Source organism: Parambassis ranga, chromosome 14 (genome assembly GCF_900634625.1).
Source record: "Parambassis ranga chromosome 14, fParRan2.1, whole genome shotgun sequence".
NCBI lineage: Eukaryota > Metazoa > Chordata > Actinopteri > Ambassidae > Parambassis > Parambassis ranga.
The window spans coordinates 17,570,826-17,679,184 of NC_041034.1; the positions used below are offsets into that span (position 1 = coordinate 17,570,826).

Genomic DNA, 108,359 nt, shown 5'->3' on the forward strand with positions numbered 1-108,359 from the left:
AATGTTAATGACAAGATCTCTTGATTGTAATGCATTGTAATCATGCCATTAATATGGATATGACTGCAGCGTTGGGAGCCATCTGTTTGGCTGAGGCAGAGTTGGACGCTTTCCAACAGACATACTTATTTCAAGGACTGTATTTTGGCCAGAGACCACAGGCAACGTAATCAATGTGAATGCCACCACCAGCGCTGGGAAACGAGGGACCCAAATTGATCCATCAATCATCTATTCAGACGATGTTTATTCAGCTTTGCCTCACTTCACAGTTATTCACACTGCCAGATGAAAGCCCCAATAAAAAAGATGGCAGGGAATGGAGAGAAAAAAAACAGCCGCTCTTTACACAGGGCTTTAGTGTTCGCTTTTGGTGAGGTAGGTGATTGCCTTGGGTTACCTCTGGGTGGAATCAATTATACAAGCTTTTTAAAAGGCCCTCTTTGGTCTTCACAGGAAAGTGCTCCCAAGGTATCGAGCATTATTCCTTTTTATGTCCCAACATCAATCTGTCTTTCTTTTAAAACTTTTCCGTACTTACTGCCAGAGTGGAAATGTGGGGCATTTGAGATGTTATTGCCAAACTTCAATTGCCCCCCTACCTCCCTTTCCTTCCCCTTATGACTAATGTATTTCCAGTACAAAAAGCATATGTTGCTTTTAAAGAAGCGCTGCTGCAACTCCTGGGCGCTGTCACCATGTTTGTGGTCACTGGGGAAGTAGGGCAGGAACAAAAATACTCTTTAGTTTGCTTCCAGGCATTTCTGACAGCTTTGTGTTTAGCATGAAAGGAATAAGAAAGCCTAACCCATGCTTTGTTGTGGGATAGTGCTTTTCTGGCATTGTTGTGCTCTCTCTAAAAGTGTGGGGAGGCCAAAAGCTGGAAGAATAGGCATAGATGTTATTAGGGGACTCCCAAAAGAAACATGGTGCTTTAAAGTAACATACAATAGAAACTTCCTTCAGAATGTAATCAAAATGAAGGAAGCATGCAAGAAATGTACCCACAATTAAACTTTAGAAGTTGTCAGGTGTCCTGATGTATAAGAAATATATGCCAGAACTGCAGCATCATGTTGATGAAGATTCTCAGTCATCCAGGTCATCATACGTAGAGAAGATTGAAGCAAGGCGTCTGGACTTGTAGAGTTTTCTAGAAGACGTTTCACTCCTCATCCAAGCAGCTTCATCAGTTCTAACTGTTTGGTGGGGAAACATGGTTTATATGTGGTTACAGACCTCAGTGTGATGTGTGTCAATGTGATGGCCTTCAGCTGCAAAACCAAATATGTCAAAAACAGCAAACAAAATGCCTTCGCTGAATGTCTACAGTCTTTAGATATATAAACAGTCCAAACAGGGAGCCTGGACAAGGACGACTGTGGGATGTTGATGTAACTACTCCCTTGATGAGGATGATAAAGGCCTGGAAGACGATATGTGACTGTGACTCCAGACACATTTTTTTCCATTCAGCTCTTTTACAAACTGAACCAAGTCTCATTTGGCATTCAAAGAAGAAGCAATAGGAGACCTTCTCTTATTGCATACAGGACCTACAGAGCCTTCCCTGCACCTAATTTGCAAGAGTTTCCTGGAGTTACAAAACTCTTAAAACGGAACATTTTCCTTACATCTTCTCTGTGTAGCTTGAAGCACACAAGTATGTAAACCACATGCTACTGTCTATTGAGGTGTCTATTACATCGCTTGCCAGGCAATTTAAATTTGGGCTTTTTTTACCTGCTGAAACATTGGAGCTTTGGGTCTTTTTTAGTCTGTGGTTAATTGGCAAGTCTGCCTACACTCCCTCGGAGCAGAAGAGAGTCTGCAGGGAGGAGGGCAACCGACGCAACACATCTCATCTCTCTGCAGATTTCTTCATCTCTTGTAATTAATTGCATCTTTAAAAGAACAAAATGTAAATACACCGCTGACACGCTGCCAATTAATTTTCAATCGTCGTCTTCCTGACGCTTTCTGCTCAGCCGAGGGGGAAATCAAAAGTTTTAGAGGGTGTTACGAAAGCTTTAATAGTGTCCCTTTGTTCCTGGCAACACATGCATTCAGGCCTGACAAAGTGTTTGTGCTCCATGTAATCAATTCCCTCAGCTTCTCCAAGCAGAAGAAGACAAGGCAGGAGAAAGATCTGAGAGAAACCAGGATCTCACTTGTCTCGCCTTGTTCTTTGAATCAGGCAACAACAACAAGCAGCATCTTTTAACAATAAATAATAATAATAATAACAACAACAATTAGGAGAAAGCAGTCTTATCTGTACAGTGTAGATTCACTCAGTGATGTGGATAATTAAAAGGTCAGTCATCATCGACCTTCGGTCAGTGATCACTGTACTGCCAATAACAACTGCTCTCAAATCAGTTACAGTTTGTAAATGCTTTCAGCGCCTTAACATCCTAAACAACATACATAGAAACTTTTTTTTGTCTGAAACCCTACCTGGGTTAAATTCACACACTCACCCAAACATATGTATATAGATGATTCTTTTCAATCATTTCTACTAGGGGTGGGACTGTTCAGGAAAAAAATCCAAACCGTTCGGTACACGTGTCTCAGTTCGGGGCACGTGTTCTGTTCGGTTCTGGACATGCTCTCTCTCACTACATTTGGCGGCTTTTCAAAAAAAAAAATTTTTATCAACAGCTACTAGTGACTCTCTGGTGACTTTTGGAGACTGACGTGAAATCATTCTGCAGTCAGGCTACTGTCCTTGACAAGCAGTGGCTGTGAGCTCCTCCCCCGCCTCAAAACACTCACAGCCGGTCACTCTGACAGTAGCTTCATGCAGCAGGTTCAGCTGCAGGCAGAGCAGAGAGACCCACAGCACTCTGCGTCCAATCGTGCGCAAAAGCTGCTGAAGGTCCCGTCATGGTTTACAGAGTAAATAGCATATTTCATTGGCAAAAATAAAATAAAAACACGGACATCAGTAACGTTAGCTTAGCCTAGCGTAGTCATAAAGTTCAGGCTATCCAACTATCCAAGCATGTAATGAGCAACGGTGGACAAAGCAACACACGTTCTCTGTCTGACGGTGTGTGTCTGTGTGTGTGTTTTTCTGTGCATGTGTCTGTGTGTACGCACATCGGGCCTCTGTGCGCAGACAGAAATGACATGCTGCCGTGCAAATAAGATAAATAACATGAGCTGTTTAGTTTGTTTAATATAAGAACAAGGTGTAGACCTGTTGCATAGGAAAGGTTCTCTTAAATGGCTTCTGTTATGATCTGGTGCTATATAGAAATTAAAAAGAAATAAAATTGACTTGAGCCCTAATTTCTACTCGTTGCACCAAGCCTGAAGCATTTAACCATCATTTGGACAGGATTTTAAATGGCTAATCCTACAACACCCAAATACTGGTCACCACCACATCTACAACAAGAAAACTGTAGTGTCGACAGGTTCTTTACTAACCTGCCTCAGGCAATTAGAGTTAATTGGAAAGACCATGTGACCATGTTTGGCAGGGGTCACAGGTAATGTACCATTTCATACTCTTAATGTCAGAAGGATGGAGAGTTGACATATGCTCAGTTTAGCTTTACATTCTGGAAAAGTAGCAGAGGTTTTCGTCTCAATACTGCATGGAATGAAAGAGCACTAGAGAGACAAACACTGTCTTTCACATTCAGCTTACCACTAGTCACAGCAGTATGTGGGTGTTTTACTGCATTATACCTGAAGTGCCTTTCTCTAAAAGAGCTACTGAGACCAACAGGGAAAGAATGTTCTACTAACCTCAATGACTCTTATAACAGGCTGAAGTGGGATTTTCTACTGCCTCTTAAGGGCTTGCCTTTTATTACTAGCAAGTAAACACAAGCAAATAGGCTTGTAATGTGAAAAGCCTGAGTGTAGTGGTGGCATACACCTGGCTAAGTGCATTAGGAACATCATTTAAAGCTTTCCCTTGGGCAATCCTGGGAGGATTTTTAAAGACATCTATGCATTGTTGTGAAAATGTTTTCGAAAGGGTTAATGTTTATACATCTCGGCAAACATGCAAAACACAGGAGAGAAAGGCAAATAACAACAGCTTAAGTGCACAGACCATGTGGACTCCATTACAAAGGATCACAATTATCTGGCACATGACTCTTAACAGGAAGTTAATGTCTATTGTCCAAAGGTAGTAACAGTAATTTCCTAAATCATATGTTTGCCTCCCTGTTAGTAGTTACTAGTACACAATAGAGTTTTGTCTGTAATATAATAAAACTCACAAACATTGCAGCATAGTAGTTTACAACATGGATGTCATTATTACATCTTGTGTTTGCTGCCATTGACAACAACTCAGTGTTTTGAGTTTTGTTTTACCGACTATACATGTAAGATAATATTGTCAAGTAGAGTTTTTCTTTGTTCTATCCTCACACTCGGTAAAGTGGATACGTCTCTCCAACCCCCTTCCATCTCCTCTTCAGGCACCCTTTTTTCTGCTGCTTGTAAGGTGTAGTATTTTTGGATGCTATAGATGTTAGGAGTACAGTGGCAACGCTAGTGAAAACAAAACTGCTCTGTGATTTCACCCTTACTTGCTTCAGGCATCTCTCACAGCGATGGAAAACTGCAGCAGCATAACAAACTGCTGCAGAGCAGTTCATAAATGCCTCCACAGGACAAAGAGAGCTGAGAAACTGAACTATATGGATGCAAGTTGCTCAAATCTCCAGACATAAAAGACTACCAGAGGCTCTGCAGTAACAAGCACTTTGTCCTTTATACATGTCCTTCATCTTACTTCTGGTTGCTCATGCAGTACTGAATCATCCTGGCGCACAGTGGTTAATTTCACACAACCCATAGGGAACATTTAATAGGTAATAAAACTAAATTACAAACTGTGCTACACTCTAAAACTGTTACATGCTGAAAGAAAAGAAAATGCATATTTCTGCAAATGCTTCTTTAAAATAAATCTGGCTCCTCTCTGCTGGCCCCTGTGTTTTTTGTATTAATGTTTTAGGGCTGACAGAATGGTTTTGTTGTTTTTAGCGTGACAAGACTGCCCTCTGGTGAATTACCAAGATACATCTGTCTATATGAGCTGGCACAGCTGCAATATGGATTCATATCCTTGAAGTATTGTAACAAAGATAAGCACTAGAAATCATAAAAGACTAAATTCTGTCCCTTTCCCTTTACCTTACCCCTCATATAGACTGACACACATCATTAGAAGGTTTCCTCTAGCTTAACTACAGAAAACGAAAACACAAAACCTCACACACACAGACTTTACACAGTAAAACAATACCTGCATAATTTATATAATATTTATTTGGACTTTAAATTAGCTTACTTACAAATTAAATTAAATTAGCTCACAAAACCAATTTCCAACACGAGAGGAGGAACTTTATTTAATAACTAAAATTTGTATTTAATTTAGAAAAAATATATTTTGACACAAGCTCACAGTTGCCTGCTCACAGCAGAAATTGTTCCTGGCCCGGATAACAGCAGCTCCACAAGTGTGCGTTCTCAGACACACTTCTTTACACTCTTTTTACAAACAACTGAGTTCCCACCCACCCCACCAATCATATTGTAAAGTTGGCAGACAGCACTACAGTGACTGAATTTATGATAAATCAAAACAGCAAACGGGTGCAGAGACTGCACACATGGTGTAATGACCACAACGTGGCACTCATATTCAGAAAACACAAGGCAACAAGTACTGACTACAGGAAAACTTAAAGGACATGTCTTCTATCTTCTATCTATGGTGTGGCAACTGTAACCAGGCGGACAGGAAAATGCTACAAAGGACTGTTAGATCATCACAAAGGACATCATTGGGTTCCAATTACAAGATCTGGACTTAATTCACGCCTCAAAACCTGTCCCACCCAAGACTTAGTCTGTTGAACCATCTGACATCAGTGGAGAGATACAGGAACATCACTGCTCCGACATCCAGGAGGAAAAACAGCGTGTTCTCAGGGGCTGTGGCAGTACTGAACCCACAACCCCCACACCTCAGAGTGCAATAACACACGACCACACAGTGCAGTATGGTAACCTTCTTCTTGCATATTCTCACCTCATTCCAGGTTTATTTTTTCCACCCATGTCTATTTTTGTATTTTTTTATCTACTCTTCCCTCTTATAACCCTCCTTTCTTCTGCAATTTAATTTTATGATTGTATGTTCAGTTAATACAACACTATAAACTGGCACCAACATACTGTATATTTTCCTAAATATTTAAAGATAACATTTGAGAAACCCAAACTTCTAGCAACGTACTTTCTGCTGCTCGCAGACAACAAGACAGGTCAGAAAATGTAACAGGTGCACAGGTGCACAGGTGTTAATGATCACATTTAAGCGTCAAGGCACCAATATCTGATTGTGTGACAGTGAAACAGCGAAAATGTTGCAAATGATAGAGTTCAAGGAAATAGTAACGTCATTTTAAACAGTTTTCAATGTTTTTGTTTTGTTTTATCCTAAACAAACCAACAACTTTAAAGCAGTTCACACAAAGGCCAGGATTGGCTCTAAGAGCAAAGCAAGTTAAACTTACCAAGTGTTCTCAGATATGCTCAGCTGCCATGTCTTACTCTGTATGAATACATGTTTTTCAGCATGTAAAATGTTTTGTAAAATTGAGGCCACATGTTCGATGCCGCCTAAGGCCGCCATTACTCTCCTGCTAGCTGTCTGCTAGCTGTCTGCTAGCCATGAAGCTGTGAGCTAGCTAGGCGAGAAATTGGCACGAACCTATAAATCTCGCGAGACGATGGCAAAGGTGAGAAACATGCACAGGTAACTGTTTTAATTGACATTCCAAACATTTTATCCGATCATCTGCTATATATAAAATATTGAAGAAATTTGTTTTGCGATGTCTTTTTCTACAAGTCCAAGACCAAGAGCGGTCCGGTCCAGAATCGAACCAGTCCCCTTGAGTGCAAGTGGTGATTTGTGCCAGTTTTTTTAAGTTTTAAGTTTAGGGGATATGTAAGATATGCATTGTTTAGAATACACCTCCTCGGTCACACATTTCCTTTGTTTTATTACAAACAAAATACAAAAGTCTACACCTTTTAAGGCAACATTTTCATTTTTTCATTTCAAGAATAAAGGTCACAATACTTACAGATTACATATTAAAATATTCCTGTAGGGGTCAAAACATTTTCTGCATTTTATTTTCTACAAAACAGAAATTTTCAAGTCATGACTTCTCTAGGTTCAGAGCAGAGGCTGATGTTTTTACAGACAGAACAGACTGAAGTGGATACACAGCACAGCATGTCCCATCACTGAGAGGAACCCACAACCTAACCTGAAAGCCCTTGTCAAAGGTGGCATCACAGCCCATCCACTATTCCTCCTGGGACACACAAATACGAGTCAGCATCATTAATACACCAACATTCTGGAACACAGTAGCACTCTTAGAAGCGTGAATGTCTTTCAGAGGCAGTGTTTGGTAATCAAGTCCTCTCCACTGTCGGTAGAATGTTTGTCTGATTTACAGTCTGTGAAGTGTGGAGCTGATGATGTCCATGAAGGTGGCTTCTATGCAGTAGCAGAGCTGGACATCAGGGTCAGCTCCACCCAGATCCTCTGCTGTCTTCTGTGGTAAAGTCAGCCTGGAAGAGTCTCCTCCTGGAACCGCAGCCTCCTGTGGTTTCTCTTTTAGATACTGCAAGCCTGTGGTAAGAAAACAAAAAAATGCACAACTCTGGAACTGGAATCTTTTTCAGCTATTCATTATATTAACTGACATGTAAACAATATCCTGACAAGCAGGTCCAGGATCCTGTCACAAAACATGTACTGATGAATAGTTATAGCCATATTAATTTAAAAAAAACAGTGCTTCTTAACAAGCTAAATGACTGACTGTTGTACTCACGGGCAATAAAAGGGTCAATGTCCCTGGCTTTGGTGGCCACATCGGAAGCACAGACCTGACCCACTTGTACCAACAGAGCTGCCACATCATCATAGAGTGGAGGGAAGGCCTGGCAGAAGGCCACCAGACACGGCAGGGTGGGCATGAAGAAGGAGAAACGCTTGGCACGAGTCAGCACTGTAGAGCAGAACACACACACATACTGAGCTATGCAAACAAGTTTAGTTTACACTTTTGTAATAGACAAAGAATGTTGCACTAACAGCCACAGGCCAGACGGTGGCAGCCAAATATTGGGATAAAAATTTCAAGGCATAGTGTCACAGTATCTGATATAAGAAAGATGGACAGTGAGCAGTTTGGTCTAATGATCTACTTTAAAAAAAACAACTAGACTAAATAAAGCAGACAACAGCTAAAAGCAAATATACATGTATAAGACAAGAAGAGATATTTCACCTGTTAGCAGGGTGCCCATGACACTGATGGCCAACCTGGCCACACTCAGGGACTTGGGTAGGGCGTACTGAGTACACAGGTGTGACAGCAGCTGAATTGCAAAAATCTGAAAAGACAGACACAATACCAACAGCAATGCATAAGGCATATGCATATATATTAAAAAAAACACAACAAAAGCGGTGTAAGAGAGTCTCTGGCATAAACCCAGGGCAAGTAAAGGATTTAAAGCCAGAAAACAAGGGAGAAGGAGGGGAGAGGAGATGAGGGGAGCTTGGGAGGCCTCACCTGCTTTTCCAGCTGGGGCTGGGCCAGCAGCTCTGGGATGAAGTCCAGACAGATATGGATGGAGGGGATGCCTGCCACAGTTAGAGGCAGCAGAGCTTGAGGGTAACCCTGGAAGAGATGACGAGGAGGAAATATGAAACTTATACTTAAACTAGAAAGATAAGGGGAGAATAAGGAACACACCCGATATATTTAAGCAGTCATTTACACACCATGTGCTATCTTAAATGTGTACATGAACGCTCACAGCAGCTTCTGCTTAGCAGCGTAGAAAAGGGTGGATTAGTATGACAGAGGAAGGATTGGTTTGATGAAGTCCACCATATGGCCATCTGTTACTTCTGGGAGTGCTGCAGTCACTTATTACTGATGCCCTGGCAGAATGTGATGACTAACGAGGTCAACATGATTTGGCTCTTCTTGAAGAACTCACTGGAACATATTTTCTGCACTACGGCACTATCACTTACTGTGGCAGCATTACTTTAAATTGCAACATTAGGACAGAACCAAGACGATTATGCAGTGAAGGCACTATAAGCCTGCCAACATTTTTCACATTGAATTACCTGAAAGTGAACCAACTTGGCAATGTTGGGGTCAGCGATGAACATTTGATGCAGCAGACAACATATGAGACATTGCACCTCCCTCAAGTCACTGAACAGGCCTCCCTCTGGCTCAGCGTCCTCCACACCCCCTCTGGCTCTCTGCCCCAGGCTTCCCTGCTTCGATTTCCCTGGCACAGGGCCCCGAATGCTCTTCAACAGGCTCTCTGTAGCGGCCCCCAGCTGCTGCTCTTTGGAGGTTGGCAGACACACCTCCAGGAGAATTTGGACTGCTGCGCTGTCCTGAAGTTAAACAGAAACAGGTGGTTACACTGACCGTGTGTAAAGGTCATCTGTTACATGTGTTGATGTTTATGTAGTCTGATTTTTACTTATTTATTTTTTCTAAGAAGATGTGGTTAATAGGAATCTCCTATAAAAAAAAGCTGGATCCATTTGTAGGAATGCATTTCATCAAAATACCTGTGCAGCTAGAAGGGCGTTCTTCAACTCCTCCCTGGTGACCTCAGCTGTCTCTGGTTGTCCAGGTACACCCAAGTTTGAAACAGTCTGGCTCTGTCGATCAAAGTCAGCTGTCTCCTTCAGGTGGCACTGCAGGTAGGCTTTTGAGGCCAGCAGATAGCCATTCAACATGTGAAGGACAATGTCCATCAAAGGAGGACACCTGACCAAAAACACACAACAAAGTGTTACTTCTTTCTCAACTCCTACTATCTGGATTTTTGACTTTTATTCTCTCCACATCCACATAAAACAGACTTCTATAAATGTAACATTAAGTAATGAGTCAGCAGTCACCTGTATACCCTCTGATCACAGCGCAGCACAATTAGAGGATCCACCATCAGGTCATTCTGAGTGTACGTCTGCGGCTTGAGCAGCTTCACTGAAGGCTGGAGGGCATTTACCGTCATCACCCACAACCTGCAACCAGACACATGCACATGTTATACACATTGATTTATTTATTTTTTTTTAATGGTAAAGGATATGCAAAGAAAATGTACCCAAAACTGTTGGAATTTGCATTTGATGTGGACATTCTACTGTAATGTGGCATAAACTTCAGCAGGGGGTTAATCATTAATCATTCACTCAGGGTCGACATCAGCATTTTACTATCAACCAGACATTAGACAAGTTAAATCCAAATAAAAGCAGGGTACTCCTGGAGATCTGAGCTTTCATACAGCTTGCACACTGCATCAAACAGCAAATCTTTGTGAAATCTGACACTGCTGCCCTCCTCCTAGATAGAAGAGATAAGTAGATAACCAACCCTTACATCTGCCTCACAGAGTCTCCTTTAGTTTTTTTGCCCTGACCTCTTCTTGTTACAGGCCCCTGTTTGGATTGATAGAATGTGCACTCAGAGCCTTGGTTAATGTGCTTCTTTTGGCGGTGGGGCACAGTGAGAGCGACCCGTAACTGCCCCGGCTGACAGTTTCTTGGCTCGATACCTCTGAACTATTCATACAACAATCATTAAGTATACTGCCTGGACTTATGGGCAAGAACTCTTGCTCCACATGTCACCCTTTAATCAATTTACTTCTCTGCCAGCACCACCTATACAGCCATAGAAGAACAACACCACATCATGTACTTCTGATAACCTTTTACTAAGAATCTACCCAATGCCTTTAACTCATGTTATCACACATTACCACAATGTATTATTCCATGTATTGAGGGAATATACCTGCGTGGCATCACAGTGTTGAGGCCCATCCAGAGCTTATTAAGGGTCTGCAGTATGCGTCGAGGTACAGCAGGCTCCAGCAGCAGAGCCATGCTGGCTGTGAGGGCCTCTGCATATGGGATCAGGTCTCCAGGTGACAGTAGTGTTAAATGCTCCAGGATCCGCATCAACCTGGGACTGCTGGAAGGCAACTTCTGGAAAGCTGGGGGAAACAAAAGTCTGAATTACAATTCCTCCAAATCCAGACCTTTAGCATCTTGCAGGTTATTGGAATCTAAAACCAAATAATCTGTGCAGAGTGCAACACAGCCTTAACATATTTATAGGAATGAACTAGTAAAAAATAAAATAAACTGGGGTGGTGTTACCACCTAAACCTAATACATAATTAACTTGATATTCATTTATTTTGACATTTCACAAAACTGTGCATCAAAAAAGGTCAAACTACAGAATAAAAAAGATACCAAGGCAGTAATGGAATTCTAAGCTGAAATCTCTTTTGATCTTCTACCATTAGCTGGAGACATTTCTATTTCATACTATACTTCTCTCATCGTTTCCTAAAAAAAGCAGTGAAGACACTTTGGCTATCCTACAGCATATCCTATTAAACCTGAAGGGTTAACCATTGAGCTAAGATTTCAGCTGGATAAACTGTGAAATTAAATATTTGTTTTTATTCCCGCTTCTACTTATGACTGATAATATGACACCTCACCTACTTGTTCCTGGCTCCCTAAATTCATTTATTACTGGTGCTTGTTATTGCCCAATGAGAAATTTATGATTTGTCATTCACCATATTTTTTGGACACGTAATTAAAAAAAAAAAACTACCAACATTAAACTTCTGCGTTAACATTATAATTCCTATCCTGCTCACCCTGGTGGAGCTGGCTCTGAGTGTATCTACAGGTGTTGCTGGAAAGCATCATCCTCCTCAGCAGAGGCAGCGTACCAGTCACCTCCTCCTCATACACCCAGTCCTCCACTAGACACAAGTGAGGGTAGTTTGTGGCAAGCAGTCTCAGCAGGGCCGAGTGTAGACCTGGAAACAATGGAAGGTTATTTTTCAGTTTATCAGAAACAATTATTTGATGTTTTTGAGGTGAGCATGTTTGGGTACTTTATTACATATTTTCCCCAATGCATGTTGATAACCAATTATCTCACCTCCAAGCTCCTGCTGTAGCCCCTGGGCTTGGGTAACAAGGTACTTAATTGGAATCTGGTCCATCAAGGCTGCGGAGTAGGACTTTGGTTTCCTCTGCATCAGGGCTTGAAATAAGAAACAAGAGTAAATAAAGAACAGAAGAGTAAAAACAGCAGACAGATAGTGAAAGCATAAAGCAAAAGAAGGACAAGACAGAACATAAGTGGGTTTTTTTTGTTGTGTAAGGACGCCAGAGCTACTGTGCTGATGCATTAAAGGAACGGAGGTGATTTTTCATTGACGTGGGTTCATTACCACTGCTGATGGGCTTCATTACTCCTTCCTTGAAGGCTGTGGGAGCACTTGGGTAAACACAGCAATTAAAGAGATGGGCATAAACTCTCACATAAATCTGGTCTAATGAAGGGCAAGAGGAGAGCTCGTCATGGGAGAGAATAAACACTGACTAGGCTAACTGCTAATGCTCAATCTAACCTACAGCTGTCCTAGTTAGCTTTGCTCCCGCAGCCATTGTACTTGGCTCTTTGTCAGCCCTCCATTTATTCACTATGAAGCAGCCAATACTTGGTGCCAAGAGAGAAAAGGGTGAATGGCTGCACATCCAGAGAGAGAGCGTCTCTCCTACAACTTAACAGAGGACAAAAGCTTTCTTTCTTTTCTCGCTGCCTGACACACACCCTTCATCTTCAACACAACTCCTCTTAGAGAAAAAAAGAAAAAATAAGAAACAAAGAGGAAACTGAGCCAAAAGCATACAGAGAAGCAACTCACAGTGCATTGTTTTGTGGGGACACTGTCATGTACATACCCAGTTGTTTGGTACTAGCCAGCAGGTTCTCCTCATAAGACAGAATGTAATAGAGGATCAGAAGTTGGGTGGTGATAGAGTAGCGCTGTCGTCCTCCTCGACTACTGTCCCCTTGCTATCCAATAAAGAGAAGAGAGAAGCAAAAATAACAGCTATGGTTCAGGGACAGGCAGCATACCAGGGCTCTTTATCATCAGTGAACACACACAGGGTAAATGCTTTCAAAACATTGGTGGGAAACTGCAGCACATTTTCAAAATAATAAATCAGTTTAACTCTTTAACAACTTTAGAAGTTACTTCAATACTAATGACAAACACAGACACAGTAAAAATTCAGCATATAGAATTGCTGTGTTCATACTTCTGCTACACATTATTATCCTTATCTCATAGCTTAATATACGAAATATGCTGAAATTGTTTTCTGACTGGACATACTGATACCACCTGCTATGACAGTAATTTAGCAAAGTAACTCAATGAAGACAAATGAAAGAGAGCTTCTTCTAACATTCTGTAAAATGTCATTATAAGAGGGGACAAAGGCCAAGAGAAAATGTGATGGCAGTGCTATTAAGTTTTCAGGGATATTTGCAGTTAATATGAAGACACTGGACTCACCCCAGCATTCTGGAACACATTGAGGATCTCCTGCTCAGTGATTGGCTGGTTGGTGGCCTCTGGGTTGGCCTTGGATGCTGGAGTGAGGATGGAGTTGATATAGGCGTCAATAAGGGGAATCAGCTGGGTGTGGATGGGAGTAGTTGTCTCACACAGCTGGCGATATATCCAGTCCTGGAAGATGCACACAAATACAGCACCACAAAGCAACATTATTTTTTCTGTACATTTCCTTAAAAATAAGTAATGCACTCATATGTGTTTGGTATACCTTGATGGACACTTTGTGTTTGGTAAAAGCTCGACTCCGAAGCAGCTGGTAGATGCAGTGAATGGGGAGAAATCCTGTGATGTTGGCGCTCAAGTTGTTGGTCACTGCAACTCTGACTGCATGGGCTGTAACCACCTAGACAGCAAAATAAAAGCATGGGATCTATACAGTGAGAATGGATCAGGAACACCTACAGAGTCTGTGCACATGACATTTTTCTGACTTATTTACCGATAGGATAGGATATATCCTATATAAAAGCAGACATTGTGTCAGCACAAAATGTACACTGGGACAGACCAACTTATAATACCTGTTCAGTGAAGATCTCCTGTGTGAATATAGTCTTCATCTTGCTTAGAGAGCTGGGCTTAATGGCAATCTGTAGAAATATGGACATTACCCAAAACACTATGAGAAACATAAACAGTGGTAGGTTTGCTACAAGTGAAAACAACCTTCAGGCAGCAGCGCTGGTATTTTGTAATTCCCTCCTTTCATATTTCATAAGAAAAACTCTACATGGCAGGCACAATACTGAATTGAGAGGCTTGCCCTAGGGGTGGAAACAAACAGGCTCTAAATCCAATTACATTACACATCTTAGTGGAAAATACACTGAGACAGGAAAACTACTTAGCACACAGGCAGGAAACAATAGTGCACTTAATAAGTAATAAAACAGAAAATTGGCCAGAGGGTATAGGGTGTCTTGCCAAATATGTGTATGCTGCAAGTGTTTCATTAGTGATATGGTCTTTATTATGCACCACTGCTGCGGTGGAGGAGTTGGGCCAGTAGCTGGTCAGCCAGACTGATGTATTGATCACTGCCTCCCTCCCACCTACCACCTTACCTTCATCCCCAAAGTAGAGCACACCAACTCAATAATGGAGCTGAGCTGGTTGCTATGGAAATACATCGCAACCAGTAATAGCATCTCTCCAAAAGAAGCAGAAACGCCCGCAGCACTGTAAGGAAGAAGACACACACATATGCAGAGAGGCAACTGAGCAAAGACATTTGGGTTTGTAGTTAATTCTGCGTCTTACAGGACAGAATTTTAATAAACTCATTATACCATCGACTCACACACACCACACCTATCAGCCCTTTTCCTTTTAGTTGAAATGAAACTCTGACTAATGTCACTTAAGGTCATACTAACTCTATTTTAACAGATGAGAAAACCAAAGCTTTAGTGAGACCATTGCGTTTTCCACAAAGAACAAACAAGTACATACACAGTGAATGTCAAACAGTCAACAGAGCCAAAGCAAAGTTTTCAGTTTTGCCTACAGATATAAATTCAAACACACTGATCTTACAGACCCCTGTTCAACCAATTTTGTACACACGGCCTACGCATCATTACTGATACAGTGATATGTCAGCATAAATGTTCTAACAGTACACCATTATTATATTAATTGTATGATCTCAAAACGGCCTGCAACTGCACCACAATGGCATTTGTATTAACTGCATACTAAACCCAGACAGCATTTAAACATGTACTGGTAACTGTTTTATGTATAGAATGAATGTAACTAATGTGATTTCTGCCTCATTAGTAATGGCTTAGTGCATTAATACAGAGATTTTCCTACCTCTCAAAGTATTCCTCCTCTTTGATCATCCAGCTGAGCCACATGACCATCAGCTGTTCTTGCTCTGGAGTACTGCACAAAACACACACACAGTATAATGTTCATTATATGAATACTGAAAAAGACACATATGCCAAAATATACAAAGATGGCTTTTAGTAGGCAAAACCAAATCTCCAGCCTATGGCAGATGAAAGGGTTATGTGATCCTAGCCCATTTTCTTGGCAACACAAAGGTAACACAGACATCGACAAGCACGAGTTCATACAACAAGCTTTCTGTACCTGACTAGAGTTGGAAAAGCTAGCAACTTGCAGAAGGACAGGGAGACAAAGCGAACACCAGCAGGAGTAGCTGGAGGCCGGCTGGTCATCAGCTGCAACAGCTGTTCTCCCTCTTCATCAGTGGGTCTAGAGAAGAATCACACTCATATTAACCCTTTAAATATAAAAGTACTTTCAGATCAAAAGAAAAAAACAGGAGTGTAGGCTTTGACTTACCTGAGACCTGCGATGCCCATGAGAGCACAGTACAGTCGAAGCAGGGCGCTGGCTTTTACCACATGTTCTTCTCGGAGGCCAGAGTACTCTGAACCACCTTCTTCTTCCATATCACCATCGTTGGGCACATGGGTGCTGCGAGAACGAGGCAGGATGGCGACTAACTCTAGCAGCAGCTGTCTGCGCATTTGCCACAGCACTGAGCTGCTTTCTCTCTTACGCTGGCAGAACGATAGAAAGGGAAAATAGAAAGATGTGAGTCAACTGCTGGGGCTCAAATCAGCAATTCTGTTAAATGACTTAAATTGCAAATCAATATACAAATCTGCGGACAGTGAATCAACTGACAAAGTGAGCAGGCGCCTTGATGCAAATAATAATATACAAACACAGAGCATTATTGTATTTTGGATGTTAGCTGGAAATTGGGGCAATTCTACTGTGTCACTAGTGGTGACACAAACATATCTGATGTTAAAAAATGCTTGTGTTGTAGTTTATTCCACTTTTTAAATCCTGTCTTCCTTTGTCTATAGAAACACATTAGAGCTGTGTGTGATTTAAGCATTAAAATTAAGATCAAGAAAACCTTTATTTGTCCCACAATGGGGAAATTGGGTTATTGCAACAGCACAGACACAAAAGCAAAAATAAACTATATAAATTATAAAATAATCCACCAATAAAAAATACAATAGAGTCAAAATAAGGGTAGGATACAGTATTGAAAATAAAGAGGGGCTTCTTACCTGTTGGCCATTGCGAATGAACATGCTGAACCACGTACGGACCTTGCTATTGGTGCCCAAGAGCAATCCACTAACATAGGAGACTAGGGGACTGACTGCCTCATCTGCAGTATCTGGTTTGTAATCCAGAGTAAGAGCTACACCCAAACCAGGCAGGTGACACTCCTCCACCTAGGAACAAATAACACATTGTGAGAAATACTCTCATATTTTATTTTAATAACAAACACCAGATATCAATTATTATGACTAACCTGTTTATAACATACCCTAATTAAAGAGCTCTATGAGCCCTGCTAATGCATTCATTCAGCAAGGCAATGAATTTCTACCACATCCCAGGGCTTCGTTCAATAGCTGACACTGTACTGTAACCTCACTGTGAGAAGGAGGGAAGCGAGAAGACAAATTCCTCCCCTCAGGGATAGCATAGTGTCTTATAATGTAAATCGCCAAAGTGGAAAATCTTTTGGTAACCTTTACAAGGAGAGTTTGAAGTAAAGGCACAGCAGCAGTCGATTCTATAACAATTAACAAAAATGTCCATACACTGATATTTAAGTGTAGCACAGAGCAACTTTTCTACAACTAGGGATGAGAGAGATAGATAAGTAATATAATATTTTATAAAGAACTATTATAAAGAAAACCTACAAGAATCATTTGAGATGTGTGGTCACAGTAAATCATTATATTGAGATCCCACTCAGTGTTTATGCCGCCATGTTTCTGCAAAAACACACTCTTGTAACACACACATTTTGTGAGGAAAACAAATTGCAGCAAAGGGGAAAAACCTAAAGAAAATTTTGTAGTGTACACCTGTATAATTAATAAGGGGAAAAAAATAATGAAAGCAAAATAAATGTATCTCCTTCAAAATAAAGCAGCTGTGAAAGTTTATTTCAGCTGAGAGGATCCATCTCTCAACAGAAACAAACAGTCTTTGGGAGGTTGTAGATTAGGTGTGTTTCTGGCTTCTCTTCAGAGCCCTGCGATTATATTAATACTGTTACTGACCACCATGGCTCTGATGTTGAGGGCCTGTGAGGGGTTCATCTGACATAGCTGTCTGAGGGCTTCGGTCCTGCGCCGACCACCCACACTTTCCTCATCTTGACGCTCTCCGTTCTTGATCAGGCCTCTGCAAACTGCAACAACAGACAGGCACAGTTAAACCCCCACAACATCAGGTGGATGACTGATTTCCTGGAATTTGGAGGTGCTGTCTATTAGCAACACTTTGATGATATGACAAGGCAAATATGTGCAATATGGTGTAATTATGATGACCTCTGTACTTAAGTGACAGTAACACATCAATTCTTCAATGTCATTTCCTCAATGCAATCAAACGCAATATAATATAACTATGATCCATTATTTTCCAACATATTAGCTCGCTTCCCTGCACTTCTCAGTGGCTGACAGTTTAAAAAGCAAAGCGAAAAATTATATTAGCTTCCATCTCTGCTACTTCTACATCATTTATACACGAGGAAAAGGGCCAGCAGAGAGGTTTAGTTACCAGATAGGGGTTCAACCTGATGGACCTTGATGCGTCTCGACAGAACTATTTCCACACTTCACCCTTGGACCAGTTCATTTCACTTTCAATTCAGTGAAACGAGGTCTTTTTCAGTAGCAAAGTCAAAAGTAGTCCTTGATGTTGAGTGCTATGTGTGATAAGAAGGCACTGGAGACAACTGCCATTTTTTTCTAATGCATCTTTTAATGCACACACACACAAGGCACCCTCTGAGAGTCAGAGTGCGGTAATAATGTCTATCATCAATCAACACCAAATGCATACACCCTTGGGTCCCAGGCATGGCTAGAATTAAGAGATGGGCAATATAAACCCAGAAAAAAAGGTGGCACCTCAATAACAATCCACCCATAATTATAATGAAGCAGTCACAGTTTCTGAGATAGTGCAATGTAAAGTCATGCTGCTGTCATTGTAGGAGCAAGCGCTTACAATTAACAAGCCATTCGATCTTACATTATCTGCTGACAGCGTGTGCAGTGTTGTGAGACAGATGAATTACCTTCATTGAAGCTGTCAGGAACATTGGCAACCAGCAGACACAGAAACCAGTCCCCATTGCGGACATGAAGCAAAGCTTCTGCCACATCCACAATGGGCAGCAAGGAAGGCAACTCTAAATAAAACAATAAAAATAAAAACAAGTTGTCAACTCTAGTTCCATCCAATGCTCCTGTGTCTGATTATTATATATTCTACAGCTACTATTGGACAGATCTTAACATACAATAATAAGCATGTTGCATTTAGTCTTTCACTACCAATAACAGGAGTTACTCAGTTATTGTGAAAAAATTATAATGTAAATAATAACTAGATTTAGGCAAAATAAATACCATGTCTTACCATGAAGCACAAGAACTTAAATTCTGTATATTTATAAAGTGATGTGTGTGACTATACTGGCGTGGATTAAGACAAGACACTGTGTAGTAGGATGACATCTTCTAGTTTTTTGTCTGATTTGTTAAGCAGTGTTTGAAAAATGACCTTAGGCCCTCCATCTTCCTGTACTGGAGGTCTTTGTTACATTTATGGATGTTATATTCATCGACATAAGTGCACTAATTATCAGAGTCTGTGACTAACAACGAGCACACCTGTGCATAAAAGCTATCCAACACAATACAATTTGTAGAAGACCCGAAAATAGAAAAAAAAGTGATACCTGCTTGTAGAATGCAGAGGACATCTGCAACCTCTTCTAAATATACATGGCTTTCAAAGAGCTCAGATGACTTCAAGAAAAACTCTCCATTTGAGTCTGCCACCTGAGACACAACAAGGGAATGAGAAACACAATGGATTAATCATCCACCTCACCTTTTTAGATAAAGACTGAATAACATTAATAACAGCTCTGAGAAAAGTCTAAGTTCAGTGAATTAGAGCACAGCTGGCAGAAATGTGGATGTAATTTGATTGAAAAACATGGGCTTTGATGAAGAATTTAGGAACACTGTAATGGTGTTTCTTTTATCGGAGCCTCATTTCCATGAGAAATATATATTAATTGTTGAAGCATCCATCAGATGTCCCACACCTCTAAAGTATACAAAGTATAAGCTCAGATTTTAGCTGATAATCACCTGCAGTCTCAGCAACCTATCAACAGGGTACGTTATCCTGTTAGGTAGAGGTAACTGGCATCTCCTTTTTGCTATTAGTTTCTTAAAAACAAATGTAAATGTCCTCTGTGAATTATGAAAGCAACTCTTACCGTACCTTATTCATTATAGCCAACAGTTCACTGAGGGCCAGGCGGAGTCTTCTGAGGGGGTCACTGTGTTCAAACTCCAGGGTCAGCCCATGCTGTAGCTGTGATACCAGGATGCTCTCTCCATTAGACCCCCCTGCCTTGTGCCTAACACAACAGATAACAGATTTTATGTAGTACTGTCATCGGGTCTGAATAGAGGTCGGCAGAATAAAGCACCCACTGTTTCCAAAAAAAAATGTAGAAGTGGCTGTACCTGAGCTGTTGCTCCTTCCGTGCATCCTGCTCCAAAGCATGAAAGTCCACAGACAAAAGTGCAACAATGGAGTTGACAGCTTCCACCCCAGAGAGCAGGCGGAGGATGAGCTTCTTGTCCTGTGCCCAGGACTGACTCTGATCAGCAGGAGCACATAGAGCCATCCTCACCAGGCAGGGCAGCAGCAGCCTGAGCTCTGGGTCACTCAGGGCAGCAAGACGAACCACATCTACCTTCTGCATGGCTTCAAATGCATAGGAGCTGACAAACTGCAGCCCTGTGCTGTCTGCCATCACTCCCAAACTAAACCTTGTGGTAACAGAGAAAACAGACATTAAACTAACTGTGCCCCTCTACTAGTCTGTACTTTTGTATAATGATACACTAAGTTAATACCAAACACACATAAAGTTATGTTATCAAGTCAAGAATTCAACAGAAGATGCTTGTGGACAGTGGACAGATGCTCTAGTGTGGCAACACCATTACGATATTCACAGATTAAAGATAAGACTTATTCGTATATTTAATGCATAAAAACGTGCCTGTCACTTAACCTGTTTCAGGGTTTGGCCATTCAGCTTTTAAGGGTTAAAGTTGTTTGTACTGCGTTAACAAAGCTAACAAAACGGGGCGAAAACTGGCTACTGTGCGTAGCTAACGCGAATGCTAGCCTCTACTATAAAGACTAATCATCGTTAACATAGTATTTATGTACTTTTTCACTCACGTTAAAATATTAACTAAATTCAAAACACTCAGGGGTGTTTATTAAGCTTATTCAAAGCGCAGGTAAATGGTTCAGATACTTTAAACTTTTTACTGTGTTGGTTTATGAACATTGGCTACTAGCTAGCAGCTAACATTCATTCACCGCCCCGTTGCTTTTAGAATAAACTCTTAGCACACTGCTAGCCAGCTAATAGCTAGGGCTAAACTAAGCTAGCTTGTCAGAAAACAATACTCGCATGTGCTGCGTGCTTTGTCTCTGCCGTTTAGATGTTGTTAATTTGAATACAACAAGTAAATAAAGATCCTCTTACCTCACTTATTAGGATGATAATGTCTTTTAAAAGGAAATTCACCACGGAGGCCGTCAGACCTCGGACTCTGTTGTGACCGTCAGCCCGTGCAGTCTGACGTTGTGCCAGTTTAACCCAATGACAGAGAGCTTAGTCTCAGCTGATGCCGGTAAGTTTATGGAGTGATTTTAGCGCGATATATATTTTTTCTGAATGGTTGAATGGTATCTTGAATGGTATCTTTATCTGCACTTAGTACAGTGGAAAATGTGAAAGCGAGAGGACTGATGTTGTCAGTGCGGCGGAGCTGCGCTGACTGACAACACCGGTACTGTGTGCTGCTCTGACTGCAGGCAGCGCTGTGGGAAACACGGACAGGGCTGGAGATCTGATGCAGACCACGGGAGAATTTTAACAGGTGAAAACAGTAGGCCTATGCCTAAATCTAAACTCATGTGGAAACTACATCTGTAATTTTATCATTGTCGTGACAGTGCTGCAATGGTAAAATTGTATACTTGTTTTTCTTATGGTTAAACATTAAGTAGCATTGATTTCATAGTACAACTTCTTTAAAATCATACCTTCATAGTCAGTGGTACCATAGTGTAAAAATTCCACTACATTTAAAAAAACATCACTGACAGCAGTGGAATCAAGTAAAACAGAGCAAGACCTCTGTTTATTTAAAGGCTGCTGACAGCAAGAGGAAATGCAGAGCATCCTCCAAAGAATGAGCTGCCAGCTGCTACTACATGACCCTGCAGCTATTCAGCAATTCACAACTCAAATTATTATGCAGGCTTATTTACTTCAGTGCTTGTCCTCCTTGTGAAGAGCGCAGTAACAAGCTTGAAGACCTATTCCGCAGTACAAAAGAGACTTTTACTGCAAACAACCATGATTTTCCAAGAAAGAAAACATGGCAAAAATTATTTTAAAAGGTTTATTCAATATTGAATGTATTTATCTACACTCAAACGAAGACCAAACACATTTTGATGGTCAAAATTTTCAAGCCAATATAGAAGATAGACCAATAGATTTGCAATAGTCAAAGTACATTTTCTCTCTAAAGAGGAGAAATGCAGACAGTACACATCTCTCTCTTGGCACAAAACACTGCACATCCAACAGGCAGCCATCCATAGCTGGTTAAAGTTCATTTACACCACACATTTACTTTCAAACTGAAGTAAAATTGGTCTAAATGTATCCATAACCAATAAGTAGTGGTGCCAAAAAAGACCTCAGTCTATCAGGGTGAGGAGAGGTACAGTAAACTGAAGGGATGTGCTGAAAAAGGACACTGCATGTCTGCCTTTAAGCCAAATTCAGTCTAATTTTCTTTCTCCTGTTATTTAAAAATAAAAAACAAAACAAATCAAACCTGAGGTCAGCTACTTCCAAGAGATGCCAACAGTACTCCTTCAGCTCCACTATTGGTGTCCTTGTCCAATTGCACATCACAGTCCCCCTCCCCCCAAAGCAATGAAAACAAGTCACAGGAAAATAAGTTGACGCACTTTATTCCTAAAACAGAAGCCACACCACCAGCTGCTGGCATGGCATTCATATATAATTATTTATATATATTGCCGTTTGGTTTTTGTGTCTAAATGTGTGGTATAAAATACTATATACAACAATGTACCTCTTTATTTGAACACAGTGAAGTTCATTGCTGTACAATTTCTCTGTAGCTACAGCTTTGCTGTAAGTCCTTCATGCTTAAAGGCATGGAACATAATTCTCCACTCTAATTCATCTGTACATTGTGACAATACAAATATTCTGTCTCCATTACAAAAAATAATACTCTAAAAGCAACCTACTGGGACTTTATTTCATTTTTATGGGATTTTTCCTGGTTGTTTTTATTAAGACGGTTACATATATCTTAGACCAATTGCTTTAAAGCAGGAAGGTAATATAAACCTTCTCATTTTTATATATATATAAAAGAGGTTAAGAAATAAGACAAATTATACATTTAAAAACTTACAATAAATAAGATAGATGCAGGCTTTCATTTGGATACTGTTTCATCCAAAGGAATAAAAAGGAATTCATGTCTTAAAACCAAAGATCCATTCTTGATTTCTTTTCCTTGATCAATTATGTCCCTTTTCTTCCAATAACTTTACAGATAGACTTGTCTCTCCAATACACACTGGCCAGAGACAGTGCTGCCTTTCAACATATCATGACAGCCAATCTGTCATTCTCTCACGTTCATTAATTGCGACTGAACTTCTTTAATCCCTTGTCCCTTGTCCCTAGTGCATGATTTAAATCACAGGGACAGTAACAGCCAGGGGGCGGGTAGGCTTTCAACAGCCACATATCATCCCATCTTGGTGTAGGATCCCGCTCTGTACCCGTTTTTCTCCACTCTTGATAAAAGCCTCTTTGGGTCAGTCTCTTTCCTTCTCACTGAAATGTTTCTCCTACATCCCTACTGTAACAGGCTGATGGCTACAACATGTTCATGATGAAGTTGTACATCTGGTTGAGCACCACGAAGTGAATGGGTAGACATGATCGTCGGTCCTGTGTGGCGGGGTCACATGTCAGCCAGGAGAGGGCGTTGTACTGCTCCAGCACAAATCTGTTCGGATTTACAAAAAAAAAAAAAAAAATCAGTTACTCTGTAATGCAGAGATAATTATAGGCTCACAAATTAACCGGTATACAAGTATTTATGAAATACATGCAAGGTATTGCAGTTACAATTACTGTTGGGTTTTGTGTACAAAAACAACTTCAGCCTAGAAACAGTGAGCAGGGATGTAATAGTAATTTAGGCACTTGTGTGTTGTGGTGTTGTTTACCTGAGTACATCTGAGGTCTGATTGGAGTCAAGGGGGTGGGAGTGTTTGCTGTGCAGTAGTTCATCTGATTGCACTGAAGACACATGTAGGTGCAAAGAGGCCTGAGAGAGGGGGACAGCGGAAAAGAGGCAGTGTTAAAGACATTATTATAAAGCTGTCAACCCTTTATAACATCTCATCTAGATAATTATAGATCTATTTCACAGCACAGCGATAGCAGCGGTACACTGCTGAAAATTACTATAGCCCTTTGCAGCACAAGGCTTTAATTACACCTGATCAGGTACGGTCACGCAAGCAGCAGAATGCTGTAGAAGTGATTGCAGATAATGAACACCTTACACCTTCACTGAAAATGTGGTTTTATAGTATGTATGCTAGAACATCAACAATAATCATCACCTTTCTGTGCATCATTTTTCTAGTTATATGTTTTTGCACAAATTAAAAACTGTGGTCTGTACATTTTATAATCATTGCCTACCTGCTGTCCATTAAGATACTCATTTTTAGATTTTGATATTCAAAGCACATGAGCGTGATGCCACTCTAGGAGGCATTTTACATGATTTTCCTAGTTATTTGTAAATGAGCCACTTATTGTTTCAAATATGAATCTTTTCTTTTGTTTTTAAGATTCAGCAGGAGTTCTAATGCTAAACTTAATATATATATATAATCCAATAAAACAAATGTGTCTGCAGGAACCTCTCCATCTGTACATATACAGATATATCTTCTCTAGATAGAGATAAGGATAAGGCAGATATGTGCCAAAAATCAGTAAATGCACTGTTTGGAAATTCAAGATACAAAACTATAGGTCCGAAAACAAAGTGTAACAGTCCAGGAGGATGGCCGCCCAATGTGTGGATCACCAAACAAACCTGTACTGAGAAACCCATTCAGAAAATTGTGACAGAAACCTTTACTCATGTAGCTTTAATCACAACATCAAGATTCAAATGTGCTTTAGAGTCAATCCCTCTGCTCCCGAGAACCAGGGCTACTGATATCATGACTCACTACAATATACACCAATCAGTTTGTGTGCAAGTCTCAGTGAAACAGTGGGCTTGACACTGACTTTAAATAGGTTAATATCCCTTGAAGAAGAGAATCAATGCATACTGATTGACTGCAGCTTGTTTTTTGGACTCCTAATTCAACAAGGCCTGCCTTCATTTTTTCGCTAAATGCACTTGTGTAAAAATCAGCCACTCCAAAATGAATGCATTCAATAAAACACCAGTGGCAGTGGTACCTTGAGGAAGAGTGGACACTGGTTCTGAGCCTGTGGACAGGCTGACCAGAACCAGTCAGGTAGTGGGCCGGCTTTGGCCGTGGAGACAAAGTAACCAAGTGCCAGAGGCTGCTGCAGGAGGTTAGGAACTTCTTCATGGGACTCCATACGGTCTGTACTCTGGCCCTGCACAGAGGGGAGAAGTCAACATTAGCTTTGTTTCTATGTGTCATGTCGCATGTTGTACTAAGAACATGTGCACATGTATGCACGAACATGTTGTCTCACCTTAATGCCATCCCCGCCATGGTGGTAATGAGAGCCTGGGGAGTGTACTGGTGAAGTGGTGGGTGAAATGTTGATGATGTCTGGGTCCACTAATTCATTTTCCTGGTCCAGCAGGTCAAAGATCCCAATGGCATCAGACCCATCTGTGGAAATATGGTAATTCATTTAACAGGCCTAAAATTGATGAAGTGGCCAATTAAAAATCTACATACTCATTTATTTTTCCCATATATTTAAATGTGTATGTTAAAATATAAAGTGATTTTGTGGCAAAAACAGTATAGATGTCTTACAGTGCCATTACGAGGTTAGTGTACACAGTACATATTGTAAGTAAACATGTTTTACATTTCTGGCAGTGAATATATTTTTTACCATGGAAATGAACCCTTGAGGGTGCTGTAGATCATTAATTATGTAAGCACACACTACAACAACACAGACTCTTAACAGACTGGGAGGGTAAACAGGGACAGTGCAGATGAAAAGGGAAACATTTAGTAATTTGCTGTCAGATTGTTCAGTGTCTGAACTGCAAAACAGGGTAATCTGGGCAAAATCAGAGCACTACCCACCAGTGGTGGCATTGAGAATGTCAATGTTGGTGTCAATGTTGGTATAATTGGAGCTGGCAACTTGGACGAAGGCAGAGGTGGGGAAGACCAGGATGTGGGTGCATGAGGTGTCCTGTGGGGTGCTCAGCTGGGATGTCTGCATGTTTAAAGTGGTGCTGCGGCCAAACACTGAGCCTGTCGACACAGAGTCTGAAGGAATGCAGAAAAGACAGGAGGTAAGTGAACCACACAGTTAAGGAGAATGAAAACAGCAGTCCTGACACCACTTCACACCACTTCACTCCACTTTCAATACAATCATTTCTTTGCAACATAATGAGCACAATGATGATATTCAGGTGATTCCTTCAACAGAACCCCAAATTTAAGTATTAACTGAGATTAAAATAGACCCTCTTTCAACTACAGGACTTAAATTGAAAAAAAAAAACTGACTGTTTAAATATTAATATGCCTTACTTTTTATAGTACTGTTTGAATTGATTGGATAAGCTGAACTCACAGTGGAAGGTTTAAAAATGTATTTAAAAGTGTTTCCTCATACATCATGTAAAAAAAAAAAGTAGATTTAAAATGTCAGAACAGCTGTTACGTTTGCTGCCAGCCACCTTAGTCATAGTCATTTGAGGCTAAAGCAGCCTCGCTAATCTCTTTCAGCTTGAAAAAGGTTTTTAAAGAGATGTCCTCAGCCCCGCATAGCTCAACGCAATCCTGGTATGATGCACTGACAATCCCCCACTCGCTTCCCAAAATAAATCCATTGATCTGGCTCTCCATCACACTGCATTGAGATCAATGGGCATCTGAGAGGTAGTGCTTTATGAGCGAAAGGTACATGATCTTCCCTGCCATCAATCTGTTTTGGACAAGGAGGGGACAAGCATTGTGATATGCTGCTGCCATCCATCATGCCACTCACACCAGCGCCGCCTTTCTTACTGCACTAATGTCACTCAGATAAGAGCATCGAGTTAAAAACAGATACCAAGTGTATTTAAAATCTTTATCATGTGTACATAATATACCTGGCATGATGATAAAGGATCCCTGGGGCTCCATGGCAACCAAGCACACACTGAGAATACTGGGAGTGTCCGAGGCGGAGATGCCACACATTCGACACATTTCCTTCAGACGCCGACTTAGTGACTGAAGGTTCCTCCTGCTCAACAAGATGCTCCAGTCTGGGACATCAAAAGAGGAGAGATGCAGGGATGACTCCACAAGTGAAACACAGGAATAAAAACACTTAAATGACCTGTTTTGTTCCTGTGGAAAGTTGTTTCAGTCCAACAGCCATCCTTACCTTTTAACTCTCCATGCCCTATCCTGCCCAAACGGCCAATCACCACCCTCCAGGGAACTGATGTCATCTGCACAAGTCCCAAGCACCAATCCCACAGCTTCTGCAGTCCAAGCCGCCGAACTGACCCCTTTTTCCGCCGTGCCCTGCAGATAGTGCATGTCAAATGTGGTTCGGTGAACCTATTCTCACTAATGCCTTCCTGTTGGAAAGCCTTGTCTCAGGTCTCACTTAAATTAAACAAGGTGTGTTTTGACACCTAGCATGACAGCATCATTACAGAAATTACCATCAATCAGACACATTTTGCTTTTAAACACCAGTTGCATTGACACAGACCAATTTTATGCAAATAAAAAAATAAGTGAAATGTACACTCGCAAAAATTAGCACTCTAGTGTTTTATATTTAGTCAAATACAACAGGCTGAGCTACTCAAACAGCTGTTTTCTTTCTGCTGACATAGACTCTTTGACTAATAAGTTTAATTCATAGTACATCTACTCAGGTAGTCCTACCTGTTAGGAACGTCTATGTTGATAATGCAGGTCTCCAGGAGTTCCCCATATAGGTCAGTGCACGTAGCGAGAAGCCATCGCTGGTCGTGGGACAAACAATATCCTACGAACAGCACGTTGTATTTCTGCGATGCCTCACCGAATGTCTCTCCGAGTTCTGTCTGCTTGTCCTTTACTGGTGCTAGGATGAATGGAGGTGTGTACAGACGGAGACACTCCGGCCTCTGGATGGACAGGACACAGAATTTAGAATAAATGCTCCACTATTCTACAGAAAAATACATCTGCTCAGCATAAGAAAATTTGGTGTTTACACGCTGTTTACCAGCCACAGACATTCTTTCAATCTGATGTCTTCTACATTTACATAGGAATTACTTTTACATGCAAACTCTGCTACAGTCTGTCTTTCATTGTCCCATCCATATCCCAGTTATACCAGCTAGACAGCTCCAGGTTTGCTGATGTGTTTAAGGGAAAAAAATGTGGCACTTTTTCTGAGGAAGGAAGTGAACTGAATTAGGCGCTGATCTGTAGCACCCCTTTGTCTAAACCAGGAGTCAAGATCCCATTACAGAGGTTTCAGTGAGTTAGCCAAGAAGATAATGGAAAGAAAACTCTAGAGAAGCAGTGGGTTACAGGTTCCCTTGGTTCTGTTCCAGCAAAAAAAAAAGACATTGGGGATGGTTAGTGCTACAACTATCTGAATGCATTCTTTCTATTCAGTGGCACACTGAACACAGCTGGGGCAAGAAACTGGGTCATACCAGGTCAGGTTCATGTCTGGTTAGAAGGCTGTGAGCAAGGGAAACACTGCTGCTAGGGCCACATGTCAGCCTCTCTTGCTTGCCTATCGATCAGATGACCGAAGATGCTGGCATGCCAACTTTAATTCAGAGAGCCAAAAGGGAGAATTGATGGGTCACCTAAAGAGCTAAACTCAACTACACACAATGGAAAGAACTTGCATTTACCTCTGGGCTCTTCAGGGCAGTGTCAATGGCCAAACCTGGCCCAAAGCCAGTCAGTGACTTAACATTGGTGGAGGTGGGAAGAGGTCTTCTGCACTGGGCAAAGACAGAGAATGCTAAAGATTTGAGGTGCTGGGCATAGAGGTGGCGGTCTTCCCCGCGTACTGGCTGAAGGAGGTACTGGCACGGAACAATCTGAGGTTGAAAAGGAAAAAAGCTGTTAGATATAGAAGAGTTCTAAACAATTTGCTGTTCCTGACAGAAATCTCTTATTAGGAGCATATATATAAGATATTATATTATGAGCGAGCGCACACACAAAAACTGACTAAGCAATCCTTTTCCCCCCTTACGTAGTTAGTTGCATAATCTACAGTAACATGTCTCTCCTGGAAAGTGTACTTACCTGTACAGAAATAGAGTTACGAATGTGTGGGGGCAGGAACTGAAGCATCTCAAGGTAGCAGCGTAGCAAACCCAGCGTCCATACACTGGCATGGGCCGACACTGGCCCCGGACCACCGTCAGACTCCTCATAGCTGAAGGGGTCCACTATGTAAACAACGATGGCAGGTGGATATGTCACAGCATGGGACTCCCCATCTGTGGGCACTCCTACCTTCTCTCGTTCCAAAGTGCTGGGGAAAACAAAAGAGGACCACACACACACTGTAATTTAAACAAAGTTTTGTTACATGTTGTGTCACGATGAAAACTAGTAAGATACAGCTCTCAGTATTTCTCTTGATAGCTACAGTACCTTTCAGGGGGCTCTGTGGGCCCCTGGGTCTGGCTGCTTGAGTTGTCCCCTGAGGTGCCTGTATTCTGGGTACCAGCCTGCTGTCCCAGCTGTCCACTCTGGGGACCACCTCCCTGGCTCTGGCTGCCCATGCTCCCAAAGGGGGGAAAAGAGTTAGGCTTGCCAGATGGTATCGTGTTGCCAGGCTGGCCTGAAGATGTCACAAGGCTGTTGGTGGATGAGGAGCCGTTTCCGGACCCACTGTTACTGCTGTTGTTAGGACCACTGGAGCCAGCAGCATTCACTGTGCCCTGCTGACTGACGTTGCTGGAGTTAGACAGTTGTGTGGATGATGACTGGCTGGACGAGGGTGAGGGACTGAGCTGTGTAAGGAGGGTACTGTCTAATGGCTGTGATGCGAGGTATGGAGCTAAAGTAAGAAACAAAAACACAATCGAATTGTATTAATAATATGAAGGCAAAAAAAGATACTCAATTTATTCAACATCCTCCTACACTGACCACACTTCTTTGGCATTTCAAACTTCTGCTTTGAGTAGTAAAGGTTCACTTGCTCGCCTTTTTAATACACTTCTCAAAAAAATTAAAGGAACAGTTTTTAATTAGAGTCTAGCATCAATTCTGTTAAACCTCTGGTATATTGTTCTGGTCAGTTAAGTAGCACAGAGGGTTGTTAATCAGGTTCAGCTGCTTTGGTGTTAGTGAAATGGTGTTAACAATGAGACAAGCACCAAAACAGGAAGGGCCGTAGAACGTCCTTAACCCATCAGCAGAACCTGTATCCACCCTCCTGGTGCTTGCCTGACCTAAATCCAATGGAACACCTCACCCAGTCAGTAGAGTTAAACCAGCATGATTTTTTTCTCCACTGACATCTGATGTGTTTTTACAGTGGTCCTTTCATTTTCTTTGAGCAGTGTATTAAGGCTATGTTACAAAGTCAACAGAGGTAGAAATAATTCATTACACAAATAGATAACTGAACCACACATTGAGCACCACTAGAACCACAGAGCATGAGGAATCAATACGGTTTTTATCCAGCAGTAAATGACACGTACCAAGGCTGTGGCGGCACACTTGTGCATAGAGTTTGAGCTTAGTGAGGGCGTCAGTGTTGCCACTGGCAGCCTTGAGGAACCATTCGCTGACCGGCTGATCCATGAGGCTCTTGGCTTCATTGCCACCGACGAGGACAATACCATCAGGGTAACCTTTGGAAATGGGCCGGTGCTGCCCCAGTCGACATGACTGTAGACAAACACATAGAGGAAATTTGTCTACAACATGGTTCTACAAACACTATTCAACAAACAAATGTCTATTCTCTAAAATACAGTTATTATACAATATAGTTATTTAGATTTGATTGTAACCTTTTTCTTTACCTCATAGACAGCAGTGAGGTCTGTGAAGAAGCTCTTGGCACCACTAAGCAGAGCTTCATTGTCAGGACAAACAACCAGGTACCCAATGTCCCGTTGCGAGCCAAAGGGATCCAGCAAGAGTTTCTCCCAGTATGGCAAACCAAATGGAGACAGCACCACAAAGTCATACTCATAACCCACCAGGAAGGTGGGGATGGGCAGTGGCTCTGGGGACTCGTCTGTGCCTGTGGGAGGGATAAAGAAACAGAAGAAGACTTAAGGGAAAAGCACAGGACCAAGAGCAAAGACATAGCACAGAGTACTGTTAACAGTTAAGGTGTCAGCTCGCCTCCTCTACTCTTTCCAACCTGTGCTGTGCATCAGAATGTAAGGTCACAAAAAGATCTGACAGCTGCTCCCAGCAGAGCTGACATCTGGACCACACCAGAGGGACCTCACCATCTATTGATCTGACAACATTCAGAGCTTTTCTACCTCAAGACACACATCCCAAATGTCATGCACACCAACACCAAATGTTTTCACCCTCAAAGCAGATGATACAGATTTGAGGGGTACTGCTTTCTGAAAACACTTAAAAAAAAAAAAAAAAAAAAAAACATTTTCCCATTTTGAGCTCGGCTTTACCATAAGAGCCCCGTCCAGCCATCTTGTGGAATTGCTGCCAGGTGAGGGGACCCTGAACACCCCATGACCGCACAGTCCTCTTTTTCTGGATGGCGTCCTGGAGTACAGGCTGGAGGGACAGCAGCACCCTCAGCACGTCCTGAGAACATAGTGCACTCACATCTACTGCTGCAGAAGAGATGTGCAAAGGCAAAGATAAATATTAATCAACATTAACACATCAGACAATAATAGTAAATAATTCAATTTTAAAATTATTGTTTTTTAACAGATTGAGAAATAAAGTAACACCATCAACATAACTTAACAAATTACATGGATAACAAATGACAGGTAATAGAAAAGAAGGAACATTTATCATAATGTTTGTGTATATTTCTCACCATTTTGTTTGGACCAGTGGTGCAAGCAGGTGCTCTTCACCAGTGCTTCATCCACTTTGCCACCTGACATATTGTCCATGAACTGCCTGCCATGCTCCAGGGCCATGTAGCAGTCACTGTGGTAGTCTCTCTCCTCCACTCTCACACAAGGTGGTGCAGGTGCCCTGTTTGGCCCACACATCACTGTGTCATGGTCCAATATAGAAATGGGTGAAAAGGGGTTGGTGCACTGGTCCTGCAGGAGAAGAATCAGTTCATCCGGGATACAGTCTCCTCTGGCAACACCATTTCTCTCCAGCGAAGAGAGCCGCAGCTCCTCAAAACGCTTCTCTGCCTCTCTGCTGACATCAGAGCCTCGGCCAATGATATCCAGCTCATCCTCCAGGAAGAGGCCCGAGCCATTCCCGTAACGTCGGTTGACCACGGCGCTGAAGCCGCAGCTACAGGGTTCTTGGGCCTCGCTGACGGGGTCGCTCAGGTACACGCCCACATCGGCTCCTTTTATGTTCATGTTACATACGCAGATGCAGCAGCTGTCAAAGTTGCAGTCCTTGAACAGGTTCATGACCGACTCTGAAAGGATGAGGGTGACATAGAGACTATGGGCCTCAGGGATTGAGGGTACTGTAGCTGGCTCCACCGAGTTTAGTGGTCGACAGGTGGAGGGGGTGGATGCTGGCGAGTACAGGTCAGAATTCTCGTATTTGAGCGAACCTTGGACGCTGGCAGGGCCACGAGGTGTGCGTGGGGTGCGTGGAGTACGTGGTGTGGGGGCAGAGAAACGTGGGGTGGCAGGTGAAGGCAGGATGCCTGGACCACTGTTACTTGGTGGAGCACTATTTGACATGAATGGTGTGTGAGTTTGAGGGGTGTAGGTCTGGTTGTAGTCCTGGTCCATAGTGCTGCCAACGCTGGGGATGTTACTGAGGGCAGATGTCAAAGGAAATGATTTAGAAAATACATAGAATGTAGTAAACCTGAGACACAACAGCACACTTAACAGGGTTTTAAAATAAGGCCAAGGGTGCAGGGGTCCATAAGAGGATTCCCCTAATCCTCATTAAAGCCATGAGGAGAATTAATAACCATTATATTACTCTGTTAAAACTATAACTTTTCCGTGTAAAAATTCTTCATCAAATTATCTCATATATAGGTCCCCAGGGCATCATCAGCAGAGTTCTGGCTGTACTGTACATCTAATTGTGTCAGAGGAGCACACCCCACCCCAGATTACAAAATGTTATCTAAAATGTTGTCTCACTGCATTTGTGAAAACAGTTGAAGTGATATGGCAGTAGGGCACAACATAATTCACTACAAAAGAAATGCAGAGTAGGCTTTAGACTGTGCACATGTTTACATGAGAACAAGAATGCAAGAGAGAGAAAACCAAAAACTAAAAAAAAAGCCAACATTTCAACAAGCGTCCCTCTGAGGTAAGGGTTATTTTTGGGCTGGCAGGGAAGAAGCAGGGAGAGAAGAGTGCGTGTGGAGAGAGCAAGAGAGGGAGGGATGGTGAGCACATCATGTCCTTAGCTGTATGTGGGGAACAACTTCTGGCACAGGCCCATTAAAAGGAAATCCCAGTGCAGCTCTTTCCAGCCAGGGCACACTCACGATGAGACACAAATGCACCACCAGCATTGCACTGATCACTCTCTGACAGTGGCCAAATTTGGTCAACCTTGGTATGTATTTACCTTAGAACTCCAAAAACATTCTTATATTACAATCACCCATCAAGTATTTGAATCTGACTTTCTTTATTGCTTGTTCTGCTCTACATTTCCTGTCAAGCTTTATTATACTCTAGAAAGTGTGAAAAGTAAAGTAGGAGACCATGTGAGCGAGCACAGAGTTCACGCAAGGGGACTTGGGCATTGAGTATAGGTGCTTTTAAAAGGAGGGAGCATCACTCCATGTCCTGCCCCAATTTTGCTCTGGTTCACTCAAACCAGGAGTCTGAAGCACGGCAAAGCCCGCACACAGACAACTTATGAAACATGAGCCCTGATACTCAAAGCCTCTGGCAATGTGCAGAGCGTGCACCACAGGCACACACAAACACACAGAGGGGCAATGAGGGACAGGCAATATATCCCATACACTGATGCGTCACACTACTGTATGTTTAATTTGTAAAGTTTATATAGCTCCAACCTGGACTAAGATATTTCTGACCCGTTTGTTTTATGCATATATAAAATCTATTAGGGCAGACAAGGCTTAAACTGAAAAAGAAGTGCAAGAATAAACACATATCAGCAAATACATGGGTATGATCCTTTTTGTTTCCAAAAGGGCTGACTGCCTGGTTACAAACCCCAACATCAATAAAACAAAGACTGACTTGTTTGTGTGAAAAGTGCTGCAGAGGTATTTCAGTAAAGTTAACAGGAGCAATGACAAACTAAAGACACCAAGCTGCTATGGAAGTGAGGTGGTAGGGAGTCGCTACGGGGGTCCATATAACCACTCCAGTGATAATCCTCATCTTCAACCAAGACAGCATTTTACACTAATTTCTCTGCTTTAAGGCTCTGCTGAGGCAGCCATGCATGGGAAACTGAGCTGCCTGCTAAGACAGTGTCCAGGGTGTGTGAACAGAAAGGGAGTGGAGTATATGCTTCCTTGCAAACAAAGCTAACCAGCACAGTGAAAAATCTCCCAGTAACCATCGCCCAGATCATCATGTTAAATTACATGAAATCTCTAAAACAGTCTGAAAATCTGACTTGGCTCCACAGACTACACAGTCAGCCGAAAACGAAATGATAAAGATGGAAAGGGAAATTATAGAAATATGCATCTACAGTGACATACCTGTCCTTGTTGAGAAAGGTCATTGCAGGCACAGGGTTGAGCATCTCCCTGGCCATGGTCCAGCTTGGTCGGTAGATGCAGTCCTCCGGTATTTTGATAGGTGGGAGACACTGACTGGGTAATGTCTTCAGAGGAGCAAACATAGAGCAGCCCACAAATGCCTGGCACAGATCTGGCTTGTACACAAAAGAATAGTCCTACAACACACACAAGAAAACAGAAGTTCACATTTTCAATCTCTGAAGAAATCCGTTTTCGTTCAACACCCTGATGACTCCCCAGAGTCCAGATCTACCTTGATCTCAGATGGCTTGGGGCTGCAAAAACTCTCCTCCACCTCAATCTTGAAGTGGCCACCCAGAGATGAGGTGCCATCCAGCATGGTCATGCCTGTGTTGGGTTCTAAGTTCCCATAGTCTTTGCTGCACATGTTCATAGGTGAATAGCCCATGATGTGCTGCTCCAGAGAGGGAGGCGTGGGAAACATTTGGTGCAGGTCTGCTGAACCTGATGATAGAGAATAAAACAGGATGTCAGTATGTGTCAGATCTGGATTATGATGCGTTTGAAGAGTACAGCAGAATGACAGTCAAAGTCAATGCAAATCAAATAACCATGTTGTTTTTGTATAGCTACATAAATGCAGAAGAGGTAAATACTTATTTGACAAAGTCTAGCTGGCATCACACCCACAGATAAGTTCTCACAGCGTGGCATTTTTCCAATTCTTTTCTGCATGTATTCTTGCAGAGTAAAAGCAGAACCTTCATTTTTATATGCACCAATAAAAAGTATATTGTCCAAAAGGCCAGACATAATATATAGAAGACATGCATCTGGGGGATAAAAAACACAATCGAAGGTCAGAGTCAATTACTGCACATCAACTGTTCATAAAACTGAAAAACAATGGCTGACAGTTAGCTTTACAATAAAATACACATCTTTCTTAAATTCTCTTTGATTTAGCATTTGATTCCCTGAGCTCAAATCAAACAATAAGTAGCACTTTGTACAGTGTCTTCTTCAGCTGTGCAAAAATCCAGAAATTGGGCATATTTGAGGCAAGACGTGGGGACGCACAAGCATGGAGAGCCGGCAGTAACACAAAGAAAAATGAGAAGACAGCAGCTACTACAGAACCCTGACTGACTGTTCATTACACTTATCAAACCAAACTTTATTTATACCGCAACCTTCTACAAACAAATTAAATAAGTTAAACCCCCCCAGACACCCTCACCCTGAAATCTTACCACATACACACAGATGATGAAGTATGTCAGACAAAAAAGCCATTACATAATCAAATAAAATCCAAAACTATACAAACATACAATAAATAATAAATAAGGAAAATAGTTATAAATTTAACCTATTCAAGTAAAAGCCAGGGTAAAGTGGTAGGTCTTGAGTTTGCTTTTAAACTGCTGCCCTCGGGTCCTCTGGCAGGACGAGGGCCGTAGAAGGAAAAAAAATAAAAATCATGACTTGCTGTGAGTTTTTGTTTTTACTCATGAAATAGTTAAAAGGCCAGTACCAGAGGACCCGAGGAGTCTAGAGGTTCATAGGATAAAAGTAAATCAGATAAATAAGATGGGCTAAGGCCATGAAGAGTTTTATAAACTAGTAAAAGGATCTTAAAATCAATTCTAAAGAAGAAAAATGACACTTATATTCGCCACCACTAGGTGGCTATGCTACATATGAGCATCTGGGCTTAAGTAAAAAAAAAAAAAAAAAAAAATTAAAATATATAAGCATTTCACTGAGCTGAAGGTAAACACTACATGTATAACTAGGGTGTCCACTGATAAAATCTCAGTGCAACATTCTTAATTTTTCCAGGGGCTCACGAGTGGGATGGACTCCAGATTAAGACTTGAGGTAAATCCATTCTTGTAGTTAAAGAGTCGTGGTGCATCAAGGTGAACCGTGTATAACTATAGACAGATGGGAGAGATACATACTAATGCAGGAGACGGGGTCCAAAGTGGATGGCTTTGGTTCCTTGCTGTTAAACTTCTCATCCGTACCATTCACAGGTCGTCTGGACCCAGGCTGTGGACATAAAAACAAAGTCACTTATTTAATACCGTTCTAAAATAAGCCCTGTTATTTTTCCTCACACCTGCGGGGTCTGCAATTCAGTATCACAAATAACATCCTCTTTTTTTAATAACTGTAGAAAGTGAGAGTTATCAGCTGATGATAGGCATAGTGGAGACACTGCTCTGGCACATGAATGCCAGTGGAAATACCAGTACACACACACACGCACACACACAGACTGTGTTAGTCCAGAGTCTGTAATGAGATCTTCAATACAGAGTTAACCAAGATCTCTACTAACCGCTAAATCATCCTCATCCGAGTTGAAGAGGTTGTCCAGGTCGTTGATAGACACCACCAGGTCTGTCTCGTGGATCAGGCTGGTGGACGCCATGCGGTTGTGAGCTGCCGCGCACTGAGCATCTGTGCACAGGCCCACACACACACAGGTTATATATATTTGGATTCTAACAAGTGAATCTTGGCTGCTTAAAAACTCAATTAGGGCAAAAATCCTGCTTTGAGTTATGATTGTTTATTCTGCCTACCCACGATGGCCCCAACTCACTCAACTTTTTAATCAATCAGGAAGTCTCGATTCAATTACTGAAATGCTTGTACTGTGACAAATCTGTTATATGAGATTTAAATTAAAAATAAATGAGAATCAAAGTTATGTATTACATGAATTAATAGTTCAAGTTCTATTGACATATTGGAAAGGCTGAGATGAAACTAATAACTCAGTGTGCTTACCCTATATCTGAATGAACACCAAAATGTAATTTATAACTTCTGGTGTTATATGACGAAGTCTGAGAGGAAAAGTACGATCACATGTGTTTAGGTGACAGCAGCTAGGGACATGTTGGGATATAAGGAGGCTTCTTACCATCTGACTGACCCCCTCCTCCATCTTCACCCTGTGAGAAAAAAGGGTGGGTTTGAAAGGAGGACAAGCATCCATTCATACCCACACAGAGAATATTTGATTAGTCAATGCTCTTTAAGAATAAGTCAAGACAGATGGATTCACCTTTCTGCTTCCATATAGTATAAGCTATTAGTAAAATGTGCCTGTTTAAAATGTGCGACTAAGGAACAAAACAATAGTGCAGCTGACAAAATAGCTGGCAATAATAAACCAGATTAAACTTACAACAGATGTTGCTTTCTACAGTTAATGCAAAAACATAAATAACAATAATGATGGTAAACGAGAAAACTGGGCAGAAAAAGAAGAGCTGTTCAAACAGAGTGCCTGCCTCTGCTGTGGCAAATGAGATTTCCAGTGCAGACCACAGTGAAATCATGATCCAAGGAATGGCCTCTTAGGCTCCCACCCAGACATCAATATAAGGGAGGGCTGGCCTTCTGTGCGAGTATGTGCTCTTATGACTGGTTGTGTGTACACTGTGTGCTGAGCAATTCTAGCAGAGGGACAGGAGTGTTATGTCCTGGCCATTGATTTCATTACGCTCCAGGGGTTTCCTCTGAGTAACAGAGGCTTTAATCTGTCTCTCTTAAAGGCCCAATCCACAGCAGCGCACAACATCTGCACCAAGGCCACAATGTATAGGTGGCAAAGATGTCTTAACCCCATATCAATAACCTAACCTTGGGTGGGAAAGTGTGTGTGTGTGGAGTTTTTCCACATTGAAAAAGCTGGGTTGACTCCTAGAGAGCCTGAATGAAGGCTTTTCCTCACATTTCTGTTTTAATTAATCGGCGGAATTTCCATGTATTTTATACTTAATTCAGCAGGCCCCAATAGACAGGCACTCCACTTCTATGCAGTGATCAGATGATGGATTATTACACCATGTGTCACATGGCATATACCAGTCAATAGCTCTCCAGTCTAAAGGCTGCCTGATCACTACTTGAAGCTCATGTATGACTCGCACTAGATATATTTACTTTATAGTGCAAGAGGTTTTATAGTCTGATGAGTAATAAATATAGAATACTTATCAAGCACATTCACTAATAAAAAGGGGTTAAATGGTTTAGAATAATTACTTAATCCATCACAGGGGTAGAACATTAGACAAGGAGGAGGTTAAGTGCAATGCAGCTACAGTGATAAAAGGTTTCTCAAAGGAAAGAGCTACAACACATCTAAACTCTAAATCAGGAAGAAATTAGAATCCGCATCTGAAACCATAAGCACAGGACGGATATACAGTCACACATTCCACATAAAGCAAACAGATGGAGGGACAGCTCCATTGACTAAAACTGCTCTTGGGGGACTCTTTAGTCCACTGAGAGTTGCTTTCACCCTAACATCCCAGTAGAGATCAGGGTGTGCAGCCAGCTCTCCACTACACAGAGAAGGAAAATACTTGAGTATGCTTTTTAAGCTTAACAGCTCAGTGAGCCAGGTTTGTGGCACTGTGAAACCTGCTGCAAACACGCAAACCAGGATACACACACATACAGTGAGTCTCCCTTTCAAAGCATGGGGAAATACCAGCTAACAGGTGGCTCTTGTCTGGAACCACAGCCAGCAGCCATAAAGGCAGAGCAGAAGAACACAATGGGAAGGGAAAGGAGAAGGCGGCTGGATCAAAAAGGAAAAACATAACTTAAAGGGAAATTGGACAGGCTAAGTATTTGGTGTTCCTTTGGGCACAAAATAACAATAGTGATTCAGGAATGGTTTCCTGTTCGGTTATACTTGGCCAGTAAAAGCGGATGTATGTAGAAAGTGGATGCACTGTTATTTTTAGTGCAGCATTTCTGAGGATGCTGATGACCTATTTTTTACCTTGCCTGCTCCAAGATCTTAAAATCGGCCCTCCTGTCCCCTTTATACCCCAGGCAACTACTGAGGAAGTGGTTACTCTCTGCGCTGCTTTTAAAAAGACTTCACACTCTTGCACATTTTCCAAGTTGTCAGCGCCATTTATATAATAAATTCAATAGACTGCAGCTACAGGAGGGATAGAAAGCTGCCAAAAGCAACAAACAGGCCATAGAAACAGAGAACCAGCAGCAATACAAGTGGTAGGATAACCAGGTGGAATAAGTTAAGCATTTTCGATCTGTACTTGTACTGAAGTTAAGTATTTACGTCACTCGATGCCCTTTACACACACACACACACACACACTCTCTCTCTCTCTCTCTTCTGGTGGCCCATATATAATAAAACAAACAAACCTGCCTCTAACACTTGGATAAAAATTCTTTGCAGTCAATGCCTGCCTAAAGACTGGAACTCATTACTTGAGATGCTTTTGCCAGACTTTTAGTGATTGTTGTCTTTCTGCCCTCTGTCTTGTCTTCAGTTAGTGAAAAACATGCTCTATTGCGTTAAGATAAGGAGACTGAGGCCCCGTCCACACGGAGACAAAGACGCTTTCCTTTCCAAAAACTTTCCTTAAAGACGGCATCACTTCAATATGTGCGTGTGTCCACGCGAATCCAAACAAAACCACTGAAAACGCTGTAGTGCATATGCCTGGCCTGTAAGAGGCGCTGTAACGCTACCACAGAAGCACTCCAAAAAACAGTAAAAAAAGACACGGGGCACTCGCACAAAACTCGTGCGATGTAAAAAGAGTAACATGGATCTAAAAACTGTATAGTTAGAGGAGCAGAAGATTTGGCTGTAAAAGTAATAACAAGCTCAGTAGTTTGTTGTTGTCAGTGCATGCGGGGTTAAGGGAGAGGTGGAGCTGTGTCGTCATCGTTTTAGAAAAGTAGCGTATTGGGCTACATGGAAATGTCGTTTTCAAACGCATCCACTCTGGGACCCGTTTTCACTTTCCCTGTAGACCAAACACCTATACAATACAAAACTTTTGCAGATACGCCCATTTCCGTCTCCGTGTGGACGGGCCCGAGTTGGCCAGTGAGGAATATCCTAGTTTTTGTCTTGAGAATCTCTTGTGTAACTGTCACTGTATGTGTTGAATCATTATCCATCTTCAACATGTAGCAGCGTTTTATACATTTTGCAGGATTTGGCCCTCATATTTTTCTGTGTGACCAGTGGTTTGCACCTTCTCTTGACTTTGTTTTTATTTGAGTGTTTAATTTTAAGTCTAATGTGGTGATGTACAGACGCCAAACACCAAAAATACATCACTGTTCCAATATTTGTAAACCTGACTGCATTGTGCTCTGACGCTTTTGTCAAGACAAAGATTAAGCAAGAGACCACTTAAAAAACTGAAACGAGTATTAGATCCATACATTGCATCCAATACCGTAAAGCTGACAAGGAATACTGAGCTCACATTCCCTGTGCCTCTACTTGTTTTTATGTTTTACCTTATGTTTCTTTCCTGGCTCACGCTCCCCGCCTGCCTTATCCTTCTTGTTGGAGAATGTGAACTTGACATCTCCTTCCTCGAAAGCATAGGGGTCCACCTCAGGCTCATGATCTCCATCAGTTACAGCAGCAGTGAGGTACTGGTTCCTCCTTGCTCGATACATTTGAGCACGCTCTTCTGAAACCTTCAGGGGCCATTTAGATGCTGACATCACCCTGGAAATACAAATGGTAAGGTGTAAGGATACAGAACACAAAAAACCGATAGCACTGACTCACTTTCTTTTGTGAATTCCAAGAGCTGTGTTGTTATTATAAAGTATTTTATAATTTATTAACTAGTCAAGTGGAGTTGTTAAAAGAAGAGAAACATTTTTACACCTGTTCCGTTGTAGCCCTGATGCTGTCTGATATATGTCAGTGCTGCTACAATCTTTCTTAGCAGTAACAGACATGGCAGCGACTGCTAACAGTGCTGACAGCTGTCATACAGTAGAACTAATGGATCATGTTTGTTGTCAGACAGTCACATTTCAGCTGGATTTGTGAACGCACTCCAGACTGCTTACACACAAACAGTTATTACCTGTTGCTCTGGCATCACTCATCAAATAGTCGTGTAGTTTTGATTTTGGACTAAGGAGGGATGTAAAGGAAGAAGACACTGGCTGACCCAACTTATGTGTTATTTCTTCCCTTCGCTGCTCCCAACATTTGTCTGTACCTCTGTCCTCTCGTCATGCCTTTCCAGCTCTGATGCAAGGTGATGGAGCGCAGAGGCCCAGGCCAGAGATTAGCTGCCATTCAGAGCTGAGGCTGGAAGGATTACAGCTCACTAGAATAGGCCATCCAAGTGTCTGGCCCCTTGGGATTGCATAACCCAGCCAATAATTCCCACAACGGCCACCCTTCATCCTGCTGGTCATCGTCACCCCATAATCTGTCCATCTGTGATTCCTTGCTAGCAGCTTTTTCTTGGTCAAAGTCTCTCTAGAGCATGCCAAACTGTCATCAGACACTACTTCTATCAGCTTCAACTCTGTTACAAAAGAAGATGTTCTTGATCTAACCCCTTCATTACTCATCATCTCTCCTAGCTTGCCATGAGTAGTGCTGGCTGTGCACACTAGTGATGTATGATGTCAAAAGAGCACATAGCGAGAGATTAACATGGTGTGTGCAGGTAATCACTACACCGAACATTCAGAAGGATGGGAGGGGGAGTGAAGGTGGGCTGTGCTTGATCACTACTTCAAAATATTCTACAAAATATTTTTTTCTGGACGACTAAAAGAACTTTAATGCGCCACTGTGTAACTGTAGGGAAAGGTGGGCTGCAGTGGATGCATACTTAGGCTGTAAAATGAGTAATACCTTTATCACGCATCCGTGTGTGTCAGGGGGAAGATAAAACTGAGTAGTGATTACAACCGGAAGGAGTCACTTACTCTGTAACTGAGACTAAGTTGTCCTGTGCTGCCGAGGCTTCATCCCTCAGTTTGTCCCCAGGTAGCAGCGGCGTGGGCAGCTCTGCTTCTTTCCTGCGGGGTAAGTTGAATAACCTCCATGGTGCGTGGGAGCTGTCGTCCTCCAGGTTGATTGCTGCACCTACATACACAGTGGGCTCAGGAGAGTCAGAGTAGGCCGAGGATCCTGGATGAGGATGCGGGTGATGGGAGTGGAAGTGCTGATTAAGACCCTCTGACCCTCCGGGCTCTTCGCCACCACCCTTTACCCCAACTAGGCAGGGCTCTGGGGGTGGCTGATAGAAGTGTTGGCTGTTAGGTGTTGACGGGTTCTTCATGCCCTCCCCTGACTCCTCGCCACGCTCACACGGGTGGGGACTAAGTGGTGGGGGTTGGGGGGAAGTGGCTTGTTCTGATGGCCCAGAGCTGATTCCACCACTGTGGAGTTGGGGTGCTTTTTGGATCGACACGTCTGAAGAGCGAATACTAGAAAACCTTCCTCCTTCCTGACCCCGCATAGCCAACCTTTGGCCTGCCGTTGCCTCAGTCTCTATTGAACCTTCATCGCTAACAAGGCTGCGGTGATGGAAGGGTGTTTGGGGCCTTTTCTGCTGCTTGTCACCTTTCTCTGGCTTCTCTCCTCCAGTTTTGTGCTTGGTCGGAGCCTGGGAGGGCTGGCCTGCTGACTGAGCTTGGCCTGGGGTGCTGCCCATTCGCTGCTTCACTGATTTATATCTGCAAGAGAGATGTCAAAAGAAAAATCTGTGACTATGAGGAACAACTTCAAAATACTAAGAAAAAGCCAAACCCAATCAAGATTTTTCACAGTAGATGCAGATAGTGTGCAGCTGATGTAAAATCTCCATATGAAACCTCATTTTTCCCCAATTACTCTGACCTGAGATAAGGGAACCTAGCTAATTCATTCCCAATCAATTAACAGGAACACTACACAGCAACTAAGTTACCCTAATCCAAGGCTGCATTTAAAGTAATAATAACTTCAACAAAATGCAACTTCTATAAAGTCTCAAAATGATATTGTGTTAAAAAGATTTACAAAATAATTCATATTGCCTTCTGCCAGTTCAAATGATGGGTTGTTTATATGACATATCAGATATGGCCACACCTCAACAAACAAAGCAAAGCAACTGGAAGTGCAGTTTTCCCACTTTTGATGGCTTTACTTTGTAGATGAGTTGACATCTAATTGTCAAAGTGCTGGGTGGTTTCCAACCAATTAACAGGCTCCAGCTGACTGGCCCAAACCACACTGCTCTCATCTGCAGTCCAAGTCAGCTGCTCTCACAATGAGGTATGGAGGAAAAACTGGTATGAAGGATTTCCTAAGCAAAAGTATGCACAAATGTGTGTGGACTGAGGCCATCAAAATACACATGAATTCACCTTGAACCTTCTTTCAATCTATTAGAGTGGTTCCCCATTGAAGAGAAAGATGAGCATCCAGCACACTCTGACCAGTAGGGATAAGAGGTAATGGCTAAAAATAATAATAATAAAAGTAACAATATATGTCTACGGTAATCAACCAAGTCTGAAATGTGAAAGGAGGTCCAGCATTTATTTAAAACACTGAAGGAACAGGTAAATTAACTACACTCCACACTATAGATGTGGAACCTCTTTTTTGGGATTTTTCCTCCGTTTCACCACGTTTACTGTTATTGATGTGAGCTCCATGCATGCTAATGCGTTGCACACGAAACTACATAACCAAGTGACGTTTATCGCCCATTCCAATCTAATGGACAAGAAAACACTGCGTATGCAACTGAATTTCTTACAACATGTAATGAGTGCATTCCTAAATTAGTTGCTTGACTTTACAGTCTACGTCCTCTCACTGTGCTTTGACACCTTACAGATACAACAATAGTGGCGGTTAAAAAGATACATATAAACTCAACATGTTTTGTCATTTGTCAACATTACGGGCATGCAACACGCACATTTTTTTTTTACCATCACAGTGTAACTGAAGAGCTCCTTCAGAGGTCAGACTATTCTTTGTCCCTGAAATTATTCACACTTCTGTCTGACTTACAAAAAAAAAACACAGCCCAGCAGAGGTTTCAGCCACACCACAGCTGTCACTTACACAAAATAGTGATAAATTGAAAAATATGAAGAATAATATGCTTGTCAATGTCTAGACGTGGATAGACGTTGCAGATATTTTGCTGACTGTGGCCCTATGTGTGCGTGTTCAAAGCCCTGTAGACTTTGTATAACCTCTTTGAAATGTCTTTGTGCACACATATATGGGCATATATACCTCTACATACTGAACATCAACATGGAAAGTGTCTGACCTTGAACAGCTGCAGTATGACCGTTGTGAAGGTTCCACAAAATCCCAGGATCCTACTTTCTCAGACAGCTCCTCCTCACAGGTACCATTGGTTGCAGCTGAAAACTTCCGTCTGGGGAGGAAACAAAAAAGCAAGACACCTTTTAATGATTATATTATTTTTGAAACACTTAAAACAATTATCAGATCTTTAAAAGTATACTGCCTTGTCTTAAATTTTCTTTGGCTCAGAGCAATGATACTTTGGCTGACAAGCACACAGCTAACTATAGCTGACATTTCATGCTTGGTCAAGGGGCAAAATATCCTGGAGTGCTCCCAGTGTGTCAGATTCATGAAAGCTGAATATTTACAAGACCAGAGGACAAAGCTGCAAGTTTATCCTTTCATTTTAATTACTTACAATCATTACACCGTCTAGGTTTCTCTAGAATTTTCAGTGTAGCTATGAAAAATAAAACACCCTGGTCAAATATGTATAGTGTATGTGGCTGATGTGAGAAGCTGCAGACAACAGTGCCATTCAGCACAGGAGTGAAGGAGAACAGCCATTCAGAGGGGAAGAAAAACCATGTTTAAAGACTGAATGGAAAACATAAATATGTGACATGGCATCTAGGAATGCTTAGAAACATGAGTGTTTGCATTATTAAAAACAAAAAATGAGATGCTCAACTTTTCAAGAGCAAAACACTGCAGCTCAACTGTTCTTCATGTTCTCTGCTTGTTACGCTTACATCCACCAAAGAAAGAATGATGTGAAACATCTAGCGAATGGTTAGATGGTTTAAGCATGCTGATAATGTTGTACTACAAAAGTGAGTTGAAGCATCGCATGCCTGTCTGCTGAATGTACATTACCATTATAATAAATGAACATATCTACATGATGCCAGTGCATTTTTGTGCAGATACTGTATATTGCTAAATGTCCTGACTCAGGCCCCAAACCATTGTCCTACCTTATATAGCAAGGTATGTATAACCTTTCACAAGTTATTTCATTTTATTTGTTATGTACTAATTAATAAAAACACAACATAAATTCACACTCTGGATCACTGGCTCAAGGAAAGACATTTCTGTCTCTACACTACTACAAACACAGCTGCCTTTCAAGAGACAGCAGCACTTACTTGTTCTGGGCTCGGTTGATATTGCACTCTTGCCAGACACGCTCCACCACCTGACTGGCTAGCCGGCGTGGAATCTTTCCTCCATGGTGACTTGTTCTGTCTATGCTGAACGCATCGGATGATGAAGGCATTTTAACCCACTTCTGGACCGAGTGAGAGTCCACTAGGGAGGGAAAGAGCAAGATCAACAGACCATTTGACAAAAAAATGGCAAATTCTTCTCCCAGGCTTCCAAAGCTGTAACTTTATAAATCTACAATCTTTTTATACAGCTACCTGTTTGCGCCTCCTCAGGTGATGTGGGAGGTGTAAGTGTGACCAAAGACATGGCGGGCTCTCGCTGGGAAGCAGGCACTTGGTGGCCACCCGAGTAGACGGCAGTGCAGTGGGAGGACCCCACAGGGGCCACAACAGGGATGTCTGACTGGGGTACCAGCACCAGACAGGCTGGGTAAACCATGCGCACACCACCTATACTCACACACACACACACACACACACACACACAGAAAGGCAGTGTTGTCAAAAAAAACACCAGTAAAAACAAATACAAACAACTTCAACAACAATTTCAAATGTAATGAATTAAATTTAAAAGAATAAAGACTGACCCACAAGGACCTCCACAGAGGCCAGAGAGTCATCCTCCCAGTCCATATCCTCGGCCTTGTCATCTGACACACCCTCCTTGGCACTGGGACTGATGGGATAGAACTGGTTCCACTCCTCAATCAGCTTCTGAGTGGGTGGATCTGACATCTTGAATGACTGGCCAGTCAGTGTTCCATTCAGGCCAAATGGACTCAGGATCACTAGTGTGAAAAGGGATAAAGGAAGAAAGACAAGACTGTGTTAGTCAGCATCAGTACATATTTTGTTTTGTATCACTGAAAGAGCCAAATGCATTTTTATTGCTTTTATTCCAGTTTTAAAATCTTTGTCTCTCCTTCATTTTCTTTTTTCTATTCTCTGCCCTTCAATTCACACATTCCATAACTCCCATATTTGTCTGCCTATTATTTCACTTGACATAATCTAATTCTTTGCTTTATCATCTTCCTCAAGAAAAATCAGCAGCACCCTTCCCTTTCCAGACAGCAATTATTGGGAAGTGGTGGCCTCTCTGCACCCATAAACAATAGTTTATGCAAGCGGCCAATCCTTGGCAGACACACTTGACCTCACAGACATACAAGCATCACAGAGAGAGAACCCATCAGTGTGCTTATAAACAGACCGGCATCCATCAGCTGATGTAGATAGTACCATAAACAAACATGCATAGTGCATATATATGAGCACAGAAACCATCTGCATATCATCTGGCGACATGCATAAACGCCCGCACACACAACCTGACATCCTGCTATGCATCCATCCTCTTTCTCTGTGCCCGTTATGCACTGGAATGTGGAGAGGGGTATAATGGTGCTATGAACAGCCTAGCTGGGTGGGTGGGTGGTTGAGCATTTGTTAATGTCCCTCTCTGCTCTGCCTTTCTAGTATGTCATTACCAGACTGAATGGCCTCTGTCCCTAGGTATTGATCCAATGGCTGGACTACAGAACATCTTCCATGCTAGGAAAATGGCAGGAGACAATGGAGAATAAAAGAGCAGAAATAGGAAGGCATCAGCAATGTTTCACGAGAGAGCGCCTGGCCACTGACAAATGCCTTCAAGACCTTCAAATCCTAAATCTAATAACACCTTATTTTGATTGTATTTTTATTTAAAGCATGCATTCATTCATATTTACCTATATCGGCCATTAGTTACCATCAATTGAATTTTTTGTTCCTTTTTTTTTAAAGAGTGGATGCCTTAAAACCCACTTAACCAAAGACAGATGTACTGTATGATTTTCACTCGTCACCATGTACATGGACGAGAAAAAAAGATGACACAAAAGATAAGATAACCTTGCCCATAGGTGTTACCAAAAGCGGCTCCACTTTCTATAGACACAAGTAGATAAATACGTATGGTGTAGAATAATCAGTCACACATTTAAATTTGGTTATATTTTCCACCAGAAACATCAGCTGATGAAGGCAACAGGCACACACCTCCAACACAGCCAACCTACTGTGCTCTACAGTTTGTGGAGGACTCACACAGCACACAGTATGTAATTGTAATGACTGATGTTTTTTAAGTTAGTATGCCTGCGTGGTAAACAATTACACCAGCTGCTCTACTATAATACTATATATATAATACTCCTGCAGTTCTTGCTGTTACCAAGGTAACCACACTTGTTGGCACATCAACCAAGAGTGCAAATCTAAGGATTACAACTTTAAATGAAAATGTTTGGACAATATTGGTAGGAGAAAAAAAAATCTCATATATAGATCCAACACTTGGATATTTTAAGTATGTCTGGCAGGTGCCAGCGGAAGATAAGTAACACTGCAGTGGAGTGGGAGCACTGTTGAGCTTTAGCAGGCAATGTCTGGTACCTATATTACATTAATACAAAAAAAAATATAGGTGGGTTTCAGAACTCTTTAGGAAAGAAAAATATAAAAGTAAATAACATGTAGTCTAGACACAATGATTCCTAAATGCCCCCCAGAATATGATTTCCCTCTAGTCTACAGATCATAGTATCTCTGCAACAACAAGCCAAGAGAGACAAAAAACACAAGGTTATTTATGTTGCAAAACAACATAACATCCAGCTATGGCCGATCGTATTAACCTTGATTAAATTCAACCACACTCCTTTCCCCTTTCATTTCTGCGTTTTGTGCTGTGTACTCTCACTCATAAGACCCGAGGCCAGTTATGGAGGAGAGATCAAATTCAGCACAATTATGGAAATGGTTTAGTGTTTTCCCCCCATCACCACCCCACCTCATCTTCCGTTCTCTCCATCGCTTCCACCCCCACTCTCTCCCTCTTCTTCTGCCTCTCTGGCCTGTGAGTCTATGTCTGGCTCCCTGAAGACATGTCAAATGTGCTCAGATCAGTGTAATGGGCTGAGAGTTCATTACATTCACTCTGCGCCCTTTTATGAGGTCACATCCTGGAGAGGTCTGCCTGCCGGAGCGCTCTGCCGCACAGTAAACCAAGCTTGGCAGAGGTGAGTGGGGAGGTAGAGAGATGGGGGAGAGAGGTGGAGAAGGAGAAGATGGATGGATGAAGGGAGATGGAAGTCAGCCTTTCCTCAATGCTATGCTTGGTTAGCCAGGAGGAGATACACTGCGGCGGTGAAAACACACGCCTGCACGCAGGCACACACCATGCTCAAAGCGCAGATCATAAAACACACACTACACTGTTCTAGAATGGCATGTGAGTACCTCTGAAAGTGCAGGATGGTTTTTCCAATTTGGCTCATCAAAATGAGAATTAAAACATCATGTCACCCTTTCAATATCAAGATGATTTATAAGAGCTCAGGCGACAAGACGCATTATCTCACAGTGGAAGGGAGTCCTCAGCTACTAGCTTAGCAGGTGAGTGGGGTGGAATGAAAACCTAGGTATACTTATAGGTATGCCAATGCCAATAATTATTTTAGTTTTATCCAATGGACTAGCTCTAGAGACAGTGATGGATTTGGCATTCCAGGAATTCCTGTGGTGAATATAGGCAGTGATTACTGCCAGTACTGTGCAGGGGGGTGTCTGCATAGGACAGCTGATTCACAGCAATCCTAGTACAAATAAAAATGTAAAAGAACAGAGTTTTCCTTTAGTTCTTAAATTCTTAAAGAAAAGTAAATGATCTAATCAAAAGCGTTTTAAAGATTTTTTTTGTCAAGAGTCTGGCTGATGCATTAAGTTAGAGTAGAGCGGCTTTATGTGGTTTAATGCCGCTGAGAAAACATTCAGAGAAGGCAACAATCTATGGCAACAAAATGTACAGCTGGATATTACTGAAATATTTGTTCCTCTCTTCTGATACAAATAAACATGAACATACAACCCCCATGAGCAAGAATTCAAACCTAATTGAGCTAACTAAAAAAAGCAAACCATCTCCTCCCCATATCCTAGTAAGATAAAATGTGTATTATAGTCATTACATTAACATTGCTGAGAGAAAATGCAAGTAGAAAATAGTTTTGGGAACACATATTGTTAGGCAATGACAGAATATCATTAGAGCTCCAGATTTTTTAGTATACTACAAAATAATTACAAGTTACTACGGAGGCTTTTCTCCGACACTGGCTGCAAGCCAATTTGTAGTGAAAGACAGTCTGACAGAAGATTATATATGTACATTATCTCAGCAACAACGACCAGTATAGCAGAGGCAGATTGCTAATATATTTCATTCATAAAATGACACCCCTACACTTACGCTGAGAATGTAATAATCACAAGAATATATAAGCTTAAGCGTACAGTATTTCACTAATACACCGTGGCATGTTTGTGCTTTTCTCAACACTTAAAGACATACATACTTACATACATACTTAAAGCCCTTTCTAAACCAAATGAGAAGGAATGATGCCAAAAAACACAATGCAAACCAATTGTTTTCTTAGGATGTTTAGATGATTAATCAATAAAACTCAAAACTACTGGAAGAATAGTCAATCTGTCTTAAAAAAAAAAATCAAGTTGTGATTCCACAAGGCAAAGAATGCCCTTTGAAATATTTAAATAAAATATAAATAAAACTTAATAAATAGAGACACCAAAAATAGTTTTCACAATTTTGAGTAAGACTGGATCTTTTGATGAACCCACAGTTGTATAGTGAAAAGCAATAAGCTTACAATCGCTATGGCTGGCTGGGTACATAACCATTGAGTATGTCAGAGAACTATTAATGAATTCTGCCTCATTAATTATGGCCTTTTATTGTAGATGCATTAAAAATAAGAAATTCTAAATCAATCTTGAAGATAACACAATTTGTGAATATTTTCACCACATGCAATATTCCAGAATCCACTGATCAGTCTGGAGAAACTTGGGGTATTGATGTATCTCAGCTTAAAGGTTGGTACTTAAAATCATAACAAAGAATGACAATGTTTATTTGTGTATCCAGCTGCTGATCAGATGTTTAGGAAGCATTGCACACCATTTGGAATCTTCCAAAACGGAGCCCTAAGACAAACTCCCTATTGTAATTACACATCATCATGAGGCTTCCTTCAATGTGTGTTTCCAACTGGCCCAAAGGGGTTGCATCATTCTCTAAGGATCCAGTGTTTATTGTTGTTATCTTTACGTTTGTCCTAATTGTTTTCACTCACACTGTGCCTCAGAGCATGTCACATTGCACTGCCAGGTAAAGTTAGGGACCCACCTTGAAAGGGACTCGATGCCTGCTGAGCCAGAGTGAGGTGCTCCTCTGTTAGATGGTAGACGGGCTGGTGCTGGTTGATCTCCACACTGGTGCACACGTTGCTCTCACCGTGTAAGAAGAAGGTGAAAGCGCAGGATAGGTGCTCGCTGCGAGAGAGAAGAAAGAGCAAGATGAGTCATTTGGGATCACACTACTTTAATATGCACCTTTGAAAAGAAGCAAGCCCTGCAATGCATAACTCCAATAGACTGTGGGGTATAGAAGTGGCTGCTGTGTGGGAAAGGAGAGCACATCAGTCAGTTCAAGTTTCTATTCAGAAAAAAAGAAAAGAAGTAGAGAGAAAATATAATAGAATCCTGTATGTTTTCTGTTCAAGAATACAATCTTGAACAATCTTTCCTCACACTCATTCTGTTTCTATGACAGAAATCCTGGATAGAAAACATGTTGCCAGAGACAGATACAAGAAGGTACAAAGTCACTGATCTGATACAAAGATGCCTCTAATGCCTTTAAATTGTTCTGATACTTTATAGTCCTTAATTAAAGATAATAATGAAGTGTGTCCTTGAAGGTTAGAGGCTTGGCACATGAAGCAGCCAAGGTGCAAGTTACTCCATACAGCCATGCTCACAGGTGGTTTGTGTCTGCAGTCTAGTTTGAATGCCAAAAGAAAGGGGCAAGCCCTGACTAACTCTACAGTTGTAGCCAATAATCTCTGCTACACAACAGAGTTCTCTTTCTGACACACAACAGCTCTTCTGCTTGTAATAATGGATGTTTGTGCGAGTCTGGCCTCAGCAACTCACAGCAACAAAAAGGAAAGGCAAGTGAAAAGAAGAAAGCGAGGACCAGGCCAACGAAAGGAGCAAGGCGCAGGGCAAAATGCACAGCATTGTCTGCCGGTTTTCCTCTCTCTGCAAGCATATACACATGCAAACACACAAGAATGCAGACAGCAGGAGACGGCACAAATGACAAATGACCAAATGAGAGTGGATGCAGTGAATTTTGAAGTGGATAAAAAGAGGGTTGCTTCCCTCTGAGGATTGGATTAAGCAAATATCAGTCTTCTCTCCTCGTCTCTGGTGCTCTGACACACCTACTCTGCAGAGGATTAAAGAAAAGGAGCAGAGAGGGAGAGCCAGGCAGATAGCGAGAGAGCACTTCAATAAGATAATACCACCTACGTAGTGGAAAGATGCCCTAAGCCCCCCAGAACTTGACATACATCTTACATTTCCCTTTCCCCCTGTAAAAACTAAGATTCTAGACAGTAAATGGTTGTACCATATGTATGTATGTACAATATCATAATTCTATAGCCAGAAGCCTAAGGGAGACTTGGAAATTATCAGCTGTTAAAACAAAATGTGCACATATGGACATGCTATAGAATTAAAGGGCACCCTACCTACAGGTTTTTCAAGCCTGTATGCACGTTGGCAAACGTTACAGATCACTACCGCCATTACCATTTCCCTGTCTGCAGACACTCAGCTCTGTGGAAGTGATGGGGTGGAGGACAAATTCCACAGTCCACAGTGTTCTGTGTAAACAATACTCTTAGGGAGTTTATACAAGGATAAAATTAAGGCTTCCCAGGAAAAGTTAATGGAAGCACAAAAAAAATATAGTTATGCATTCTTAAGTCTGTCTGAGGACAGCAACATGAGATGCACAAATTGAGTGGGTGTGCCCCACAGTTACGTTTTTGCCCTTATCCCAAAGTGGGGCACAAGTATGCCCAACTGCTGTTTTTTTCAGTGCTGTGTTTCTGTAAAGCTTCCAGCCTCTACAGTGCAAAACCCCTCTGCATATGTAATTATTATTACTGTGGGACTGTGATCAAATTACTATTGTGATTACCAGGTTGGCGAGATACAGATTTACTGAATCGTCATTAAATTCGACTAACAAACAAAACATGTCACTAGCTTCTCGTTGCTACACAGTGACCTAGGAGTGCAGTGGTTAAAGCGAACATAATGAATGGTTTATTTATGGCTGAGTAACTTGCTGATTAAACCAAACCTGACTGTTGTCTGCAACACCTGCAAAATGTGACCTCAGGGACCTCGCGTTATGGGTTTTCTTTGCCATTACTGGGTGGTAGAAATACCAAGCATCTGATAATTACTGTCTGAAGCATTTTTTTCCCAGGTGTAAGTTAAAAGGAGGAGTGTAGAATAAAGACAAAACAAATAATGACAATAACCACTTACAAAGCATTAAGATTCTGTGTATAAAGTCATCATTCAATCAAAGGTGTCTCCTACAGTCACACTCATGAGTGGTTACAGAACACTGGTCATCTGTCAGTACTAGTGCAGTAATAATTGTGAGTGAAAAACCTCCACTCTGACACCACTGTACAATCATAATCACAGTCACTCACATTCTCTACAACCCATGAGTATATAAAACAAAGACTTTGTGGAGGGCGGAGGGAGGATAGGGTTGGGGGCAGGGCTCTAGACTAACTTTTTGCACTGGTTGCACTGGTGCACCAGCACAAAATGTAGGTGCACCGCATCACACTTACTCCATATATTTCTGTACGCATCAGTACATTTTGTACATATGAATGGCCTTAATAATCACATATCATCCTAAAATTAATTTGGACCTTGTATAATGAACACAGTTAAATAAAAGTAAATAAAAATAAATATTTTAATAGTACTCATTCAAATTATGGACAAACTAGCCAACAAGTCTGCCTGTCAGAAATCCATAATGTATGAATGTATGTATGTATGTATATGTGTATATATATTTTTATATATATATATACATATATACAGTATGTATGTGTGTTATGTATCCATAATGATTTAATACAGCACTCTTCATTTCCCCGTTTGCTTTCTCTCTGTATTTTCTGGCTGTCACTCCTCACTTATCTATCTGCCAATGTGAATAAAAATCATTAAAATTATATACACCTTTATTTATTTAACAGTTGTGATTGAGATATATATTTAGTTTTCTTCAACACGTCTCTAATGCAGCTACAGTATCTCTTCTCTCATCTTCCTCACCTCTTCCTCTCTTCCTCAGTGTCTCCTCTCTTTCTAAAGCTGAGCTCCAGCTGACAGACTTTTCATTCTGTCCGTTACAGTTTAGCTGTATGCAGATATCATACTGGCAGACAATGGTCCGCTATAGCAGGATAATAACAATACTTTTTAAATGGCCGTTCGTGATGTAACCATGTACTATAACTCCTTAAACCAGCTGACAACTGTCAGTCAGAGTCAATCAGCCTTCATGAATGGAACCACACAGGTCAGATAACACCGTCCGTCAGACCTGTTGTTCAGTCTGTTGTGTTCACCTAAACTGCGGTTTCTGCTGTTCATCAGCGAAATGTCTTTAAACCCTGTCTGTGTGTGTGCGCACTGCACGCTGCAGTGAGAGGATCGTATGAGGAGTTGTACACACACGTTTAAAAACGTATAAAAAGCCCGGGCCACAACGAACTTTGTTCTTGTACTCGTCACCTCGGGTAACAGATCTCTCTGTTGTCATGGAGTATGGAACAAGCTTTAGCGCACAGCATCAGCTCTGTGCAACATATTCTTCTTCTGGATTTTCGGCAGACGGTCTCTGCTGACAGCAGCAGACACGTTTTTTAAGATACACACACGCGGGGGTCCCACACTTCACCGTCTCTGATTGGTTCAGACCACGATATGAGCCTGATGTGTGTCTGTTGTTGGACTGCAATATATCTCCCTCTAACAGCTGGTCGTACTGGTGCAACCTCTGATATTTTTTGGTTGCACCATTAAGAAATTAGGTCACATGTGCGACCAAATTGGTCGCGCTCTAGAGCCCTGGTTGGGAGGTGTTTATACCATAAAATACAATATACCTGAGAAAATACAGCTCATAGCAGTGGTCACCAGATGAGAAGCAGAGGTATAACAGCAAACAGAAGAAAACACTAGTGTGTAGCCAGGTGAGGTAGTGAAAAGACATCTGGGGAATTAGGCCACATGCTGGCACAGAGAGCAAAGACGCCTTTGTTTGGGAGGTGTGTCACGACTACTCAGGTGCCCAAGCAGTAAATTACACTAGGCTCCATTGACTGCAGTGTCCACTGAGTGTATGAATGTGTGTGGTGTAAAATACCCTTCTAGCCCCAGGCAGGACATGTCACCACCTGCAGCCTGTGTGAGAAACAGCAAGCAAAGAAATAAAGATGGTGGTAGAATGGAAGTCAGATGTGAGTCTTCCTAACTTGTACAGCATGAAGCCAAATGATGGAAGCAGTGACAAATTTGGACTGAGACAGGCTAGAAAGGGTAGAGATTACAGGTCAATTTGTAATGTTTTTTTAAGAAATGAATGCACTGATTCGATTTGTCTTTATTGCTGACCAATGGGCATTTTAGTCAGTGGTACACAGTACTGGGAGGAAAGTGGGAAAAGGGTGACAAGGCAATGTAGCGCAAAGCAAGTGAGGGACAGAATGTGCCAGTGTATTCTGCAGACATCAACAAAAATACTGTGTACCCCTCTCCTCTCACATGCAAAGAAAACCTGACACTACGCATTCAGACACATCTGCGTATGCAGGGCACTTGTAAGCTTGAGGTAGAGGGCTGCCATCTGTGGCTCAGCAGGCAGAAGTACAAGCCAGTTTGCGCACGCACACACACACACGTACACACACAGTATCATACCAGATTGAAATCAATTTCTTTACAAATGTGACTGTACAGATTGCTCCTTCACTGTCAGCTGACAGGTTAAGAAGATTATCAGGCATGCCAGCTGTTGACATTTAAACATTCTCATGCTAAATTATGACACATATGCATGAAAATATCATTTCAAATGTCTATGCGTCACAAAGTAATTCTGCTTTTGTCAGCTTGTTCAAAACTCTTTGTCTGTGTATATTTTTAATATAACCTTCTTTTTTTTTTAATACTAGTAACATAGAGATAATACTGTCAAGCTGGTCATATGAAATGTTGTGATTTTTATACAATATTAACACTAACATTAGCACAGTGACTCCAGAGAGACGGATGGCTCAAATGTCAACAGGTGCTTGATCAGCACTAGGCCAAGCACAGCAACATCAACAACAACAACAGCACATGACACATTTCCTCACCACTGCCTCACTCACTGTCACACACAAAAGGAAAGGATTTAGTAAAGCTTGCACTGTTACAAAGCCGTGCACAAACCTATTGGATCTGACAGACAGTCGGTCAGTGTGCAGGAGTGTTCTGCGTCCTGTCCGCATTTGTGACATATACAAACATACAGCATCAGGCCCAATTTAATTCCTTTGCAAAAATCCACGGCCAACTGGGGATACTATCACAACAGTGCACACGCCACATAAAATACAATATACACATACACCAGCAAACAGCAGTTTGTAAGCATGGAGTGTGGTGTGGCTGAGGTGGGGTAAGCAGATGTATTGTGTGTATTGGGAAACCACAGCTTATACATAGTTAACTTGTACTATTCTAATCTTATATCACCAAACTCACAGAGATACGTTTTTCTGTACAAAACAGACAAATCGCAATTGTGTCCATTGATTTACGGTGATACCTTGACTTAACTCTGTCTAATAACATTGCCTTTCTGCCTTAAATCTAATCTAAATCCCAAATCCATTATGATTTCCTATGAAAACTTGTATTTTGCCTAAAGGTCCCCAGGAATTCTGTGAGGGGGCCCTTGGGGGCACCTAGCCATAGCCATCTTGTTATAGTGTGTTGAACCTGCCTCAAGACTCAGGTTCTCTGGGATTTTAGAATGTCACATTCCCTCCAGCAAGATAACGCTTACAATTCAAAAACAGGCGAAAGCTCAGGGCCAGTGTTCAGTATCTCAAAAGAATACGTCTTAAATTTAAACCTGTCAGCAATAATGCATAAGCTAATGTACGTCTTAAAAGACTTAGAATGTATCATTTTTGCCAAATTATTTGAATGAAGAGAAAATGTAATACACCAGGCTGCTGTGTATCCATAACAATGCCAAAAAAACAGTTTGATACTTGTCAGATTATTATATTCATTAAGTACATTTGTGAGATCTCACTTCACCGCTCTCTGTGCTTGTCATGAAAAATGAAAAGAGGCTGCCACTACAGCTCTTGAAAAATAGCCAAAGGATCTTTTTCCCCCTCTGACTATTTTTTTCTAGTTCTCTCTCCTCTGCTCTTCATCTATTAACTGGCAAATAGCTCAGGCTGCTCTCTGATCCACTCTCTTTTTCACTCCTCAACATGACACATAGCGTACGTGTACTCACACACTGATTGTTCAGAGGCACTCCCCACTCCACCCCTAACATGCAAATGGCCGGTGGCCTTTGGCACGATAAGGAAACAATAAAATAATCCAGTGAGGATTTCAAGCGGGGACACATACAAAGAAGGCAGGTGGGTACATCTGCCTTCAGCTGGCATGCCATGGAAATGAGGTGCCAAAGACCAGCGGCGACCTGCCCAGTGGCAGTGGGGAGACCAAAGCAGGGGAGGAAGCCAAGTGAGATACACATGCTCCAACATTGTCTCCTAAATAGTCTGCCATGTAGCATACAAACAAATGATGACTATTTCACCATCAGAAGTTTAATTATGGCCTTTATTAACAAATAAGGCACATGTGCTGCAGAACATTTTTGGCTCTGAGAGCTTATAAAAGTTACCTGGAAATGGCAGCACTCTCTTTTCCTCAGACATTTCTGAGGCTTTCTCACTTGGCATGAACATGCATATTTGGTTATTTAATCCTAAATTGTCGGTTCATACGTCATTAAAATGCAACTCTTCATGTGTCTCAAGTGACCTCTTGCAAATAAACATATGTACATCGTTAGAGAAGCCTCCATGTGCACAATATTGTCATAATCTCTACAGCAAACTGTAACAAGACTGTGAAACAGAATAATTTCTAATAACAGACATGACACAACAAGAATGTGTGACTTCAGTAAACAGATCAGCCTTTTAGTAACAGCAAAATTCAAAATCTCAACAGCTCGTGATGGAGCATCTTACACAGAGGATGTCTCAAGGACATACATGTTTACACTGCTAGAACAATGCAGCCCAATGTGTCCCAAGGCGGTTCACAAATGTACTAAGCTGTCCACTTGTGATCAGATCCCACAAGACCCAGGTTAATGCCACTGTGAACAGGGCCTAAATGCAATTAACACAATGTTCCAATTTTTTTTCACAAATCTCTCTAAACCCTTTATTGCTAGAAAAGTACATTGCTTTTCTGTATTTAATAATCTGTCTATTACATTCTCAATTAATAAACAAAAGGTCAAACCATCCACTGAGCCCAAGATGATGTTGTTAAATAGCTTGTTTTGTCTTAACACTTCCAAATAACTGAAATATTTCAGCTAGCTGAACTACTTTGAGGAATAATCTCATGCTCACTCAGAATAATTTCTTACTCCCTCAATAACCCTTCTATCTGTGAAATCAACAATGGACAACCGCACAAACAAGACATATGGATCAAACAATTACGCGGTGAGCAACACCATCTCATTATCTCCTATGCATTATCTGTTTCCAGGTTTGCCAGCAGATGAATTTGGAGCTTGCTGTTATGACTCCCTACAAAAGCAGTTTGCCATCTAAACCTACAAAGACAAAATATTCAAATACCTTCATCAACTGCTCGAGTTGTAATAAAATAATGTGTATTGCACTTTTTTTATGTATCTATAGGTTGCCAGCATTACATACATTTATGACTGTAATCTTTTTTATTTGCCGCTTATCCTTCTGCGTTACTTTAAGTTGCACAAAAATGTGAAACATGCTGTCTATTAAAAAAATGACATGACTGATGAACCATTAGCTCTTAGGCTGAGAGGTCAAAACCTTTCTGTTTAGATATGATATGTGGTCACATGTGGACAAAACATAAAACATGATCTGAGGTGAATCAAAATTCAACTGTGTGCAGGTAGCCTGAAATAGTCAGGACAGTTTGGGGATGATAGAAAGACAGAAGGGAGGGGAAAGGTACTGTAGAGCTGTGACATTCCTTGGCTGTTTGTTGGGTTTGGCTAGCTGAGCTCTCAGAAGTGAGCTTCCGTTTATTTGGTGTATACTTCCTCTGCACAACAACAAGTGTGCCTACATTTCTGTCCTTTCTGCCTCACTGTCCACAGCAGTTACCTCTGGTCTGTCTTTCACGTGGATATCTGCCATGTGTAGCAGCTTGTCATTACACTCCAGGGCGAGTAAACATGTTTTGACTTGTCATTTGCTGCTGTGATGACAGGGCATACTACCATGGGCACACTTTTTGGCACATTGATAAACAAGGTTTCTGGAACTGTGAAAAGTCACAGTGTGAATGTGGATGAAGTGTGTTACAATTTAGCATGGTTCTTGTTTACATCATCACCATACATTCAGGTAAACACTCTGTAATGCAGCAATGTTCAACTTGGACACATGGGAGAGGAAAACCTGAAATTAGAATAAAAACCAAACAGAATAAAAAAGAATAACATTTTGAACACTGGTATTATATTTAAGAACATTAGATAATACAATGAAGGCGGTAAACTGTGGTGAACTAGAGGAGACATCCAGGGTGATGTAATCTTCCCTGCCGTCTGGCCACCTGACCACTGGGAAACAACAGCAGCGTCTACTGCCAAATAACACCAACACAAAAACACACAGGTCCCTGAGAGGCACACCAGCTCTAGCTTTAGTACACGCTTTTACACAGGAGACTGTGTAACAACACTCAACTGAAACTCTTAGGGCCAGCACTTTCACACATGCAGAGCTCTATTACTTTGAATTGATTTCCCTCTGCCACAAATGGAAAGGGGACTGAGCCTCTTTATATATGTCAGATTAAACTTGGAAAGAGAAATGGAAAGAGATAGCACGACAAGTCCATAAAAAGAGGTGAAATCCGATCCTCTGCAAGTGTATCATAACCACACACGGATACAGCTGGAGCCGACTAAAGATAATACTGACATAACCCTGACGGCAAGTCAGGATCCAATACCCTCCCTGTTTAGGCTGTAGCACACACATAAAGAGGACACACATCAGAATTCTTCTAATACACCTGACATCAGCTTAGTCACCACCTCAATGTAAGTCACATAACTTAGCTCTATAAAGAAATATATTGTGAAATTATGCAGATGCCACATCTGTTCCTCCTTGTGAAAGAGGCACATGGTATAACACGGCATGTGATACAAGTTTAATTGTCAAAATAATCTAATTAAACACATAGTCTACTTACAATTTGCTGTGAAGCACAAGACATACTGTAAACCTGACACTGAAAAAGGCATCTGTCATAATGTTGTTCTGGCAGTATAATAATATAATTGTCTGGTTAAAACACTGCTGGGTCATCATGATACAAGTCACATGTGTTGTGTAGTGTAATAATAAAGATTCATTACCCAGAGCCACGGGCAATTAGTTAGTCTTATCCAGGATTAAGGCTGGGCTCCTGCAGTTAATCCACAAAGGCAAGGCCTCCTTAACACTTGTTTAGATTCACTGAAATGCTTTATGAAAATTATGTTGCATAAATGATTTACTACAGTGGTTCCCAAACTTTTTCTGGGTTTCTGGCCCCACTTTTGTAGACAAGTATATTGTCAACTTACAGGAGCTTCTAGCAACTTCCAAGCTGCATGATTTGAATTGTTTTTTTTTTTTAATCATTCATTAATTTTTTTAATAATTCATTGTATTTTTGCTAAGCTGAAGTCCAGTTCAACTCCAACTGCTCGATCTGGTTGGCGCAATTGATGCGTTTTGGCCATGACAGCGTGCAGACCTTGGTGTGTATTTTTTGCGGGAGCAGAGTAGAGGTTTGTTTTGGGGTGCTTCTGAAACACACTGCAGTGCATCTGACGGAACCTCACATCTTGACTAGAGTGATAGAGATCCACAGCGGATGGTGCGGGGGAGTCACAAGATGCCATGCACATTTTTAGCTCCCCGATTTGTCCTTACAACTTAGAACGTGCCCTTTTTAATGCTCTGAGCATTGTAGTGGACGTTCGACAACGCAGCGTTTAAACTAGCAGGTTTCCTTACGTCTCTTCGAAAAAAGAAGACATCCTCTTTTATCTTGCTCTATTAAAGGAAAGGGGAAAACCTGTGTGTGCAATTGATTTACAGACCTCAACTCAGCTGAGTACTTTGAAACTACAAAGTTCTGCTTTTCTAAAATAGTTTCTGATGACGGAGCCCATCTCAAATTACGTTTGTCAATACTGAAAGTAAGGAGCATGTCAAACTAAGTGTACTTTGAAGAAAGATGACTCATATTCAGTCAACTAAAAATGAATTTGCCCAGTTTGAACAACTGTAATGGGCTCTGCAAACCTCAGTTGCTTTTATCCAGCCGCCAGTAAAAAGGCAGAGAATGTCACTTTTTGCAGCTCGAGCACTCTGACAGCAGGTTGTATGCATAAGCATGTTTAGTCTCATGGTGAATTGTGTCACAGTGCTGAACTGGTGTTGTGCACCTTCAGAGCAACCAATGTCCAAGCTCTATGGCACCGTGTGATGCACCGTGACGACCCAGACAGTATGAGCTGACAGTACTCTGCTCAGAACATCATGTAAATGTTACAAAATGATTGATTTCGATTTTGTATGATTTATTCTGTTTAGCTGGTGGGCCAAAAATAACACATTTTAGGACAGAAGCCGCAAGCCATATAAATTCCTTTGGACACCCCTGGGCTAGTCGTGAGAAAACAACTTGAGCTTTCTACACATTTTATCTACAATCTTTGTATGCAGGGGTGAGATGAAAGGTCCAAAGCCATATAAGAAATAAGCTTAAAAAGTGACCATCTGTCTGAATGTCTGGATTAAAGACAGTACTGCAGTTACTTAGAAAAGGCCGGAGAGGACAGGACGGGTTGACAGGGAGGGTATGACGCCTGATGGATTAACTATGACGACTTCTTCAGACCTTTACTTGGCCCTTTGCTCTGCTGTAGCCTCTGGTCGCATGGGAAGTGGGAGGAATGGGAGGAATGCAAGAGTACTGCAGCTGAGGAAGAGGGAGGGTGAGAAGAACAGGAGAACTACAAGGCAGCGGAGAAAATATTAGACAAAGGATTTCCTCAATGAATAAGGAAATTTGTCTCAGCTGCTACCCTTGTACTTCAGCACTGACAACAAAACATTTTCTCAGTACCATAATGCATCTTCCAGGGCCTCATTATTTACCATCACAGAATACCATAATCCTTTCTGCTACACTGACTGATGTAAATTTATAGAGAAAACCTTTTTACATGTACATTTCTGAGGCAATAAAAGTTTAACTATAGGTCAGCCTTACAGCTGGAAGTAAATTAGCATAGTAGCGAGAACTTTGTTCTATGTGATAACTATAATTGCATGACAAATGACTCATTCCAATGTAAAATAACTGCATTTTCCTTTAAGAGCCATATTTATCCTTTGGACGGGATCTCTCCAGCAACATGATATATGCAGAGCGCCAGGTCACATGGTCCCACAGCCCAGTCTCCCTGGAGTTCTTGTTGCTAGAGAGACTGATGAAGCATTGGGCAAGACCAGGGTGTAGGGGGTCGAGTGCTGGGGGCAGAGTACTTAGGAAAGATCTCAGGGGTGTTTACTGGTGCGACTGGTCTTCATACACTGTACATGTCATGCACGTCTCCCCTCTTCTTTATCATTCAAATGCAAACCTTGTGTGCCAACTGGCTCGCATTCTGATTGTCGTAGAGCATATTTGTGTGCCTGTCTCCCTGTGTGTTTGTGTTGTGCTGCGAGCAGGGAGGGGATAAATTTAGCACTTTAGCCCCAGACTGGAGGCAGTGGCCCTTTATCCTGCACTGTCCTACTTAACAGAGTGCTGCTCTCTGCTTCCGCCTGCCACAAGTGCACCAGGACTCACACGTTCACCACCAACACTGGACCAAAAAAAATAGATGAGGACTTCCACATCCACATAACCCACAGTCATCCAAGAAAGTGCAACGTGTTGCATGTGGGTACGCAGGCATATGTTATATATTCATTCATTGCCATTGCTCTTATTTCACAGTTTGATTTGTTAATGATGCTTTCAACCACACAACAATGACTAATTGTGCAGCAGAATTCATGTACGCATTTTTTTAAATACAGTAGTGCAGGAATTAAACACTCCTGATTGCAGATTAGCTGAATACATTGTAGAGCCTGTAAATATTTCTTTAAATACAGAGTGCATGCTAAGCAGATAAAAGAAATGATATCCCTTTTGTCCTAATCAAATTGAAACATCAAAGCAGGCTGGGTTTAATGTTGCTCTGAATTTCAGTAACACAGCCAATTAGGAGCAAGTCAACGAGTTAGCCTGCCTTAAGCTGACCAATGGAGCACGAGCATCCCGCTTCACCTTGGAAACACACGATCCCAGGGTGCATTTTCCTGCTGCCATGACAACCAAGAGGAGCTCTCCCTTGCTCGTTCACTCACTGCCTCCCTCCCCAGTGTTCTCTCCTGCTCTCTCTGTTTCCTGAAGCCAGTCTACCTAGCAGTATAAGGTTCACAGAAACAACCAGGCTGCACAACTTGAAGCCGCCTGTACACCAGACAAAGAGAATTACTGTCAGCTCTACCAACACATACTGCTGCATTTACAAACAAAAGGGTTCAGCACATCGCTGATATAACACTTTAATGGCAGTAATAATTGTTTTTAATATTAATTATAATAAAATATTATTTTCTTGTAAGCTCATAAAAATTATAAATATAGTAAATATATAGTAAACATTTACCAAATTCCTAGAAACAACTTTCTTTTTCTCATGTTTTCAAATTCTGAAAACATTTGCTTTGTACTGCTTATCACATACATCAGGCTAAAATGGGAAAATAGGATGAGGAGGGGCAGGGAGATGATGTAAGCATTTCAACACAAGCTTAGGTCTAGGGTTAAGGTTACCAGGCACTGTCAGCTGGCTTCAGCCTCCACCAACTGGAGACTTTGGATGCTACACAGGATCTCTCTCGTGATCAGGAGTAGTTAGTGCCTCCCATCTGTAGCTCAAATCTACGCTTCACGGCTATGGAGACCATGGAGCATTTGTTTGTTTCTCATTTTTTATGAGAGCGGGAAAGTGTTTTTCAGGCTGAGGACTACATTTAATTTAATGTGTAGAAAATGCACTCTCGTTCAAAAAAGAAAAAAAAGATAGCGATAGATTTTCCTTTCTGCAAATCCACTTGTGGTTTCAAAGAAGAGGCAGTGCTAAATAGTGTCTGACCTATTTGTCAATGAAAGGTGAACACGGTGCTTAGAAGAGACAGATGAGCAGGTGTTGGCAAACAATGTTAAGTAATCAGTTTAGTGTCCGTTTCAGTAATTGAGGAGGGAAGGAAAAGTATTCAGTATAGCAGGCGCAAAACAATGTACACTTTTCACAGGACAATAAGAGTGGGAAATCCCTTGTACTTTTCAATCCCATGGACTCAGTCACTGAGGATGATGTAAGGATTTGAGCCCAGACATGAAAAGCATCAACATGCCACACATGAGGATGCAGGCTCCCCGAGGAGACACACTCTAGTAGGACAAACTTGTACATCTCCAAGGAGATAAGATGCAAAGAAAGATAAGAGGGTACAATTACACTCTGTACTGAACCTTATTTTGTCCTACAAAAACAAACATTACTTGAGCCATTTAATAACAGCTTACACAACCGTACATCAATAGCAGCTCAGCAAATGTTGCACTGCCAGACCAGCTGGTAGCAACATTAGAAAGAAAGAAAGACACACACACAAGGGTCTAGTGAATTTCCGTCACAGTTTTGCAGTGGTTTGTTTGTCAAAACCCCAGCATGGTTGAGGCACAGCAGATTACACCAAAGGAGAGAGGAAAAACATCCTTGACGACAACTGAGATTCAGGGTGGTTGCACCACTATTTATAACCCGCCCAGTCTGGTCTGTGACAGCAGAGGGGGATGGAGGGAAGGGGAAAGAGAAAGGAGCAGACACACAGACAGAGGGTGGCCTGTGAATTCCAGAGCAGAGGAAAAGACCATTGTTTTTTCCCCTCCACTGGGGCCCTCTGTGATCAGTGTACTGGGTAAAGAGGCAATAAAGCTTAAAAACAAGGCATGTGGGCTGTTTAAGAGAGAAGCTGCTTTATCTTCATTTCGTCTTTTCTGTCTATTATTGAACCATTTCAAATGAATGTTATCACATTTCTTAAGAGATGCCAGATGCCAGAGTCTGATTCATTAAAAATGGCAACGTGATTAATTAATATGCATGTTACTGTATTAATAATGAAGACAAGCTGACAGCAGATTGACATGCTTTGACCATTTCTAATCTGGACAGCACAACTGGCCAGCACACAAACACACGTCTGTGCATAGACAACATTATGTCGCTGCATGGCCCCCATGATCACCTGACCAGAAAATCTGGCAACAACACCAACAAACAATGCCAAAAACAATAATACACTCACACAGAAAACAGTGCTTGCAGAGCTTGCTGTCAACTGAACAAACCTGTTGATTCAATTATTCTTCTTACGAGCATTGTATCACCTCACGTTATAATTGCAATTTTCAAACTTAATATCTAAAAACTCTGGATATGAGCCCCAAACATGGGTTTAGCATTGAGACTATGCAGAAAGAAACTACCTCGACCAAACATTTATTGTGGTTGCATGGAAAAAAAACTGCTATGGACACTCTCTCTTCACTGTCTATATCTGTTATCAATAAACCCAGACACCGACGGCAAGAAATCCAGCTCAGTAGATAGCAACGAGAAGGTGGAGAATGCCTCAGCTGTACACAACCACACTCAGAGCAAGAGGGGAGATAGCTGGCAGAGTGGCAGCACTGTAGAAGTTCTTTTTGCTCATATATATTTTTTAAACAGTTGTGTTATAAGGAAAAAAGCCATATCGACTTACAAACCTTTATTTGCCTTTGTTAAAGCAGATATACACCTGACCCTGTTTAAGCTACATCACAAAAATAATTGAGAAGAAACCTGCAAGCAGGTGACCTCAAGTTGAACTGTGAGTCACACAAAATAAAGCAGCCAGCAGTTTTAACTAAACTAAAAATATGACAACATGCAAGCAAGCTAAACTGCTTTACGTCGGGTTTTTTTCAGCTTAAATCTACTTTCTTTATTTTTGCCTTATTATATTTTGAGTAATTCCGTTCTTTTGTGTTCTTTGCTGTTACAATATAACAATTCTCAATCGTGTAGGTGAAATATACATCTCCATCATCCACCAGCATCTAAACTGGTTTTGTGTTCTGCTGGAGAAAAAATGTAGGTCTATAATTCTCTATACTTGTGCCTTTTAAGAATGTAACAAAAATCAAGTTTAAAAACCCTCTGAGCTGCACCAGTCTACAACCAGACTCAGAACGTGGCTTAAAAGGACAAAAAGGACAACAGAAAAAAAGCCAGGTTCCATAGTGCAGAACACTGCCATAAAGAACCCAAAATATGAACTAGAACTTGACAGAACCAGCAGTGCCTCCATACCTCTTGTTGATGGGCTTCTCATCCTTCTCATAGGGTTTGACAAACCACTTGCCGATGCGAACAAAACTGCGATTCATGAGGCAGCGCTCCAGCAAATTGTGGATGGCTTTGAATAGCAGAGTGCGACACTCATAGGAAAGGCCGTTTTCCCATAGCCCATCATCCTCAGCTGGAGAAGAAAACACAAACAAAGGTTAGAGGAGTACAGGTTTTGTGCCATTTTTTTTACATCTGTAAGAAGTCTCTGGCATAAACAATGTCATTCATAATAGGAAGAAAAACTCAATTTACAATTGCAGTAGGAATGGTGTGCATGTTGGTGTTGTGACCTGAAGCATACAGAACAGTTCTGCATTTGATCAGATGGCACAGACACTGTTTATAAAAGATGACATATGGGAGCACCAACTGTTCTAATAAACATCTTATCACATTACACTATATTACAAATACACACTTACACATACATGCTTTATCTTATCATAAAAAAATGCCAGCATGATTATGTTTAAGTTTAGAAAAGTTCAAGACTTTAACGCTCTGGACACCTTGATACAGAAATTGCACATTTCCTGTAATGCAAAACAGCAGGTCTAAAGTGACTTTACAAAAAAGATAGCCAGCATGTCATGTAAATCAAACAAGAGTGTGCTCACTGAGACAGAGAGAGAAGCTAAGTAGAAACCAGCTGCCCTCTACTTTTAGGCTGTGGGGGTTTCAGATGCTTTCCGCACGTTGAGTTTTAATACCAGGGTTTAGCAGTGTAAGTGTAGAGAAGATGAACAGTTGAGTGACACACTAGTTTTGTTTTCACCACAGCAGGGAAAACCAAGATTTGATTTTATTCTGCTGAAAAAAAAAACTACAACACAATATTTACAAAGGGTCAAGAAGTAATGTGAAATAATGTAGGAACATGATAGTATTGCTCAGACTCTACAAATGAAACGGTCTTCTACAAATATAACAGGTATAACAGCCTGCCGCAGTAAAAACTGCTGTGTGATGTCTCTACCCTCAATCAGTTGAAGCCTGGTACCAGACAAACTCAGCTGATGTTGTTGCAAATTAGACAACCTACTGAAAAAAACCATATGCTTTCAAAGTGGGCCTAAAGCTAGCACATAACGATATAAGAGACTAGCATTCTACCAAAGACATGTCCAAAACTCTAGCATAACTTGCACTTTTGAATGTCTGCTCCACATCTGCAAAGAGGTAGACTGTAATTAGAGCGTTAGATTCCCAGGACTGTGTTTATTTGCTACATATGGCAAATTTCCCCAAACTATACCTAGCTGCTCAGAATGAAGAAATGTCTATGACCCATACCAGAGTTGCTTTCTGAATCACATTTTGCACTGGCCTGAATGCTGGTCTAATCTCATTAACAGCCACTGCTCACATCTTACAGCACTTAAGCTCCTTTCAGTCAAGTCTGCAGCAAACATCTCCCAGGGTGTGCTGTCTCTGCAAGAGCACAGATGAAATAAATACCCACTACAACCCACCCTTTGTGTCAGCTTGCTGCATGCCAGGGAGGCACAAACCAGCCTAGAAGAAAGTTAATCAAAATTTCATTAAATTATTAGGTGAACCCTTAGCTTGCTGTAGTAATGCAATGCTGGGCTATAATATTTCAAACTGCAAAGCTATAAACATAAAAAAATACTCTGCCAATTCAGTAAGTAAAGGCTTGTTTAAATTGATGTAGAGAGTTTTAATGCATTGAGTTTAGTGATGTTGCAATGACGCAATTAAACATGCATTGGTAAAATGTAACTGAACTACAACTACCTCCACTCACCTGTGCAATAACTGTTAATATAAACTGTTTTTGATTCTATTCTATATTTTATTGGTAGTTTATATATCTTTCTTAACTTATCCTTTGCTGTCTATATCTGCTGTTAAAATGCAATCTCCCCATTGTGGGACTAATAAAGGTTTCTTAATCTTAATCTTAAGGGTTGTCAATGTTAAATTTCAAACTAAAGATGTATCTCCAACCCTATCAAACCCACTTTCTAATGCCCAAACCCCATACCTCAGCTAGCTTTTAAAGCCTTACATCAGGCTGAACGGTCTTTGTGCCTGTTTATTTCAAGAGAATCAGGTGCACGCGACTTGAGGGATGAAAACAAGGACACAGAAAAGCACAACAAGAGCAGGAAAAAGGAAGGGAAACAGCAGTTTCCAATTCAAAATTATCAGCAACTAGTGAATAAAAATAAACAAACAACACTACATGGGCATTTAGCTAAATCACTTTAGTAATTTAGAAGCTGTTCTAGCCATCCTGGCAAGAGGGCAAAAAGTCAACAAGAAAAGAAAGCCGGCATACAGAGGCATTGTTGGCAGAGAAAAGAAGGAGGAAACTAAAGGAAACGTCCACACACCTACTTTTATATCAACTGCAGAAATAAATTCCAACTGCTTTTTCAGCCAAGACCTGTACCCTCACCTCTCAGTCGCCTCTTATTTCTTCCCTCTAGACAAAATCTGTGCAAAATACAAATCGCAGGCCAGATGCCAGCCTCTGGACCTTTCAATGCGACCTGTGGACTGATCTGGCCCACAGTGGAACACAGAAAGACAACTTAAACTTCACACTGGTGGCAGAGTTGGACAAAGTGACAGTCCAGCATCACCATGCCCCCACCCCCTCCCCCCAACTCATTCACAACGCCTACATGCGTTTGTGGAGGTTTCCAAACATCTAAAAAATGAATGTATTCAGAGTATGGCTGAATCACAGGCACATAGGACTTTGCAAATAGTTTCTATTTTTTTCTAATAGAGGACTCCTTATGACACGTCAGCTACATGGGTAACAAGGCTTCAGGGGAACAGAATATTAATTCCAGAACACTTAAAACTCCCACTTTAACAAATCCCAAAACATGGCTGTTTTTTTTGTTGTACTTTTCATCCTAGGTCCCTGAGTGATACCCATCAGCCTTCTTCGGGACAAAAACAGGAACAGAAGCCTCAGCTCTCATTAACATTAATCCACATCAAGCTGCAGCTGATGGAGTTTGCCTTAATAGGTAACCACTTTCCTCTCCCAAAAGGTTCATACACATACTGTCATATTGTCAGTTTAAAAGGACATACAACAGGCCTCAGTATGACACATGGTAACTGCCATTCCTCCAGCACTGAGAGGTCAATGTGAAGTTGCCAAAAAGCAACACATTAAGAACTATTCAATGAAAGACAATCGTTGGTTTAACTATCCTATCGAACATGTTCCATAATTTAAAAGAGATCAGCAACCATTCCAAAAGAATAGGAGACAAGGATAAAAATGATTGATTTGTTCATTTGTTTTAACCAAAACAGTCAAGGACTAGACAGTTTAATAGAAAAGTGGAAGATGCACGTTTTTGTATTTTATACCATTTTTTGCTGAATACAGGTGATCAGATTATTATCTTTAAAACTAACAAATATAAATTAGGTAGTGCAACATTCAATTTTAATACCCTGTTCTACTCTAATGTTCCCTGCTGACAGATGTGGTATGGAAGGGCGGTGCATGGTGGGCGGCGGTCAGTGCACAAGGCAAAAGATGAGTGGCCTCATTTAGACAAAGATTTATGGGCTCCGCTGACTGTTAGGACACTTTCATGTCTCTGCCTCCTGTGAAGCAGACCCAGATGAGTTGACCTTTATGAGAGCGCTTAGGTGGGAGCACAACAGCTCTATTAAAAATGTTCACATCTATAGCAAGGACACACCTTTAGACATAAGGGAGCAAAACGCCTTTTCTAACAAACAGTGGAGCATCAGTCCTGTGATATATACCGAAAAAAACACTGGCAATCGAAACGTTGCACAATGTGTTATGACATTCTTAAAGTTACAGAATCTCATAAAAACTGTGGCCAAAATTTAAAGGTGCCTCCACCCCGCCCCACAGTTGCTCATCTGTGTATAAGCAATTAGTGCAGCAGTCAGTCATTAAAGAGCAAGATTAATGCCTTGTGATCAACTGTGCTCAGGGGGATTCTACCAAGTCTGGCCAGAAGGTTTTCTCCTCTCCTCCACTTCCTCCTCCTTATCTGCAAGGAAGGGGGGCAGCAGTGCTCTGTAAAGTCTCCATTACTAATTAATGAATATTTCTTAAGCAGAAAGGGAAAAGACGGAGAGAGAAGAGAGGGCGACTGCACCCATGGGCCAGAAATGCATGCATGGCCGAATCCCTGGGCTGTGCCAGCCAATGGAGATCCATCAGAGAGAGAGAGCGGGAGAGGGAGATGGAGCGGGAGGAAAAGAGGAAAGCAGAGGGTGGTTCACAGCCTGGAGATTAGCCCTGGAAAATTGATCCCCAAGCACAAAAGCCATTGGCCTCCTCTACTTTTTTTTTTACTCCCAATAGCTCTGGGTTTATCTATTCATCAATCTAAGTATTATATTCTAGTATACCAGTATATAGCAAAGTTTAGAAGCATCATTGAAGGGAAAGTACCACAAACCCTAAACAAATCCAGTGTGTAAGCCCAAATCCCCTCACACACAGAGGTCATTTCAAGGGTGGTGAAAGCAAAATGACACATTTTAATATTAATACTGAGATCAATTAAAGCCCAATGGTATAAAAGAAGGTACAAAGAAGGTATAAAACACTGAAAAGTAAATAACAACAACACTGTTCTTTCTAAGCTGTCAATTGTCTTTTCTGAACAAACTGTTCACAAGTGTAGAGATCTCAAAATTCAGTTCGACTTCCACAGGCTGTCCAAGTCAATTACATTTGGAAATTCTAAAGAGTGAGTGGCATTTCTCCTTTCTGAATCCTTGCCTGGGGCATTCACAGGGCTACTGCGCTTACAATGGGCTTTACATCATAGAGGGAGTGAATCTGTATCACAGTCATTGTTGTGTCTCATCGCGATCACGATCTAAGAGCGCAAATATGCCATTACAATATTGAAATGGGACTGCAAGTGCAGAGTCAGATGGTTTGACATTTTGCTTGAAGTTTTTGACTCTATTATAGCCAAATATGATCCTGGATTCATATCGGGGGGGAAAAAGTCATAAGAATTCAGGCGTAAAACCTCAACTGAGTTTGGCAACAGGCGACAGAAAAAAAGATGGTATTGACAGGCTTTGGGATGATGCAAACAGGCACCAGGAAAACCCATGAGAGTGTCTGCACAGCAGCCGTCACTCAAATAAACATGATTTTCTGAATTTAATACAACTGATGTTTTAAAATCACAGCCATCTAACTTGGATCGCAGAATAAATAAATGTTGAAGCAACCACGTGCAACATATCAACATGCCACACAAGCTGTAAACTTGCAGCAAAAGTCAACAGTTTAGAATGGCATTACTGGTAACATCTTCCCAACCCTTCTTGTCTCGTCCCTGCTGCAATACTGCGGTCATCCCATCTACTCTTCAGAAACATGGTCTACACTCGGAAATCGAGAAATGTACAGTAAAGCGTGCAGAAACGTCACGGCACATTCAGACGTTACTGCAGTGCTGACATATTTCATTGTCATCTGCTCTTAAAATGCACAGTTCTGGTCTGACTGTGTGTGCGGGAGAATGTTTCAACATACAACCAACGCACACTCAAAGTAGACATGGACACACACAGGGGTATAGAGGAGTAACCAGTAAATGATGGCAAATGATGAAGATGTAACAAGAGTACGTGTATAAAAGGTAGATACTGTGTCAGTGTTCCCCAGTTTATATTTTTATAACAACAACAACAAAACGTGGCCCTTTGCTTTTCTTGTGGAAGTCTATGTGGCCCTCACAAAAAAATAACTGTGCACACCTGCTTTAAGCAAATCGCATGTTAGCAAGTTTCTTTTGCATCTCTAAGTACACTTGATAACATTCTTTGGCAGCATTGTCATGTGTAATTTCACTTCCCTTGTTGAAGAAGGATTGTTGTTCTAGAGAGCAGCAAACAAGCCTGTGCTTTTTTACTATAGACTCACTGACATAAGCTAAAGCCACAACAAGCTGGAAGAGTCACAAACGTGGTGACAACATACCAAGACTTCCACTACACTCAGGTAAAAGAACAATCTAATTTAAACATACATTTCGATTCTCTAATAGTGTGGATAACTGCTATCAACAACCATTGAATTCTGAATGTAGTGCTTCAAGTGAAGTATCCTTTGCAGGTATTAGAGCGGTTAAATAATATTCAAGACAAAAGATCTTCACAGAAAGGATGGGAAAAAAAATTCAACTGACCTATAAGAGCGTGAGACTTTCACACACTCTTTACAGAAAACTGAAATATGCCGTTTGGAAGAGTATATTCTGCCCTTACATGCAAAGCCGGCTCGTTTTTAGTTCAATCCTGATTTCAAACACACTGAGAAAGTCATCAAACAAACAAAAATATTAAATAACCCTGGCAAAACTAAACAAACTATGTATTACAGAAGACTGGCAAAAACGATACAATTGGGCTTTTCTTCCTTCCCATCACTGACGTGATCTCAAAGTGTTTATCAAATTTCTTGAGTGGCTGAACGGACATTTTAATTGTAATCTTCTCCTTTCCCCCACCATTCCTCCCTCCAATTCTCTGGTCTGACTGAACATCAGTAATGAACAAGTGTGGCCTTTCCAATGACCATAGCGGAGACTGCAAATGCATTTACGCTGCTAAAAACTAGTTATAACCAGAGCTTTGCAACTCAAGGAAAGAAATTAACCAGGACAAAAGACTTTAAACAAAAATGCATCAAAGAAAAAAAATCTTCTACATGTGTTATTCGAGTATTGCTCTTAGATCTCAAAACTAAAAAGATGCTATCAATGTGGAGCCCACCAGTCTTGCGTCAGATTCAGCTGAGGGAACAAGAAAGACCCCAGAGAGAGAAATGGTGTCAGACTGCCGCAATTACCCTCACAGACCGACATGTACTCCTAATTTCTATCCAAAAACATCAGTGAACCTTTGAGACAACAAAAAGGCAGACATTTATCTATGGCTTTGGATGCCCCAGCCCCAGCCCCAGAAGAGGTATTTGCATAAGAATACTGGTAGGTGGGGGGGTCAGCAATTCAGCAATGCTTGTTGGGAATCATTTCTGTGCATGGTCAGGGAAAGATTAGAATTGGTTTTCTTGTGTTAGTGTGAGCAAGGCAGGTTGTCTAACAGAAAAGCAAAGGGGCTTGGTGGTTTGTTCCTCTTACATTCCTTCAATGATGATTAAGAGTCTGACGTTAAAAGATCCCTTAAGTTTTCCGCCCTTCACTACTCCCATCTCTCTAGCTTGCTCCCTCTCCCCTCATCTCCCTGGAGAGAAGGGATTACTGGCACACTAGTACACAGAAATGGCACTTGCTCAAAATTAAAAGACTTTCACAGGCTGCTAATCTAATGAGGGTGGAAGAGGGTGTGGGGGAATGAGCAAGCGCCATTTCAGCTGGCAAAATGAAAGGACACAAGCAGATTTTCATGTTTACCGCCAACATTTCATTGAAGACTAAAAAGAAATACAAGAAAAAAAAGCTTTTCAAAATATCCAAGCAGCTAGGACCAAAGGCAAAATAACTCCATCAAACCAGTGGCAACATGAGTGTGGTGGTTAAAAGGCGACAACAGCTGTGACATTCCAGTTGACTGCACAGGTTGCATTGGTCCTGCTGTGGTCTGCCCTGCCAATGCTAGCTGCTATTTGTCAAATCACACCTCCACAAGCACAGTACCCAGGAGAGTCCATACACACACCTGACTGTCCGTCATCCGCCCGCCACTTGGGGGACACAAGCGCAAACACTCTTCAATCCTGGTGCTCAGGACAGATTATTTTCTACTCTATCACTGTTTACCTGACATCACACTTATCAATGGCTAGATGATCAGAGTGAAAACCAGCAGGAATCTCTGGTCAGAGAAGTCCACTTCACTAAAGGCCAGAAATATCCCCTCCTGTTGCTATGCTTCATTTCATTGGCAGAGCCCCACAGAGAGGGAGAGGCTCAAGAAGGACAATGGAGATGTCTTCTACTAGCAAGAAAGGAGCAGTGGTTTCCATAACAAGAACCACAGATTACACCACCTATTGAGAGCCCTGCACTGTTAAAGATGGGGAGAAAGGAATGTGAAGCATCATCAGGTGCTCATCATTCATATCTCTGCGACTGTCCATGTCAAAATCATTGTCAAAAGGAATAGATGCAGCATTGGGGTTCATCTAAAATTAAAAAAAAAATTCCTATAACTAAACCACCTGCAAAAACATGATTCATTTATTTTGTGTTAAAATACCTGGAAGGAAAATACAGCACCGACCTTCTAGTCAATATTCAATTATTTCCATCTCCTGAAACACTATATCATGTTTTATATCCCCAAAGCCAGAGGAAGAACATAGCAGTGACTCCAAGGATTTCCAAATATAGATTCTCCATACCAACCCCTACTTGAAATGTAGCACACTCCATTAGAGTGCCTGAGCCAAACGCTTCAGGTTATTACCAGGACCTTAGGCTTGAATGAGCTGCCCATCGTTGCCTTCAGCTCCCATTTTGAGCCCACTTCAGGCACAATGTCTCATAATGAAGGTGGGTCACAGGCGGGCTGTGTTTGCTTCAGACTTCAAAGTTTAATCTACATGCAGAGAGCATGCATAAAAATGGCCTTTTCCATTTTCCACCGCAAATGTTACTGTTACTCAAGAGTAAAAAGAAGAAAGTGAGGGACAGATGCATTGCCTCATTTCTGCATGGCTGCTTCTGCCGGCTGTGCTTCTCCGAGCCCAGTTTCTCATACTGTACCTTCTTCCTGTCTTGTTCATCCTCAGCTTACTTGTTCTACTTGATCAAACTGCTGTTTCTTCTGCCATCAGGCAGCGACCACTCACTAAATCTAAACCTTTTCTCAAACACAATACTGCATGATGCCCAGATGTCTCCAGAGAGTGGAAGCTGCCCTACAGGTGTTGGCACTACTAGTCTGACAGGCTAGATTATCCATCTGTGGAGGGTAAGGACAGAGGGTGTTGAGGAGGTATCAGATTACACAGATAACATTTCCCTCAGGCTCTCACTTACAGGGCATCTCCCCTGTGTCTCTACCTGACAATCTAGCAGTGAGATCTATATCATTTTTTTTATTGTACAACCAATAACATATCTTGATAGGAGGATCTATGTTCAAGTGCTTCTTTTACAAAAAGCTACAAGCCCTCTAAATTTCCTAAAATCTTTTAGCCATCATTCTTTTAGCTATGTAACCTTAGAGGGTAACAAAGGGTGCTTTGGTAGGTAGGTACATTTTATATTCAGATAATATTTTTTGTACACAGTAATGTAATAACAGTAGGAAATAACAAATAACAGTCCTCATCTTCAATTCAAGCATGCCATTAAAACTGCAGTCAATTAACTGCTCTTAAACTGTAAATACATCTCTGTCAAACAGTCCTTTTTCCTGAAACTACTAATTACTGACAGTCTGGAAATAATCCGGATGTTGTTCTATAGCTGCCCCTGACCTCCATGGAGAAGGCAGCATGAATAGAATGCAGCTACACAGCCAAACAAAACATGCATTACTCTGTTCTTTCCAAAATGACATGTTCTTATGTGTATGCCAAGGAGTCCCACCTGCAAGCTCGTGGTGGATGAGATCGGCGAAGTTGGGGTCGTCCCCCCACCAGAAGAGCCAAAGTTCCCGCCTGCCCTGTCGCTGACTGCGCCGCCAGACGCTTAGCACGTCGGCTTTCAGGCAGCGGCTGAAGCTGCATAAGATGGGGTCCTCTTCTGTCACTGGAAAGAGGATGGGTGCAGAGGTGGGACCCTGCCACACAAACCTCTTCCATTTGATCCCTGTCAAGTCAGCCTGCAAGACAAGAAAAGGGTGTGGAAAAAGAAGAAAAGATGGTTAGTGTGCAGTCATTGCTTTAAAGATCCACTCAGCACCTTTGAGTAAACATGTGCTGAGCAGCGTGTTAGCATAGGTATTAATCCTTTTTTATGGGTCAGTTCAACTGTGGACTCCTCACCACAAAACATGTCGTCAAAATTAGAGAAAAGCAGAACACAGACAGTGAAACTAAAAGATGGAAAGACAAAACACAAAAATGGAGCCACAGTGTGTGTTGATTCAAAAGAGAAATAGCCTTAAAATTGGGACATTTATTTTTTTCTGTAAAGAACTATGAACAGCTGCCTCAGGTGCTTTCAATATGACCATGGACAACATGTTCGAAACACAAATAGGAAAAAACTAATGCTGGTAAATGTGGTCTCACCACCTTAATCCTCATTATTGGTGAGTGCTGGGGGTGCTTTGCCTTTCTATAAATGCTGTCTGGCTTTTATAGAGAGAACAAAACACACAGAAAAAAGCCTCATAGGCAGTAAATCACTAGCGGGGTTATAAAGGGTTAAAACAGGAATATTTACGCTCCACCACTAGCTAACACTGCTGCTTATCACAGAAGTGCCGACACACTACCCATGTCTACCTAAACACATGCATACATGCCAACCACCCTAAAACACACAGGCTAAATGCCTTAGGCATTCATCCCTATTTCTGCTGGCAATCGCAGTCCTCCATCCTTGTAGACATTTCAAGCTATCTGTAAGAACATGGACTGTTCATTTTCCTGCCGTTTAGCCCTATTTCGTTCAGGCTGAGTTGGCAGGCTGTCCCTCTGTATATTCAACCAATTAATCCATTACAATTCAGGGGATATCTTAACTCGAGCGCAGAGGCACCGAGCCTGAACAAGTGATTACCCGTGGTTGTGGCAAAGCAGTGGTCTTTCGCTTGGCTAGGGATAAGCTGAGAGATTTGTGGTGTTAGTTGGTGTGGCGGGTGGGGAGGGGGTTAGGGTCTGTCAAAACAGAGCATTGTGTGGCGTCAGCTGGAGCAGGGTTGGATCACAACAACAAGTTCGGACGCCGTAAAAAACAGCAATGATTAGTTCACACAGGTGGAATTATCTAATAATTGATTTATCCTTCAGGACACTGCACACATGTAACACACAACCGATCTTGTTTTACAATTGTGTTTTACTTGTTACTCCCTGCTAATACAAGGATATGAAAGATTATTAGGTATTATAGTATATCTACAAATGAACAGTCTTGTTGTCAGAGTGCATAATCTAAACACTGTGGTCTCTGATTAGCGATCTGAAGCCTGAAGAATTCAGAGGTTCAAACAGCAGCACTAGGTCTGTGCAGAGTTGCAGCAGTTAGGCTGCTCCTTCCTGCTGGAGTGCGAGAAGCAGAACTTTACACCTGCATCTCACACGGAAACATCTGTGCACACAAAGCAAAGTGAGGGTGGAGACAGCAGTTAACTGTGAAAACAGATCATAAGTAGTACAGATAGGCAATTACCAAGTGAACGCTCCCATCATCTTACTGACCATGGCCAGTCCCCAATATTATTGGGAGTTTTACCATGTAAAAGGCTTCTTAAGTGCCCTGAAGGTTTTATTAAAGGTTGTTCCTTTTCTTGGTTTCTCTTCTTCACACTTTTAGATGTGGTTGTTTGCTGTATAAACTGTAAAGTAATCCTTTTTTCTATGAATTACAAAACTGCAAATGCGCTGTTAGTCTGAATTGTAACCAACAAGCACTTCCTACTGTTAATTCCTTTATGCAAACATTATATTTACAATGCTACAAAGGGCTATCTATCCAAACTCCAACCAAGTACATCCAGGTTTCTATATAAAAGCTGTAGTGGTACACACACAATTAGTGTTCGTCAAGCAAGTGAAAAACAATTGACAAACCAAATTGTCAAAAGTTATCCGTTTATGGCAAGTTAAAAGGAAACATTTGCTGGTCAGTGATTGCAGAAATTGCTAAAGTCAGCACTGAAATGCACACATGACCATCTCAGCATGAGAAAGTTAAGTAGTTTAATTAATTGTCAGCCTAGTGTCAGGCGACCGATAAAATGGCGCACTGCAAGCACACTGACATGCTTCTTGTTAAATACCATAGTTACTGCAGCACAACTGTACATATGGGGCAAACTGACCACATCCTGTGGGTACTGAGAGTCTGACCTGGTTCATTTCTGAGGTACAGCTACTGTAAGCAGCAGTTGTAGCTAAAATACTGAATAATGCTGCCGCTGTGCTGTTCATGCATGAATGAAATACAAGAGTGGAAGCATTCGTCTTACGTTAAAATCTTAACTCATCGACTTTTTGTCACTGTTTCTGACACCATCGAGGCATTTACATTTGTATACAGCAGCTTCTCTTCTTTTACTACGCCGACTAGTGAAAAGTATAACAAACTGTGTCAGCAAGCAATTATCTGCTGTAATAAATAAAATACTTACTGTCCATCACTCTCAGTCTATATACAACACTCTATCCTCCAATCTGACATTATATCATTAACACAAGCATTATCTAACTGCCACATCAATTGTTTATTAGTGTAACAAATGATCCCACTGCAGATGCATCCATATGATTACACATAACAAGGTTGTCAAACAATCATACTTATCAATCTTCATTTGAAATGTGAAAATACTATGAAATGTAGAAATTAAGCACCATTAGTCATAACAACTCTCTCCCATAAAAGAGTAATCAATAGTTGGTGTTTGTTTGTACAAATGTAGTTAGATTACACAGAGGATTACTGAGTGTCAAAGGTTTTCCATAGTGTATGGTCAACCATCTGCACCACAGAGTTGACAAATGTTTCATTCTGCTATGGTTTCTAATCTCTTCATTGATCAGGGTAGACTTTTTACTTCCCAATCACACTGAAAGTACAATATACCTCAATCCCTTGCATTTTCAGTGAGCTACTCTGCAAATTCTGTAATCTTGTCTTACTAAATGTAGAGTATGACTCTAGGTTCAGTGGGAAGAGTTATTTGATGACCAGAGAAAGCAGCTCTAGCTGGCTGAGTTCATTTTAATGACACATCTGTAGCTGCTGAGTACATCTACGGAGATAACACCTCACTCACTTTCCACAAAAACTCATCTGTTTCTGCAAGACTTCAAGTAGAATTTGTTTACACAGGAAGTAAGCCTAAGTAGATTCATACTGGACCTAACTAATAACAAAGAACTAAAATGTGCTTATATAATGTTTGACTCTACAATTCAAACAATATTATCAAATGAATCCAGTGAATGCTGGAATAATAGTTTATCTTTGCAAACTATGATGTGTACACACGGATGATTTGCTGAACATTTTAGGTTTGAAAAACAAAAACAAACATCAACTTCAAGTATTTTAGGAAACATTCCCTTAGAGAACTATAGCAACACACTGCACATGCAACAACTAAATCTATTAATCTGTAGCTGAATACTGTGCAATGTGAAAGATTTAATAGGACTAGAACTTTCAAGCTGCAATGCATATGGTTTATATGCTGTTTAATTATACAAAAGGCCAATCAAACTGCAACAAAAAAATAATTTCTGCCATTATTTTGCCATACATTTGGAGAGGCTAAACTGAAAAACCCCACCATGAAAGACTAGACACATTGTACTGCTCCCCATCAACAATATCCAAAAGGCAGACTGTTCTATCAAGGATAAAATGTGCCTTCTGCAGTTGTTCTCTGTGTCCTTTCAAAATAAATTAGTTGAAGTCTGTTTGCAAAAACAGTGGATGCCAAGGATATCTGCATATTTCCTTCCAACAGGCTGTGTGCATGAGTGTGTCTCAAACATTTCTGAATTTAAAAAAAAGAAAGACAGAGAGCAGTTTTCCCCCGTGACTGTTACTTAGTAAATGCTAAGGTATGTGAGCAACTGCTTATAAAATGTCCCAGCAGGGTAGGCAATGTGGGTCATGAGAAGTTTTATCTTTCATATGCTGAAGCCAAAAATCACACTGCAGCATTAGCAGGGATTCTAAGGCCAAAGCCACTGGACACTAGGCAGGAAGTTTTCCTGAGGTGATGCATATTGGGGAGGGTTACGACCCCCCATTTTGCCAGCTGCTCACCTTCCCTTTGGCAACCTAGGGTTCTGGGTCTCAGTAGGGAACACTGTGTACAAACAGCTGCCTTTCAAGATGAGACAAGCAACAGGTGAAGCTGCTCAAATGATGCCACAGACGCCCCTCTTCTACCAAGTCTCTCCTCGTTCATGGCCCCCCAACCCCCTCTCCCTCAGTTAGGCCTGCCATGTAGCAAATATAAAACTAACAAGTGTGTTTGCATCTTGGTTGAAGAGAATGCAAATTTGTGAATGAGTTTCACTTGGGCTAGTTTATGCACATCCCTTCTTAATTTGTTACATTTCACTTTCTATTACAAAACAAACTTGCAAAGTTCTTGCAAAGTAATTCTTTAATGGTTAAACTGCTCTAATAAACTTAAGGGCAGCTCAAACTTTACATTATAATTTGCAGGGTAAAGCAGGTGTAGATAGCCTGAACTTATAGAGTTCATTCCAATAAGCCCACTTTAAAAGTACAAAAATGAAAACAGAAAAAAAAGTAAGCAACAAGTATTATCATACTCCAGAAAACAGTATCCACAGAAAAATGAAGGGAGGAAAACACTACCACAATGCGTTCACATTCTTTCACCATAAAACCACAAAGTGGAGTCTGTTCAGCAAGTGAGTCATAACAGCAGCGGTGTTATGCTTAGTCTCAGTGTGCAGGAAAATGTCAGCCAGACAGGCACAGTACCACAACTACCAGCCTCTATCTCGCCTCGTCCACTGTAGCAAACGCTGCCTTCAAGTCCTGTCGTAAACATTGTAATTATGAGTTCACCACACACAATCGACCCAGCAGAGTAGTATCAACAGAGTGGGAATTTTCTGCAATGAAATGTTACCTTTAGGGGGGCGGGCAGCTTGGAAGCTGTGTCAACTTGCAATAAAAGCAGTGTAGTATTTCAATATATCATTATTATGCTAGATTCTACCCTATGTATTATCACTGATGCATTCAACACTCACATAACATCAACAGTTTTTTTTATATATCAATATTAACAAATACATACACAATGCATGGACTTGACTTTGTTGTCTCACCTAATCCACAACAGGACTCTGGACTTTCTAAGGGTTTGTTTAGTTCCTAAGAACACAGAATCACATTAACAACTTCCAACTGAAAGTTAGTAGTACCACATTACACTGCTCAGCTAACCTACAAGTGAAACTGTAGTTAAGCCTGCTGTCAAGCCAATTAACTGCAACACCAAACACATTCAGAAGAAGTTCTTGATTATCCAGCCAGAGGAGGAGGGATAGTACGCTCAAAGCACCTTCACATTTGCTGAGATGGAGACCACACACACACACACACACACTGTCAGGCTGCACTTTTACTGTCATGAAGGTATCTGTGAGCACTACTATTTAGGGGGATGTACAGCAACCATAACTTATTTATGCTGTAATTTAGCCATAAGAGCATCATATGCATATATGCATGTGTGCAGAAACATGCAACTACCTAAATGTTTGTACTGCCCAGGAATAAATGCCACAGATTATATAATCAGCCTGGGGCCTGTGCCCTAGTTGGTGTGAATACTAGAAAATGGAGATTAAGCCACAAATAAACAAGACGATGACATAAATAGTTAACTTTTACAAACAAGCACTGTTAACCAATTATATTACACGCTTGTTGCAAAAAAAAAACTGCTTTCAAAGAGACTCGAGGGGCGTGTTTTAATCGACAGGCTCTGCAAGTTGTGCAGTGACATTCATCCAGGAATTGTCAAGTATAACACAAAAAAAGTATTTTGCATCACAGCGTGGAACTTAATGCTGCACAACGAAGTGCACAAAGTGTTTAGTTTACGCGGCACCACCTGATAAAACATAGTAGAAATGCAACGAGGACGAGATAGCAAGTTAATAATAAACAAGGTGCTGTGGCGAAGGGGGAGAAAGTGCTACAACAACTCGCTGAGAGACACACACAGTCCTGCTCCTGGCAGTAAAATGCACATTTATTTCCGTGCACAAACACAAACAATATGTTGCTGTGTCTGCCCTGTACATGTAGTAAATGAAGGTTTACAAGCAAGTGGCGTTAACCTCCAGTGTTTTGTAGGCGAACAGGAAAAATGGAAACGTAGTTGGAGATGAGTGGGAATAAATGGGCCGTTTGAAGTGACAGACAAAGTGCTAAAAACAACATGCATGGTAACACGGACGGAGTGTGAAACACTGTTGTCCTAAAAATAATGATGTCAGCTCGACAGGGCCGTAAGCCTAGCTAAGCTATCAACTGATGCCTCTGTAGCTAACGTTAGCTTAGCCCCCGTTCAGCTAGTTAAAAATGGCTGCTTTCCTTTAGTTTTAAATCTCTTACCAGACAGAATAGATTGGAATGGCAATCCTCCAAGCTGGCCCCGTTTGGTACAAAACAAGAACTCATCCTTCTTCACTGCGAGATCCAACTCTCCATCATTTCACTTCCCGGGAAATAAAGAACAATGTTCGGATTTGTGTTTTCGAAGATGTGCAGGCTTAATCAACGAGAAATATTTTTTGTAACATTTGGCTGGAGGATAGTTAATTCAACAACCTTCCGTTTGCAGTTCCTCCGCCGGAGCTAAAAAAGCGGATAAAAGAAGCAGGGTGCTCTTTACGTCGACATCTCAAAAGCACATAGTAAAAAAACAAAATAAAAGAAGCAGAAAATGTTCATAAAACAAAAAGAAAAGGGAGAGCAAAGAAGCAACTCTCCCCCTCCCCCTTAGCCCTAAACGGTCTCCGGTTAAAAAAATAAAAACGTCCTGTCTTACTCCTCCATCGCAAAAATGTGTCTAAAAGCCAAACACATCCTGTGACAACCTCTCGAAATCTGGCACCGGCCTATATTTCAACGATTATTTCGATCATTATTTCAGCCTCGGTTCCTGTTGGTTTCCATTTGAATTCATGGATTCCTTTCTTTAATGGCGGCCACAGGGACAACTCTGCCTTCCACAGCCTATTGGCTCATTCGTGGTCAAAGCTTTGTCAAGTTAACGGGAGACATTCGGACACACGTCACTAGGTAGACAGCATTTCCGGCAAAATAAAAGGGTTCCATTATTTTTGCCATCTTCTAATCAGCCAAACAATGAACAAATAATCGGAAAAAACCTATGAAGCATTACAATCATAATATGCGAGTATTTTATTGAGCCCTAATGATGAATAATTCTCTTAAGGAAAAGCTGCAGCAACCTGAAGTGCTGGTGCCGGTTTTATTTTGACAAGATGGAGAATGACTTCCGTGTTTCACTGTCGCTAACTCGAATGTGTCGTTGTCATGAGGGCTGTAATAACACAAGACTGATAGGTATTGCCTCTGGGCCAGCGCAAGTGGCGCTACTGAGCAACAGATTTTGTTACTAATGATCAAACCCTATAAACTTGCTCACTTACACAGTGCACCACCTAGCGCATGTGATGATGCACTTGCAATTGAAATGTACAACAGAGATGCACCGATACACCCTTTATTTTCTATTTCCATCAAATTAATGCATTTTACTTTGTTAGTGTGAGTCAAGAAACCAGGAAATATCAAATGTTTATTAGGTGGAAGTGCAGGAATAAATACATTTACACTGATAAATACAGATAATAAATAATATTAATATTAATAAATACAGATATGTGTCACAAAATCTTAGATTAATCATAAGATAAATCTAAATAAAATAAAATATCAATTTGTAATATTTTACCCACTCACACCGTGTCAGTATTAACTGGTTTTGACCTAAGTTTAAAGCTCATCCACCATACATCACCATTTGAATCCTTTAATTATTTATTTTTGCCACTGCTGAGAGCAACAACCACACAGCCAGCATAGTGATCAAAGATAACTTATCACAGTGGACGCTTGTCGTCTCAGAGGGCTAAATCGGGCCTTCTAGTCAATGATTGTCTCTCTGATCATACCTGACAGGTGGCCCTGATAGAGTTCAGGAGGGAATGCAGCAGTGCCAAAATTCTCAGTAATAATGAGGTGAATAAATATTAGCCTTCAGGTTTACGGAGCATTTTTTTGTACTTGTGCTTAGCAGTACATGGCCCAGCACACAGTAAGACGCTGTGGATAGGCATTACGTTCTGTCAGTCTTTAATACAACCATCATGGAGATTCATCTGTGAAGTGCAGTGTCCTCAACTAAGAGGAATCAAAATAATGTAACTGTAGAATTTAGCTGTAATATTAATGAACATCATTCTTATATTACAGATTAGGCATTGCTCATTTTTGGAAGGGTTTGGTGACATCTTGTAAGTATCACAAAATAATTAGCAGCTATTACATAACTACATATTTTGAGGTTGAGCCTGTGTGTACCTTACTAGTCTTCATGGACCTTTACTCTACCTTTTTAGGAAATCTTTGTGACCCGTAGAATTTGCATTGCCACTGTGTTTAGCGGTTTTCTACTGCAGGCTATGCATGCAAATAATTTTTACAATCAATGCTATCAGAGCTGACATTTATAAACCTTTATGGCAACAAAGAATTTCTGTGTGAAACATAATTTAAACTGTACAACAAATAGTGATGCAACACTGGCCCCCACTGTCATACAGAACACAGGCAAACCTTTCAAAAATAAACTTTTTAAATGTTTAAATATTCACTTGAAATTTTAACTCAATTCAGACAACAGACCATTTTTACCTCCAGGCACACTCCCAGCCAGACTGCTGCTCCTTTTTTTCTATGTGCACTATACATCAGCAACTGGTTGGCTAGATGGCCCATAATTTTGTTATCCTGTGATGTATTAATAAGTAATTACAATCACTAACAGCAACTTTTGTTTAGCATTTCTTTCTAGTGCCAGATTTACAACACATTATGCCACACTGATATTTATAAGAGGTCATTCCTGCCTTTCTAGTTTTTAATCTACGGCCAGACCTGTACAATGATCAGTTCTTTTCTCCTGTGGCCAGGCATATGTTACATTTATAGTTCGCAAACTACAGTGAGAAGGGGAAAACAGGCTATAAAAGTGGTGATGATCCTGAAACCAGATAACAGCTGGCTGCTCGTGAAGTGATGATAGAGTCATGATTTGTTCTATTGAGAGGATATTTTACCAAGATCACGTACAAGAGATAATTACTGTGTGACACTTGAAGCAGATGACACAAAAGCCTTGAATTGGCAGCTTATGATCATGGATCATTATCTGATGTGTGTCTATATTGTCAATATTTGGGCCAATATTGACAATTTTGGATCAGTGCATCCCTACTGTTCATACATCAACTGCGAATCTCCACTGTAAAGCACATGGCTTCATTAAATAGACAGGGAATATTCCAGATTATATTATATGTTACAGCATAGATATTTCAATGGTGCAGCCTCTTGACTAACACCATTTTTATTTTTGTATATTTGTATGTGTTCTGTATGTTTGTTTGTACTGTGCAGGTCAGCTTGTTAAATCTATATCTTGCTATAGGAATGGATGATAATCTCACATTCACTGCTTCTCAATGGTTTGCCACCACTCTGTGTTAATATACTATCTGTATAAGACTGTTACACTGCAGTCAATGAGCACAGTTGTGATAACACAGCAGATTGCCATCATGGTTTTCACTCAGTCATCTCCGGCTCCTGAGACATTCTGTCATATATATTCTATTCCAGCAGCACTCAAGAATATTGTGGAAATGAAAGACGGTTTGAAGTTGGCCAGCTGCTCTTTTGACATTTGATGTGACATGCTCTGTGGTCCCAGCTTCCTATACAGTAGTAGTGTTTGTCAGAAGGCCCCATCTCACTGTTGTGTGACTAAACCCTGCAAGAGAACAAGAATAATATATCAGAGCCAGGGAAAGAACATGGGCTGAATTTAGAGAGCCTGTGGTCAGATAAGAAAAAGAAAACATGATGGAAAATTAGCCTTTGCTATCATTAAACATGCTGGAATAGTGGAGCGTGTGGCTTCAAGCTTCTATATAATTTTGTGTGCCGGCTTGTGTAGCTGGTTAAGTCTTTTGACATAAGATGATGTACAGAACAACGCTGAACTGTCAGGAGTACCACATGACATTTCTGAAAATCAATTAAACTGAGCATCCAGTCAGGGAAGGCTTCTCCCTTCACGGCACACAGCTGAAACCATCAAGCAGTTAAGAGCATGACTCCGAGGTCCATAGTTCAACAGCATAACTTGTGTTTACAGAGGCTAAGTGGTTATATCCCACTCTTAGCCACTGCAGCGGAGGAATAGTTATGAAGAAGGTGAACAACCGCGCAATGGTCAAAAACAGACCTCTCTCCCAGCTGCCATGTCAAAGCACAAGCAGATTCTAGATCCCTGCTTTGTAGGTTTTTTCTCTATCAAACCCTGACACACTGTTTTTAGCACTTTTGTCCAAACACACATAATCGTCATCTACAAAGTTAGATGGAAAACCTCTTTGTGGAAGCCTGATTACTAATTAATGGCTGGTGATGTTAGCTGGATTCCTGTCACCAGTTCTGCTTCAGTTCATTACGCCGCTGCTGCCATCAAAGGGCTGACATTACCAAATCCTGGCCTAAAGTTAAATGGGAACCTCCCAGCCCCTCCCACCTTCAGACAGAGGCACTGAAATGCCAGATTGAAAGTTTTTCAGATGACAAAGTGGGAGCAGCCCTCTTGTCATTAGCTTGAGAGGGCTGCAGAGTGCTGAGGAGGCAGAGCACTTGGCTCTGTGCCCTCAGCCTCAATCTGAGCAGCTGAGCTGGAGTGTGTGAAGGCTCGCTGAGTGCGGGGTCATGCATAGCTGATTGTGAACCAGAAGTTCTCTAGCTGAAAAAGCCTTGTGCTCTGTTAGTTCTGCAGGTCATCAAGGTGTTTTAGCCTGGGAAAAAAAGATGTATGCCCATGGACTGTCTTCAAAAGGGATGGAAAAACCTTCTTTGTAAGCTGACACCAGGTCAAATCCAGCAGTACACCTGCTTTGTAACAGAACCACTGTGTTACAACTTTTCTTCACAACGACGTCAAACAGTGTTATTCAGAGGCACTTAGGCAGAGCTGCTCTTTGTTGAGCCACTTCTGTAGTTAAATAGTGTGAAGTGCTTGTCAGTTCAGTTGTTGCAACAATGCTTTGCTTCTCTATCAGAGGTGAGGGCTGAGGTTAGCAGCACGCTCCCTCCCTGGATGGAGCTGAGGGTTATAGTTGTTCGGGTGCTGCCCCTGTGCACACAGGAACATTCCAGGCACACAAATAAAGCCATGCCTGTGCCTTTGTTACAGTGCTGACTAGACAAGAGCCTTTCTGCAGGGCTGCTGCCTTTAAAAAGATGAAGTCGTGCATCCCCGCTGGTAAATGATCTGACACACTTTTTACCGCTGCAGTCTTTTCACAAGCCCTTGTTGTGGGGCTGTCGCTGCTATTCTCCCTCTCCATTCCTGCCTTCTTGGTTCTGTCCCCACCCCAAAACCACCACCCCCTCACACAGAGTTTTGCCCACACACTGCAGGCAGAGGAAAAGGTGTCTATATTTGAGGATATTTTCCTCCTGCTTAAGCAGTCTCCCAGCCTGCAGAACCAGCATGGGATTAATAAATTCAATATGAATTGAAAGCTAATGAAATATGCACCCCCCCCCCCCCCCACCCCACCACTACTCACGTCTGACTGCCGACTGGGAATAAGGCTGAGCACAGAGCTCCTAGAGATCAAGCAAGGAGAGGGATAAAATGAGATCTTTGTCACAATTACACCATTAAAAGCAGCAGCAGCAAAACCATCAAACTGGTCCGCTGTCAGGATGCTGACCTGCGTGGCTACAACATGCCCAAATGTCACAAAGCCCCATGCTCTGTGACTGACCACATCTGGGAAAGCAGCAGTCACACTTTGACAGGTTGGTGCATTTCTTCAGGTTTGCAATGTCTGCTTCTATGTGGGGAAATAAATAAGAAATAAAAACTTTAAAAGAGCCATGCTAATGGCTGCACCTAGTGTGCAAAATACTGCTGAGGTGCAACACTGAATCCTTACTTCCACACTGTGTAAGCTTGTGCTATAATAAAGGACACAGCAGCCACAGGAAATACACACAGGTTTGCAGACAATGCATTTTCACACCATCCATATGGACTGCTGCGATTAGATCAGAAACAGAAGCAGAGGGACAGGCAGAGTGGGAGCAAGAGACGACAGTGAGACCGAGATGTTAGAATTTAACTCAAGGGCATGCTGAGTGCCAGCAATATGGTGTCTAGAGGGCTGTTGATTCAACGTAAGCTCTTGTGCTGCCTTACCAGTTATGTTTCCAATTAGAGCAGCCTCTGCCCCTAATGGTTTAATTGGAGGCCGTGTGTGGGATGGAGGAGGCTCCTGAACATGTGACTTCTCCTGTCCTCATCAGCTGATTGATACAGAGGCCTTTTTTTACAGCCCAGTACGCTTCCAGTCCTAATGATAGGATCTGATTGCCCAATCAGACACACATCAGCATCACCAACAGCACCAGCCCTGTCTAAGCCTACCCCTTAGCTTCCTGCATTAAGCTCATTACATTAGTTGTTTATGCTGGAAAAATGCAACACTTGCAGAAATGTGTAAATTAAAGTGGTTCTCTGATTGATGGATATCACCACCCTCCATTTCAAATAAACATCAACTGTGAGGCGCAACGAACCTTGTTTGAGTCCCTTAATGTGCAAGGTCCAGGTCTCAGATCCATTTCCAGCTCATAAATGTCAAGGTATGACCAACAGCCAAGTTAAGTCATCTCGCAAGTAGATTTAGAAACAAGTGGGGTAAAATCAAATCATACACACTGTATACATTTAGGGAATTATCATTTTATCATTACCAGGTCTATATCATTTGACCTGCCTCTGTCACAACATATATTTAGCACTTATTGCAACAATCATTTACATAAAGTCCTTTAATATTTACTATTCTGACAACTATTTGATTTATATCTCTTAAATGTATAAAACTGAATTTGAACACATTTTTCATTGTTACATTTATTCATCCTGCATAATATTTAAGGAAACAAAGTATTTTCCATGCAGATTATTCCAGCTTTTTTCTGTGTCTCTTCAAGTCAAAGCACTGACATCTTTTTAAAAATGCACTTTGCAGAAGACCGCACTTGTGAATGCATTTGAACAGAATTCCACTCTGCAGCAAGAGAAACAAAAATGCCCCATCACGGACCTGGCACAGCACCACCTGTCAATATTTTATGGGACGTTGATCAATATTCATGAGTGGGGTTTATTTGAACATACTACTTACTTGTCAATAAGTTTACCAAGAGTAGTGTCCAAGGTCTCCGTAAATAGTTCCTTGCCAACAGAGAATACTGACAGATACAGTAGTACACCTCTCTGCACAGTGATCAATAGATGGAGTACAGTAAATCTGTTCGGGATGTAAAGAACAGCATAATAATAATGACGTCTAGTGTGTACTATACTGTACATTTCTATTAATAATGTGCACATGTCATTACATGCTCAGTGCAAGCCAAGCAGGTAGTTAGACACAGGGTGTAAGCTGCCAAGAAGGCATCCATCTGTGCTGCCAGAAGAGACTGGATTGTTCAGTGTGTGTGTGTGTGTGTGTGTGTGTGTGGATACATCAATGTACATGCAAATGTGTGTACACATATGTGTGTTTGGAGTCATTATTCACTGTGCAATATGCCATTAATGCCCTCAACACAGCAGACTCATTGCAATGTGAACACTTGCTCAACATTCATGCATAATGCATGTTTGCATCTGCGTCTTACATTTACTGTGTGGAGTGTCTTGTTCTTCGGGGCAATATGGTGGGAATAATGTGTGTGATAAGCTTGCACCACTTCCTGTAGTGGACAGAATTTACTACACCAGATATCTACTGCATTATTTAATGCATCACCTCATATTTCTATATTAATAATATAGGTTTATCCAGAAAACTGCAATTAAATGCCAGGGCTCAGTTTCTAATTATCAGCCTTGACCAAGGTAACTTTAAATGTTTAAATGACAGCATGTTCACAGCAGAGATACTCATGTCTAAGGCCTAAATCACCCTGATGTCACGGCCTCTGTACAGTGAATGAGACATATCTAACTCATCTTATCTGCTGTTGTATACCTGCCTATAACTCACTGTCAAATGCCTTTTTAATATAATCTACTTGTCAACAACTGAGAAAGCTTGTTTGGACTGAGGGTATTTGGTTTGCAAATCAGATATGCCCTTACATGTTTGAATGCTTTCATGATACCACTTACAAAGCCCGAGAAGGGTGCAGCTGGCTGAGCTCGCTTCATTATCATCATCACAGCAGTGCCACTGAAACTCAAAGCTGCTCACTCAGATGACTTACAGCTAGTTTTACTCCCAACTACAGGTGGAGCAGACAACGGCAGTATCTTTACTAGAGCCACTCTGCAATAGATGACAGATGATGAGACTTTGCTGTTATCTCTTAGTGTTTATATTGATTAGAGATAAACCACTGCCACAGAGGCTCTGTGTTGGTGTGGCTTCGAGGACATATTAAACCTTTTTTTACTGCACTCTTGGCACAACCTACCACTGCCCACATACTCAGTGCACACACAATGCACTCTGGCCCTTTCTCTCTGATTCATGGCACTGTGTGACCTGGTGAGTCAGAGTCGGCCTCAGTAAAGCATGAACAAGGGGAGATAGTTGGTTAACATGTGTGGCTTCTCAACCCCTAAAGAGCCCCTGCCTTACTCTTATGCAATGCATTACACAAAATAATATTTAATATCTACATTTTGTCATGTTTTATAAACCTTGCATGTGTTGATCAAAACAACACAAATGGTAGCAGTTTCCTCTGAAGCCGCAGTCTTTTAAAAACTAAGCTATATAGTTGCCTCGATTTAAACCTTTAGATATAACATATGACTCATAAAAAACTGATCAGTCACAGCAGGGAACCCTGCACACTGGACATCCACTGCCTGTGTTCATCAGGGAGAGCTCCTGCGGAGATTCAGACAGCTCTTTGCTGCATTGAGATTATGATTAATCCTTCACAGAACAGGAACTGCCCTTAAGACTATATTTAAAATCCTTCACTAGACCTTTCAACCTAGTTTTGAAAAGATAGACATCATTATTGTACTAAATCAGACCAGTGCTAAGAAGAAAATTATTTCAGTTTCTTTTCCAATTTTCTTGAATATGGGCTTAGCATCACACATTTTTAGGACACCTAAAAAGTGGACAACAATTTCAGTTTTCACAAATTAGAAGTAAATCAGAATTAAACTGTGTAAACACACTATAGTGCAAATCTTTAGTCATTTCATAGATGCTGGTTTGTATAATTTGTACAGACCGAGATTCTTCTGTTGTGTCTGGTAGCTTCAGCCTTAAATAACAGGTCCCGACACTCTAGACATCTGCTGATGATCTGAAGATCAGCTGTGGCCAGGTAATGACTGAGTAATGACTTTCAATGACTCGGTGAAGATCATCCCAAAACTAAAGATCATATTCTGTAAGAACGAGCATGTTAGCATTATCACTCTAAACTAATTGGAGCGATTGTTTAACTTTGAGTGCCCCTGTGCCTAAAAAGACTTACAGAGCTTCTTTAGCCAGTTAATTCGTCTGACTCCCCTTTTTAGGAGGCTTGCTTCATGAAGCTCTTGTATTGAGTTTTTAACATTTTTTAAAATTTCAATAAAGCCAATTAACCCGTTGCTTTTAGCTGTAGTTTTGAACACAGGTGCAAGAAAACTGTAACGTGTTGCTTCTTTCTTATGGGCTACATGCTGTCAGGTTCTCCTGCTGCTGAATAATGATACAACGGTAAATCAGAAGTTCTCCTCCAGATTTTCCTGGCTTCCCTGGGAATACCAAATAGGTGAACAGTTGGCTTGTAATGGACTGAGCAAACATGTCTGCGTGTCTTTAAAAGCCATGTGAACTTGTGGGCTCATTAATGCCACCGCCACAAGTCACCAAGGACCCTCTGTGCAGCGTGAACACCCACAGAAAGTTTCTCTGGAAATAGACTGTTGCTTGCATACAATTTCAATTCTGAATGCTACCATTAGACACAGTTATTAATGAGCATTAGCCGTGCAGCTATGTGTAATCTTAGCTGTCACACAATCTCCAGTCATTTCACTTGAGCAGTAGCTTCAGTGTTGTCCTCACAAGCTGCATTTGCTTATGCCCACACATACACTTCAGGTTTTCTGTCATTGTTTACAGTCTGATCATTTAACAGTCACATGTTTGATTACAGGAACATTAACAGGATTTTCAACTCAGCTTCTCCCCTCAGACAGCTTCTACTGCCCGTGTTTCTTTTTCCTGTCAAACATGTTCTCTTGCCTCTCTCTCTTTCTCCTGCTCTGTCTGTGTATCTATCTTTCTTTGTCTGTCTTTCTTTCCACGCCACTCTCTCTCTCCCCTCATACAGCATGGAGGATACCAACTGAATGTCAATTCAGGAAGTGTGTTTAGAAGGGTTTCTGCTGGAGGAAATACATATTTAATGACAAATCTGCAACTGCATCTCTTTCAACCTCCACCATTCAGCCAGCCTCATTCGTCTCTCTTTACATCCGTGGAAATAATGGCCCTTCCTATTCTTTTTTTCCGTCACTCTGTTGTACAAACAAAGGGAGTGAAAAACCCAAGTACTTGCCTGTTTTACAACTAAGGCTTTAACAGCAGTCGGGCTCACAAAATGCAGGAGCATACGTCCGAGCTAAATTAGATTTGCACTGCGCCTTTATTTATTTATTTGCCTTTCAACAACTGATTAGTCTCCCATGGCCCCGGAGTTTCGTGCTACACTTAGCATTTCAATTCAGCACACATCTAGCTTTATCCTGGAGCCAAATAAGTGTCTGTCTCCAGTGGGAGTTTCAGCCCACAAGAGCGCAACCACTGCAAGTGGTGGAGGGGTGCATGAGAATGGAAGGAGAAAGCGAGGCATGCATGCTTAATCGCAAAGATGAAAAATGACAATGAGTGATTGCCGTGAGGGGAACAAGCTCTTCTAGTGTAGATGGCAATGAAATTACAACAGACAAACTGGACAACACAAAATACCCTTTCCTTCTGTATGAACTGCACACAGCTGGAGAAGCAGCAAGATTCTTTTTTTTTTCATCTTTCGCTACTCGCTCTCCACAACACAGGCCCAAAAGCAGCAGCAGAAGCACGGCGACTGAAGGGGCTGCTGAAGCTGAGGGGGGCTATTTGTAACAAGAAAACACCTTACTAGTACATCTTAATGACAGGTGACAAATGAGCCTCAAGTTCGACTGGGTTATTCCCTGTTCATAAATCAAGGCAAACTGCAGACAGGGGTGTATGTAAGAAGATTGGTTTACTCACTGCTCCAGAACAAACCTAAATGACACCAATGAAGCAAGCAATCTAGATCACAGATGTAGGCAGGAGAAGGTAAAATTCTGCCTGTAAGCACTTTGTCATGCCAACAGTAGCTCACCTTTTATAACCCACAGAGTGCAAGCCCAAGTAAAACGTGCTACATGAGCATTTAAATGTTTTAATCATCGCAGAAAATGAATCGAAGCTGGCGTGATTTCAAGCTTCTATCAACACTTCTAAGAGTGTGACCATGGAAACTTGTGATTAGAGAAGAAATGTTTAGAAATAGAAACCATTACTGATTCAGACACAACTTCAAAATCTGCATGCACTTTACAGTGTCTAAGGTACGGTTATCAACACATACCGCTCTAATACCATATCACCAAATGGCCCAAAAAGCTTGCTTGTGATTTAGGGCCTTTTCATTAGACCATCTATTCTCCCAGAGTCCCATTTTTTTCTCTTCCCTTGTCCTCTTACTCCAGGCTGTAGTGGATGAGACGGATGCTTTTTGCCGGACTTTTCATTTGCCAGTGAGCTTGGCACAGGAATAATTACCTGTCTCTATGATCAATTACCTGATTACTCACCAGAGACGCACAAGATGTCTGAAGAGCGGAGCCTGGGCCATAGAGGAGAACAAGACTGCAGCACTGCCTGCCCACACAACGCACAAAAACAGGCACACAAGGCAACAAACATGCAAACTTAGTATGCATACAAACTCCATATAGACGCTTCTCTTTCGCAAACTCATCATCACCTGCAGACGATCACATTTTCTTTATGTTCTCCAGGCAGCTAAGCAGCTGGCAGAGTCAAGGACATGGAGTGTCTGTGCCATTGAAAACACAAGGAAGTCCAAAACAATCCTGACACACATAACGTCAATGAGGTGTCCCTTTGTGGGGCAAAATAATCCCCTCAAACGGCCTTGTTATGATGAGAAATGTTTACCTGAGGGCAATACACAAGGAGAAAATGAGCTGTAAAAGGAATTACTAGACGTTGTTATGTGACATTCGGATATTATCCCCATGGTCTGAATAAACACTTCAGATTATCATGGTTATGCAAGGCTTGTGCAGTACTACTCATGATATAGTGCCTGACCTCTAAATAACACTTCCTTATGAGCTCAGCAGCCTCCTGATCTACTGAGTGATCAGCCACACACAGACTACGCAGATGGAATCACCATGACATCCCCTCCATCCACTGCCATGTCACATCTAATCTTACACATGGCATACAGTAGTAGCTTGTCTAAAGCTTGCTTGTGAAGCAATGTGCTTTCCCTGTTGCTAAAAAAGGAGAGTATTTGTTCGTGCACTGTGCATATATTTGTCCTCTTGTCTTCTCTGCAGCCTGTAATACACTACACAGTCTGTTTCTCCTTAAATCCAATCAGCCCTTGGAGTAACCAGACCAGACCTAAACGGTAATGTAGATTATATACCTGTGGTGTCAAGAATGCCATTTACGCACTATATTTATATGCAAGTCCAATAAACATGATTATGGACATACAAGATAACAAATGCATTGATTCTTCTGCGTACGATATACTTAATTCACTTTCAATCAATTTATTCATCTGCGTTTTTTTAAGTCTCCTCTTGGGGAAAGTGCCCAAGCAGCGGCTGTGCACTTAAAGGTATAGTAGGAGATTTCATTCTGATGCACTTTTTGTTAAATTAGTGTAACTTCTCTTTACAATCCGATAGCAACTGATTAGTTCGGCAGTTTCGCTTTAAAACAAAGAATATGAATCATCTGTGGAAGCTATAAAACACTAAAAACATCAGCCAATCCTCCAAGGCGACCCTGCACGGCGAATTGGCTGCTTGTCACTCTCTTCCTGCTCTGTGCGCACCAGAGAGGTACGTGCATGATGGCCGAAGTCACAGACTGGTTGGGAGGCGTGGCTTCGGGGTGAGCTCCGAGAATACAGGGCGTGCGTTTACTTTCAAAATCTGGCTGACTCTCACTGAGTTTTCAAAATCTCCTACCCTACCTTTAAATGCTATTTGTCATTTGGCAGCACTGTGATAACGACACCTTTTCTTTCTTACATGTTGTCCTTTTATCAAATTCAGGACATACTACTACAAACCATACATGGCCAGTACTAGTGTACTAGTATACTATACAACACAGTACTAGTGTTGACAGTACATAGTGTGGTACATCTCACAGTAGTTGCACTGTTATAGCTAAATTATCATGGCATTGGAAGTCATTCCCCTCTTTGTTATTTCTTAGGATGAGGATAAGCCAGAGATTCAGATCAGATTTCTGATACAGAGTACACAGTATAAACCTCACATGAGGAGATTTGTTCCTAGGGAGTCAGTTCTTTTACTAAGAGAAGATAACAAAATCATTCCAATCAATTTACTCCATTTCAAGCAGTAATGAAGATTGGCAGGCTTGAAGACAGCAGCTGCCTTCCAGTCATTGTTCAAAGAATAAAAATAGAGAAAAAAAAAGTCTGAGAGGGGAAGGAGGACTGCATGGACCAGATCCCTCAGAAGAGCCCTGCTTTTTAAAGAGTTACTCGGTAGGAAACTCAGAGTCTGCCTCACAGAGTTAAATTTAGGTGACTGGAGATTCCTAAAAAGAATTACTAGAAGTGAATGCATTATTTAAAATGATTTCTCCCACACAAAGTTAAAGAGAAAGAAAAATCAAACACACACACACAGCCTTTCCTCAGACATTCTGTGTCTCACAGAGTTTGGTAAGTCAGTCACACATACAAAGCTCTGCTCAGGGGCAATCAAAGCTATGAATAGCTCTGGTTTGTACACGCAGAGAAAAAAACCTTGAAGCTTTCATGAGATGCAGACTCTGAGTGGCAGGAAAACACAAATACTTTTCTACAGTCCTTTCTTCTCTTCTTGCAGACGCCACATTAACATAATATAGCCTGCTTGGATTCCTTCGTCTCCACACAATTATGACTCCCCATTTAGACTCATATGCTAGTCAATAAATCCACAGAAGCGAGTCCCAGCCACTCTTTCTGGCTCATAGATATGCAGAAGTTATGATCCAGAGGGTCTCTTATTTGCCTCTATGGGAGAAGCCATTGACCTTTTCCACTCCCTGCATGTGTCAATGCAAACAACAACAAAGCATTAGCGTGGCAGCCAGGCAATGTGGCCAAGCAGCCCATCATCATTCAGCACTGCACACAGGAGTAGATCATAGAGGAATTCATTGTACAAGGACAGGAGCACCCTTGTAGTAATGTCAAGAATATAAAAAACTGTGAAGTCAAAGGTGTTATTAAAGTGATATGAAAGATCACCGAGACCTCTAAGGGGGTTAACACCAAAGCCTAAGACGTGTTCATTGCTGCAAAGAGGTAACAGCAGCAGTTCTAGGTAAGAAAAGCAGCCTCACTCAGTACGTTGTTGCTGTCTGCTGTGAAAAACATGGACTGGAAAAATATACAGAAATAAAATAAACTTTCAGATTCTTTTTGGTGCTCTTTTTATTTGTTTTAACATAAATAGTTGTCTGCAGTACACGTTGTCTTCACAGGTATCTGCTCTAGACACTGCTCTCCCAGTGTCTTCTATTTCTAGTTTTACAACAAACCCAACCTCTGCAATACAATTTACCGTAAACAGAATCGAAGTGAATTTCTCTTGCCACTGACCACCACAAATATATTTTGGATTTTTATACCAAGATTCAAGAGGCAACCTTCTCAACAGCTGACTTTTCCAGTGATAATTCCTGACTGGGCCCGGCAAATTGCATAAATATCCAAGAAGCTCAAATTAGAGAGCCATGTTATATAAAGAAATCCATGTTCCCAAGAGAGAACAGCATGGCTGTCACAAGCCTGTGGAGTGGGAGGTTACCATTGCTGTTCACTACGCAGTAATTACAGATCTTTCATTACTAAGCCTTACTATACTCTACCTTTCTGTAGAGGGTGTACATTTCCAGACAGCTCTTTTGATCACACAACACAGCCACACTCTCACAGGACAATTTCCGTATGTAGCCTACAGTATCATTTCAATTCCTATCTTGGCAGCAACGCTTATTTTCTAAATGTAAGCTGTTCTCTGTAGTTTTGAAGTGGTTGAAGGTTTGCTTTCATGTCAAACTACACTGCACTGCACCTTAACCAGCCTTTTTTGCCCCCACTCCTGTCACCACATGCACTCCAATAACCAAGAGAGTGAAGTATGTGTTTAATAATCTCTAGGGTAGGTAGTGTAATTTTAATGGATGCTGTGGTTGTAGTTCCACTGTGGAGATGCTCAAATATACAGAGCTCTAGGAAAGGTGGTTGCTTGGTGCCTGTTTCACAGCATGCTGCGTGTCTTCCTGTGAGCTTTTCACCTGCTTCAAATCCTGACACTACGAGATGCCTGTGAGAACCTGCCATCACAAGAGAGAAGCAGGGGAGGGGTCATAATAGAAGGTAGGAGTGAAGGAAATGGGAACAGAGAGTGAACTACAGACTCAGATGGTGAAGATGGCAGGTACAAAAAGAGGTGTCTACACTAATGGTGATCTAATTATCACTGACTTCATTTTAAAAAATCCTGTGCAGAGGCAAAGTACAACCACTTTTCACTGGCAGTGCAACAGTCACTGTGAACAGCTTGTTTGTTCTGAGTGAGGGATGGTGATGTTAGATGTCAGTTTAAAATAAGATGGAGGAGGTTGGAGTCATTGTCGTTGCCACATTTCTGTGAAGTTAAATGTGGTAGTCCTTGAAGGTCAAATCTGACATACAGGGCAGTTGACTGCCAACTATATGTTGTTATAATAACATAACAAAACAAAACAAAACAAAAAGTTCCTTCTTTGAAACAACAACAACTGGCACCTCTGGACACATTTAGTACATATAATGTAGAGATATATACAGAGTCAGGAGTTTTTGCTTAATGTTTCTTTCTGAAAAACTGACTGGGTGACATTAAAGCAGACAAAACCTGAGGGCAAGGCTGGGACTGACAAACCTGACAAGACAAGGTGAGAGAGTTCAGGCAACGCACAACAACAAACTGGCTGTGAAGACCAGGGGGTTGATTAGTATTTGGGCACAGGTAAAGTGCCCAGTTTACCTGACTAAGGACCTCTAGCGGGCCTTGGAGTGACTGTGATGGTCACACCCACCTTCACTCCTGAAAACCAATCCAAGTTGGTCTTCTGCTTGGACCAAACTTGAACCAGACAAGTCAAACAACTGGGCCAGTGGAGACTGAAAAGAAAGTAAGTGGACTGATTACAACAGCCAGCGATACAGGCAGCTGCACAGGCATATTTCCCCCTGGCACTGTTGGTTCTGCCTGATTATTTAACAGGAGCAACTGGAAGTGGTTGACATGGTTTCATGGGCTTTGTGCAGTGCACACTCCTCAATTATAGATGGGAAAAGTGACACTGTGACAGCTGTAGCTCTCAGGGGGTCGGAGAGAGAGGCAACGTGAAAGACAGAGACAGTACGCAAGGAGTATTTTTTTTCCCCCTCAAGATGAAGATATGAGACAGTCTTCAGCATTGATGTGACATACACACAAAGAGACATGGACAAACACACACACGTGTGCACACACACACACACACACACACCTTCTTCCTCTTCTTGTTAAATTAAATATGCCCTGAAAATGACGGGAGGGGTGGAGGTAATGAGGAAATTATTCACAATCCTTGACATGCTTTAAATCAGATTATATTCTCCGCCTGCCTCACCGGGCCCAGTCTAAAGACACAGACCAATCCATTTTGTGCTTAAGGCACACTGCCTCCTACACACACACTCATGCACACACACACACACAATGAGAGGTATAGAAAAGCTCATCTGCATCCATCTCAGTTAGAGACGGGGGAGTGAGGAGAGGTGAATTATCCACAGCTTTCCCTATAGCTGTATGCAAAGTAGAAAGTGGGCTTGGACCTGCTGCCATCTTGGAAAATCATTGCATCCAATCCTGGAGGGAGTGGATAAGAGGAGCCAAAAGAGGATTGCATGGTTCCTTCATCTAATGAAATGCATATTAAGTTGAGAGGGAGGGACGAGCGGGAGGAAGAGAGGAGGGTGAAAGAGACATGGCTGGATCCAGCCCACTCCCCTTTCTGCCAGCTCACATGTCATTACATACCTCCACAAAGGGAAACAGAGAGCCCATTGTTTAGTATTAAGTGCTCTTATACTAGGAGAGACACCCTCGCTGGTGCACCCTGCAATTATGTGGAAATGAGGTCTGTGCATTTCACATACGTTGAGCAGTTATGGCAAGTAGCAGGGACAGTGCAAGGAACACAGCACAATCTAGAGTCAAATCTCTGGCCTACAGCCCCTGAGATAAATCAAGGATAAACCGTAACATCATTAGGTTAACCTGCCAGTTATAGCAGGGAGCGCTTCTCAGCAGTGACCTTGCAAGCAGCCTCAACATGTATGATCTATGGTAATGTATGTAAATTGAGAGCACTGATTGAATAAATTAGAGCTTAAGATGTGTGTTTAGAGAGGCATGTATGTGTGTGTCTACATTTGATGTGTTGGGTTACACAGCTCACAGCAGCATGGGTTAAAGCTCACAGCTGGATGTGCTGGATGGGCCAGGTCTCTGAGGCAACAACATTCAGCTTACACAAACACAGCCGGGCATAAGAAGTCGATCAGACACACAGGTGCAAAGACAAATGCATATGCACAAGCACAAGTTCTCCAGAGGAAACACACACACACACACACACACACACACACATCTAATTTGCTCAGTTTTTGCTGTGTGGGCTCATTTGCAACCACACATAACCTCTGACTACTGATACAGCATTGAGGCAGTGCTGCGGATACCTGCATTCCTTTGCACAACAAGTTAATCTGCACAGAGGCATGATGCTCAGTTCTTATAAGAACTGAGCATACTGGTCTTGCATGCATCCCAGTAGCTATAGCTACTGGGATGCATTCCAAGACCAGTGTGATTCATCTTATAACAAAAATATGTTAAGTAGTCTTTATACACTACAATAACAGGAATGTCAACCATCCAGCTAGCCACTGTCTTCCAGGGCCAGAAGCATTAGTCTGTGTTTGTCCCTGAGGACAGAGGAGGAGAGACAGAGTGAGCTGTTATCTCTGAAATCTACCACCACAGCTGAGGCCAAGGGCAACAATTATGACAGCAAAAAAGACGCATTAGGACTGAATCAGGGGAAACATGTAGACACACAAATAGGGCTGAAATGAAAGGAGTGCACAGAGATGTTGGAAATGTCTGTGAACAACAAGAACAGCTTACCCTACAATGAAGGGCTGCCAGTGGCTGTCCTGAAATAACCACAACACTCAAGGAGGACCGCAGGAAACAGATGCTGACAGCTCAGTGTTTTGCACACAGATTCAATAAATGTGTTCGCAGGTTGCTCACTGTCTGGAACTGTGGAGGACAGGGTAAGGATATTACAACACGGAACTTATTTCATACATAACATACCATCACTTTAAGCAATTGTATATAATAAAAATGATGTAATTTATATTGTCAGCCCTAAGCAGTAACAGGTGAGGTCATTTCTATGGGAGGAAAATCATGAAAAACAGAACACATTCACTTAGCTTCTTATAAATGTATGTCGCCAGGCTGAGAAGCATCTCACTGCTGCTGATTTGATCAAACCAGAGCTGTGTTTCTTGCAGCGTACTGGTATTTATGACTAACATTATAAGAAATTGTATCAATGGCAACTTTTTGCAGTGGAAATGTAGAGAACCAGTTCTAGATTAAGCACCAGATCTAGGACCGAGTGAAGAAGTTCACAGTAATAAATAACCTGATAAATTCTAGCACTGGGTTTCATTTAAACATTACCAGCTCATTACTTAGTCATGAACAAAAAAGATCTGTTCAGGATACCTGAAGACAGTTTATCTCTCTCTTTAACAGTGAAAGCATTTATTCACTTAAAAAGGGTCACATGTCAGATTCTGCTCAGGGAGGAACCCTCAGATCTGTGTAATTTGAGCACTAACAGGTTCTAATAATAAATACCATGTCTGAGTTAATTTTGTTGATTGTGTGCAGTTCTGCTCAGATGCACTGTGGCTGGTTATTTCAGACTTCTACCACTGACTTGACAGCTTGAATGTGTGACTCTGACTGCTGCATCATGTCCCTCCTTTAATACTGTCTCTGTTTTATTTGCACATGTCTGGAGGAGCAGCTGCAGGAATGGCTGGAGGTCAATATCATTTTGCAAGCCTTTCAGAATGGTGTAGAGTAACATAATCTGCACAAGGACAGGATCATATTTTAGAGCTGACACAACTTCTTATGAGGCATAAAGGATATTTTGCAAAGGGCTCAAATCACAAGGTTTTCTGCATTAAAGGCATAAAGACTTGGAGTGCTTCGAACATTCACATGTTTTTTTAATATATTTTGACAAATGTGTTTAGCTTCATTGTAACCGCTGAAATATAACAATACCAAGACTTCTGCTGCTGTTACACTTTTTCAAAGCCTATAATAATGCATGCTTTCAATAACCAGCAGCTAGAGGGGAAACGAGCCTCTCCATTTGCAGTGTGCTTTCCTTGTGTCATGTTGTATTACAGGATCTGCAGAGGCAATAAATAGTTGATAATTCTGTTGTTGTATGAGTCTCATTCTAATCTTCTCGGACACAAATGTCTTGTGGGATCCCCTCAGAAAAACGCATTCGGATGCGAGGTCAATCGAGTCTGCAGTGTTGGTGAAAAAAAATCTATACAGTTGTTTTCTTTCCTGCAGGAAACAATAAGTAATATTTATGAGGATACTTATGAAAACATGGCTATGGGAACAGCTCATCAGCCTGTACAGCTGTTTTATTCTATACTGCACACAAGACCCCAGCAGAGGCTGGTATAAATAGCTTTGGACAATCAATATGAGATTATTTGCTTAATGATTGTGAAAAACAAATGGTATCATCCTACTGGTGGATCAGCTTTAGAGCACACAGCATCATTAAGAAGCCTGCTTTACACACCTCAAATTAGTATGACACAGCCCAAAGATAATTAAGTTGGGGTGGAGGTTAGTCCTACTGGAGATATAGAGACTTTAAAAAAGTAATTGCGCTCTGTTATTAATGAGGCATAAACAATCATCTGAAGTTTAATATATTTTCAACATGACTGCTCATATGTAAGAGGTCTACTTCCTTTATCTAATATGGCCATTCAAATCCAGGCAAGGGGCTCACCTGAAGGTAAAGAGACATGGTGGGTAAAGTGAATCGTGTGCAGTGATGCTTCTATATGATCTCAATCTGGCATATTTTACTAATCTGCATGCCTGTAGTGTGATAAAGCAACCACTTCAGCTTTGTGTGTTTGACAGTTGAGTGCTAAGTGCACCTTGTTATCATGATTTAAACAAAGGTGGAGGATGGTGTGTGTACCCACAGGACCTTGAGACTGATGGGATGAGAGACAGAGAGGAGGAGAGCGTGATAGTGAGAGATAGAGTTAGTGCCTGGGTATATACAGAGTTTATCAGAGAGAGCAGAGGCTCATTTGCATTCACTACAGACCGACGGTGGCGGCACACACCGAACCAAGCCTACCAACACCAGCACCCCCATCCGCCCCAAGGGAGCTGCTGCTGCCGCTCTTGCTCAGACAGGAAAGACGCCCAGCCTCCTCTGCTGATGAGCAAGCATGATTTTATTAAACAAAAACAGAGAGATAGGGAGACAAAGACAAAGACAAAGGAAATGTGTCTGGGGGTTAATTTTCTTTTTGCTACATTAAGGACATGAACTACCTCCAGTATTTAGATGCAGGTTTTCACAACTCTGCTGCCTATATTCCCCAGGAAAAGGGTAAGTGCAATTAGTTGAATCTGTAATGTTATCATAAAATATGGTGTTTGTGTTATGTCTCTTAGACACTTTGATAACACAGCACTTTGAGAAACATATTGCCAACTAACTGAAATAATGTTCAATGTATTTTTCTAAAAAAAACAAAAATTGAGTTTCAATTTACTCAAATCACAATCTTTTGCCCCTGCTCTACCAGAGCTCAGTTCACAAAGTCAAACACTAGGATTCATGGTGTGAAGGTAAAGAAAAAGTTGGCTGTTTCCCTTTGACAGGAAAGCATTAAGTCAAGTCCTGGGCCTGATGTACTGTGGATAGAAGGGTCAGTGGATGCCAAGCACAGTTGTGGATCCTTCCATTCCTGCAGGATCCTGCTGGGCCACACAGCATCCATCCACTGCAGTAATTAAACACAGCCCACAAGTACATACACACACACACACACATACTCTCGTGCACTAATTGCAAGCAGGAGGCCTCCTACTCATTATAGGCCAAATTAAAGCAATCAATTGAAACTAGAGACCAGCAGAGAGGTTTTCATTCACGGAGGCCTGATCTCCTCAGGAAGGATTGCACAGGCAGTGTCAGCTATATATCTACACAAACCTCACCCATTGACCAGAGACACACAACCGGCCTGTTAATCACCTTCACAGTCAGCCTATGGGATGCAGTTAAAAAGATGCAAATACATTTCAGCTTTTCTATGGCATGAAGCCCTTTAGTCCTCTTTACAACACAGACCTACGCTCTCTGGCTGACACAAGTGGCTGCACACATCTGTAAGGCATTTCCTTGTCCAGTGACTCTTGAGTTTCTTCTTCGAGCTTGCCTTGTCCAACACAAACACACACACACACACACACACACACTAGTGTCAAACATCATGGAAAACACTAAGTGTGGCAGGTAGGGTAATGCTTTGTTTGTCTGTGTTTAGTACAAAGTGCTAGTGAAAATGAACACCTCTGCCAAAATCAGCCGCTAGATCTCTACCCAAGCCTGCTTAAGGGAGAGTGAGAGTCTGAGCAAATCCAATTCCAACAGTGCTTTTACAAATACATCATGCTCCTGTCACCGGGGAGTTCTCCTGTCCTCTCCTCTGTTCTCCTCTCCCTGCCAGCTGGGACAACTGTTGCTCCAACTCCAGGGCAGATTAGGGGAAGTGCTGGCTCCTGAAGAATGCAGGCCTGCTGCTGCTGCCGCCACTTTCAGCTGAGGATTTATTAGGACTGGCGTGGCGGCCCAGGCTTTTGGCCTCCGGCTAGAAGTGGAGAGAGGAGGAGAGGGCGGAGGAAGAGGAGAACCTCTGCTAAGATATTACATGCCATCAATAGAACACATCATGGTGCCTCTTAAAGTACAACAGCAGCTTTTTGGTCTAGGAGCTCATTGTACTGCCTGCTTTACCAGTATGTAGCAGAATGCCAACTACTATACAAGATCCTGGTTTTCTCTACAGTACCACGTATACAGGAAAATAACTGTACCAGTAAGTACAGGTAAATTGTTTGGTGGATGTTCCACTCTGTCTCTGGTCACAATGACATTGAACAAATGTACCAGGTCATGAACATTAAGCTGTCCACTGTTATGTGAACATTTAAATGGATGCTGTGTTATACCCAGTCTGAGCTGCAATAACAAAATAATTACACCACAGCAGCAACAAGATGTGTGCAGCGATGTGTATCCACCATGAGTGGCTAGGAGCCTCCACAACTAATGCAATGGCCTAGATCCAGGCTGCCCACATCGATCAGATTGACAATTGAGGAGCCGTGTCGTGGCCGATAAGGCTGCTTTTTTTCTGCAGCGGCTGGAAAGGAGCCCATCTATTAAGATGAAAGGGAAAGGAACAAAAAGTGTGGAGTCGTGCCAGCGGCATTGTAACAAACTTATGAGTGGCTTCCTGCCCTGCAGAGGAGGTGGAGGACAGGGAAGGTGGGGCATGTTCTGAATAAGCAGTGAAGCGCAGAGGTCACCGTGGAACCAGGCTTTTCACCTTGGTGGCCACCAGTGTGCCGTGTAGATGTGTCAGGAGCACAGCACTACATTAATCTGCTCCTCAGCCCTCTCTCTGAGGCCAACATTATGGCTGTATACACACTACACACTTGATAAAGATGAGTCAGTGCAAACAGTGTTTGTGTTGTGTTTGTGAATTTACGTTTATCATATAAATGGACCGGTTGATAGCACTAGTTTGCAGTATTATACTGTGCTGTGAAATACTGATAATATTTAATCTGTGCTCAGTCAACGCCTCCTTTATCGCTTATCATACAGCTCCACCTGCTGGATATGATGGAAAATAGCAACTGGTGTAAAGTCTGTGGTGAAGTCCGTCCTTCAGTGTCTTTGAATGCTCTGCCGTTCAGTCTTTATGATGCATGCAATATATGTGCAAGGCCAGAGGTAATATTTGATGCTGCTGACACTCCCTTTTATATCTCCATGCAATAAATTGTGGGCAACTGTAGGTAAAGGTCAACTAAGTTATGAGGTAAAATATTTCTCTCATTTTTATGTGCTACATCTCAGTTGTGGATTAAAGGTTAAGTTCTCTTTCTTTTTCTACTTTTATTATTTTTAATTGTTTACAGAAGCGCCGAACAAATAGATGGTGACTGACAAATTAACTGATATCATATCTGCGTTAATCTGTCAATTAGATAAAACTGCAAGCTTGCAACTTTTTGTTTTCAAAACAGAATAAAGGTCTATTAATTGGTTAATTGCAGATGTATAATAAAATCAGGGACACTGCCGTCTTCTTCACCAACTACGGTTGACTAACGAGACAAATTTACTTTATACTTTGCCTCCTTGAAAATTCTGCCAAATAATAACTCGTAGGTAGTTAGAGGTCACATTCTCGTTCAGTAATTTATGCACTGATGACTGACAGCAGCTAATAACTGACAGTGGTGTTGGTTGTCAGTGGCTCTGATCCACCAAAACACAGCTGCTCATCACAGAGGACAAAAAAACATTTCTAATAAAGCCAGCAACAGGTTTTCATCAGCTTGTGCTACAGTAGCTGTTGTATAGGGCCAGCCTTCACTCACACATCACTGAGCTTCAGGGTGCCCACGGCCCTGTTGGCGACAGGTCTCCGGTTAAGGAGGCGTGGCCGCAGTCACAGTCACTTAGATCCTTCCACTTTCCTATTTTTAGACACATTACTTTCCCATACTACCCAATATGTCCCACCCTGGACAGGTGCCACTGTATCTGCCAATGTCATTCTCTTCACCCATCAGTGGTTTTAATGTTATGGGTGACTGATACACGTACATTGAGTATAATCATTTTTCAGTAATGTGATTGGAGAATAAAAATGACATTACATCTACATATTAAATCAATACATCTGCATTGACTGCAAATACAAACCAACCACATGGTAAATACTAGCTCAGGAAACACACCCATGTCCAGAATCTTTCCCAATTGACATAACATGGACAACCTTGTGGAGGGGTGACACTGACCTCTTATGCATAAATCATGCCATTAGTCCATGCATCCTTCTTTCAAGACATGACACAGCTTTACACCTGTTTCATGGTAAATACTTATCTATGATTTAGCTCGACAGCTGTAGATGTTAACAAATGCCCCTCTATAAGTTACGCTTAACACACTGTGGCAGAAAACTCAACCAATATAACTAATCAAATCCTTTATCAAATGTCAACATATATTTAAGCTACTGATGCATAAAAGAAACAGGTATTTATTAAGCTGCAACCATAAACCCTGCTATTGTAACTTATTAATGGGGCTGGGCAATTAACCGAAACTCATATTTAGACCCTCTAACTGACGTAATCTTGTCAGTTGTTACCTTTCTTGTTTACAAAAAAAATAATACATTGGTACACAAGACAGGAGGGCACTAGCACTGAATCCCTGGAAGCTCCAGTAAAACATCAGGAAACAGCAACTGGCATGGTGTATGACTAGGGATGTACGGAGTCTGTCAGAAGCGATGTCAGGTCACTGCTCTTCTCATCTGCTCTCTACTGAGCCCCATTCATCTTGGCAGATAGCAATTTATATGTCAAGTTAACCTCCCTCCACAG

General features: G+C 41.5%; 2 protein-coding genes across 2 annotated transcripts; both read right to left on the minus strand.

Moving 5' to 3' along the window:
• Window positions 1–7,041: 7,041 nt before the first annotated feature.
• On the minus strand, window positions 7,042–21,534 carry ints2 (integrator complex subunit 2). Its single transcript, XM_028422372.1, has 25 exons — window positions 21,230–21,534; window positions 20,187–20,495; window positions 19,939–20,077; window positions 19,382–19,484; window positions 18,716–18,829; window positions 17,685–17,815; window positions 16,665–16,835; window positions 15,916–16,136; window positions 15,700–15,825; window positions 15,415–15,486; window positions 14,661–14,775; window positions 14,118–14,186; window positions 13,805–13,939; window positions 13,534–13,707; window positions 12,911–13,025; window positions 12,102–12,206; window positions 11,812–11,976; window positions 10,926–11,127; window positions 10,022–10,147; window positions 9,686–9,887; window positions 9,224–9,505; window positions 8,655–8,762; window positions 8,367–8,472; window positions 7,908–8,084; window positions 7,042–7,702 (listed from the first exon to the last, which is right to left on the minus strand). Exons 2-25 carry the CDS (start codon window positions 20,477–20,479, stop codon window positions 7,521–7,523), a joined length of 3,633 nt encoding a protein of 1,210 aa, XP_028278173.1. The 5' UTR covers window positions 20,480–20,495; window positions 21,230–21,534; the 3' UTR covers window positions 7,042–7,520.
• A 1,187-nt stretch (window positions 21,535–22,721) lies between these two features.
• med13a (mediator complex subunit 13a) lies at window positions 22,722–84,010 on the minus strand. The gene is made up of 31 exons (XM_028420921.1): window positions 83,591–84,010; window positions 83,375–83,477; window positions 76,670–76,904; window positions 67,062–67,230; window positions 51,480–51,625; window positions 46,810–47,010; window positions 46,475–46,669; window positions 46,199–46,361; window positions 45,064–45,174; window positions 42,710–43,462; window positions 41,261–41,477; window positions 37,869–37,899; window positions 37,278–37,399; window positions 36,895–36,985; window positions 35,220–35,431; window positions 34,925–35,121; window positions 32,099–33,021; window positions 31,716–31,883; window positions 31,089–31,312; window positions 30,762–30,951; window positions 29,701–30,109; window positions 29,347–29,578; window positions 28,944–29,135; window positions 27,970–28,193; window positions 27,455–27,597; window positions 27,174–27,332; window positions 26,149–26,337; window positions 25,574–25,716; window positions 25,307–25,471; window positions 24,043–24,143; window positions 22,722–23,819 (listed from the first exon to the last, which is right to left on the minus strand). The coding sequence occupies exons 2-31, from the start codon at window positions 83,438–83,440 to the stop codon at window positions 23,687–23,689; spliced, it is 6,504 nt and encodes a 2,167-aa protein (XP_028276722.1). The 5' UTR covers window positions 83,441–83,477; window positions 83,591–84,010; the 3' UTR covers window positions 22,722–23,686.
• Window positions 84,011–108,359: the final 24,349 nt, after the last annotated feature.

Coding starts and splice junctions, on each gene's coding strand:
- ints2 (XM_028422372.1), bottom strand. CDS start 20,479: ATGGCAGACAGCACAGGGCTGCAGTTTGTCAGCTCCTATGCATTTGAA. Junction 19,485..19,938: donor TGTTGGCTATAATGAATAAG/GTACGGTAAGAG, acceptor GTTGTGTCTCAG/GTGGCAGACTCAAATGGAGA. Junction 9,506..9,685: donor ACGCCCTTCTAGCTGCACAG/GTATTTTGATGA, acceptor GTTTAACTTCAG/GACAGCGCAGCAGTCCAAAT.
- med13a (XM_028420921.1), bottom strand. CDS start 83,440: ATGAGTTCTTGTTTTGTACCAAACGGGGCCAGCTTGGAGGATTGCCAT. Junction 27,598..27,969: donor AACATAGACGTTCCTAACAG/GTAGGACTACCT, acceptor CACTATCTGCAG/GGCACGGCGGAAAAAGGGGT. Junction 25,472..25,573: donor ATGGCGGGGATGGCATTAAG/GTGAGACAACAT, acceptor CCCTCTGTGCAG/GGCCAGAGTACAGACCGTAT.